The 123,833-nt window shown below is 46.2% G+C and overlaps 2 protein-coding genes across 9 annotated transcripts; one reads left to right on the top strand and one right to left on the bottom strand.

Annotated features, from left to right (window-relative positions):
* Window positions 1-27,190: 27,190 nt before the first annotated feature.
* XAGE3 (X antigen family member 3) lies at window positions 27,191-33,302 on the bottom strand. 2 transcript variants are annotated; one of them, XM_010331585.2, is made up of 5 exons: window positions 33,230-33,302; window positions 32,278-32,366; window positions 31,677-31,779; window positions 29,755-29,880; window positions 27,191-27,306 (listed from the first exon to the last, which is right to left on the bottom strand). In XM_010331585.2, the coding sequence occupies exons 2-5, from the start codon at window positions 32,356-32,358 to the stop codon at window positions 27,284-27,286; spliced, it is 333 nt and encodes a 110-aa protein (XP_010329887.1). In that variant the 5' UTR covers window positions 32,359-32,366; window positions 33,230-33,302; the 3' UTR covers window positions 27,191-27,283. The 2 variants fall into 2 exon arrangements, with proteins under 2 accessions (XP_010329887.1, XP_003943769.1); XM_003943720.3 differs by lacking the exon at window positions 33,230-33,302 and adding an exon at window positions 32,475-32,526.
* Window positions 33,303-40,356: 7,054 nt separating this feature from the next.
* Window positions 40,357-90,821, top strand: FAM156B (family with sequence similarity 156 member B). 7 transcript variants are annotated; one of them, XM_074391469.1, is made up of 7 exons: window positions 54,073-54,244; window positions 56,737-56,810; window positions 57,360-57,697; window positions 59,852-59,949; window positions 76,311-76,393; window positions 84,326-86,237; window positions 86,481-90,821. In XM_074391469.1, exon 6 carries the CDS (start codon window positions 84,443-84,445, stop codon window positions 85,271-85,273), a length of 831 nt encoding a protein of 276 aa, XP_074247570.1. In that variant the 5' UTR covers window positions 54,073-54,244; window positions 56,737-56,810; window positions 57,360-57,697; window positions 59,852-59,949; window positions 76,311-76,393; window positions 84,326-84,442; the 3' UTR covers window positions 85,274-86,237; window positions 86,481-90,821. The 7 variants fall into 7 exon arrangements, with proteins under 7 accessions (XP_039331483.1, XP_074247570.1, XP_074247571.1 ...); XM_074391470.1 differs by lacking the exon at window positions 76,311-76,393; XM_074391466.1 differs by lacking the exons at window positions 54,073-54,244; window positions 56,737-56,810; window positions 57,360-57,697; window positions 59,852-59,949 and adding an exon at window positions 73,603-75,039.
* Window positions 90,822-123,833: the final 33,012 nt, after the last annotated feature.

Below are 123,833 nucleotides of genomic sequence, written 5' to 3' on the forward strand. Positions count from 1 at the left end.
AGTTTGCTGAGAATGATGGTTTCCAGGTTCATCCATGTCCCTACAAAGGACACGAACTCATTGTTTTTGATGGCTGCGTAATATTCCATGGTGTATATGTACCACATTTTCCCTATCCAGTCTATCATTGTTGGGCATTTGGGTTGGTTCCAGGTCTTTGCTATTGTAAACAGTGCTGCAATGAACATTCGTGTGCACACGTCCTTATAGTAGAATGATTTATAATCCTTTGGGTATATACCCAGTAATGGGATTGCTGGGTCAAATGGGATTTCTATTTTTAGGTCCTTGAGGAATCACCACACTGTCTTCCACAATGGTTGAATTAATTTACATTCCCACCAACAGTGTAAAAGTGTTCCTATTTCTCCACATCCTCTCCAGCATCTGTTGTTTCCAGATTTTTTAATGATCGCCATTCTAACTGGTGTGAGATGGTATCTCAATGTGGTTTTGATTTGCATTTTTCTAATGACCAGTGATGATGAGCATTTTTTCATATATTTGTTGGCCTCCTGTATGTCTTCTTTTGTAAAGTATCTGTTCATATCCTTCGCCCATTTATGAATGGGCTTGTTTGTTTTTTTCTTGTAGATCTGTTTTAGTTATTTGTAGGTTCTAGATATCAGCCCCTTGTCAGATGGGTAGACTGCAAAAATTTTTTCCCATTCTGTTGGCTGCATACCCACAACCATCTGATCTTCGACAAACCTGACAAAAACAAGCAATGGGGAAAGGATTCCCTGTTTAATAAATGGTGTTGGGAAAACTGGCTAGCCATGTGCAGAAAGCAGAAACAGGACCCCTTCCTGACACCTTACACCAAAATTAACTCCAGATGGATTAAAGACTTAAACATCAGACCTAACACCATAAAAACCCTAGAAGAAAATCTAGGCAAAACCATTCAGGACATAGGCGTAGGCAAGGACTTCATGACCAAAACGCCAAAAGCAATGGCAACAAAAGCCAAAATAGACAAATGGGACCTAATCAAACTCCACAGCTTCTGCACGGCAAAAGAAACAGTCAGTAGAGTGAATTGGATTTTCAATTTTCACTTGTTTGCTGCTGATATATAAAAATCACACTGAGTTTTGCATACTTATCTTGTACCATATTATTTTGCTAAACTCACATGTATATATTCAAGTCATGGGGTAAATGTCATTTGGCTGTAATGTTGTATATTTTTAATATATTCCTAGTTTTGAACTGATATTATTATAGCATAAACATACATTTATGCTTTTAATGAACATGAATTATATTAGTCTGTCCATGTTATTTTCTATATTTTCTAATAATGTTTGTCTGGTTTTGATATCAGGCTGATGAGGGCTCTGTAAAATGCCTTGAAAACTGTGATCGCTTTTCAATCATCATAAAGAGTCTGTGTAAAACGAACATTATTTCTTCCACAAATGTTTTGCAGAATTATCCAGTGAAATCACCAGAAACGTAAAATTTATTTAAGAAAAAAATTTGTTTCATTTCTTTGTTGATTTTAGTTAATTTAATTTCTTTAATTGGTATAAATGCTACATATGTCATCTATTTCTTTTGGGGGAATAAGGTTTACTAACTAGTGCCTTTCAAGGAATCTTCCCATTCCATTTAAAAAATAATTTTTTGGATAGTCTTTTCTCCATGTTCCCTATCACACATTTAATATCTGAAAGATCTCTATTGATGTGCTCTCTGGCTTTACTGATATTTGTAATTTCTATTCTCTCCTCTTCCACTCCCTCATCAGTCTGGCTACAGGTTTATTAATTTGACTGATCCTCCCAAAGAAGCAACTTCTGGTTTCACTAATTTTTTCCCATACATTTTCTCATTTCTATTTAATTTATTTCTCCTCATATCTTTATTAATTTTCCCTTATTCTTGCTTTGGGTATAATTTGATTTTTTTCTAGTTTCTTATTTATATTTATTTATTTAGGGTGTTGTTGTTGTTGCTGTTGTTCTGAGACTGAGTCTGGCGCTGTCACCTAGGCTGGAGTGCCATGGTGCGACTTCAGCTCACTGCAACCTTCGCCTCTTGGGTTCAAGTGATACTCCTGCCTCAGCTACCATTCTCAGCTAATTTTTGTATTTTTAGTAGACATGAGGTTTTGCCATGTTGGCCAGGCTGTTCTTAAACTCCTGGCCTCATGTGATCTGTCCGCCTTGGCCTCCCAAAGTGCTGGGATTACAGGCATGGACCACCATCCCCAGCCAACTATTTTTCTAGTTTCTTAACATGGAAGCTTAGGTAATTGACTTGAGACATTTCTTCCTTTCTGATACAAGTACTGAATGCTATAAATTTTCCTCTGCACTGCTTTAGTGTGTTGTCTTGCATTTTTGATATGTTGGGTTTTCATTTTAAAAATCTCCATACAATTTCTTTTTTATTCCTGCATTACTTAAAACTGCTGTTTAATTTCCATATTTCATAGATTCCAGATATCTTTCTACAACCAACTAATTTCTAGTTTGATTATTTTGTGGTCATAAAACATGTTTTGTAAGATTTCATTCCTTTTGAATTTGTTGAGATTTGTTTTTTTGGCCCACAATATGGTCTATCTTGATGAACATTTCATATGCACTTGTGAAGAATGTATATTCTGCTATTCTATAAATATCAATTAGGCCAGGTTTGTTGATATAGTTGTTCAAGACTTCTGCACACTTATATATATATATATATATATATATGTATGTATGTATACACACACACACACACACATATGTATGTATATATCCTGATTTCATTGTACACGTTTTCTACCAATTGCTGGGAGGAATGTTGAAGTCTTCTACTATAAGTGCAGATGTGTTTATTTCTTCTTTCTCATGTATCAATTATTCCTCAGGTATTTTGAAGTTGCCCACATTCTCATGGTGTTTCTGTCTTCCGAATCAATGCACCTCTGTATAATTATTATGTATTGCCCCACTTTGTCCTTTGTAATAATCTCCACTGAGTGCAGTGGAGTGATCATAGCTCACTGCAGCCTCAACCTCTGGGCTCAAGTGATCCTCTAACCTCAGTCCCCGGAGGAGCTGGAACTAGAGGTGTGCATGACTACACCTGCCTAACATTTTTTATATTTGTAGAGACAAGGTCTCACTATGTTGCCCTGGATGGTCTTCAACTCCTGGCCTCTAGGGATCCTCCTGCCTTGGCCTCCCAAAGTGCTGGGATTAGAGGGCTGGTATTAGAGGCATGAGCCACTGTGCCTGGCAAAACTCTGACTTTTAACAGACAAGTGTGAGCAAATTAATGTGGAAACAGTTTACTTTAAATCTTCCAACTTACTATATATTTTTATTGATCACATCTGTTTTTTGTTGTTTTCCCTGTTTCTTCCCTTCTTTTAGACCAGTTTAGTGTTTTGTTCTATACCATTTTCATCTCCACTATTGGCTTTTTAGTTATATACCTTTGTTTCCTAGGGATTGCTCTAAGGATTACTATATATATCTTTAAGTCACAGTAAGCCTTCAAATAATATCACCCTACTACGTGTACAGTGCAATACCTTATTTCTCTTTTTTTCTTCTGTTCTTTAGACTTTCACTGTCTTACATTTTAATACCACACATACGAAAAACCTCATAGTACATTGTTACTAATTGCGCTGTCAGCTGCCAGTTATCTTTTAAAGAGATGAAGTATACGAAAAGTAATTGCATTTAGCCACAACATGATCACTTCCAGCTCTATTCAGTCCTTTCTGTGGTTCCAAATTTCCGTCTGATATAATTTTCCCTCTGCTCGAAGATCTTCCTTCAACAAATTTTCTAGGGCAGATACACTGACAATGAATAATGTCGGCTTTTTGCTAGTTTGCTTGGTTGTTTAAAGGGTTTTATTGGCAAATGCTCGAATTAATTAGCAAATCCTAGGTTGTATAGCTTCTGATAAGAAGTCTACTGCCCTTCTTAAGTTTGTTTTTCTACATGTAACATGTCTCTTTTCTTCTGGGCATTAACACTGGTGTTTGAACCAACATGTCAGTAGCAGAGCCGGGCTTTAACTGTGTTCGCTCCCCAACACACACACCGGGAGTGTTGGGCAACCATTAGGTGATGGTCAGGCAGTTGTTAACTCTTTCTCTAAAGTAATTATTGGTCACAGCTGGCACCAGGGAAAGGCAGTCTCTCAATAGATAGAAAACACCTGAAACTGATCAGCAGCTTTTCAATAAGGTCTCAGGGGTGGGGAGAAGTAACACCAGATTCCGGAAGTATGCCAGCGTAGAAAACGCCAAGTCAAGCGGTCAAGTCACGCATTTGGCCTCTCAAGTTGCCCTCTTGGCCCTCTTCCAGTGTACTTTTCTTCCTTTCTTTTGTTTCCTCCTTGTCCTTACTGCTCTAAAGCTTTTAACTAAGCTTTCACTCCTGCTCTGAAACTTGCCTCGGTCTCTCTTTCTGCCTTATGACCCTCGGTGGAACTCTGTCTACTGAGGAGGCAAGAACTGAGGTTCCTGCATATCCGATCCATATGGAGTTGCTGCTGGTAACTCGGATACCTTCCACCCTTTACAATCCTACTCCTGATGTGGCACTCAGCATGGCGTACACACCTGGCCCACAATAGACTCTCTCCCAGGGGGTGACTGCTGCTGCTCTCGGTGGAGGCAGGGGCTTCTCAGTTTTCCTGCTCAACCTCAGTCTTAGGCAAGTCTTTTATGCTTAACCCTCAGGGGCAGGACTTTCTCGGCATTCCTGTCAGGCTCCCTTTGTGTTGGCCAAATTCTTCCGTTTCACTGGGGGAACTTGTGTGGGAGTTTTCCTTTCCTTTCCCCAGAACAGTAGACCTCTGTTTTATATTGGGTTAGTGGGAGAAACTGGGTTTCCTGCCCCATCTCCAGACTCAAACATCTTTGCTTCCATTTCCCTTTAGACTTTCACTAGGGACTTAGATTAAGAGAATTTCCTGTCCACTTGCAAAGACTGATGACATTGCTTCTGTAAGACAAGATTTTCATGGTGTATTTATACAATGAACTATTATTCAGCCTTAAATAGGAAGGAGATTCTGCCATTTTCCACAATATGGATGGATGTGGAGGACATTCTGCCAAGTGAAATAAACTGAATACAGAAAGAAAAATGTTGCATGATCCCACTTATGTGTAGAATCAGAAAGAAAGGGGGGAGAAAGAAAGAGAACAAGGGGAGGGGGGAAAAAGAAAAAGAGAGAGATAGAAAGAAAAAGGCAGAATATAGGGAAATAGAGAATAAATTGATGATGATCGGGGACCGGGAAGATGGAGGAGGAAATGGGGAGAGGAAGGTCCAAGGATACAAAGTAGCAGACATGTAGGATGAACAAGTCTAGAGATCTAAGGTACAACATGAGGACTGTTTTTTATGTATTAGGCACTTCGGTTAAATAAGTGTATTTTAGCTGTTCTTGTCACAAAAAAAAGTTTCTGCGAGATGATATAATGGATAGGTTAATTTGCTTCGCTACAGTAACCATGTAACTTTATGTATCCCATAGCATCACGTTATAAATCTCAAATATACATACTAAAAATTTTGTTTTAAAAAGGAGACAATGTTTTGGAAGCAAACAAGATTTCACCCACTGAGGGTACCCCCAGGCCTCCATGGATTCCTCCAATCATCCCTATGAATGCCAGGTGAAGGTGCGCAGGAAAAAGCTGGCAGGTGAATGTAGATTCCACTTGTGTCTGAGATTTACAGGGGTTCCAGCTCTCCTAATTGCCTGAGTTTGGCCTTTATGAGTTTGTCATAGTTTACATTGTTTCCTTCTTACCGCCTCTTATGACTGTCACTTTTTCCACACATGCTGTGCCAGAGGTGATGTAGTTTGTGTGCCTCATCTCTCCTCAGAGGGCCTAGTCACCCTTTTGTATCAGTTCACATGGCTGCCTTGTTACTTCAGCTAATTTATTTTTATTTTTATTTTCTGTAGAATTGGGGTCTATGTTGCCCGGACTGGTCTCAAACTCCTGGGCTCAAGCGATCCTCCCACCTGGCTTACCAAAGTGCTAAGAGTACAGGCATGAGCCACTGTGCTGGGCTTTTTGCTCACTTTTTAATCAGGTTATTTGTTTCTTTACTGTTGAGTTCCTTATGTATTTTGGATTTTCACCCCTTCTCACATGTATGGTTTGCAAATATATTCTCATGTATGGTTTGCAAATATATAGGTTGTCTTTGCACACTGTTGATTGTTTCTTTTGCTGTACAGAAGTTTTTCAGTTTGAGATAATCTCACTTCTTCTTTTTTTTTTTTTTACTTTTTTATTGCATTTTAGGTTTTGGGGTACATGTGAAGAACATGCAAGATTCTTGCATAGGTACACACATGGCAGTGTGATTTGCTCCCTTCCTCCCCTTCACCTATATCTGGCATTTCTCCCCATGCTATCTCTCCCCACCTCCCCACCCCCATCCCTCCCCCATTTCCCCTCAACACACCCCAGTGTGTAGTGCTCCCCTGCCTGTGTCCATGTGTTCTCATTGTTCAACACCCGCCTATGAGTGGATAATCTCATTTCTTTACTTTTGCTTTTGTTCCCTGTGCTTTGGTGATCATATCCAAAAAATCATTGCCCAGACCAATGTCATGGAACTTTCTCCTTATGCTTTCTTCTAGTAGTTTCATAGATTCAAGGCTAATAAGATGTTAATTCATTTTAAGTTGACTTTTGTGTATGTTGAGAGATGATGATGGAATTTCAGTCCTCTGCATGTGGATACACCATTTTCCAAATACCATTTATTGAAGGATGTAGCCCTCATTGTGTGTTCCTGGCACATTTGTCAAAAATCAATTGACTATAAGTGCATGGATTTATTTCTGGGCTCTCTACTCTGTTCCTTTGGGCTATGTGTCTATTTTGGGCATGTGGTAAAACTTCAGTTCTCTTTCTGGATTCATATTCCTCGATGTTGCTGTTCTCACTCCTCTGTCAGTTTTCATGTATTCCTTGGCTTTGCTCTATATTCTTTCCTCTGAAGCATTGATCCATCGTTATAGGTTTAGGTATTAGAAGTCATAGGGAGGTAAAAGGATGCTCAATAGCCTCTTCTCTCAAGGGGTTTGCAATTTGGTTAAGGACCCACATGCATTATTTAATGTTTTTGTTTGGTTGGTTTTGATACAACATCTGGTTTTGTCACCCAGCTGGACTGCAGTGGTGTGTTGCTACCTCACTGTAGCCTTGAGCTTCTGGGCACAAGTGATCCTCCCACCTGGGCCTTTCACAGGATTGGGATTACAAGTGTGAACCATCAAAAAAAGCAGGTGTGAACCATCAAACCCAGCCCAGAGACATGTAAATTTATCATTGTAATATTTAAAATTGCATAATTCAATCTAATTCTGTCATAATTATTTTCAAAGGAATTATGTCCAAGGAAACTCATTCTTTTTAAGAGTAAAATAGTCATTAAAAAGATGGATGCTGGCTGGGCACAGTGGCTCACGCCCGTAATCTCAGCACTTTGGGAGGCTGAGGTGGGAGGAACACTTGAGGTCAGGAGTTCGAGATCGGCCTAGCCAACATGGTGAAACCTCATCTCTATTTAAAATACAAAAATTAGCCAGGCGTGGTGGCAGATGCCTGTAATCCCAGCTACTCAGGAGGTAGGAAAATCACTAAACCCAGGAGGCAGGGGTAGCATTGAGCTGATAGAGCCACGGCACTACAGCCTGGGCAATAGAGTGAGACTCTGTTAAAAAAGAAAAAAAAAATTGATGCTAAAAAATATGAAAAACCTTAATGGCAGATTTAACATCTTGGATTAAAAATTAAAGTACGTGAGGGGATAGATTCTTCATTTGCCCTGATGTAATGATTATGCATTGTATGCCTGTGTCAAAATATTTCATATACCCCATAAATATATACACCCACTATTTACTCACAAAAATTAAAAATTAAAAAAGTAGACAGTTTGCCTGTGTTTGGCCTTCATGAATTTGTTACATTTTCAGTTCACAAAAAAATCCGAAAAAAATTGAAGAAGGTAATTTTCACTTTTTGAGGGATAAAGTTTCTCTTAATTGTTAACTACTTGGAGTTACATAATTTAACCATTGCTAATTCTATAATATCTTCATTCTAATTTTAATTTTAGAAATTATATTAATTATGTTATCCATTGGATCTGAGGTAGAAAATTAAAGGAGGGAACTGCTTTCATCTCTTAGCTCAGTTCCCACTAAGACATGTGTCGTAGGCTTTTGGTTCCTTCAAGATCTTGTAATAGCTAACAAGAACCCATTAGTCTTTGCTATTGTGAACAGTGCCACAATGAACATACATGTGCATGGGTCTTTATAACAGAATGATTTATAATCCTTTGGGTGTATACCCAGTAATGAGATTGCTGGATGAAATAGTATTTCATTTCTAGATCCTTGAGGAATTGCCACACTGTCTTCCACAATAGTTGAACTAAGTTACACTCCCACCAACAGTGTAAAAGCATTCGTATTTCTCCACATCCTCTCCAGCATCTGTATGTGTTGGTGGTATAGTCGTGAGCATAGCTGCCTTCCTCCTTCTGGCATTTTAAATTGTTCTGATTTTGGCAGAATTTTCCCCTGGTCATCAAGACCATCTCTGAATTTGTCCCCAGTCTTTGACTGAGACAGCTCCTGGAGATCAGCTTCCAGATCAGGCACTAAAAATTACAAAGTTCTCAACTGAAGCAGGCAAACAAGAAAGACAAATAAAGAAATGCTAATATTCTTTTCCTCAGGGTTGTGAAATAAAAACCTGTAGACTACCGTGCTAATAAATGTGATGTAAAGATGTCCCACCTTTGTTTTCCTGTATTATGATAGCTTTTTTTTTTTTTAGACAGAGCCTTGCTCTGTCACCAGGTGCCAGGCTGGAGTGCAGTGATGCGATCTTGGCTCACTGCAACCTCCACCTCCCAGGTTCAAGCAATTCCCCTGCCTCAGCCTCCTGAGTAGCTGGGACTACAGGCGCACGCCACCACGCCCAGCTAATTCTTGTAATTTTTAGTAGAGATGGGGTTTCACCATGTTGGCCAAGATGGTTTCAATCTCTTGACCTTGCGATCTGCCCGCCATGGTCTTCCAAAGTGCTGGGATTACAGGCATGAACCACCGCACCCGGCCATGATATCTTATCTTAAATGACAGTCTGAGGATAAATCACACCACACCTACATTTCTCATACTTTACCATTGTGTATTATGAACAGTGAATATCGACTAAGAAATCTGAAGTCTGCCACATGAATAGAATTTTAATCATAAATGAAATGTAATTTTCTGAAGTATTAGATTAATGTATTGGTGCACCTATGAGAAATTTTAAAATTGTGACACCCATCCCTTGTTGAGGTAACTTGAAAATTATTTGGATAAAGTTAATTAACGTTATGCTTAGGTCCAAGGGCACTATATGTAACTTTACATGAATGAATCACATTTAGAATAATGTACCAAAAATAACAGGAAAATCACTGTCTTCCAGTGAGGGTACAGGAAGTTGAGTGCAAAGAAATCAGTGGTCATTCACCTTACACTAAAATTAACTCCAGATGGATTAAAGACTTAAACATAAGACCTAACACCATAAAAAACCCTAGAAGAAAATCCAGGCAAAACCATTCAGGACATAGGCGCAGGCAAGGACTTCATGACCAAAATGCCAAAAGCATTGGCAACAAAAGCCAAAATAGACAAATGGGACCTAATCAAACTCCACAGCTTCTGCAAGACAAAAGAAACAGTCATTACGGTGAATCAGCAACCAACAGAATGGGAAAAAATTTTTGCAGTTTACCCATCTGACAAAGGGCTGATATCCAGAATTTACAAAGAACTAAAACAGATTTACAAGAAAAAAACAAACAAGCCCATTCAAAAGTGGGCAAAAGATATGAACAGATACTTTACAAAAGAAGACATACATGCGGCCAACAAACATGAAAAAATGCTCATCATCACTGGTCATCAGAGATAGGCAAATCAAAACTACGTTGAGATACCATCTCACACCACTTAGAATGGTGATCATTAAAAAATCCGGAGACAACAGATGCTGAAGAGGATGTGGAGAAATAGGAACACTTTTACACTGTTGATGGGAGTGTAAATTAGTTCAACCATTGCGGAAGACAGTGTGGCGACCCCTCAAGAACCTACAAATAGAAATTCCATTTGACCCAGCAATCCCATTACTAGGTATATATCCAAAGGATTATAAATCGTTCTACTTTAAGGACACATGCGCATGAATGTTCACTGCAGCACTGTTTACAATAGAAAAGACCTGGAACCAACCCAAATGCCCATCGATGATAGACTGGAGACAGGGAAAATGTGGCACATATACACCATGGAATATTATGCAGCCATCAAAAACGATGAGTTTGTGTCCTTTGTAGGGACATGGATGAACCTGGAAACCATCATTCTCAGCAAACTGACACAAGAGCAGAAAATCAAACACCGCATGTTCTCATTCATAGGCAGGTGCTGAACAATGAGAACACATGGACACAGGGAGGGGAGCACTACACACTGGGGTCTGTTAGGGGGAAATAGGGGAGGGACAGCGTGGGGTGGGGAGCTGGGGAGAGATAGCATGGGGAGAAATGCCAGATATAGGTGAAGGGGAGGAAGGCAGCAAATCACACTGCCATGTGTGTACCTATGCAACAATCTTGCATGTTCTTCACATGTACCCCAAAACCTAAAATGCAACCAAAAAATACAAAAGAAGCCAAAGCAAATGTAAGTAGAAAAAATATTAGGAGCTACTTTGTTTAACAAATAGCTCTGATACCAATAATGATAGCCATCATATATTACCCAAAGATTATATATTAAACACTATTAAAAATTTAGATAATCCTAGAGGTAAATATTTTTGAAGTGTCTTAGTAAATTCAAATATTGAAAAATGTGACGAAGAATTGTATGAGTGGTAAATCCAGAGGTAAACACCCAACACTGATGCCCGTAATCCTTCTATCATGTAGTTATTTCTGCCAAATCCAGAGCAAATATCTCGTCCCCAATTCCTACCCTTAAGTGAGCACAGAAGCAGTATTTCAATATTGCTTTTGCTTTTCATTCCTGGTAATTTCTTTACTGCCCAGAGGCCTTCCTTATGCCACTTATTCTTTGATAGCCACTCTCCTAAGGCAGGGGCAATAGAACATAAACAGAAAACACTGACGCTATCATTTTACATTTATATTCAAAAGTGTTTATTTATGTAAGAGACTGAAAAATGAGAGACATATTGGTTTTACTAGACTCATCTACCCAGTCCCATTCTCAGACTAAATGAGATTATCTGAGAAGAGGAAGAAAAGAGTTGTAAAGGCAGTCATGAGAAATTTGAACATAGTTGAGAGCCATACCCACTGTCTTCCACCCCAAACCAAGGCCTAATCTGTACCCCCTTTAAGTTTATGGATGCATTTGAGAAAATAGAGAATCTATGCCTAAATTCCTGGGTTAAGGCCCAGGAAATACCAAGCCATGTAGGAAATTCTTCTGTGCAGTGTACCCTGCACTCTGGAGAACTCTGGGAAGTAGCTACATAGAATTGTGCAGTGGCTCAGGCTTACCCCAACTCTGACAGCTATCCTTTGGGAGGAGAGAAGCCTATGTGAGGTGTGAAAAGAGGAAGAAAGCTTGATGAAATCTGCAAGCCAAGAAGGCTTCAATTGACTGGCATGGAGCAGATGAAACCTCTTCATGCCTTCTGGTGATTCCAGATTTGACTTAGTTTAAACCTGAAATGATTTACAGACCCAGAAAAATGACTCATAAAATTTGGCATTTACCAGGCTACATTATCTGTCATCAAGCAGAATGTGATCTTGATATATGAATTGCGTTCAGATTTATAAAAAATAAGGAAAATTTGCTTTCTTGGGAAAGGAAAGAAAGAAAGAAATAAAGAGAAAGAAAAGAAAGAAAGGAAAGAAAGAAAGACAGAAAGAAAGAAAGAAAGAAAGAAAGAAAAAGAAAGAAAGAAAGAAAGGGAAAGAAAGAAGGAAAGAAAGAAAGAAAGAAAGAAAGAGAAAGAAAGAAAGAGAAAGAAAGAAAGAAAGTGGTACATATACACCATGGAATACTATGCAGCCATTTAAAAAAGCAAGATCATATCTTTTGCAGGAACATGAATGGAGCTGGAGGCCATTATGTTTAGCAAACGAATGCAAGAAATGAAAAATAAATACCAGATAATCTAACTTATAAGTGGGAACTAAACGATGAGAACACACACGGACACATAGAAGGGAACAACACACACTGGGACCTATTGGAGGATGGAGGGTGGGAGGAGGGAGAAAATCAGAAAAATACCTAATGGGTACTGGGATTAATACCTGGGTGATGAAATAATCTGAACAACAAACTTCTGTGACACAAGTTTACCTAGGTAACAAACCTGCACATGTACCTCTCAATCCAAAATAAAAGTTTCAAAAAAAATTCACAAAAATATGTGAAATATTCTGATCTTTCTACCGAGAAAAAAAATCCATTCATTTCTTTTTATTAAAAAAGGAAGGAAAGAAGGAAGGGGAGGAGAGGGGAGGGGAAGGGGAGGAAAGAGGAAGAGAAGGGGAGGGGAGGGGAGAGGAAGGGGAGGGGAAGGGGAGGGGAGAGGAAGAGGAGGGGAGGGGAGGGGAGGAGACAAATGTGTCTTCTCTACCCAAACAGCTCTTGATGAGAAGACACTTTGAGCAACTTGAATGAGGAGTAACATAAATCAGAGAGCCGCAATCGTCTCCATTTACAGCCTTTCAAAAGTTATTCTGGCTGGTTTTTCTGAGCAATTCAATGCTGCCTTGAACTCCATTGAATCCATATATTCTCCTGAAAGGTACCTCTTCCCTGAATTAATAGCCCAGCTGAAGACCAACAGAGACTGGTTAGTTTAGGAAAAAAAAGAAAAGAAAAATACAGAAGACCAACATTTCCTCCCGCATGATATTGTTCTCTTTTTACATTTCCCACTCAATCTACAGAAGGATATTTGAAGCTCAAAATGTCAAAGCTAAGAGAGCACTGAGAGATCATTCAATATAGTTGTTTTCCAAAGAACTTTTAGCAACAGAACACTTTTGTAAAATGAAATTTTATCAAAGCCCTACTGCAGAAAATGGGGGGATAAAATAATATTTTTTATACAAATGTATCACTTTAGTTTCAAGTTATCTTTCTATAAAGGCTGTTAAAGAGTTCGATTGAGGTTCTTTTGAAGAACCTAACAAATTGTTCTGTGGATTTCTGCATAACACCTCAGTTCTATATTAACCTCTGCATCCATTTTTTTGGTATTTTTACTGTTGTGGCACAGCTGCAAGAAGATCTTGATTTTCACATATTTATCAGTAATCTGCATTTTGAAAAAAAAACCACTTTAAAAATAAGTTACAAGTATAGAAGAAGATACAACCCCACAAATATGAATCAAATAAACACTGGAGGTATTAAATTAATACCTCACAAAGCAAACTTTATAGTGGAGATTATTACAAGGAACAAAGTAGGACATTACATAATAATCATAGAGAGGTGCATTGATTCAGAAGACAGAAACACCATGAGTATGTATGCACCTTCAAAATACACGAGGGAAAAACAGATACATGAGAAAGAAGAAATAAACACATGTGCTCTTATTGCAGAAGACTTCAACATTTCTCTCAGCAATTGGTAGAAAAAGTGTACAAAAAAAAAACCAGGATATATAATGCAGAAGGCTTAAACAACACTGTCAAACAACTTGGCCTAATTGATATTCATAGAACAACAGCAGAATGCACATTCTTCTCAAGTGCTCCTGGAGTGTTCACCAAGATAAACCATGCTATGGGCCAAAAAACAAATCTCAACTAACTCAAAACGATTGAAATCTTATAAAACATGAGTTGTGACCACAAAAGAATTGAAATAGAAATAGTTGTAGAAAGATATCTGGAATCCATGAAATTTTGGAAATTAAACACTTTTAAGTAATGCAGGGATGAAAGAAGAAATTGTAGGGGAAATCTTAAAATGAAAACGCAACATATCAAACTTTGCAAGATGAAACTAAAGCGTAGAGGAAATGTATAGCATTCAATACTCACATCAGAAAGGAAGAAAAGTATTAAATTGGCCAGGCACAGTCAGGCACGGTGGCTCATGCCTGTTATCCTAGCACTTTGGGAGGCTGAAATGGGAAGATTGCTTGAGGTCGGAAGTTCAAAACCAGCCTGGTCAACATAGGGAGACCCTATCTCTAATTTTTTTAAACGCATCATAGAACTAAATGTAAAAGCTAATGTTGCAACACTTCTAGAAGAAAACATATGAGGATATGTGGCGTCATGTTAGACAAAGATAGAATATAAAAAGCACAGACTATGAAATCAAAAATTCATAAACTATTTTTAAATTTATATACCTATGTCCTATCATTATCCAGTGACAACTTACTTTTCAAAGCATTATACAAATCACATGAAGAGGTCACTAGAGGTCTAATTGCCTAGAGAAATTTTCATGCAAATTTTTCCCACAAGTTCATGAAGAGTAAACCCCACCATTGCATTTAGGTTCCACAATACCCTTTAAGGAGAACTGAATATTCATTATGCTAAAAACAGAAACTATGCCCTCCTCCAAGCCCCACAGACTCAGTCCTTGAGTCCCTGAAGAGATAATCCAAAGATTAGCCAAGGTGTCAAATGTAGTCTTGACATTGTATCTCTGAAACGTGTTCCAGGGAAATAAGGGAACAGCAACAATATTAACAGCAAAAATAAATGAATAAAAACAGCTAGAATTAATTGGAAACTTACTATATGCCAGGAGCTGTCCTGAAAATCATATTTCTCTTCACATAGTCAGTGCTCTAAACTGCCCGCAAGAAGTAGATGACTTTACTAGTACTATTTCCAAAGAACTAATGGAGAAAGGAGGCACAGAGATATTAAGTAACTTTCTGTGTCACCCAGCAGTGAGCAGTGGAGCCACGGGTCAGAGGCATCATGAAAACATCTATTGTGCTACATATTTATGCAATCAAGGGTAAGATCCAAAAGCTACTGCAAGATATTTATAATTTTACAGCATAGGACTGTACAGTGAATGGAAATTTGATTCCTTCAGAAATAATTTAGAGATGGAGGCTTGAAAGGACTGGTCTGAGTATCATTTGGAGACGGTGTCATCAGAGCATCATTACAATACCAGGCAGCAGGTCAGTGCCAGCCTCCCAACCTGAAGGTCTTGGGTTTGTACATCAGAGAATGTTCCAAACCTGTCCCTTCTGTACCTTCACAAAGAAGAAAGAATCTGTGTAGCTGGGAAAGAACACTATTCCCCTGCTCTAGTAGTTCTCAGACAAATTTCCATGAAAGTTGGAACCCAGAATCTTTTAAAAATGCAGACTCCATGATTCACACCCAATGAATCTCATTTAGTGTGGCCACAATGGTACCCTAGAATCTGGGAATTTACTGCCCAGCCCAGGGAACTTTCAGAAACCTTCCTAAATCCCTTAGGTAGCAAGACTATATGCAATATACCCACTCTTTCCGGGACAGACAGGACATTTAGAAGAGCGACCTCAGAGCACACAGGAACTCAGGATAAATGAACACATTGTGAGAATCACTATAAGGGTAAGGCAGTGCTGTCCCTGGCAACCTGACAACCTAGCCTGGCCCTTTCCTCCTGTGTCCCAGCCTGGAGAGGGCTGTCCTCACCGAGGGGAAGGACATCAGTTCCAGGATCCCAGAGCCATGAAACATCCTGACCATCAATGTCCATGGCAGTGGTTGACCTATGAAATGAAGCTTCACCACACACCACAGCTGGCTCTGAAATACTTTATTTTCTGCCTTATTTGAGACAGGGTCTCATTGTTGCTCAGCCTGGAGTGCCGTGGAGAAATCATGGCTCACTGCAGCCTTGACCACCCAGGCTCAAGCCATTCTCCCATCTCAGCCTCCCAAGTAGCTGGGACAACATGCAGGCTCCACCATGTCTGGGATGTGCTTGTTTGTTTGTTTGTTTGTTTGTTTGTTTTGTAAAGACGGGGGTCTCCCTATATTCCATAGGCTGATCATGAACTCCTGGGCTCAAGCAATCCTCACACCTCGACCTCCCAACGTGCTGGGATTAGAGGTCTGAGCCACCTCACTTGGTCCTGAAAAACTTTCTTATCATAGAAAGCAACACAGAAGAGGAAGGTTCCCACCTGGGGAACACGGTGTCCCTTTCCATGCTAGAGAGCTAGTTCCTCTGTACCAACCACAACATTCCTATTCTTTTGATGTAAATAAGAAGATTGAGGGTACTTTATTTCAATCCTAAACTTGTAATTTATAATGACAATATCATTGCCTATTTTGGGACATTTAGGAAATTTCTGAGGGCAGCTTTGTTTGTTGGAATGATTGTCAGGGGCTACTGGCACTTGGGGACTGAGTGTTAGAGGGAGTCAAATGACTTTTCCCAGAGTCTTAAATAAATTGGATTTTCCACACATGTCACTCTGAGGGAGGAAATAAGAGCAGAAAAACAAAATTTCCTTCTTTCCTTTAGTATAAGCAAACTTCCCTGAGTCCTTCTCCCTCCCGTAGAATTGTATCCTGCTTTGCAAGTTTTATAAGCTGATAAATTCCTGTATTATTGTTCTCCATAGCTGATAACTATAAGTTTCTGTTTTTCATCTAAGCAGCACAGCAAAAGTCATGAGACAGACCTGAGCAGGTCTGGATTGCAGCCATCTAAAGACCATAGCAAAGGTCACGAGATAAGCTGTGCAAGGTTCTTGAGCAACTTAGATAATGGCCATCTGGGCCACATAGCAAAAGTCATATGTAAGCCTCAGTTAGAAACCTGTCATTGCTTAATAAATTGCCTTTGTTCTACTCCTGCATTTTGCGTATAAAAGTCAAGCTCTGCCTTTGTTCAGAGTTCAGTCCTTTAGATGTTAATCCACTAAGCCAGTGCGCACCTTAATAAAACCTTCCTGTTCCACCCATTAATCTCTACGGTCTCCTGATTCTCACAGTAACTCCCTGTAAACTGAGAGAGGCTTGTAAATGTGGCTTCATATGGGAACTTACAAAGACTTATTGACTGCTTTGGCAATCATCAGAGCATTCCATTCTTGGATTCCACTCTGACACAACATACCAGTATCAATTTGCTTTGTAGCTCTCCCTGCCTAGGGGAAACAATGAGTGGAATCCAACTTACCTACCAAAGGGGTCGTTTCCAGGGTAAGCTGTTCGTCATTGGGGAAATCAAGCGGGAGATGCTGGTAGTGTGATCTCTCATGAGTTGGTGAACACACCGGCTATGCCCGTTGCTGTTACTGCACTGAAGTTCTCTTTGCAGGTGTATCTCCCTCACCAGGCTCCGTGGTCTCTCCTGGAAGGATGGAAACATACCCAGTAGATCCCTGTGTCCTCAGGATGGGATAGGTGACCTCACAGGCAGAAGGAGGACAGGGAACACTTGTGGAATTGTAGTGATCTCTACATGGCTGGATGACCAAACGCTGAGTCACAGTGATAAGCCCCATGGATGGCGGTCTGCAGAGGGTGGGAGGGGAACGCCACGGGCCTCTGCCTTAGGAACCATGCAGCAGAGTGGGAGCAACCTGCAGTACTGATCTCTGTTATGCCCTTTAAGGGTCCTGGATATAATCGTATAATCAGCCTGTTGGTTAAGCGGGGTGTGTGTGTGTGTGTGTGTGTGTGTGTGTGTGTGTGTAGAGAGAGAGAGAGAGAGAGACAGAGACAGAGACAGAAAGAGAGAACTTGATTTTGAGTAAGTGGATCATGCAACTATGGGAGCTAGAAAGTACAAAGCTTGAAGAGCAGGATATCAGGCTGGAGTCCCATGGCACACGTGATACGATAGCTCAAATTTAAGGGCAGTGTGGAGGCAGAATATCTTCATCTTGAGGAGGACCCCAGTCTTCTTCTCTGAAGGTCTTCAAGTGACTGGATGAGACCAACCCACATTGTGGAGGGCAATTAAGTTTACCCAGTGTTTGTTTATTTAACTGGTTAGTCTCATCTGAAAAACATCATCAGAGAGACACCTACCCTGGACAAAGTGAACAGTTTTCTGTGTTCCGAGACTGAGCCAAGTTGACACACCAGATTTCCCACCATGGCCATCTTATACAAATCCTATTAATGATGAAGGTCTATCTGACAAAGGCAGGTGACTTCCTAACTAAGATTCTGTATTAACCTTTTTTGTCCAGCCCAAGTCTCCATTTCAGGCTTGGTACAACTGTGGCTAGGAAACTGAGGCTGATGTAAATGCCTTCCAGGGCTCAGACAGGGTCAGGATAGTCAGGGCACACATGCAAGTACAATCCCAAAGGGCACAGGTGATACCCCTGGACTCTAACAGTTTACCCTTGTAGAGGTAATGCAGGACATACATTAGTCAGGCAGGAGCTGGCCAAGGCTCCCATTGTGGCCTACCACTGAGGGATCTTTCCCTCCCGGGTTCCTCATCCAGTTCAAACAATTCATTTGTATCTTTAGTTTAGGGGAACTATCAGAAGGCAGTCAGTTCAGGGTAGTCCTGACGCTAGTTCCCCCACTTCGAAAGCATGGATGATATCCCAGGTGTTGTGCCTGGGATGTTCAGGAGCTGGGTCGCCCCTGCTGTGGCAGGTGTGATCTTGGGTTTAGTATTCAGTGTGGTTTCAACCTTGGCCACAGGGTATGACTGTGGGCTCCTCACAGGAAGAGAGACCCACCATCTGTGATGTCATTGAGTACCTCTGATTCACTATCATATTGTGAGGCTAGGGACACGGTGCTGACACAATGCCGATCTTGCTTTTGCTGTCTGCATGCAATCAACCACTTGGATCCATTTGGGCTCATTGTCTTACCAGCCAAATCTGTGGATATGTGACAAGGCAAACTAACAACTGCGGTGGTGATCCTTGTATCCCTGTTAGCCACCACAGAGCTGCTTAGGGACTGCTTGAGAAATTGACACACTATTGTACTGAATTGTGTGTAGTGTCGCCTGGCCAGAATATTGACTAATTCCTCCTGGCACTTAGAGCAAGGAGCACAGCTTTCTTTTATTATTATTATTATTATTATTATTATTATTATTATCATTATACTTTAAGTTCTGGGATACATGTGCAGAATGTGCAGGGTTGTTACATAGTGCCATGGTGGTTTGCTGCACTCATCAACTGGTCATCTACATGAGGTATTTCTCCTAATGTTATCCCCCCAAGCCCCCACTCCCTGACAAGCCCCAGTGTGTGATGTTCCTCTCCCAGTATCCATGTGTTCTCATTGTTCAACCCGCACTTATGAGTGAGAACATGCAGTGTTTGGTTTTCTGTTCTTGTGTTAGTTTGCTGAGAATGATGGTTTCCAGCTTCATCCATGTCCCTGCAAAGGATGTAAACCCATCCTTTTTTATGGCTGCATAGTATTCCATGGTGTATATGTGCCATGCTCTCTTTATCCAGTCTATCATTGATGGGCATCTGGGTTGGTTCGAAGTCTTTGCTATTGTGAACAGTGCTGCAATGAACATACATGTAGATGTGTCTTTTTATTGCATTTTAGGTTTTGGGGTACACGTGAAGAACACACAAGATCGTTGCATAGGTACACACATGGCAGTGTGATTTGCTGCCTTCCTTCCCCTCAGCTATATCTGTCATTTCTCCCCATGCTATCTCTCCCCACTTCCCCACCTCCCCATCCCTCCCCCATTTTCCCCCAACAGACCCCAGTGTATAGTGCTCCCCTCCCCGTGTCCACATGTTCTCATTGTTCAACACCCACCTACGAGTGAGAACATGCGGTGTTTGATTTTCTGCTCTTGTGTCAGTTTGCTGAGAATGATGGTTTCCAGGTTCATCCATGTCCCTTATAATCTTTCGGGTATATACTCAGTAATGGGATTGCTGGGTCAAATGGTATTTCTGATTCTAGATCCTTGAGGAATCCCCACACTGTCTTCCACAATGGCTGAACTAACTTATACTCCCACCAACAATGTAAAAGCATTCCTATTTCTCCACATCTTCTCCAGCATATGTTATTTCCTGACTTTTTAATGATTGTCATTCTAACTGGTGTGAGATGGTATCTCATTGTGGTTTTGATTTCCATTTCTCTAATGATCAGTGATGATGAGCTTTTTTTCATATGTTTGTTGCCTGCGTAAATGTCTTCTTTTGAGAAGTCTCTGTTCATATCCTTTGCCCACTTTTTGCTGGGGTTCTTTGAATTTTTCTTGTAAATTTGTTTAAGTTTTTTGTAGATGCTGGATATTAGCCCTTTGTCAGATAGACAGATTGCAAAAATTTTCTCCCATTCTGTAGGTTGCCTGTTCACTCTGATGATAGTTTCTTTTGCTGTACAGAAGCTCTTTAGTTTAATTAGGTCCCATTTGTGAATTTTGGCTTTGGTTGTCATTGCTTCTGGTGTTTTAGTAATGAAATATTTGCCTATGCCTATATTCTGAATCATATTACCTAAGTTTTCTTCTAGGGTTTTTATGGTTTTAGGTCTTATGCTTAAGTCTTTAATCCATCTTCAGTTAATTTTTGTATAAGGTGTAAGGAAAAGGTCCAATTTCAGTTTTCTGCATATGGCTGACTGGTTTTCCCAACACCATTTATTAAATAGGGAATCCTTTCCCCATTGCTTGTTTTTGTCAGGTTTGTCAAAGATCAGATGGTTGTAGATGTGTGGTCATATTTCTGAGACCTCTGTTCTATTCCATTGGTCTATATATCTGTTTTGGTATCAGTACCATGCTGTTTTGGTTACTGTAGCCTTGTAATATAGTTTGAAGTCAGGTAGTGTGATGCCTCCAGCTTTGTCCTTTTTGTTTAGGATTGTCTTGGTTATACGGGCTCTTTTTTGGTTCCATATGAAACTTAAAGTAGTTTTTTATAATTCTGTGAAGAAAGTCAATGGTAGCTAGATGGGGATAGAATTGAATCTGTAAATTACCATTGAATCTAATAATTACAGTCAGGAGGCATGGGGTTCAGGGACCCACTTGACGAGGCAATCTGTCCCTTAGCAGAGCTCCAGCACTGTGCTGGGAGAACCACTGCTCTCTTCAGAGCTGGCAGGCAGAAACGTTTAAGTCTGCTGAAGCTGCACCCACAGCTGCCCCTTACCCCAGGTGCTCTGTCCCAGAGAGATGGAAGTTTGCTCTATAAGCCCCTAACTGGGGTTTCTGCCTTTCTTTCAGAGATGTCCTGCCCAGAGAGTAGGAATCTAGACAGGCAGTCTGGCTACAGCAGTTTTGCCAAGCTGCAGTGGGCTCTGCCCAATTCAAACTTCCTGGCAGCTTTGTTTACACTGTGAAGGGAAAATCACCTAGTCTAGCCTCTGCAATGGCAGATGCCCATCCCCCTACCAAGATCAAGCATCCCAGGTCGACTTCAGACTGCTAGGAGCACAGTTATCAGCATGTACCACTGACTTAGGATCGGCCTTGTCACAACTGGATATTTACAAACAGACTTTAGAATTCATTCTACATCTGACACAATTAATTATTTATTTAAATTAAATAAGTTTTGGAAGTCAAATGCATTTTAAAAGGTGACTTTGTATTTTTATTTGCATTCTAAAAGCAGTTATTACTTACTATAGATGTAGTTGTAAAAGTAAATTGAATGAAAAAAATAAATTTTTAAGAAAAAGCAGAAATGTAACTAGCAAGCCAAATTTGTCTGCAATGTAATGCCTGCTTCCTATACTATTTCATTTATTCTTCATAGCAAGTATTTCATGTAAATGTTCTAATTTCCACTTTAGACATGGGGAAACAGTACCACAGAAGATAAGTATCTTGCCCACCATCTCAAGGCCAGTGTGTGAGAGGCAGGATAGAATCTCATGGCCATTTCATGCCCTAACCTATAAAGAGACAGTGTAGCTAGGACCCAAGCCATCTCTCATCAGCAAATTGCCCTGATTATTTTCCCCCGTCTTCTACCTAAACCCTAATTCTTTCACCCAGCTCTATAGCCTAGGAACTTCTCACATACTTTGTGGCAAATGGGATCTCCTACATTTAGTCTCACTTCTTATTTGAATCCTAGTTTTTCAGTCTATTTTACAATCTCTGTAATCAGGAGAAATAATGTTGATTATAATCTCCTTCCCCTCCTTAAGCACTATGGATTCTGAGTAGGGCACTTTGTTGCAGAATTCTCTTTGTGGGTATGAGGATATAAATGGAGCCCAGAGTTGAAATTCCTGTATTATGTATAGTAAGAGGAGTATCAGGTTGGATCCAGGAAGCTGCAAGGGCTCCTGAATGAGATGTGGGGACTGTCAGACTGATGGAGTTTTATGCAGATGAAAAATAAAGTTTGCATGGAATACTATGTAGCCATAAAAAAGAATGAGATCATGTCCTTTGCAGGGACATGGATAAAGCCGGAAATCATCATCCTCAGCAAACTAACACAGGAACAGAGAACCAAATACCTCATGTTCTCACTCATAAGTGGGAGTTGAACAATGAAAACACATGGACACAGGGAAGGAAACATCACACAACAGGACCTGTTGCGGGGCGGGGGTCAAGGGCGGGGAGAGCATTAGGACAAATACCTAATGCATGTGGGGCTTAAACCCTAGATGACAGTTGATAGGTGCAGCAAACCACATGGCACACGTATACCTACATAACAGATCTGCATATTCTACACATGTATCCCAGAACTTAAAGTAAAATTTTAAAAAATAATAATAATTTAAAGAAGGAAGCAGAATTTGTTTTTGAAATACAGAAAAGGAAGCTTAGCAGTCTAAGTACATTAAAGAAGGCTTTGTAGAGAAGGTAACACCTGAGCAGAGTAAGAAAGAGTAAGTGGGACTTACTCAAGTAAGGAAAGAGGGGTAAGCACATTCTAGACAGAGAAGACAATATATATACAGACAGGGAGTAATAAAACAGCATTGTGTGTGGATGAGAATTGTGAGCAGTCCTTGACAATAGAATGTAAATGAAAGATGGAAAGTGGTGGTGACTGAAACTAGAAAGATCATAGGAGAGTGGGAAAGAGAAGAAAATTTATATGTCATGTTGAAAAGCTTGGAACATATCTTACAGAGATATAAAACCAGTGGTAAGTTTTGAGTGATGGAGTTCAGGACACACTATCCCAGAATATGGGAATATTTAGAAAACAGCAGAAGAAGGAAGGTAACTCTCACCTTCCCCCAACTCTTCCCCCCGAAGCAGGTCACAAAACCTTCATTTGACAGGTGCTGTCTCTATACCCAGAGGAAATGGACATTTGTATATCTCTAAAAACACAAGGTCACTGACAGCAATCTGAACGAACAGGCCTAGCTGAGCTCTCCACAGTTAACTGTCATTAGATCATGTGTTTTTATCCAATCATGCTTCATCACTATCGACTTCTCCATCAAACCTAGAATAAATACGCACAAATTTTACTGTTTCTTTGTGTTTTCCTTTCCCTATGTAAAGCTATATTAAATAAATGTGTGTATGTGCTTTTCTTAAAAAAAATAAAATGAGATTTGGTGCTTCTCCCTCCCTGGCTCTTAATAACTTTTAAAGAAAGGTCAGATGTGTTTGCAGGAGATGTTGTGGCATTTTCGATAGGGATTGAGACATCGGTTCTTCTCTCCATGTTCCCACAAACTATTCCAAATGGCTTTAGTATTCTAGTTACATTTTCTGTAGCACAGTAAAATAGGTATGCTATCATTACTTTTTTAAATGTTTTTGTACCAATGGTTTCTTCTGGGAACATCTGTTAGCTCCATGAGCCATATTTTGGGAAACCGCTCCTTCAAGAAGAGAACAAAGCCTTTTATCTGAACAATGAAAAAATATATATTACCACAGATTTATATGAAAAGTGAGATTATCACTAAAGTCAACATACACAACACCAATTCTACATTCAATGCTGTCAGAAGCATTTGCTTCAAGAAAGCGCAGACTGTGAACTTAGAACTTGAATCCCCTTATCTGCTTCTTACTAGAATCATTTACTGTAAATTTTATGAAAACTCTAACTCACCTTTTTAAAGGATTAAATGAAGTCAGAAACAATGAAATGTAGCTCAGAGAAGTGACTAATGGATAGCACATGCTCTATAAATGTGAGCTATTATTATTCCTGGTTTTTGTAAAGAACTCAATAAATTGAACTATTGTCGTAACTATATACAGGTCAAAATCATGTAGGTAGGCCCAACATGGTTGTTCTCACCTGTTATCCCAGGACGTTTGGAGGCCAAGGAGGGAGGATCACTTGAGCCCAGGAATTCAAGATCAGCCTGGGCAACATAGCGAAAACTCATCTCTTAAAAAACTTATGCAGGCTAATTAATAGAATGGCAACTTTTAACTTTCTGTGTACAGAAGTTAGTATCAGTACAGAAAAAGGAGCAGGGAGTTTTCAGAGTGACAACATCATTAGAGGCATCATTGGAGGGAAGACAGGCACCTTATAAAGTTCAAAGGCATGGGAACCTAGAGCTGCCCCTTCTGTCTTTCTTTTAAGTAGAGTCCAAAGGTAAAAAGGAGATTTAATCCAGAAACAAAAGAACATGGCAAAGCCTATCCCCAAGTTATTCAGTCTTGCAGAGATTTCAGTTCCAGAGAATAGAAAGAGGACTTGTATCCCAATTCATTTCATGAAGCTAGTATAACCTAGATACCTATGTCCCACAAAGACAATACATATGGCCCCAACTTATGATGCTTCCACTTAAAATTTTTCAGCTTTATGATGGCAGATAAAAGAAATGCATTCAGTGAAAACAGTACTTTGAGTAGCCATATAACCATTATGTTTTTCACTTCCAGGATGGTGTTCAATAAATTACATGAGACAAAGTTATGATAAAATAGATTTTGTGTTAGATGATTTTGCACAACTCTAGGCTAACGTAAGCATTCTGGACACATTTAAGGTAGGCTAAGCTAAGCTATCATGTTTGCTAAGTTAGGTGTACTGAATGCATTTTCAACTTACAAAATTTTCAATATATGATCGATTTATTTGGACATAATTCTATGATAACTTCAGCATCTCTACATAAAATAAAAATATAGGCTAATATCACTTCTGAGAACACACATAGGAATCCCAAACAAATTAGTAATGCATAGATCATTTGAAAAGGATAGTGTGTCATGCCCCAATGTTTCCCCCTAGGAATGCAACATTGGTTTAAACATAGCAACTTACTAATGTAATTCACAATGTTAACAGATTAAGAAGAGAAAAAGTCCTGTAATCATCTACATAGATGCATTACAAGTGCTTCATGAAAGTCAACATATATTCAAGATAATCCTAGCAAACAGAAAATAGAATGGAACTTCCTATTCTAATAAAATATCATCTGAATGCAATTTATCTATTATCTATTAATGTTAATATTATCTACTTATTAGATATTACTTATATTATTTATTATTTATTAGATATTATTTATTAGTATTTATTAGTCATTTACTATATATTTATCAGATATTATTTAGTAATATTTGTTAGACATTAATTATTATTATATAATATTATTAGATATTATTCTATTATTAGGTAATATTAATATCTATTGATATTATGTATTATTATTATCTATTTTCAAAAGCACAGAAAACATGACAAAATGTTAAAAAAAAACTTTCCAGTGCCTACTAGACATAAAAGAAGGATGGCCACAATTACTGGTTCTAATCAGCATTGTATTAGGTGGGTCCAGCCAATGTTGTAAAATAGGAAACAGGAAAAAGTATACTGTTTGAAATGTCAAAAAAAAGATGTTGTTACTCAAAGATGATATAATTGTTTATGTTGAAAATCGGAAAGGATCTAGAGGTAATCTGGAATAAGGATCTTTAGCAAGGTTACTGCATAGAAAATCCATATACAAACATGATATCTGTTGGTTAAACGGAATCAAAAAGTGTTTTCTCTGCTCTTGCCCTAAAACCAATAACATGAAAGACTTCTGTAACCAAATATGCGGGGGCTTTTCTCCACAGACCAAGCAAGCAATCAGTTTTGCAGCATACATCAGATGGGTACCCTCTCATTCAGCCCCGATAGTATCTACCTGGAGATAGCATCAGATTGCACATGTTGAGGGCTCAGTCCCACAAGAGAGCCCTGTCAATTGCCACAAGCCCTAGTTTGTTTTGCTGTGTTTCTGACTCACCAGCTACAAATTGAATTTCCCATGACTCCTACTCGGGTTCAATTAATTTGGTAAAACATCTCATGACTCAGGGAAACATATACCTTTATGAGTTGATTAAAATAAAACATTAGAAAGGATGCAAATAAAGAGATGCATAGAGTAAGGAATGGGTTAAGGGGAAGGGAGCTTCCATGCCTTCTATGGAAATACTGTCCTTCATGTGTGCAGCTATCCAGAAGCTCTCCGAACCCTGTCCTTTTGGGGTTTTGCGGAGGTTTCCATTATGCAGGTGTAATCGATTAAACCACTGGCTGGCCATTGGTGATCAACCGAATCTTCAGCCCCTCTCCCTTCCCTGAAGGTTTGGGGTGGGGCTGAAAGTCCCAGCCCTCTAATCCCCCATTCTAAAGTTACACAGGGGTTGCTAGGCATCAGTCAACTCATTAGCATACAAAAAGACATCACTTTGTGGAGACTCTAAAAATATTAAGAGTTGTATACCAGTATAGAGGCTTGAGGACCAAATATATATTTATATATTTCATAACATCACAAGTGTGTATACCAGTGTAATCAGAATACAAAATTTCAAAAATGATACTTTTCCTTCTTTTTTTTTTGAAACAGAGTGTCCCTCTGTCACCCAGGCTGGAGTTGCAGTGACCTGAACATAACTACCTGCATCCTCGACCTCCTGAGTTCAAGAGATCCTCACACCTTAGCCTCAGGAGTAGCTGGGACAAAGTCTACATATATACATGCATACATTCATGCATTCATTCATTGACTTTTGCAGTGAGGGAGTCTCACTATGTTGCCCAAACTGGTGTCAGTTTCCTGAGCTCAAGAATTCCTCCTGCCTCAGCATCCCAAAGTGCTGGGATTACAGGCTTGAGCCACTACACCCGGCCACCATTTTCAATAGTATCAAATATTTGTGAATAAAAAGAACAAACGATGTACAAGACTTCTTCGGAGAGAGCTGCAAAAGTTTATTTAGATATTTTTAAGTCAAATATCTTATATAAAAACACAAGCTTTGTGTTGTTGCAGCTTGTCTTCGTTTAAGACTGTGGTTGCCTGCCATCTGTAATAGAAACGAAACAGGAGGGAACATTAGTAGCAGAACTGTATTCAGATGACATTAAAAGTATGCAAAGGAAACCGAAGTTTTGGTTTTATACCATGGACTAAAACCAGAAGCCTAAGAGTAACCCAATGGCTAACATTCAGTTAAATCTCTGTAGAGACTTTGAAGATAGACTTCCAAGCATCTGTATTAGCAACATTTTCAAAACACCTTTTCTGTAGTTCAAGGAAACCAAAAACTGTCTAACTTCAGAACACAATTAAATCAAGTGAACCTATTAAAATGTGGCTCCAAGTGAAAAGCAACCATTGTGTATAGTTTCAATAAAAATATAACTAGCTGGGCACGGTGGCTCACACCTGTAATCCCAGCACTTTGGAAGGCCGAGGCAGGCGGATCACGAGGTCAGAAGATCGAGGCCAACATGGTGAAACCCTATCTCTACTGAAAATAAAAAAAAAATTAGCTGGGTGTGGTGGCAGGCACCTGTAATCCCAGCTATTCAGGAGGCTGAGGCAGGACAATTGCTTGAACTCAGGAGGCGGAGATTGCAGTGAGCCGAGATCACGCCACTGCACTCCAGCCTAGCAACAGAGCGAGACTCTGTCTCAAAAATAAAAATAAATAAATGAATAACCAACACACAACAAACCTAAGAAACAAAGGAATTTACAAAGAATGTATAATGTAATGTTTTGGCTGGAAATAATAGTTGGGATGTTCAACAAGCTCCTGGGAAGCAGTTAATGTCACATTAGGAGCTGTGTAAGTGCAGTGAACAGAAAGCTAAGTGTTGCACTTTATTTTCTCTGTTGCGCCGAAGTGCAAAAATGATGCTTGGGGCTAGTTTACCCTTCTGTGGTCTTTAAGGTACGGTAACCATTTGTCCATGATTTTCGCCTATCATCCTAATGTCAATATGAAGAGTCCCTCTTTTTACACTTGAAAGTATTCCCACTGGTAAAAGTAATTACATGGTAACACTCAGTTTAATCTATCCCCATTATTTTTGACATCAAAATGGGAAAGAGGAGTATATCATGAATAGTGGTACAAAAAAAGAAACGGAGGAAAGGGAAAATACAAAAAGAGAGTAAGACATCTGGAAAAGCCAAGTATTTACTTGTAAAATTTAAGTGTTTTTGAGGGATAAGTGGTAAATTTCAGAAGTTCTTCCACAGTCTTTGTGATGTTTAGATATTCAGGTATTATTAGAATGTATTAACTAATGTGTATGTTCCTAGCATATCAATCATTTCATTCATATTTTGAAAATATTGGCATTCAAGAATGTATTCACTTTCAATTATACCATATATTCAGTATCTGTTAGGGTCTTGTTCATATTTCATGTTGAGCTTTTTCCATTTTCTTTAAGCGTGTGTAAACTATTACTCTAGTCATAGGCATTTTTCAAAAGAACAATCTTTTAAATTTCTTACTTTTGGATTACACTTCCTTTTATTAGTTATTCATACCTGTCTCTTATTAAGTATCTCTTTCCTTTTCCCTTAGATTTATTCTATTGCTCTTTATTATTTTCATTTTTAATTATTTTCCTTTCTCACGTAACTTGCTATCTATTTTAACAAGATATTCATTTAAGACTATAATCTTCCTAAGAATACAATTGAGGCTTGTTCAATGGGCTCCTGGAAATAGTTGAAAACTATCTTTCAATGTAAGTAGTCTAATGGAAAGGTTCAGCAGCATAGAACAAAAACATTTAGGTAATTGCTTCTATAAACATGGAATGCTTCCTATAAATTCAAAAACTCTTCTGATTAAAAGTCTCCAATTTGGAAACTACATGGAAAAGATACTTTCATCAAGCAAGTTCCCTGCTTATTTTCTTGGGAACCACGAAATCTCAATTCAGATATTATAACTGGAGTGAAACTGATTGTTATGAAAAACAAATTATATCTTTGCATTCTATCCAACAGAACATGAGGATACAGAAATCAACTTTGAAACAGATTTTAATATATCTGATTTGCATTTACTATTTTCAATAACAGCAAAAGATGGGTGTTGAATTTATGGAATTCATCCAGAATCTCACAAATAATGTTACAGCTGGTACTAGAATCTGCTTAAGATGCTCAGGATACTTCACGTAAACTAGTATTACAAATGCATTATGTATTTGTTAAAGGCAGAATTGAGAAAAGAATCTGAAAATTGTTAGTCGTTGGATATAATCAGAAATAAGAATATGCTTTCATATTTGATGATTCAATACAGCTTTGACCCATTTTGCATCTGTATCTGATCGTGTTTAAGTCTTAGCAGTCAGGCAACTGGGGTCTGAAGAACCTTTCAAAGAAAGTCTGCGTTTGAACTCTGATTTTAAAGGGGTAGTAATGTTCTCTCTTACTAACAAAAGTATAATATTGTGGAAAATAGAAAGCACATAATTTTGCATCTTAATGGATAGCATACCTCCTTCTGGCATTTTTAATTGCTCTGATTCTGGCAGAGTGTTCCCCTGGTCATCAGTACCATCTCCACATTCATCCCCAGTCTTTGACTGAGGCAGCTCCCGGAGATCAGCTTCCAGATCAGGCACTAAAAATTACAAAGGTTCTTGATTAAAGCAGGCAAACAAGAAAGACAAATAAGGAAATGATACTATTATTTTCCTCAGTGTTATGAAATAAAATTCTATAGCCTACTGCACTAATAAATGTGATGTAAAGATGTCACAACTTTGTTTTCCGCTATTATGAAATCTTATCTTAAATGACAATCTGAGGAAAAATGATACCACACTTACATTTCCTATACGTTACCACTGTGTATTTTAAACAGTGAGTATCAGCTATCTAGGCAATCTGCCCAATGGATAGCATTTTAATCATAACTTAAATGTAATTTTCTGAAAGATTAGATGAATATATTGGTGAACCGATGACAAATCTTACAGTCCTGACACTCATCACCTTTTGATGTAACTTGAAAATTTTTGGTTAAAATTAAACAAACTTAGGTCCAAAGGCCCTAAATGTAACTTTCCATAAAGGAATCCCATTTAGAAAAAAGTACCAAATATAACAAGAAAATCACTGTCTTCCACAAGAGTACAGGAATTTGAGTAAAAAAAACATTAATGGGCATTGTTGACAGTCATCATCTGGAAACCCGTTAACAGTGAATTGCTAAAATATTCCATGACCCAAATTTTGTCAGTTTAACTTCAAAATGCTATCCATTGAGGAAATTTCTGTGTCATGATAATCTTATCATACTTTGAGTTTTCTAATTATAAAAGTATTTAAACAACTCTTTAAAAGTTGCTTAAAATCATACTAATATAGCTGCCTGTATGCCAATGTCCTGAATTATCTAGCTTATACCAAACATACAGGTATCGATCGACTTAACGACCTATGCAACTTACGACCATTCGACTTTACGACCACAATCGCTAGCCACGACTGCTCCGCGTCTGGCAGCGCAAACGTTGCCCAGCTGGGCGTACGACAGTGCGGACCAGCTTCCGGCAGCACTACCATCTCCGCGTGCACCATTTCAACTGTACATATAGCCTACTCAACTTACGACCAAATCGTGTTACGACCGTTCCGCGGTCCCCACCGTGGTAGTAAGTCAAGCACTGCCTGTACTGTCAAAAATATACATCAAGGGAAACCATGGCTGTCATTTACTGAGGTCTTTTCTGGAGTTGCTATCCTGCTTCACTGAACTGTGTTTTCCTGAGCCAATACAGAAGTACCTTACAGTGCAGACACTTTCGGGTATTAGCATTTCAAGCAAAATCATTCACGTTTTCTAAGAACATACAGGTAGATGGCATGAAAAACACAAACCTTGGAATGAAATATGAATTCCTTCTCCATGAGTCAAGTGTTCTTGGTAAACCTCAATTGTGGAGACTCAGTTTTCTTATTTATAAAATGGGGTTAACATCCTTATGCAAATGGGCTTTATTCAGGGTACTATAAGGTGGGGTGACTTGGCATTCTACATACTATTAAAAGGTGCTTACAATACTGTGGACACCGTGGCTGAGAACATCAGACAACCACATTCTAAGAAGATCAAATTAAACTAGTGAGATAATGTACATTTTTGTACATCAAATTAAACCGTTTCATCTGATTTAGCAAGAACTGTATTTTTAAGCATACAAAATATATTTCAAAGGTAGCAGAAGATTCATTATATCCAGGGACTCCAGGAAGCTGCAAACTATACTCTTCACTTTTCCAGCCAACTCTCAATAAATGTTTGAGATTCTTTCCTAATGTTTTCTTTCCTCATGTTACTGGTCATGGCATAAGGCATGACGCACACATAGGCCTCCTCCCCCCATACACATTCTTTCTTTCCCTTCCCAGCACCTTGAATTTCAGCTGCACCCTGATCTTCTTCTCTCTCCTGACCAGGTGTAGGATTCTGACTTTCAGCCAGTGGTTCCTCTTGCTGAGGCACATTATTAGGCTCCTGGAACCAGAAGTGTGTGTATACAGATAAAAAGTTTGGTTATCAATACATTTTAATAATATAAATATACAGAATACATTGATATTTCTGATCATAAGTCTAAAGACATTTCTCCAACACTATTCCACATACTTATGCTCCATAAAGTTACTCTTTCCACAGAGAGGTTACTCTAAGACAGTTACCCTCAAGGACTTCGGAAGCTGTTTTAATCTATGTTGGGATGAATGTGTGTGATCTTTTGCAAATAAGCATGAGAAGGAAATCATGGGCAAAATCTGGGGAACGCAAGATCATCCATCCAGAGAATAGAACTTAAGCCTCTTGGATTTATGTTTCTTTCATGAGATCGAATTATCATTTTTATCAGCATGGGAGACCTTTATTGGTGTATCTATACTGGTTCAGCAACAATTACAAAACTATGTTTTGTAATAACAATAAGTTACAAAAAACGACTTTCTGCTAATAGAAAACATCAAAGATTAAGGCACTCACCAGCATAGGCCCAATCAGCTCAGGAGGTGGTATAGTTCTACTTGGTCTAGGCCTATATGTTGATCTTCCTCTCCAAATCATATTTCACACTGCCAAAAGAATACTGTGAATTGGTAAATGCACTTGAAAGGACAGCTGTATTTGACCACTTCCATGACCAAATGTCAACTCGCCATTTTTTAAAAGTTTGTAAATACTTTCAAACTAAGTCACCAGGCATGTGTAAGTGTGTGTGCCTTCTGAATGCTTGCAAAGCCACTTAAGTTGGTCAGGCTAGCTGAGCAATGTCTTAAGGCTCCTGGCAAAAGACAAAGGATATTTCTGATGAGATTTGGTTTCACAACTGAACTGTCCTCCATGGAGACATTTGGGAAAATACAGCCAGAGAATTAAAAGTGCAGTGGCCATGGCTTTTGTCACACACCCGTTTGTTAGGCCCATTTCCCCCATAAAATCAAGTTTTGTTGGAATGCAGAGCTCCACCCATTCAAACCTCCACGGTCGACTTGAGAAGTTGCCACACAGCGCTGGGCCCTCCTCACTGGACACCTCTGCTGGGTGCTCTACAGACATCAGGCCTGCGGTCAGCAGCCTGCAGCATTCCCAGTTCCCTTCCTTAATGCCCACCCCGCTCCTTCCTGGTTTCCACGGAAGAGTCTGGAATCTGTCCTCTGTCGAGGGTTCCAGCGACTCAGATACTTTCCCTAGTACCCTCACCAGTCACCCCATCTTCACCTGACCCCGCTCAACTACGTGGCCCACCTTCTTCCCTCGTTCTGACCCCCACACAACAAGGCCCGTGGCGGTGCCACCTCACGAGGAGGTCGATCACCTTGAGACCCTCCGGCCTCCGAGGCCACGGACCATGCTGCCCCACACTCCGGACAGCCACTGGCTTCTCCTCACACTCAGTCACACTTCAACCCCTGCGAGGACTGGCCTGCCGACCTACCGGTTACGTCTCTGTAGGACAGAAAAAGTCCAGCCAGCAGGAACACGATCCTCACACCCTCACAGCTCCGCGGTGTTTATCACATGCACAAAGGGGTGGACGGGAAGACTTCCAGTGAACATGCGCAGTGAGGTTGGTGCCTGCCTTGTGGGCTGTGGCACCTCTCCTCGCCCCACCCTATCCCGCACTGCGCAGATTCCCACTGAAGACGTCGGAATGTGCAGTCTGTGAGTGGTTTCATGTGCCTCCGGGACTCAAATACCACAAATAGTTTCCTCCTTCAAAACTCACTCCATGGTCACTAGGTCCTCCTCTCCTCTATGGCCTTCCTTCCTTCCGTGTCTGGAACCCCCCAAGACAGCAAGGCCATGGCTGTGTCACCTCCTGTTAGGAGAAGGACAGGGACCTCAAGGTCCTTCCCCCTAGGAGGCTATGGACCGTGCCCACGTGCTTCTCCTCACACTCACTCACACTTCACCTCTGGGAAGACTGATCTGCGAACCTACTGGCTGACTCCTAGTCAGCAACACAGAAGGAAGTCATGAGGCCTCCTTGCACAGCTCTGCAGGAAAAGAAGGCAGACAGCAAGGCATATGGCCAACAAGGCACGTGGGCAGCAAGGGGCATGCACACTGAGTCAGGTACATGCAAGACCAGCCAGGGTTTTCCCTGTCTCCCTAGACTCACATCCCTAAGGTGTTTGTAGTAGAAAGAAAGGGACTGGCCGGGCACAGTGGCTCACGCCTGTAATCCCAGCACTTTGGGAGGCAGAGGTGGGTGGATCACGAGGTCAAGAGATCGAGACCATCCTGGCCAACATGGTGAAACCCCGTCTCTACTAAAAATACAAAAAATTAGCAGGGCATGGTGGCGTGCACCTATAGTCCCAGCTACTTGGGAGGCTGAGGCAGGAGAATTGCTTGAACCCGGGAGGCGGAGGTTGCAGTGAGCTGAAATTGTGCCACTGCACTCCAACCTGGCGCCTGGCAACAGAATGAGACTCTGTCTCAAAAAAGAAAGAAAGAAAGAAAGAAAGAAAGAAAGAAAGAAAGAAAGAAAGAAAGAAAGAAAGAAAGAAAAGAGAAAGAAAGAAAGAAAAAAGGAGAGATGAGTGATCATTGCAGGAGCAAAGCCCCTGAGAAGGTGGGAGGCATGGGATCCTGAGGTGAGGTTAGGGGCTGGCTTCAGTCAAGAGCATTGTATGCAGAAGGTTGGTGGAGAATGCCAGGGCAAGCATGGGTAGGCTGGATTTGGGAAGCTTTAAGAGTTCTCAGCAGATCGCTTCTCTCCTCTGAATAAATCATTATGGGAGGTCATTCAAATGGAGGAGAGTTTCTAGCATTGTGGACATGTTTATATAACTATAGAGAAATACATCCATCATCATGAACAGAATATTTCTAGAAATATGAATGTTGATGCTCTTATGGTGAGCTCTCAGACAGGAATGGGGAACACGTTTTTGGAAACAGGTGGGCACACAATCCTTGTAAGAAAGTAGCACAGAATTTGGCTAGATTGCATTCTGTTAAATGCAGATTAAAACTTATAAGTGATGAAATTGCATATGTAGCTAAGAATATTTCAAAGTATTAAAGTTGTGGCCTGGTTTCTCCTCACTGCTGTTTGCAAAACACAAGGAAGGAGAAATAAATCAACAACAGAACTGCTGAGCAAAAAGGAATCAGCCCTTGATTATTTAGAAGATTCTCAGCCTATCCAAATGGCAAGCTCTGGAAGTAGGGCCAAGGGTGTAGTGGGATAACTGATTGCTAAAGAGATGAGGGATGTGAGTCATGGATCTAATCAGCCATCTCAGCAGAAAGCTGGGATGGAGATGCAGTTATCCAGGAAAGATCTATGGAGGACTGAAGGTCTGTTTGCATGGACGCCATGAATTGCATCAGAGGCCAACATGTTTTTGAGGATTTTAAACCAATAGAAGCACAGCCAGCCTGGAATGAAAGGGACAAAACATGGTACAAAATAAAGGAAGAGTGACTTTGAGGGGAGAGCTACAGATGCAGAAGCTGGCAAGCTGCCACTGTCTCTATAGGTCCAGGCAGCAACGATCTGGGGAACAGGAATCCAGACACTTCCTCCTTAGCTCCAGATGACAAAGCCATCTCCTCAATTTCAGGAAACAGGGCTTTTGCCCAGGGGCAAGGGAGCAGGGCTAACACTCAGGGCCAAGAGGGCAGAGCTGCCACCCTACTTGGCCCAGAGGACACAGCATCAAGCCAAAGAGGACTATTCTGAAGTCTTAAAATCTCATGGAATTTGCTCTGCTAGGTTTCCGACTTGCTTGGGCCGCATGACTCCTTTTCTCCTACCATCTTCTCCATTTTGGAATGAGAATGTTTCTCCTATGCCTGCACCTTCATGCTGTTTTGGAAGCAGATAACGTCTTACCTGGTTTCACAAGTTCACAGAGGGAAATAATTTTGCCCCAGGATACAGCATACTGAGTCTCCCCCTTTCTTGCTTTTGATGACATTTGAATGAGATTTGGGATTTAGAGTTAATGCTTGAAAGAATTAAGAGTTTTGAGGGTGTTGAGATGAAGTGAATGTATTTTGGATGTGAGAGGACATGAATTTTGAGGTGCCAGATGGTGGACTTTTACATGTTAAATCATGTCCCCTTCAGAAATGTATGCAAGCATAAATCATAGATATTGCATGTAGTGTTTCAGACCACCATAATAAAGCAAGTCACACACATTTTTTGGTTTTCTAGTGCATATAAAAGTGATGTTTATAGTATGTTCTCACTCATAAATGAGAACTAAGCTATGTGGATGCAAAGGCATAAGAAGGTTACAGTGGACTTTGAGGACTCAGGGGAAAGGATGGGAGTAGGGTAAGGCATAAAAGACTACACATTGGGTACACTGTATACTGCTTGGGTGATGGGTGCACCAAAATCTCATAAATCACCACTAAAGAACTTGTTCATGTAACCCAATACCACCTGTATCCCAAAAACCTACTGAAATAAAAAATTACAAAATAATAACAAGTGTTGTTTACACTACACTACAGTCTGTTAACTGTGCAATAGTATTATGTCAAAAAAATCTACATACCTTAATTGGAAAATACTGTATTGCTAAAACATGCTAAAGATCATCTGAGCCTTCAGTGAGTTGTAACTTTTGTGCTGGTAGAGGGTCTTGCCTGGATGTACATGGCTGCTGACTGATCAGGGTGCGGATTGTTGAAAGTTGGGTGACTGTGGCAATTTATTTTCTTTTTTATTTTCTTTTTAACAAACCAAAACTACACAGAGAGCTGTGGCAATTTCTTAAAATAAGACAACAATGAAATTTGCTCCATTGATGGACTGACTCTTCCTTTCATGAAATATTTCTCTGTAGCAGGCAATGCTGCTTGATAGCATTTTACCCACAGTAGAACTCCTTTATAAATTGGAGTCAAATCTCTCAAATCCTGCCATTACCTAATCAACTCATCCTTTGCTGTCATTTCCACAATGTTCACAGCATCTTCCCCGGGAATAGATTTCATCTCAAGAAACTACTTTCTTCATTCATCCATAAGAAGCAACTCCTCACCAGTTAAAGTTTTTTCATGAGATGGCAGCAGTTGAGTCATCTCTTCATGCTCCACCCTTGTTCTCTTCCTAGTTCCACCATGTTGGCAGATACTTCATCCACTGGAGCCATGAACCCCTCAAAATCATCCATAAGGGAATACACAGTCTGCTGTCATTATGTGGAGCATTCTCCACGTATCACTTAGATCCAGTTAGTCCATGGTGCCATTCAGTTCATCCATATGTTGCTGATTTTTTTCCATTGGCTCTGTCTGATTTGATTATGTATTTTAAAGCTTTGTAGTTGAATTCTGTGCAAAAAAAAAAAAAGGTAATTTAGCAGGTCTGAAATTACTATCCTTAGAAAGGTCAGCTTGCAAGACTGACCCTTGCCTGGCATCTGTGAACTTGATTTCAGGAGGTTTTCCACCATTCTCCATCTGATAAGAGTGATTTACTCTTCTGAAACTGTTTGTTTAAGTAACGTGTTTTATGCTGAACACCAGCTTCCCTTCTGGGAATCTGAAATGAGGTAGCCTGTTAGGCAGAGAGTGCCTGTGTGACCAGTCCCCAGTAAAAACCTAGGGCACTGAGTTTCTAATGAACTTCCCTGGTAGACGACATTTTACACGCGTTGTCATGATTCATTGCTGGAGGGACAAATTGTGTGACTCAATTGGGAAGGGATTCTTGGGAGCTTTTGCTGGTTCCCTCCAGACTGCCCAGTGGGCTTTCCCTGTTACTAATTGAGTTCAGTATTCTTTTGCTATCATAACTCTTAGCCACAGCACATCTATACATTGAGTCCTCATAAGAAATCACTGGAAGTGAGCATGGTCTTGGGTGTTCCTGACACACTAGCAGCAACAGTGTGATTCACCAGCAAGACCCTGACGCACTAAAATATGGTGAATGCGTTCTTTGAATAAAGAATTAAGAGGGGTAGACATGATAAAGCTGTCACACCTGGGAGACTGTGAAATTGCCCATAATAGGACGCAGCAGCCTAGCTGTTTTCTGTTGTGAGAAATATATGTACTCACAGCATTTCACAGTAATCCCACCAACTGCAAGAAAGTTGGCTCACTGGATCCCTTAGCCACGGTTCTATGCTGAATAAGGCAGTGGGGGAAGGGTGCAGCCAGGTGCTGATTTTGACTTTTGTTTTATCCTCCAGGCAGGAAGAGAAAGTACTCAAGTGTTGCCAAAGGTGATTTTTGAGTGGGCAAAACTCCAGGAAGTTTGATTGCACTTTCCTCCAAGTGGGAAAGAAAATATCAGTTTTCTGGGCAGGAGCAAAAACTTCGATAAAGGGAAAAAAAAGGGAGGGGGCAAACAGGTCGGGTGCAGTAGCTCACACCTGTAATCCCAGAACTTTGGAAGTCTGAGGCAGGACAATCACTTTAATTCAGTAGTTTGAGACCAGCCTGGACAACACAGCGAGACCTCACATTTACAAAATTTTAAAAATTAGCTGGGCATGGTCACATGCATATGCAGTCCTAATTACTAAGGAGGCTGAGGCGGGAGAATCACTAAACTGCAGAAGGTCGAGGCTGCAGCAAGCTGTTATCATGCTACTACACTCCAGTCTGGGTGAGAGAGTGAGATTTTGTCTCAAAAAAATAAAGTCATTGCTGACCTAATTAAAGACCAATGATACTAATATTTTCTGAGCTAAATCATGAGAAGATGGTATCAATTTATTCACGTCCAGAGTGAGAGAAAACAGGCAATGGGGAAAGAGAGTGGAGCGTGGAGGGCAGGTGAAGGTGTGCGGGGACGGGGAGAGGGGTCTGGGGCAGACGGGCTAGGAATAACGGGGAAGAGCAGAAAGCAGAAGTTCAGAGATGTGAGAATAAAAGCTCACACTTCTGGATACTTGCTGTGGGCCAGATGTTTTTAGTGCACCCTACTCTCTCTCTCTCTCTCTCTCTCTCTCTCTCTCTCTCTCTCTTTTTCTCTCTCTACATAATCTATTCAAATTAGGCTATATATACATGACTATATTTTTAAATTATATGTATGTATATATAATAGTCATTTAGTGGTCATAGCAACACTGCCGGGTGTGTGTTACTAATGTTACTGTCCCTTATGACAGAAAACGAACTGTGAGACATAGGTTAAGAAACTAAAGAACTTGCCCAAAGTCACGTCGCCAGCAAGGGCAGAGTCAGATTGGTACCCAAGTTGGAGAGGGGCATATAGACATATGCAATCCGACTCTGACACTCTAGAATGCACTGCAGTGACGAATGCTCCTCCAGATCAGAAGACAGGTGAAAGCATCCAGCAGCATTCATGAGATGACATTCTCTGCGTGTGGATTGAACATGAGGTCTCTTGAGTGCGTTTGATAATACGGGTGGTGCGTCATTACCAGGAAAGCACAAAGATGGCCTCTGGTGCATATCAAGCTTTCTGTATGTGTTTGCTACCATGGATATTAGCAGCAACAGCCCTGTCACTGTCATTATGGGGAGAGCTTTGGAATAATATTAAACAAAAGAACAGATGCAGTGTTATAAACACACTTCTTATTCTCCAATCGCATAATTTTAAGAAATGCATAGAAAAAAGCCTGGAAGGGAATGCACCACATACGAAGTGTCATTGTCTAAGTGAGAAACTCTCGATCATTTTGAAATAACATTCCTTTCACGGTTTTACTTGCATTTTCTTTGTTACTATTCCACCGTCACTGTTTCTACAATAACTTTTTAAATAGATATTCTGAAGACTCATTCTCTTCGGTATCTTGAGAATTAGGGGTAAAAGGTGTTTTGCTGTCCTTATCAGAAGGAAAACCAGTCAGAGACCCCAGGGGCAGCATTTAAAAGAGAAGAAAGGTTTCTGGTAGGGTAGAGAGGACAGTGACGGAGGCAGAGTAATGCAGATGGAAGGTTAGCTGAAGACCCCAGGCATCCTGAGAAATGCCACTGTCGGTACATGTTGAAATAAACCAAAACACCCGCATGTCCGTAAGTGGAGGCTGCTGTGTTATCGAGATGGAGATCTTTATGAAGTCTGCTTAGACCTTTCTTCTCCTTCCGCTCCAGCGGAAGGAGAATTAGGGGTAAAAGGTGTTTGGGCAGCACATGGCCCTGGCAAGGCGCTGCTGCAGGTCAAGGCCCGGCCCACCTGCAGCATCATCACTTCCGAGAGTGGTCTGGGGCACCTGTCTTGGTATCTGGAACCCTACAGATTGAGATCAGGGAAACAGAGAAAACACACAGTGCAGGAGTTAAACTCAACACTCCCCCCATGACACCAACAGTGCAAAGCGAGAGGCACGTATAGGTTGTTGTGGTCATTAGTTTGGGATGATCAGGGCTGGGTTGGGTCGGTCCCGGAAAGACCTGGGGGAGTGAGAACCAGTGTGATCTATGACATTACTAGTGCACAAGTAAGTGGCTAAGCTTCTGTTTCCTAGGTTTGTTTTCCTGCTAAGACAAGGGAGTGCTCCATTACTGTGGTGAGAAGCCCCCCTGGCCTGAGGTGTGTGAGGGAATAACTGCACCTAGTGATGAGCATTCTGAAGATTCGCCAGAAACTGTGACAAGGGGGCACTGCCCGCGTAAAGGTATAAAGGCCCCCGGCCCTTACCACCCACAGACCCAGAAAGCTCTCGGGCCTGGCTGTGCGTCATGCCATGGCACCTTCAGGAAGCTTTGAGGCCACCCTCGAGCTAAGCCGGTGCCCTTCAGCCTCCTAATGCAGGTCGGGGGACTGCCCAGAAGCTGCCCACTGATCTGAGTCAGTGCCAGGGGAACAGGCGTTTGTGTGTGTGTGCCTGTGTGTGTTTGTGTGTGTCTGTGTGTGTGTTTCACAGAGAGGGAGGGCGCACCTGTAACAGCCAGAGAAATCCACCAGGGCTGGCTCTGTCTTGCGTCCTACCTGAGGGGCTAACTGCCTTTGCTCATTCCCACACGTAGGCCAAGCTAACTGTGGGAGGAATTTAGTGTAGGGTTTAACTTCAAAGCAAGGATGATAATAGTCCATTTCAGAACCCAGCCTGAGGAGATGTACACACAAGCAGCAGTGTTGTGTGAAAGGTTTATGGGAGCACTGTGACCTCACCAAGGACAAAGACGTTTTGCAACCTCCTTGGGCTCCTGTAGACACCTACATGTCTGTGGTCACCATTATCCTCCTGAACTCACCCTCTCCTGATTCTCCCTTCCCCAGTGTAAAACGAAGCTTGGGATTCATGCCCCTTAAGATGGTTCCACAGGATGTTAGTCCATCACCTTGCTGTTTCTCTGAAATAAAGTCACTTTCCTCTGCCCAGGAGGTGGAGGTTGCAGTGAGCCATGATCAGGCCACTTCACTCCAGCCTGGGCCACATAGTGAGACCCTGTCTCAAAAAAAAAAAAAAAAAAAAAAAAAAAAAGACTTAATTTGTTGAACAGTCATTTACCAAACCCCAACTATCTCCTGGGTACTGTGCTGAGTGGGGCATATGACAAAAAAAAGACACATCCCCACCCTCATGGAGTTTATGTCAAATTGTAAGGTAATGGTCTGTCTACTGATCCCACACATAAAATGCAAAAATTCCTGCCAGACTTCAAGTAATATCCTACCACTTCATGGACACTGTTAGACTCGTACAGCTGTGTACTTCCATTTCCTTTCTCTCCACTTTTCTGCTATTGTTGTCTTACATTATATTTCTACCTGTGTCAGAATCCCACAATACATTGTTACTATTTGACAGTCAATTTTCTTTTAAAGAGATTAGCCACAAGGAAAAATCTTGGCTGAGCATGGTGCCTCACACCTGTAATCCCAGCACTTCAGGAGGCTGAGGCAGGAGGATTGCTTGAGCCCAGGGGTTTGACAGAAGCCTGGGCAACACAGGGAGACCTTTTCTCATTAAAAAAAAAAAAAAAAAAAAAAAAAAAAAACTTAGTTTGTTTTTTTTTGTTTTTCTTTTCTTTCAAATCAGCCAAGTCCAGTGGCTCACACCTGCAATCCCAGCACTTTGGGAGGCTGAGTCGGGCGGATTGTCTGAGCTCAGGAGTTCATGACTAGCCTGAGCAACACAGTGAAACCCCATCTCTAGTAAAATACAAAAAAATTAGCCTGGCGTGGTGGGGTGCACATGTAGTCGCAGCTACTCAGGAGGCTGAGGCAGGAGAATCACTTGAACCCAGGAGGCGGACGTTGCAATGAGCCAAGATCACACCACTGCACTCAAGCCTGGGTGACAGAGTGAGACTCTGTCTCCAAAAAAAAAAAAAAAATGTTGTACCTTCCCACAGTTGTTCTATGATCAGCATTGTTAAGTTCTGTGTATAGATACAAATTTCCTTCTATTTTCCTCCTGACCCAAGAACTTCCTTTAACATGTTTTGGAGGACAAATCTGTTGACAATAACTTTTCTCCCCATTTTTGTTTGTTTACCTGTTTGTGTAAACATGTTTATGTCACCGTCATTTAAAAAAATTGTTTGTGCTGATTAGAAAGTTCTGGGTTGCATAGATTCTGATGAGAGGTCTGAAGAATGACTTTAAATTTGTTCGTCTGTATGCAGTGTCTACTTTGCTTTTTCTGCCAGGGCATTGGTATTGGGGTTTGAATCAATCTTTTCAGTAGCGGGACTGGCCTTTGGTCATGTTGTTGCTGTAGTTATTTGGTTGTCCTGGAGCTGAAGGCCCCAGGCATCCTGAGGAATGCTACATTCAGTACATGTTGAAACAAACCAAAACACCCTCATGTCCATAAGAGGAGGCTGCTGTGCTATCGAGATGGAGATCTTTATGAAGTCTCCTTAGACCTTTCCTCTCTTTTGGCTCCTTTGTTTGTGTTGTTGCTGTAGATATTTTCAATATAACACAATACTTCAGATTCAGGGTACAATACACCAGGATGCAAAAATCAATTGTTTTCTTCTTTATTTTTATTTTATAAATGGCCATGAGAATTGTACATATATATGGGGCAAGTAGTGATAGTTTCATACCTATAATGTATAGTGATTATATTTCATACATATAATGTATAGTGATTACTCTGCTTTGAGTATTTAGCAGAGTAATTAGCATATGGATTGTCTCAAACATTCATCATTTCTTTGTGCTAGGAATATTCAATATCCTCCTAGCTATTTCAAACTATATAATATATTATTTTTTTATTCTTTCAAGATAGAGTCTTGCTCTGTCACCCAGGCTGGAGTGCAGTGGCACAATCTCAGCTCACTGCAACCTCTGCTTCCCAGGCTCAAATGATTCTCTTCCCTCAGACTCCTGAGTAGCTGGGATTACAGGCAACCACCACCATGCCTGGCTAATTTTTGTATTTTTAGTAGAGACAGGATTTCACCATGTTGGCCAGGCTGGTCTCAAACTCCTGACCTCAGATGATCCGCACACCTCTGTCTCCCAAAGTGCTGGGATTACAGGTGTGAGTTACCACGCCCAGCCTACGTATTACTGTTAATTTTAGTCATTCTACAAGGCTACGGAAGAGTATAACTTACTTCTCCTATCAAGCTGCAATTTTGTATCCTTTAACAGATCTCTCCCTATCCCCACCATGCCTTTCTCTTCCCAGCCTCTAGTATCCTCTGTTCTACTTTTCTTTTTATATGCTTTAGGTTCTAGGATACACATGCCGAACATGCAAGTTTGTTACATAGGTATACACATGCCATGGTGGCTTGCTGCACCCGTCAATCTGCAGTCTACATTAGGTATTTATCCTAATGCTTTCCCTCCCCTAGCCCCCCACTCCCCGACAGGCCTCAGTGTGTGATGTTTCCCTCCCTGTATCCATATGTTCTCATTGTTCAACTCCCACTTATGAGTGAGAATGCGGTGTTTGGTTTTCTGTTCCTGTGTTAGTTTGCTGAGAATGATGGTTTCAAGCTTCATCTGTGTCCCTGCAAAGGACATGAATTCATCCTTTCTTATGGCTACATGGTATTCCATGGTGTATCTGTGCCACATTTTCTTTATCCAGTCTATCATTGATGGGTTGGTTCCAAGTCTTTGCTATTGTGGACAGTGCTACAATAAACATATTTTTTACCTTCCAACTATGAGTGACAACATGTGGTGTTTAAGTTTCTGTTCCTGGCTTATTTCACTTAACATAAAATCTTCCACTCCACCCAGGATTGCTGAGAATGACAGAGTTTTGTTCTTTTTTAGTGCTGAAACGTATTCCATTGTGTACAGGTACCACATTTTTTTCATCCATTCATCTAGGCTGATTCCATAGAGTGGCTATTGTGCATAGTGCTGTAATCAGTGTGGGAGCGCAGATGTCTCTCTGACATGGCTGATTTCCTTCCTTTTGAATAAATGCCCTGTAGTGGGATTGCTGGATCATATGGTGGTTGGTTCTATTGTAGTTTTTGGAGGAACCTCCCTTCTGTTCTCCCTGGTGTCTCACTAGTTTGAATTCTCACCAATGAAGTATGACAGTTCCCTTTTCTTTGCATCCTTGCCAGCATTTGTTATTTTTTGTCTTTTTGACAATGGGTATTCGAAGTTGGTGAGATGATAACTCACTGTGGTTTTACTATTATTTCTTTTCTTTCCTGGAGACGAGGCCTCACTATGTTGCCCAGGCTGGTCTTGAAGTCCTGAGCTCAAGCATTCCTCCTCCCTTGGCTTCCCAAGTAGCTGGGACTACAGGCCTGCTCCATCTCAGCCAGTTCTCAATGTGGTTTTGATTTGCATTTCCCTAATGGCTAGTGATGTTCAGCATGTTTTCATACATTTCTTGGCCATTTGTATGTCTTCCTTTGAGAAATATCTATTCAGATCATTTCCCTATTTGAGCATGGATGGGTTTTTTTAAGCTGTCGAGATGTTCCACTTCCTTGTATATTCTGGATGTTAATACTCTATCTAATGAATAGTTTGCAAATATTTTCAATCTTTTGTAAATAAATATGGGATTTCATTTTTATTTTATTTTATTTTATTATTTTTTTTTTTTTTGAGACTGAGTTTTGCTCTTATTGCCCAGGCTAGAGTGCAATGGCACAATCTCGACTCACTATAACCTCCACCTCAGCGGTTCAGTAGATTCTCGTGCCTCAGCCTCCCGAGTAGCTGGGATTACAGGCATGTGCCACCACGCCTGGCTAATTTTTAGTAGAGCCAGGTTTCTCCATTTTAGGCAGGCTGGTTCCAGGCTCCTGACCTCAGGTGATCTGCCTTCCTCGCCTCCTAAACTGCTGGAATTGCAGGCATGAGCTACTGCGTCTAGCCAGGGATTTCATTTATTTAATTTTTTTTTCTGAGACAGGGTCTTCTTCTGTCACCCAGGTTGGAGTGTGGTGGCACAATCAAGGCTCACTGCAGCCTCAACCTTCCCGGCTCAAAACTTCGTCCTACCTCAGGTTCCTGAGTACCTGTGACTCCAGGTGCTCACAGCTCAGACCAACTAGTTTTTAATATTTTTGCAGAGAGAGGGTCTCGCTGTGTTCCCCAGACTGGCCACCAACTCCTGACCTCAACTGATTCTCCCACTACAGCCTCCAAAAATCTGGGATTACAATACTGAGCCATTATGCCCAGCCTAAATGTGGGATTTTAGGCATTAAGCATGGACAGCTGTTTGGGTGAGCTTAGCTAAGGAGCTGGGTTCTTCAGTCAGAGAGCATCCCACCAGGCATGATTAAGCCTGGACTGTGTTCAGAGCGCTGGAGGAAATGCTGGAGATGCGGCACTGGGCTCCTGTGGTCCTGCGGCAGTGCACGTCCACCAGGGAATCAGGGATGGCCACTGAGTGTGTCCCCAGGAGCATCAGGCCCACTGGCCCACTTGAACCTCAGTCCCCGAATTCCACAGCCTTACAGCTGTTTTCACCCATGAGCAAATAGCTCTGCTTAGGGCTGGTCTAGAGGAGACGGGGCAGGGAGATGTCTATTCTCCTTTCCTTTGCACAAAGCCCTGCAGCCAGCATGGATGCCCTCATGCCATGTCTCCTATAAAGCAGAATCAGGCATTGCGGGGGTGGGGGGAATGGGGCCCTCGCGACATAGGCAGGATGGTTGGCTGGGGACAGCAGCGCCCCTGAGTGTCAGCTCTTGGTCTGTGCCACAGAGCCTCAGCACAGCACGGCCAGCTGCTTCAGCCTCCATCCACTTCAGCTACCTCTGCTTCACTCCCTTGCAAGGGATCTGCAGATGTCCCTCTGTTCAGGGCCACAGAGGGCACAGGGAAGCCGGGTGTCCACTGTGCCTCCTGAGTGTACTTGCCCAGGAGGCTAAAGCAGAGTTGTTCAGGGCAGATAAAGAGGATGTGGACAAGCAATCCCAGGGCTGGGGGAGGCTTCCAGCACTGTCATAAGCAGCACAGACCTTACTCCATTAGGGCACACGCGCCCCTTCCCCATACCGGGACAGCAGAAGGGCAGCTGGGGCCTTAGGGGCACAGGGTTCCACTCCATGATGGCATGAACCCTCCAAACCTAGAATGGACCCCCATTTTGATGGGGAAAGGGCTCCACTGTGTGTGCAGGCCACCTCCGGCCCTCCTGGGTGTGGTCTAGTCCCAGAAACAGCCTCTGAGGGCAGCACCTGGGGTCTCCCTTCACCTAGAAAACAACAGGTTACTCGGCTGCCTGGGCCGGGGTCCTGAGACCAAGGCTAACTCCGTAAGGACAGAAGCTGCCCGGAAATGCTCTCCCTAATCCTCATTCCTTTCCCCACCTCATTACTACCTTTGACTCTGTTTCTGTTTCCCTCTGTCTCTGTGTCTGCCTCAAGAGGGTGGGTGATCTCTTGCTGTGACTGCATCTGACACGTGTCCTGTACCAAGTGACTTTTTAGGTGTCTCCATTGCAAGATGTCATTCTGCTGAGCTCTTTCAGGCTCTGTGTCCAGATTCTGAGGTCTCTGACCAATTTGGAGGGCAGTGTCCCAGGTCGGCAGGTCTCTGAGCTGTGGAGGGCTTGTGTCCAGGCTGACAGTCCTCTGGGCTGGTTAGGGTTTTCTCCCAGCGTGTGAGGTGTCTGATCTGCTTTAGGTGTTGTGTGTAGAATGCAAGGCGTGGGAGCAGTTCTGGATTTCAGGAAGCAGGGTTTGAGCTCTTCCGAGTGTCTGTGTCAAGGATGGGACACAGTAGCGCCCCCTGGGCTCCATATCCTAGGTTGTGAGAACACTGAGGTTATTCCAAACTCACAAAAGATGTCTGATCCGTTTGGGGTCCTGCGTCCTGAGTGTGTCCTCTCTGGTTATGAGTCCGCACCCGAACAGTTGAGGCTGCTGACATGTTGAGGAGTTGCTGTGTCTCAGGTTGTAAACTCTCTGCTGTGTGGGAATGGCGTGTCCCACACTCGGAGGTCTCCCAGGTGTTTCTTGCAGGTCGCATTGTGCCCAAGGCCTCTGTGTTCCCTGTCCCGGTCCCGTCAATTGTTTCTGTGTCTACATCTCAGGGTGGGAGTACTATAGTTTTTTGAGCTTCTGTATCTGGGGTGTGAGGTCTGTGAGGTAATTGGGTTCCTACATAACAGGTTCTAAAGTTTCACACATACACGAGGGTCTAGATTTTACAATCTGACATCTCCAAGCAGGCTGTGTCTGTGTCCTTCATGGAGCTCTTGGAGGGCTGTGATTTCTACAAACTGTTCAGTGTTGTGTGTCCAGGGTTGAGGTCTCTGAGCTGCTCATTTCCGGATTGTTATCTGGGTTCTCTATGTCACTGGGGTCTCTTGAGCTTTGTAACTCACACTGTAGGGTCCCTGAGGTATTTGAGAGTCTGTGTCCAGAGTAGGAGATTTCGGAGCTGGTGGGTAATGTGAGTCCTTGTCTGTCTTTGGTCCCATGTTCCAGAGATTGTAATGTCTGTCCCCTTTGGGAGATCATCTCCAGCATGAGAGACATTGTCACACAGCAAAGTTCAGTCATGAAGTGTTTGTGACCTTCTCCTGATGTTTGGGTCTCACCCTGTACGGTCAGTGAGAGCTTGTCTCGAGTTGGCTTTCCCAGACTTGTCCACTCCAGCCCCCCACAGCTCAGCTTACCTTTCTAGACCTCTGAGTTTACACGGCCAGCTTCCTTTACAGTCACCCCTGGGCTTGGAGTCAAGCAGCTGTTTTGAGAGTCACAGGCCCTCCTCAGCACCTGTTGTGGAGATCTCAGTGTGGGGAAGTATTTCTTCTGTGTCTCTGACAAAAGACACAGAACAGGGCCCTCTCTCTCAGGGATGAACAGGACCTGTCCATGTGGTCCTGAGTCGTGTGGTCTGTCTCCTGCTAGAACTCACTGACACCCAGAAAATAACCTGGATGCAATGTCCCTGTTGCAGCTCTCCAGAACACATGCCTCAGATCCGGGATCCCCTGTGCCCTGGGGGGATGGCAGGAGACTCTAGCTGCTTGGATCATCTTCCCAAACCCAAACTTCACTTTTACATGATAAGGATCTACGGAGCAGCATCTCAGCCCCTTCCCGCACACCGAGCTTCTGAACGCAGAATTCAGGGCTAGGGAAGGGAGGGGACGCAGGTTGATGCCATCGGTGGCCGGGGGAAGGTGTGGGCCCAAGACCATCTCAGCTGTAATGTAGGACTAATGGGCACAGACCATTCAAGAGAAATGTGTGTTGGGCTGAAGAAAGTAGAAACTACCCCCAGAATGTCCCCTCCATCTCTAAAACATGCACAGTTTAATTCTGTTATTTTGTGAGGCTCTTTGCATGATGATGCAAGGATGCATAGAGGGCTCTGTCACGTGGGTGAGAACAAGACCCTGAATGGTCTCACAGTCTAGTGGGGGAGGAAGATGTGTTCCTTCGGGCAACAAATATGTATGAAGTTCTTCTATGTGCCAGGCACTGCTTGAGGTGTCGGGATACATCAGGGAACCAAATCAACAGAAATCCCTGCCCTGAATCTGACATTCCCTGAAGGGGACATGGTAGGTGGCAGACCAGCAAACCCTCCACAAGGGAATAAATTATGAACCAAAACACACTCGAGACAGGTCTCAATCAATTACGAAGTTTATTTTGTTAGGTTAACAATGTGCCCCTGATGCCGGGCACGGTGGCTCAAGCCTGTAATCCCAGCACTTTGGGAGGCCGAGGCGGGTGGATCACGAGGTCGAGAGATCGAGACCATCCTGGTCAACATGGTGAAACCCCGTCTCTACTAAAAGTGCAAAAAATTAGCTGGGCATGGTGGCGTGTGCCTGTAATCCCAGCTACTCAGGAGGCTGAGGCAGGAGAATTGCCTGAACCCAGGAGGCGGAGGTTGCGGTGAGCCGAGATCGCGCCATTGCACTCCAGCCTGGGTAACAAGAGCGAAACTCCGTCTCAAAAAAAAAAAAAAAAAAAACAATGTGCCCCTGATACAACCTGAGGAGTTCCTGATGAAATAGCTCCATGGTCGTCAGGGTACACCTTTGGTTTATACACTTTAGGAAGTTGTAAGACATCAATCAGTGCATGTACGTTGTACATTGGTTTGGTCTGAAAAGGCGGGACAACTACAAAAGGCCCACGTGCACTTGCCATGCGGTACTCGGAAGACACCAGTGCACCAGCAGGAAGCTGAACAGAAGGCAGGAAGTACCACAGTGACAGGGACGGGATCCTGTTGGGCCAGGTACGCTTCTGCTCTGCCAGTGAGACAGAAAGGGACAGTGAAGGGCCACGGATGCCCTAAGCACTTCTATGCAGGCTGCAGAGTTCAGACAAAGGAAGGACCCGGGTAGGAGCAGTCAGAACCAGGAGGGCTTGGGGCGCAAGCTAGAACAGGCAAGGGCAGCTGATGCAGCCCACTCGGACTTGACAGATGCGCTCATCCAGGTGTTCATGTCCTTGTCACCGTGGACATCTGTGTCGTGGCCACAGAACCACATACTCGATTAGGAGGCCTGAACCCAGTCAGCAGTCCTCCTTCCCTACAGATCTTGGGGGAGGTCCATGTGCACTTGCCATGGGGTACTCAGACAGTTTGGTGAACCCATCACTGTAGTCCCATTGGAAGGCCAGAACTGAGCCTGGTGGAGTAACATACTGGCTGAGACATATTTTAAAATTCTGGCTGGGTGTGGTTGCTCACATCTGTAATCCCAGAACTGTAGGAGGGCAAGGCATGCATATCACTTGAGGTCAGGAGTTCGAGAACAGCTTGACCAATACGGTGAAACCCCGTTTCTACTAAAAATACAAAAAAAAAAAAAAAATTTCCCGGATGCAGTGGCACATGCCTGTAATCCCAGCTGCTTAGGTGGCTAAGGCAGGAGAATCACTTAAACTCGGGAGGCGGAGGTTGTGGTGAGCCAATATCATGCCACTGCTCTCCTTCCTGGGCGACAGAGCAAGTATCCATCTCAAATAAATGGATAAAGAAATTTGTAGGCTCTTTTATTGGGAGTTCCAGAATTAAGGAGGGAAAGAGAGTTACAACCCTCCTCCCTGAATCCAAGGGGAGACTATCTCATTGCACAGATGGCCTCTGGGCCAGGTGTGGTGGCTCACTCCTGTAATCCCAACACTTTGAGAGGACAAGGTGGGCAGATTACCTGAGGTCGGGAGCTCAAGACCAGTCTGACCAACATGGAGAAACCCTGTCTCTACTAAAAATACAAAGTTAGCCAGGCGTGGTGGCACATACCTGTAATCCCAGCTAGTGGGGAGACTGAGGCAGGAGAATCGCTTGAACCTGGGAGGTGAAGGTTACAGTGAGTCAAGATTGTGCCATTGCACTCTGGCCTGGGCAACAGGAGGAAAACTCCGTCTCAAAAAAAAAAAAATAAAAACAAATGTCCTCTGTTCACTTGACCCTCCTGGAGCATTTCTAATGCACACAGAGCTGCTACAATCATCGCCACTACTGACCAAGTATCCTGGGTGAAATTCCTTCATCAACCAAATAAACTTGTTCTGAGCACCAACTGGACAGTCTAGGGACAGGGGGATGCTTTCAGCTGTATCCTTTCCGGCAGATGATCCCCACACTGGTAGGGTAAGGAGAGCCATGGCAGAATTCAAACCACAGTCCCCTAGAAGCACACAGGAGAGCACCCTACCCACACCTGAAGGCTGTGTATGTGCAAGGGTTTGATCAGGATAGACTCTTCTGAAGAGGGGAGGTGTGGGTGGCAGGCACTTTGATTCTGCACAGCTTACAGCCCAGAGAGCCAAAGAACAGGAGAAGCCAGATTCCCATCCTCAGTCTGTTGATTTCCACACTACATTAGAAGTCTGAACAACTCCACAGCTGTGTTGCAGCCACTAACAACGCTGCCTCTGCTCTGTTGCCTCTAGATTCTTCTTATCTGTTAAATAAAGTGAGGCTGGAGACGTAATTTAGGGTGGGGGCAGATTGTGTCTCTGTGATAGGGCAAAGCGCCTCCTGACGGAGCCCTGGAAACTAAACTCGACTATTAGCTGTGAGGCAGAGGACTCCGGGGCAGCTCCTATGGAATGTGTTAGAACTTTTCAGGGTGGCTATGCCCTGCCAGGGGCCTGGATCTCACACAGGTGGACGTGGTGTTGGGACCAGACTGACTGTCCCATCACGGAATAATATCTGCATCTCAGTAAGGGGAACATAAGCAAAGTATGTTGTTGTGAGTTTAAAGAGGCCCGGCTTTGGAGTCAGAGAACCCGTGTATGAGTCCCAAATCCAGCCTCTGCTTCAGCGCCCTGACCTCTTTCAGCTTGGTTCCCTATCTGTTGATGGGGATTTGATACTCATGTCTCTGGGTCTTTGGGAAATCAACACTGTACATGCATGGCACACAGTAGGTCCTCAACACCCAGGCTCCAGGAATAGCCATTCACACTCTGCCATGTTAGGGGCACATCAGCATGGAGGTCAGCATGCCAGGACAGTGTGAGTCCAGTGTACCCTAAAGCCGGGGTTCAGGCTTGGGCTGCTGGTGGCAGGACCAGGGCCATTTCCATCTTTTCTCTGTTATTGTCTGCATTTCCAAAGCAGACGCTTCTGTTCATACGCAGGTGTGCCATGCTAGGAGCTGTAATAACAGGTTGTACTGAACGAAACTAAGCCTCACAGTCCACTCTGTGGCAGGAAGGACCAGCTGTGAGGCAGGTCCTCAGCCCACATCACTTCATGCTACTGAACCTGGGGCCACAATTCCAAACTCAATGTTCACACAACGATGAGTCTACAGGAATAGAGAGATCAAGGTTGTGTGTCTTTATTGTAATTTATGCTTTTATTGTATATATTTGAGGTATAAAACATGTTATCACCACAGTGAAATAATTGCTATAGTCAGGCAAATGAACATGTCACCTTCCCCAATTACCTTCCTGCATCCTATTCTTTCCATGTAAACTTTTCCCAAAAACTCTACTCTGAGGTGACATTCCAACTGGTTGGCCCATTGGGGGAATTTTTGAATCCCCATCATATGCTATTGAGTAAAAATAACAAACCCACTAAGTGTGCCTTTTGATCCATGTGCTCCTTAGGTAAAGTAGAATTTGCTCTCCTTCACTTGAGAGCTGAAGGTAAGGAGGAATCAGGCAGAGGGGGATGGAGCAAGTACAGGCCAGACAGAGGGAAGTGGGGGTGTGAGGTGGTGGACATGAGAGGGAGAGCAAGAGACAGAGCACACACGCTAGGGAGAGTACAAGTTGTCAGCTGACTGATGAACACAGAGAAGTCTAGAATGTAAAATACTGAGGTGTGCTACAGAGGATGCATTTGGGGATAGCTGAGGCCTGATGTCCCTAATCCTGGAGGTTGGACTTTATCCTAAGGACAGCAGACAGCCCTAATAGAATTTGAAAAGGTTTGACATGACCAGATCAGCAGTTAAGAAAGGTGCCTCACACACTGGGACAGAGAATGTGAAAGGGGTCAAGACTGGCAGCATGAGGATGAGCTATGAATTGCTGGTGGTCATCAAGGAGGGAGATGAGGGTGACTGGACTGGGGAACTTTCTGTGGTGATGGAGAAGAGTGAGTGTCAAGATCTCACTTAGAAAGCCTTAGGAGGTTGAACTGGCCAGGCTCAGTCACCATGGGAGTGGTGAGAGAGAGGTAGCAATCAAGGATGGCTTTCAAGGTCTCTGGCACAAGCTGCTGGGTAGAAGGTGGTGCCTGTCAGTGAGTCTGGCAGCACAGGAGGAGGGGCAGGCGTGTTGAGAGTGGAAGTTGGTGGGTTCAGTTTGGGACATGCTGAGTAGTACATGCTGTGGGACTCAATGACATATGACTTGAATGACTTCACAGAGCTGACCTAACCACTCTGTGCCTACTGTGCCTCATCTGTAAAATATTACTTTTTGAAAACTATAAACTGCTGCTCAGGAGGCGACTTCTTCCCGGGTTAAAAAGAAATGTACTATTCAGGTATCTGCTAGGAAAGACATTGCTGCATGTCACTTGACTCCTGAAATAGGCCATGGTAAAGAAATCTCTGCACACTTTCATGTTCTGGGAAATCGCTGACCACAAAGGACCAATATTCTCCCTGGGACTTAGATAAAGGTTGCTGACTGTCCACTCTGCGCCATCACTCCCAGATGTTAGATCCCACCACTCCTTGTTTTTTTGTCTCAGGAACGACTCCCTTAAACGGGAAGTCTCTCCTGAAAGTAGCTAGGCACAGAAACATTCCCTGTTCAGCTGGCCGAGACTTCTGCTGATTACAAAAAAAAAAACCTGCCCCATAAATCTCCCCATTAAAACTGGTCTACTCCTTCCTATGAAAGTAAAAGACATCCCCCACCCCCCATTTACCCCATAGTGTGATTTACACTTTAGGGGCGTTCTCCCTACAACAGTAGCCTAAATAATTTCAATGTCTTGGATTGTTTGGTTTCTGTCTTTAAAGGGTGCATATACCATGCAAAAACAGTAAATAACGAAAATGAAACATTAAACAACGAAAATGAAACATTAAACAACGAAAATGAAACAGCAGGTGTCCCTTCTCAGGGACACACCCTAGCGCAAAACTCTCAGCCAATCACAGGAGAAATCGGCCTCCTCCCATCCCTCCAGCCCAGTTCCCTGGTCCCTCGCCCATGAAGTAATGGTTGCCTTCCCATAGCCTCCGGAAACATTCGTCCCCTCCACGAGACGTGCTCCCGAGCGGGCCGCTACAGGAACACAGAGGCGCACCTCCAGAAGGGGGCGGCCTCCAAGCCTTCTCCCCTCGCAACGGGCGCAACTCTCGCACACACACACACTAGCTCCCTCTCCCGGCTCCCCGGCGACCCGCGGCAGCCAATCGAAGGTCCAGTTTTTCGGCAGTGTCGCATCCCTGTGACGTCAACCCAACCCCACCGACGTCGACTCCACCGCGTCGTCGCTTCCTTCCGCGCTACTGCCCCTCTAGGAAGCCGGAGGGCGACTCTGCTCGATGGTGTTAACCTTACAATTCCAAGCGGGCCGCACTGGCGCGTGAACGGCGGGAACCGGCTCCTGAGCGAGAACGCGCGTGAGAGAGCCCGAGAGACACCGAGAGCGAGCAAGCGCGCAGGAGAGACTAAGAGCAGGGTGCGGGGCGGGGTGGGAGAGACACTTCCAGAGAGACAGAGCAAGATGCTGAGATCTAGGCTGTCCCCTAGCATAGGCCAGTGTGTCTTGAGACTCGAATCCCTGGGTTGGGCCCGCCCTGAGCGGGGCTTTCGGAGGAAGCCGGTGGTTTTCGCTGTCGCCCTTAGCTCCCCGCTGTGGGAATGGCGGGGACGCAGTCTGTGGGTGACGTTGTTCTCTTTCCCTGCTTAGGGATGGCCTTTTTTAGCGGAGAAAGAGGATGCTGAGACTTGCCACGGGCATTGGTAGCCGGAGGGACTACATTTGGGCTGTAATCATTGTTCAACAGGTTTAGAAATCAGTGTTCGGCAGGCGTGGTGGCTCACCCCTGTAATCCTAGCACTTTGGGAGGCGTAGGTGGGTGGATCACCTGATGTCAGGAGTTCAAAACCAGCCTAGCCATCATGGTGAAACCCCATCTTTAAAAAATAAATAAATAAATCACCATGTTCTTGGCATCACCTCCTTCCCCACCTCCTCTCCCACCGCACAGCAGGAAACACGGTGACTAGAGGGTTTTCAAGGAAGATTGCGTTGCGTTGTCGCTATTGAAACAAACCGTCCCACAAGGTTTGTTTCAATAGGGTCGTGTGACAGAGAGACGTTCAGGATGTGACATATGAGTAGACGTGCATTTAATGGGTGCTGTGATTCCTGTATTCGTGTGCAGTGAATGGTCCAGGCCATTTGTGTCCAGTAGCCGCACAAGCGGTAGGGTGTTAGGTTTAGAGAAGGAGGGCCTCTCCGCCCTCCACCTTGCTGGAGTACAGGCCACCATGGGCGGTAGCCCTCTGTGCCATCAGAAATGTGGTGCTCTGAGTAGTCATGGATTTCCAGCTGCATCTCCAATGCCATTTCCCTCTACTAACGTATCCCTGTTGGGTGCGTTGGATTTGTGTGTGGGCGTGAGAGTGGTTTGGTGTGTTTTGCCCAAGAAAGGAAAAGCGAATGGCCTTGCTTGGCTGGGCTTAACAGGATATTAGCAATAGAAAGAGAAAGGACTTCTGTATTCTTTTTTTTTTTTTTTTTTTGAGATGGAGTCTTGCTCTGTCACCAGGCTGGAGTGCAATGGCACAATCTCAGCTCGCTGCAACCTCCACCTCCTGGGTTCAAGCGATTCTTCCGCCTCAGCCTACCGAGTAGCTAGGACCACAGGTGCATGGAACCACACCCGGCTAATTTTTTTGTATTTTTAGTAGAGACAGGGTTTCACCGTGTTGGCCAGGATGGTCTCGATCTCTTGACCTCGTGATCCGCCCGCCTCGGCCTCCCAAAGTGCTGGGATTACAAGCGTGAGCCACTGCACCCGGCCAAGACTTCTGTATTCTTAGGAGCAGAATTTCAACAACTCCCTGTCAAAGGGGCAGTGTGTCTTACCTAGAATGCTTTGGCATTTAATAAAATGTCCTGTGAATACTTTTCATAGGGAAGCACTGTTTTTACTGCTTCTGGTTGGAATTGGTTACATTTCGAATCATAGTTCAGAATTCGTGAAATACCTAAGTTAACTCTACATGGCAGTAATCCATTTCCTTTCCTTAGTGTGTGGTTGAAAGATGAATTCCAGCTAAGTGTTCAGTTCCAGGCTGGGCAATCGTGCCTGGCACGGGAAATTTAGGTTCTTTAAGGGAAAGGCCTGATACACTAAAACAAAATGTATACCTTATTTAGCTGCTTATGAGAATATGAAGGTAAAGGGGAGCCACAGGTAAGTATATGTCAGTGAATGGGAATTAAAACAGGTGGCAATATAAAGAGAGATTGGTGTTACAAATAGTGGAGTGACTTCTGTATTTCAGCAGACCTCAGTGAGAAATGGTCACCACCGCTCCCTAGATGTGTGACCTTGAGTGAGTTGCTTAACGTCTCTGATCCTGTTACCTGATCTGCAACTGGGGCAGATAATATATATCATACCACACCCTGGGAGAAGCTGTTCCTACCACCTGGGCTATGGTGGTTTTGGCTTCCTCTGTGTCAGAAGCTCCCCCTCTGACCACCCCCCCGCCACCATGGTTGTCTTTTTGTTTTGTTTTGTTTTTTGGGATGGTGTCACTGTGTCACCCAGAGCAGACTGCACTGGCTTCAACCTCCTGGGTTCAAGTAATTGTCCTACCTCAGTCTCCCCAGTAGCTGAACCACAGGTGTACAGCATCGTGCCTGGCTGATTTTTAAAACTTTTTGTGGAGATGGTGGTCTCACCCTGTTGTTCGGGCTGATCTCAAACTCCTGGGCTCAAGCAATCCTCCCGCCTCAGCCTCCCAAAGTGCCTGGATTAGAGGTGTGAGCCACCATTTGCAGCTCCCTGGACAGGATTTTATTCCTCAAATTGAGACTTGGCCTTGGGATGGGGCTGCATTGGACAATTCAATGAAGGCACCACTGAATGAAGTGGGCCCTCAGTAAATACTGGACAAATGTGACCTGGCCAGTGAGGTTATTTTCTTTTGTAGGTGAGAGATGTAGCAGTCACCCGACCAACACCCATAGCATTGACCATATGAACCCAGCGACCTGACTGCCTTGGGTGAGTCTAGGTAAGCTCCTTTCTCATGAGAGGAGACTTGCCCTTTCTCTTCCTCTTGCTGCTCTGGACACTCGTCTTGGTCCCTCACTGGTGCCCCTCCCTGGACTCCCAGTTGGGGAGACCCCTGATGCCAGCACCACACTTCACTGCTGTCTTATTTTTGTTCTCTCTTAAAAGGGGACATTGCTGGCTTTCTTACTACCTGTTCTTTTGTTACAAAGCTGCTAAGAATTTTATCTCCTTCACTGCAGACCCAGTAGGATAGAGATGATCTGTGTAGACATCAAAAAGAATGTCTGTGAGCCATATTTAGGACAGACTCTTTCCTCAATCTGTGTGGCATTGCCTGGCTAAGAGTCAGACTCCTTTGCCCTGATATGGCACGAGACTAAGAACACAGTTTTCAACACCCAGAGACCTTGCACAGGTCTTAGTCATTTTGCTGTAGGATTCTGCCATTTGTAAAAAAGAGTCCATAGTTAATTGGGATTATTAAATGAAATCTGTGTCTTTAAACTGCAGTAATTCTACTTTATATACCTTCTGCAGACCGCCATCCATGGGGCTCATCACTGTGACTCGGCATTTGGTCATCCAGCCATGTAGAGATCACTACAATTCCACAAGTGTTCCCTGTCCTCCTTCTGCCTGTGAGGTCACCTATCCCATCCTGAGGACACAGGGATCTACTGGGTATGTTTCCATCCTTCCAGGAGAGACCACGGAGCCTGGTGAGGGAGATACACCTGCAAAGAGAACTTCAGTGCAGTAACAGCAACGGGCATAGCCGGTGTGTTCACCAACTCATGAGAGATCACACTACCAGCATCTCCTGCTTGATTTCCCCAATGACGAACGGCTTACCCTGGAAACGACCCCTTTGGTAGGTAAGTTGGATTCCCCTTACTGTTTCCCCCGGGCAGGCAGAGGTACACAGCAAATTGATAACTGGTATGTTGTGTCAGAGTGGAATCTAAGAATGGAATGCCCTGCAGGTGATGTGATTTCTAAAGCAATCAATAAATCTTCATAAGTTTCCGGGTGAAGCAACACACAATCCTCCCTCAGTTCACAGGGAAGTGATGTGTACGGAAAAAAATCCAGTTTACTTAAGACTCTGGAAAAAGTTGTTTGCCTTCCTGTAACCTTCACCCCACAAATGCCAGGAGCCGCTTCTAGTTATTTGAACACCCAAAGCTGCCCTTGGAAATTTCCAAAACGCCCAAAGTGGGTGATGATATTCTGACTGTAAACCACAAGTTTAGGATTTAAAAGAAGTATCCTAGAGCTTCTTAATGACATCAGAAGGATAGGAATGTTGCAGTCTGTACAGAGGAAACAGCACGGTAACATGGGGAAGGGCACAATGTTCCCCAGGAGGGGTTGTAGGAACCTTGTTCCTCTGTGTTACTTCCTGTGATAAGAAAATGTTTCAAGGCCAGCTGTGGTGGGTGGTGAAGCTTCATGTCAAAGGGCAGCCACTGCCATAGGACACTGATGCTCAGGATGGTTCTGTGGTGGTCATGGCTCTGGGATCCTGGGACTGATGTCCTCCTTGGCGAGCACAGCCCTCTCCAGGCTGGGACACAGGAGGAAGGGGCCAGGCCAGTTTGTCAGGCTGCCAGAGACAACTGTCTGCTGTGGGAGAAGGAGAAGGACAGCTGAAGGGAGGAGAGAGTCTAACTCCTCGGGTGAGGGGGAGGTGTCTGTTAGCGAAGGGAAGACATTGGCCCTAAGTCCTGTCATGACTCTCGGCTCCTATGGAAGGAAATGGCAGTGCAAGAAGGAAATGAAGACTAGTGGGAGGGGCCAGTAGCTTGTGTCTCCTCCCGTCCTATGTGTTCAATGGTCCCTGAGAGGACTCCATGCCATTTTGGGATCTAAAAGGTCATTTCCTGGCACCCCTTCATTCACTGCGCATGAAGAGAAGGAATTTGAGATAAGCTGAGACCTTCAAGGAGAAAGGCCAGATGGAGTTGTGAGGCCTTCTCAAAAGTCCGTCTGCCTTACCCTTATGGTGAGCCTCACACTGAGTTCATCATGTCCTGTGTTCCTTCGTGCTCTAAAGTCACATCCCAACCTCACGTCTGTCCTGGGAAGAGCAGATATATTGCAGACAGCCTTGCTACCAAAGGGATTTAATAAGCTTTCTGAAAGTTCCTTAGGCTGAGCAGCAAATTTCCAGATCCTAGGACACCATTGTGGCCACACTACATGAGATTGACTGGGTGTGATTCCTGGAGTCTGCACTTTTTTTTTTTTTTTTTTTGAGACAGAGTTTTGCTCTATGGCCCAGACTGGAGCGCACTGGCATGATCTTGGCTCACTGCCACCTCTACCTCCCGGGTTCAAGCAATTCTCTTGCCTCAGCCTCCCAAGTAGCTGGGAATACAGGCATGGGCCACCATGCCTGGCTTATTTTGTATTTTTAAAAGAGATGCGTTTTCTCCATGTTGGTCAGGCTGGTCTTGAACTCCCGACCACAGATGATCCACCCGCCTCGGCCTCCAGAAGTGCTGGGATTACAGGCTTGAGCCATCGTGCCTGGCCTTGGAATCTGCACTTTTAAGATCCTAAGTTCTAACTTTCATGGAAACATGTCTGAGCAATACTAGAGCAGGGGAATAGTCTCCTTTCCCAGTTACACAGCTTTTTCTCCTTTGTGAAGATACAGCAGGGACAGGTTTCGTGTGTTCTCTGATGTACAAACCGAAGACCTTCAGGTCAGGAGACCAACACTGACATGCTGCCTGTTATTCTAATGACGCTCTTGGGACACTTTCTCCAAATGATACCCAGACCAATCCTTTCAAGTCTCCATCTCTTAAAGATTTGTGAAGAAATCAAATGTCTGTTGCCTGTGAAGTCCCATGCTGTAAAATTCTAAATATTTTGCAGTAGTCTTTGGATCTTACCCTTGATTGCACAAATACACAGCACAGCAGAGTATTCATGATGCCCGTGGCCCTTGGCTCCACCACTCACTGCTGGGTGATGCAGAGAAAGTTCCTTAACATCTCTGTGCCTTCTTTCTCCATTAGTACCGTGGAAATACTACTAGTAACGTCATCTACTTCTTGGGGCAGTTTAGAGCACTGACTGTGTGAAGACATGTTGTCTGGACAGTCCCTGGCATATGGTAAGTTTCCAATCAATTCTAAGCTGTTTTTGTTGCTGTTCCCTCATTTCCCTGGAGCATGTTCTGGAGAGACAAATGTCAAGTCTACCTTTGACCCCTTGGATGATGTGTAGATTGTCTCTTCAGCTCTTCAGGGACTCAAGGTCTGAGTCTGTGGGGCGGGGGGGGAAGGCACGTTTTATTAGCATAATGAATATTCAGCTCTCCCTACAGGATATTGTGGAGCCTAAATGCAATGCTGGGGTTTCATCCTCATGAGCTTGTATGGAAAATTTGAATGGAAATTCCTCTAGGAAATTAGAACTCTAGTGACCTCTCCCTGTGACTTGTATAGTGCTTAGACAAGTAAGTGGGCATTGGATAATCATAGCACAAAAGCATATACATTTTTGGAAACATTTTAAAGAGTGAAGTTTAAAGGCCAAAAATTATTATCGTATAGATTGTTCTACAGCTATTAGTTCTGTTAAGTCCAGCTCTCCTCCATCAAATTGGAAAGATCTGAATCCGATGGAGATATGAAGCTGTTAGCAGTTAATTTTCATTAGTGGCATTTTATTTTTGTATGCTATTCACCTCGTCTGTTGTATCTTGTGTTGATTACTTCTACCATTAATATTCGTTGTTGGCTAGGCATGATGGCTTACGTCTGTAATCCCAGAATCTTGGGTGGCCAAGGCAGGATTGCCTGAACCAGAGCTTTGAGACCAGCCTGGGCAACATGGTGAGAATGTGTCTCTACAAGAATAAAAAAAGAAGCTGGGCATGGTGGCTCATGCCTGTATTCCCAGCTACTCAGGAGTCTGAGGTGGGAGGATTACTTGAGCCCAGGAAGTCAAGGCTGCAGTGAGAAATGAATACAACACTACACTCTAGCCTGGATGGTGGGAGGGAGACCCTGTCTCAAAAAAGTAAATTCATTTGCGATCCGATGAAAGACTGATGGTACTAATATTTTCTGAGCTACATCATGAGAAGATGGTATCAATTTATTCAGGTGCAGAGTGAGAGGAAACGGGCAATGGGGAAAGAGAGTGGAGCGTGGAGGGCAGGTGAAGGTGTGCGGGGAAGGGGAGAGGGGTCTGGGGCAGACGGGCTAGGAATAACGGGGAAGAGCAGAAAGCAGAAGTTCAGAGATGTGAGAATAAAAGCTCACACTTCTGGATACTTGCTGTGGGCCAGATGTTTTTAGTGCATCTCTCTCTCTCTCTCTCTCTCTCTCTCTCTCTCTCTCTCTCTTTCTCTCTCTTTCTCTCTCTCTCCATAATCTATTCATATTAGGCTATACATACATGACTATATTTTTAAATTATATGTATGTATATCTAATAGTCATTTAGTGCTCATAGCAACACTGTCAGGTGTGTGTTACTAATGTTACTGTCCCTTATGACAGAAAACGAACTGTGAAACATAGGTTAAAAGACTAAAGAACTTGCCCAAAGTCACGTCGCCAGCAAGGGCAGAGTCAGATTGGTACCCAAGTTGGAGAGGGGCATATAGACATGTGCAATCCGACTCTGACACTCTAGAATGCACTGCAGTGACGAATGCTCCTCCAGATCAGAAGACAGGTGAAAGCATCCAATAGCATTCATGAGATGACATTCTCTGCGTGTGGATTGAACATGAGGTCTCTTGAGTGCGTTTGATAATACGGGTGGTGCGTCATTACCAGGAAAGCACAAAGATGGCCTCTGGTGCATATCAAGCTTTCTGTATGTGTTTGCTACCATGGATATTAACAGCAACAGCCCTGTCACTGTCATTATGGGGAGAGCTTTGGAATAATATTAAACAAAAGAACAGATGCAGTGTTATAAACACACTTCTTATTCTCCAATCGCATAATTTTAAGAAATGCATAGAAAAAAGCCTGGAAGGGAATGCACCACATACGAAGTGTCATTGTCTAAGTGGGAAACTCTCAATCATTTTGAAATAGCATTCCTTTCACTGTTTTACTTGCATTTTCTTCGTTATTATTACTCAGCCACTGTTTCTATAATAATTTTTTTTTTTTTTTTTTTTTTTTGTGATGTGATCTGTTGTGCAGGCCTGAGTGCAGTGGCACGATCTCAGCTCACTGTAACCTCCGCTTTTGGGTTTAAGCAGTTCTCCTGCCTCAGCCTCTTAAGTAGCTGGGATTGCAGCTGTGCACACCCCTGTCGGCTAATATTTGTATTTTTAGTAGAGACAGAGTTTCACCATGTTGGTCAGGCTGGTCTCAAACTCCTGACCTTGTGATCCGCCCGCCTCGGTCTCCCAAAGTGTTGGGATTACAGGTGTGAGCGACTGTGCCCAGCCAATAATTTTTAAAATAGATGTTCTAAAGACTCATTCTTTGAGGTTTATTGAGGATTAGGGGTAAAAGGTGTTTTGATATCCTTATCAGGAGGAAAACCAGTCAGATACCCTCAGCAGCAGCATTTAAAGCAGAAGAAAGGTTTCTGGTAGGGTCGATAGGGCAGTGAGGGACACAGAGTAATGCAGATGGAAGGTTAGCTGAAGATCGCAGGCATCCTGAGGAATGCCACATTCAGTACATGTCGAAACAAACCAAAACACCCGCATGTCCGTAAGAGGAGGCTGCTGTGCTATCGAGATGGAGATCTTTATGAAGTCTCCTTAGACCTTTCCTCTCTTTCGGCTCCTTTGTTTGTGTTGTTGCTGTAGATATTTTCAATATAACACAATACTTCAGATTCAGGGTAAAAGACACTAGTACAGAAACATCAATTGTTTTCTTCTTTATTTTTATTTTATAAATGGGCATAAGAATTGTACATATATATGGGGCAAGTAGTGACATTTTCATACATACAATGTATAGTGATCAAAGCAGAGTAATTAGCATATGGATTGTCTCAAACATTCATCATTTCTTTGTGCTAGGAATATTCAATATCCTCCTAGCTATATTAAACTATATTATATATTAATTATTTATTTTTTCAAGACAGAGTCTTGCTCTGTCACCCAGGCTGGAGTACAGTGGCACGATCTCAGCTCACTGCAACCTCTGCTTCCCAGGCTCAAATGATTCTCCTCCCTCAGACTCCTGAGTAGCTGGGATTACAGGCAACCACCACCATGCCTGGCTAATGTTTGTATTTTTAGTGGAGACAAGATTTCGCCATGTTGGCCAGGCTGGTCTCAAACTCCTGACCTCAGGTGATCCGCCCACCTCAGTCTCCCAAAGTGCTGAGATTACAGGTGTGAGCCACCACACCCAGCCTATATATTATTGTTAATTATAGTCATCCTACAATGCTATGGAATGCTCTAACTTACTTCTCCTATCAAGCTGCAATTTTGAATCCTTTAACAAATCTCTCCCTATCCCCACCACCCCTTACTCTTTCCAGCTTCTAGTATCCTGTTTTGCTTTATATATATATATATATATAAATTTCTAGGATACATGTGCAGAAAGTACACATTTGTTACATAGGTATATACGTGCCATGGTGTTTTGCTGCACTCATCAACCCATCATCTACATTAGGTATTTGCTATGTTATCCCTCCCCTATACCCCCACCTCTCAACAGGCCTCAGTATGTGACATTTCCCTCTGTGTGTCCATGCATTCTCATTGTTCAACTCTCACTTATGAATGAGAACATGTGGTGTTTGGTTTTCTGTTCCTGTGTTAGTTTGCTGATAGTCATAGTTTCCAGCTTCATCCATATCCCTGCAAAGGACACGAACTCATTCTTTCTTATGGCTGCACAGTATTCCATGATATATACGTGCCACATTTTCTTTATGAAGTCTATCATTGATGGGCATTTGTGTTTGTTCCAAGTCTTTGCTATTGTGGACAGGGCTACAATAAACATATTTCTATGAGAACAGAAATTTTTACCTTTCACATATGAGTGAAAACATGTGGTGCTTAAGTTTCTGTTCCTGGCTTATTTCACTTAACATAAAATCTTCCACTTCCACCCAGGATTGCCGAGAATGACAGAGTTTTGTTCTTTTTTAGGTGTGAAATGTATTCCATTGTGTACAGGTACCACATTTTTTTCATCCATTCATCTAGGCTGATTCCATAGAGTGGCTATTGTGCATAGTGCTGTAATCAGTGTGGGAGCGCAGATGTCTCTCTGACATGGCTGATTTCCTTCCTTTTGAATAAATGCCCTGTAGTGGGATTGCTGGATCATATGGTGGATGGTTCTATTGTAGTTTTTGGAGGAACCTCCCTTCTGTTCTCCCTGGTGTCTCACTAGTTTGAATTCTCACCAACAGAGTATGACAGTTCCCTTTTCTCTGCATCCTTGCCAGCATTTGTTATTTTTTGTCTTTTTGACAATGGGTATTCAAACTTGGTGAGATGATAACTCACTGTGGTTTTACTATTATTTCTTTTCTTTTTTGGAGACAGAGCCTCACTATGTTGCCCAGGCTGGTCTTGAAGTCCTGAGCTCAAGCATTCCTCCTCGGCTTCCTAAGTAGCTGGGACTACAGGCCTGCTCTATCTCAGCCAGCTCTCACTGTGGTTTTGATTTGTGTTTCCCTGATGACTAGTGACGTTGAGGTTTTTTTAATACATTTCTTGGCCACTTTATGACTTCCTTTGAGAAACGTCTATTCAGATCGTTTCCGTATTTGAACTTGGATGGTATTTTTTGCCGTTGAGATGTTCGACTTCTTTGTATATTATGGATATTAATACCCTGTCTAATGAATAGTTTGCAAATCTTTTCAATCTTTTGTAAATAAGTAAACATGGGATTTAATTTTTAAAAATATTTTTAGAGACAGGCTCTTACTCTGTCACCCAGTTTGGAGTGCAGAGTGGTGTGATCAAGGCTCACTGCAGCCTCAACCTCCTGGGCACAAACTTTCCTCCCACCTCAGCCTCCTGAGTACCTGGGACTCCAGGTGCTCCCAGCTAATTTTGAATTTTTTTTGTAGAGAGAGGGTCTCGCTGTGTTGCCCAAAGTGGTCTCCAACTCCTGGCCTCAACTGATCCTCCCACTTCAGCCTCCAAAAAGCTGGGATTACAGGACTGAGCCATGGTGCCCAGCTTGAATATGGGATTTTAGGTATTAAGTAGGGACAGCTGTTTGGGTGAGCGTAGCTAAGGAGATGGGTTCTTAAGTCGGAGAGCATCCCACCAGGCATTCATTAAGCCCAGACTGTGTTCAGAGCACTGGAGGAAATGCTGGAGATGCGGCACTGGGCTCCTGTGGTCCTGCGGCAGTGCACGTCCACCAGGGAATCAGAGACGGCCACTGAGTGTGTCCCCAGGAGCATCAGGCCCACTGGCCCACTTGAACCTCAGTCCCCGAATTCCACAGCCTTACAGCTGTTTTCACCCATGAGCAAATAGCTCTGCTTAGGGCTGGTCTAGAGGAGACGGGGCAGGGAGATGTCTATTCTCCTTTCCTTTGCACAAAGCCCTGCAGCCAGCATGGATGCCCTCATGCCATGTCTCCTATAAAGCAGAATCAGGCATTGCGGGGGTGGGGGGAATGGGGCCCTCGCGACATAGGCAGGATGGTTGGCTGGGGACAGCAGCGCCCCTGAGTGTCAGCTCTTGGTCTGTGCCACAGAGCCTCAGCACAGCACGGCCAGCTGCTTCAGCCTCCATCCACTTCAGCTACCTCTGCTTCACTCCCTTGCAAGGGATCTGCAGGTGTCCCTCTGTTCAGGGCCACAGAGGGCACAGGGAAGCCGGGTGTCCGCTGTGCCTCCTGAGTGTACTTGCCCAGGAGGCTAAAGCAGAATTGTGCAGGGCAGATGAAGAGGATGTGGACAAGCAGCCCCAGGGCTGGGGGAGGCTTCCAGCACTGTCATAAGCAGCACAGACCTTACTCCATTGGGGCACACGTGCCCCTTCCCCATACCGGGACAGTAGCCCCCCAGCAGAAGGGCAGCTGGGGCCTTAGGGGCACAGGGTTCCACTCCATGATGGCATGAACCCTCCAAACCTAGAATGGACCCCCATTTTGATGGGGAAAGGGCTCCACTGTGTGTGCAGGCCACCTCCGGCCCTCCTGGGTGTGGTCTAGTCCCAGAAACAGCCTCTGAGGGCAGCACCTGGGGTCTCCCTTCACCTAGAAAACAACAGGTTACTCGGCTGCCTGGGCCGGGGTCCTGAGACCAAGGCTAACTCCGTAAGGACAGAAGCTGCCTGGAAATGCTCTCCCTAATCCTCATTCCTTTCCCCACCTCATTACTACCTTTGACTCTGTTTCTGTTTCCCTCTGTCTCTGTGTCTGCCTCAAGAGGGTGGGTGATCTCTTGCTGTGACTGCATCTGACACGTGTCCTGTACCAAGTGACTTTTTAGGTGTCTCCATTGCAAGATGTCATTCTGCTGAGCTCTTTCAGGCTCTGTGTCCAGATTCTGAGGTCTCTGACCAATTTGGAGGGCAGTGTCCCAGGTCGGCAGGTCTCTGAGCTGTGGAGGGCTTGTGTCCAGGCTGACAGTCCTCTGGGCTGGTTAGGGTTTTCTCCCAGCGTGTGAGGTGTCTGATCTGCTTTAGGTGTTGTGTGTAGAATGCAAGGCGTGGGAGCAGTTCTGGATTTCAGGAAGCAGGGTTTGAGCTCTTCCGAGTGTCTGTGTCAAGGATGGGACACAGTAGCGCCCCCTGGGCTCCATATCCTAGGTTGTGAGAACACTGAGGTTATTCCAAACTCACAAAAGATGTCTGATCCGTTTGGGGTCCTGCGTCCTGAGTGTGTCCTCTCTGGTTATGAGTCCGCACTCGAACAGTTGAGGCTGCTGACACGTTGAGGAGTTGCTGTGTCTCAGGTTGTAAACTCTCTGCTGTGTGGGAATGGCGTGTCCCACGCTCAGAGGTCTCCCAGGTGTTTCTTGCAGGTCGCATTGTGCCCAAGGCCTCTGTGTTCCCTGTCCCGGTCCCCTCAATTGTTTCTGTGTCTGCACCCCAGGATGGGAGCACTATGGTTTTGTGGGCTTCTGGGTCCAGGGTGTGAGGTCTGTGAGGTAATTGGGTTTTTACATAACAGGTTCTAAAGATGCTCACATGCACCAGGGTCTGTATTTTAAAATCTGTCATCTCCAAGCTGGTTTAGTGTCTGTGTCCTTCACAGAGCTCTCAGAGGACTCTGAGTTCTGTGACCTCTTCAGTGTTCTACATTAGATATTTGCCGTAATGCTCTCCTTTCCCTAGCCCGCCACCCCTCAACAGGCCTCAGTATGTTGTGTGTCTAGGGTTGAGGTGTCTGAGCTGCTGGTTCCTGGGTGGTTATCTGGGTTTTCTATGCTGTTTGGGTATCATTGGCTTTGTGAGGTGCCCTGTGGGGTCCATGAGGTATTTGAGAGTCTGTGTCCAGGGTAGGACATTTCAGAGATGGTGGGAGATGTTCTCCTAGAGGGAGGCCTCATCTGTCTTTGGTTCTATGTTCCAGGGATTGGAATGTCTGTCCTCTTTGGGAGATCATCTCCAGCATGAGAGACATTATCACACAACAAATTTCAGACATGAGGGGTTTGTGACCTTTTCCTGATGTTTGGGTCTTACCCTGTACAGTCAGTGAGAGCTTGTCTCGAGTTGGCTTTCCCAGACTTGTCCACTCCAGCCCCCCACAGCCCAACTTACTTATCTAGACCCCTGTGTTTACATGGCCAGTGTCCTTCACAGCCACCCCTGGGGTTGGAGTCATGCAACTGTTTTGATAGTCACAGGTTTCCCTCAGCACCAGTTGTGGCGATCTCAGTGGGGGAAGAGTTTCTTCTGTGGCTTTGACAAAAGACACAGAGCAGGGACCCCCTCTCTCAGGGATGAACAGGACCTCCCATGTGATCCTTGGTCATGTGGTCTGTCTCCTGCTAGACGTCACTAACACCCAGAAAACAACCTGGACACAACGTCCCTGTTGCAGCTCTCCAGAACACATGCCTCAAACCCAGGATCCCCTGTGCCCTGGGGGGATGGCTAGAGACTCTAGCCGTTTGGATCATCTTCCCAAATCCTAACTTCACTTTTACATGATAAGGATCTACAGAGTGGCCCCTTCCTCACAAACACAGAGAGTTTCTGAATGCAGGATTCAGGGCTAGGGAAGAGAGGGGAAGCAGGTAGATGCCATCTGTGGCCAAGGGGAAGGTACAGGCATGAGACCGTCTAAGCTGGGATGTACGAGTAATGTGCGCAGACCATTCAAGAGAAACGTGTTGGGCTGAAGAAAGTAGAAACTACCCCCAGAATGTCCCCTCCGTCTCTAAAACATGCACAGTTTAATTCTGTTACTTTGTGAGGCTCTTTGCACTATGATGCAAGGATGCATAGAGGGCTCCATCACGTAGGGGAGAACGAGACCCTGAGTGGTCTCACAGTCTAGTGGGGGAGGCAGATGTGTTCCTTCGGGCAACAAATATGTATGAAGTTCTTCTACATGCCAGGCACTGCTTCAGGTGTAGGGATACATCAGGGAACCAAAGCAACAGAAATCCTTGCCCTGAATCTGATGTTTCCCAAGGGGATGTGATAGGTAGCAGACAGCAAACCCTCCACAAGGGAATCTAGGAAACGCTAGAAATTATGAACCAAAACATACCCGAGAAAGGTCTCAATCAATTTAGAAGTTTATTTTGCCAAGGTTAAGGATGTGCCCCTGATACAACCTGAGGTGTTCCTGATGAAACAGCTCCAAGGTCGTCAGGGTACAACTTTGGTTTACACACTTCAGGGAGACATAAGACATCAATCCATGCATGTATGTTGTACATTGGTTTGGTCTGAAAAGGCGGGACAACTGCAAGTTGTGGGGGGTGGCGTCTTAGAGGTCACAGGTAGGTTCACAGATTTTCAGATCGGCAGTTGTTTGAGTTTATCTAAAGACCTCCAATCCATAGGAGGGAGTTTCTGGGTCAAGATAAGGGGTTGTGGAGACCAAGGTTTTTATTATACCAATGAAGCCCCAAGGTAGCAGGCTCAGAGACAATAGACTAAATGTGTCTTATCAGACTTCAAAAGGTGCTGGACTCTTAGCTAATTCTCTCCTAGATCTGGAAAAAGAGCTGGAAAAGAAAAGGGATTCTCTACAGAATTTAGACTTCCTCACAAGAGATGGCTCTGTAGGGCTATTTCAAAATGTGTCAAAGAACTATATTGTTGGGTGAAATACTTCTTTCGGGGCCTATTTGTCATGTGATGCTATACTAGTCAGGCTGGAACTTGGTGTCTTATTGCTACAGTTTTAAGATCTGTGACTTAACAGAAATGCTGGTCAGTTGTACCTGAATTCCATAGGGAGAAGGGTTTAATGATGCATGTCAGACCCACCCTTCCCATCATGGCCTGAACTAGTTTTTCAGGTTAACTTTGAAATGGCCTTGACTAAGAGGAAAGGTCCATTCAGATGGTTGGTGAGTGGGGCTTAGAATTTTATTTTTTGTTTACAGAGGTGATGGGGGCTGTGTTAAAAAGAAAAAAATATCCAGATGGTGGTACAGGGACTGGGAATATGGGGAGGTTACTTATGACACAGAGTGACCAGGGTAGCCTGGGTTGAGAAGGTGACATTTTCACAAAGATGTGAAGGGGGAGGAGTCAGGCAGATATCTGTGGTGAAGGCCTTCCAGACAGAGGGACCAGTTGGGAAAAAGGTCAGAGGCTGAGTCATCCCGACATAGCCCAGACACCACAAGGACACCAGCACACCAGCAGGAAGCTGAACGGAAGGCAGGAAGTGCCACGGTGACAGGGACAGGACCCTCTTGGGCCAGGTATGCTTCTGCTCTGCCAGTGAGATGGAAAGGGACAATGAAGGGCCGCAGATGTCGAAAGCACATCTGTGCAGCCTGCAGAGTTCAGGCATAAGAGGGACCCGGGCAGGAGCAATCACAACCAGTAGAGCTTGGGCAACAAGCTAGGACAGGCAAGGGCAGCTGACACAGCCCACCCAGAACTGACAGACACACTCATCCAGGTGTTCATGTCCTTGTCGCCCTGGACATCTGTGTTGCAGCCACAGAACCACATACTTGATTAGGAGGCTGGAACCCAGTCAACGTCCTCTTTCCCAAAAGACCCTAGGGGAGACCCACGTGCACTTGCCATGGGGTACTCGGACAGTTTGGTGAACCCATCACTGTAGTCCCACTGGGAGGCCAGAACTGAGCCGGGTAGAGTAACATACTGGCCGAAACATATTTTAAAATTCTGGCTGGGTGTGGTGGCTCACACCTGTAACCCCAGCACTTTGGGAGGGTGAGGCAAGCAGCTCACTTGAGGTCAGGACTCCGAGAACAGTCTGGCCAACATGGTGAAATGTCGTCTCTACTAAAAATACAAAAAAAAATTAGCTGGGTGCAATGGCGTGTGCCTGTAATCCCAGCTACTTGGGTGGCAGAGGCAGGAGAATAGCTTGAACCCAGGAGGCGGCGGTTATAACGAGCTGAGATTGTGCCACCGCACTCCAGCCTGGGTAACAGAGCGAGTCTCTGTCTCAAATAAATAAAGCTGTAGCCTCTTTTATTAGGAGTTCTGGAATTAGGGAGGAGAGTTACAGCACTCCTCCCAGACTCCAAGGGAAGAGAATCTCATTTCACAGATGTCCTCTGTTCACTCGGTTCTCCTGGAGCATTTCTAATGTACACAGAGCTGCTACAATCGTAGCCATTACTGACCAAGTACCCTGGGTGAAATTCCCTTATTAACCAAGTTAACTTGTTCTAAGCGCTGACTGGACACTCTAGGAACAGGGCAATGCTTTCAGCCGTATCCTTGCCAGCAGATGACCCCCACACTGGAGAGCCATGGCAGAATTCAACCCACAGTCCCCTAGAAGCACAAAAGAGAGCACCCCACCCTCACCTGCAGGGTATGTGTGTGCAACAGTTGGGTCGACAGACTCTTCAGAAGAGGGGAGATGTGGGCAGCAGGCACTTTGATTCCACACAGCTTACAGCCCAGAGAGCCAAAGAACAGGAGGAGCCAGATTCCCATCCTCAGTCTGTTGATTTCCACACTACATTTGGAGTCTGATCAACTCCACAGTTGTGTTACAGCCACTAACAACGCTGCCTCTGCTCTGTTTGCCTCTAGATTCTTCTTATCTGTTGAAGTGAGGATGGAGACATAATTTAGGGCAGGGGTGGATTGCAAGTGTCTCTGTGATAGGGCAAAGTGCCTCCTGGGGAGCCCCAGAAGCCAAACTCGACTGTTAGCTGTGAGGCAAGGGACTCCAGGCTGTAGCAGGAGCGGCAGGGAACAAACCTTTTGAACCCTGAACTGAGGAAGGAAGTGGCTTTTTATTTGGCCAGGACCTGCGGGGGGCTACAGCCTTATCCAAGAAGCTCCCCGAGCTGCAGCTTCTCTCCCCTTTTATAGGCTTACAACGATAAAGGAGGAACTGAGGCGGAACTATGCCATTGTTCATTTGCTGGATGTCCAACCTTACAATTTTTTTGGCTTTATTGATTTGCTAATTTATATTAAGTGTGAGTGGGGGACCAGCAACGGAGGGGGCTTACAGAGACAAGACAAAAGCAACAAGCTGTTTGTTGGCAGAGGTGTTTCCAGGAGGGAACCTGGTCTGTAGAGATGTTGGGGTGTGACCCAGTGCCAGGCTCCAGCGGGCAGAGATAGCATTCATTTGCAGCTCTTTCAAAGTTAACAGATAGCAGAGACGCTGGGAACTAAAGAGAGAGTCATTTTCCAAGCTCTTTGGTATTTTATTTTTTTGGTTGGCCCACTGGGGGAATTTTCATGAATCCCCATCATATGCTATTGAGTAAAAATAACAAAGCCACTAAGTGTGCCTTTTGATCCATGTCCTCCCTAGGTAAAGTAGAATTTGCTCTCCTTCACTTGACAGCTGAAGGTAAGGAGGAATCAGGCAGAGGGGGATGGAGCAAGTACAGGCCAGACAGAGGGAAGTGGGGGTGTGAGGTGGTGGACATGAGAGGGAGAGCGAGAGAGTGAGCACACACGCTAGAGAGAGAGTGCAAGTGTTGGCCGACTGATGAACACAGAGAGGTCTAGAATGTGGAATACTGAGGGTGGGTGCAGCAGGAGGTGTCGTCTGCTAGAGGATGCATTTGGGGATAGCCAAGGCCTGATGGCTGTAATCCAGGAGGCTGGAATTTATCCTAAGAGCAGCAGGCAGCCCTAGTAGAATTTGAAAAGGTTTGACATGACCAAATCAGCAGTTAAGAAAGGTGCCTCGCGCACTGGGACGGACAATGCATGGTAAGGGGTCAAGACTGGCAGCAAGAGGATGAGCTATGAATTGGTGGTCATCAAGGAGGGAGATGAGGGTGACCGGACTGGGGAACTTCCTGTGGTGATGGAGAACAGTGTGTGTCAAGATCTCACTTAGAAGGACGTGGGAGGTCGAGCCGAGCGAGGTGGCTCAGGCCTGTAATCCCAGCACTTTGGGAGGCTGAGGCAGGCAGATCATGAGGTCAGGGGTTCGAGACCAGCCTGACCAACCTGGAGAAACCACATCTCTAGGAAAAAAAAAAAAAAAGTAAAAGGAGAAAGACGTGGGAGGTCAAACTGGCCAGGCCCGGTCACTGTGGGGGTGGTGGGGGTGGTGAGAGAGAGGTAGCAATCAAGGATGGCTTTCAAGATCTCTGGCGCAAGCTGCTGGGTAGAAGGTGGTGACTGTCACTTAGGCAGCACAGGAGGAGGGGCAGGCGTGCCAAGAGTGCAAGTTGGTGGGTTCACTTTGGGACATGCTGAGTAGTACTTGCTATGAGACTCAACGCCATATGACTTGAATGACTTTGCGGAACTGACCTAACCTCTTCGTGCCTCACCTGTAAAATATTACTTTTTGAAAACTATGGCCAGGCGCGGTGGCTCATGCCTGTAATCCCAGCACTTTGGGAGGCCGAGGCGGGTGGATCACGAGGTCAAGAGATCGAGACCATCCCACTCAACATGGTGAAACCCCGTCTCTACTAAAAATACAAAAAATTAGCTGGGCATGGTGGCGCGTGCCTGTAATCCCAGCTACTGAGGAGGCTGAGGCAGGAGAATTGCCTGAACCCAGGAGGCGGAGGTTGCGGTGAGCCGAGATCGCGCCATTGCACTCCAGCATGGGTAACAAGAGCGAAACTCCATCTCAAAAAAGAAAAAAGAAAAAGAAAAACTATAAACTGCTGTTCACGGCAGCTTCTTCGAGGGTTAAAAAGAAAGGTACTATTCATGTATCTGCTAGGAAAGACATTGTTGCATGTCACTTGATTCCTGGTATGACACTTGATTCCTGAAATACTCCACGGTAAAGAAATCTCTGCACTTTCATGTTATGGGAAATCACTAACCACAAAGGACCAATATTCTCCCTGGGACTTAGATAAGGGTTGCTGACTGTCCACTCTGTGCCATCACTCCCAGATGGCAGACCCCACCACTCCTTGTTTTTTGTCTCAGGAATTATTCACTTAAATGGGAAATCTGTCCTCCTGAAAGTAGCTAGGCATACACAGAAACATTCCTTGTTCAGCTGGCTGAGACTTCCGCTGACTACAAAAAAAAACCCTGCCCCATAAATCTCCCCACTAAAACCAGTCTACTCCTTCCTAAGGAAATAAAAGACACGGCCCTTCACCCCTCACCCCAGTTACACTGCGACTTCCACTTCTGGGGCGCGCTCCCTATGGCAGTAGTCTGACTGAATAATTTGAATAGCTTGGATTGTTTGGTTTCTGTCTTTACCAGAGTGCATGGATCGCTCGCGCAAAAAAAAAACAAAAAACAGTAACCAAAATGAAACAGCAGGTGTCTGTTCTCAGGGGCGCGCCCTAGCTCAAAACTCTCAGCCAATGACAGAAGGGGGCCGGACTCCTCCCATCCCGCCAGCCCAGTTCCACGTCCCCCGCCTGTGAAGTCACATCCGCTGCCTGGTGTCTCTTCCCGTGACCTCCGGAAGGACTCGCCCCGTCCACGATCCACGCTTCAGTGAGGATCGCTCTGGGAACGCCGCGAGGCTTCACGCCTTATACCCTTGCAGCGCAGCCGGGCGGCGTGGGTTATAAGAAGCCACTGAGGCGCTCTAAAACAGACACCCACACACTTCCTCTCTCGGCTGCCAGACGGCCCGCCGCAGCCAATCAAAACTACAGTTTCTGAGCCGCCTCGCATGCCTGTGACGTCAACGAGAATGAGCCGCCGCTCCTTTCCGCGCTGTGGCGCCTCTATCCTGCCAGAGGGCGACTCCTCTCGGTGGTCTTAACCCATCAATTCTGAGCGGGCCGCGCTGCGTTTCCAAGGCCAAGGAAAGGAGGCGCCGCGCTGGTGCCTGGACGGCGGGAACCGGCTCCGGAGCGAGAACGCGCGTGAGAGAGCCCGAGAGAGACAGAGCGAGCGAGCGCGCGGGAGAAATTGAGAGCGAGTGGGGGGGGCGGGTGGGAGAGAGACATCCATAGAGACAGAGCGAAAGGCCGAGATCTAGGCTGCCCCTAGCACAGGCCGGCGTGTCTTGGGACTCGAATCCCTGGGTTGGGCCGACCGAGGAGCGGGGCTTTCGGAGGAAGCGGGTGGTTTTCGCCGCCGCCCTTAGCTCCTCACTGTAGGAATGCAGTCTAGGGGTGGCGTTGTTCTCTTTCCCTGCTTGGGGGGTGGCCTTTTTCAGCGGAGAAAGAGGATGCCGAGACTTCCCGCGGGCGTTTGTAGCCGGCGGGACTACACTTGGGCTGTAATCATTGTTCAACAGGTTTAGAAATCACCGTGTTCTTGGCATCATCTCCTTCCCCACCTCCTCTCCCGCCGCACAGCAGGAAACACCGCGACTGGAGGGTTTTCAAGGAAGACTGCGTTGCCCCTTTTGAAGCAAACCGTCCTGCAAACCCTTTCTAGGACGTGCGACAGAGGGAGGGTCGTGATGTGACATATGAGATGTGCGTTTGATGGGCACTGTGATTCCTGCATTCCCGCGCAGTGAATGGCCCAGGCCATTTGTGTCCAGTAGCCGCACAAGCGGTAGGGTGTTAGGTTTAGAGAAGGAGGGCCTCTCCGCCCTCCACCTTGCTGGAGTACAGGCCACCATGGGCGGTAGCCCTCTGTGCCATCAGAAATGTGGTGCTCTGAGTAGTCATGGATTTCCAGCTGCATCTCCAATGCCATTTCCCTCTACTGACATATCCCCGTTGGGTGCGTTGGATTTGTGCGTGGGTGTGAGGGTGGTTTGGTGTGTTTGCTTGGAAAAAAAAAAAAAAAAAAGCGAATGGCCTTGCTTGGTTGGGCTTATCAGGGCACTAGCAATGGAGAGAGAAAGGACTTCTATATTCTTAGGAGCAGAATTTCAACAACTCCCTGTCAAAGGGGCAGTGTGTCTTACCTGGAACGCTTTGGCATTTAATAAAATGTCCTGTGAACGCTTTTCATGGGGAAGCACTGTTTTTACTGTTTCTGGTTGGACAGTGGTTACATTTGAAATCATAGTTCAGAATTCGTGAAATACCTAATGGCAGTAATCCATTTCCTTTCCTTAGTGTGTAGTTGGAAGATGAATTGCAGATAAGTGTTCAGTTCCGGGCTGGGCAATCGTGCCTGGCACTGGAAATTTAGGTTCTTTAATGGAAAGGCCTGATGTGCTAAAAAAAAACCCCAAAAAACAAAAAACAAAAAACTATATGCTATTTAGCCTCTTAGGAGAATGTGAAGGTCAGGGGAGCCGCAGGTAAGTATATGTCAGTGAATGCGAATTAAAACAGGTGCCAATATAAAGTGAGATTGGTGTCACAAATAGTGGAGTGACTTCTGTATTTCAGCAGACCTCAGTGAGAAATGGTCACCACCACTGCCTAGATGTGTGACCTTCAGTGCTACTCAGAAGTTACTCTCTGATCCTGTTACCTCATCTGCAACTGGGGCAGATCATATATATCATACCACACCCTGGGAGAAGCTGTTCCTACCACCTGGGCTATGGTGGTTTGACGTCCTCTGTGTCAGAAGCCCCCGTGACTCATGCTTGCCACGGTTGTCTTTTTGTTTTGTTCTGTTTTGGGGGGCATGGTCTCACTCTATCACCCAGGCTGGACTGCACTGGCTTCAACCTCCTGGGTTGAAATGATCGTCCCACCTGAGCCTCCTCACTAGCTGGGACCACAGGTGTACAGCCTTGTGCCTGGCTAATTTTTTAAAATTTTGTTGAGATGGTGGTCTCGCCCTGTTGCTCAGGCTGGTCTCAAATTCCTGGGCCCAAGCAATTCTCCCCCCTCAGCCTCCCAAAGTGCTTGGATTTAGAGGTGTGAACCACCATTCCTGGCTGCTTGGACAACATTTTGTTTCTGACTGAGACTTGTCCTTGGGATGGGTCTGCATTGGGCAGTTCACTGAAGGCACCGCTGAATGGAGTGGGCTGTCAGTAAATACCTGGAGGAATGTGACCTGGCCAGTGAGGTTGTTTTCTTTTATAGGTGAAGGTGTAGCAGTCACTCGACCTGCACCCACAGCATCGACCCTGTGAACCCAGCGACCTGACTGCCTTGGTCGAGTCTAGGTAAGCTCCTTCCTCACCAGAGGAGACTTGCTCCTTGTCTTCCTCTTGCGGCTCTAGCCACTGGTCTTGGTCCCTCAGAATGTGGCCCTCCCTGGACTCCCAGTTGTACTCCTGCTGCTTTTCTGTGTACTCACCTGCTGGGAGACCCCGACGCCAGCACTGTGCCTCACTGCTATCTTCATTTTCTTCTTTCTCTCTTAAAAGTAGGCATTGCTGGCTTCACTGACCACCTGTTCTTTTGTTACAAAGCTGCTAAGAATTACAACTCCTCCACTCCAGACCCAGCAGGACAGAGATAATCTGTGTAGGCATCCAAAATATAGAACGTCAGTGAGCCGTGTGTAGGACAGACTCTTTCCTCAATCTGTGTGGCATGGTATGGCTAAGAGTCAGACTCTTTCCCCTGGCATGGCACGAGACTAGGAGCACAGTTTTTAGCACCCAGAGACCTTGCACAGATCTTAGTCATTTTGCTGTAGGATTCTGGAACTTCCAGTAAAAGGTCCATGTAGCCAGGCGCGGTGGCTCATGCCTGTAATCCCAGCACTTTCCGAGGCGGGTAGATCACAACAGCAGCAATTTCAGACCAGCCTGATCAACATGGTGAAACCCCGTCTCTACTAAAAATACAAAAATTAGCCAGGCATGATGGCGGCACCTGTAATCCCAGCTACTCATGAGGCTGAGGCAGGAGAATTGCTTGAACCCGGGAGGTGAGGGCTGCAGTGAGCTGATGTCGGGTCACTGCACTCCAGCCTGGGTGACAGAGCAAGACTTGGTCTCAAAAAAAAAAAAAAAAAGTCCGTGTTTCATTGGGATTATTAAATGAAATCTGTGTCTTTAAGTGGAAATAAATACATTTTATAAGGGGATCTCATGTCATGTTTGGAACATTGAAAAAAGCATCACATAGGACTGGCTCAATTTGTAAAAGAAACACAAAGCTCTTCCTGGCGCTCATCTCCAGGATGTAGTCTGGATTCACTTGCTTAGCTGTTCTCTTTCTCGAAGGCACAGGAGAAATGAAGCAAACAAGAGTGGGTGGTGCGAGAGGTGTGAGAGGTGCAGTATTTTCAGCATAAGAACAGAACTGGCCGGTAGAAAATGAGAGTAAGGAGTCGCAGCGTTGTACCCGATCCCCGGGCAGCTGTGGACACGCGGTTCAGCCCCCAGGACTCTGCTGTCTGAACTCATCCCTTGGGATGACTTTCTCACTTAGGCGTCAGGGGAGGCTGAACACCCAGAGAGGCAATGCCACCAAGGGTGTGTAAAGTTACTTGAGCTCTCCATGCAAGAATTTCTGCCTTTGCAACATGTAAAAATATGGATTCTGTAGAGTTGACTTGACATACTCAGTGAGATGTTTATGACGGGCCCCGTATTCTCCTTGTTTCCTTTGGTAGATATTTGTGAATGTGGATGTCCACTGGGCTCAAGGCTCTGTGGTGGCTGAACAAGACAGAGTCCCTGGCCTCTGTCAGCTCCAGGGCTAGGGGGTTGACAGACAACTATGTGTTGACAGCTGAGTGGGACTGGAGCCAGGACAGGGAAATACAGGGTGTTTTAGGAGCTTGGAGAAGGCTTCCGGGGGGAAGTGCTATCTCAGCTGAGTCCTGCAGGGTGAATGAGACGTGAAAGTCTTGCTAGGGGCCATGGCATTCCCGAACTACTATAGGCACCCACCACTACGCCTGGATCATTTTTATTTTTAATAGAGATGGGGTTACACCGTGTTGGCCAGCCTGGTCTCGAACTGGTAACCTCACGCGATCCACCCACCTCGGCCTCCCAAAGTGCTGGGATTATAGGCATGAGCCACCATGCCCAGCCTCATGATAAATGTTAATCACGTCCACAAATCCCTTCCCAGCAACATTTAGAGTAGCGTTTGACCAAAGGGGGCCAGTCACCAGGCCTGGCCGAGTTGACCGATAAAACCATCACAGTGAGGGATCAATTCCCAGATAAAACTATCACAGTGAGGGAACAGTTCCCAGATAAAACCATCACAGTGAGAGTCGGTTCCCAGAGACATCACCTTTCATGCTGCGGGTCTGACGGCTGAACTGTCTGGGTTCCTTGTCTCCAGTAGTCCCTCCTTCTCTTCAGTAGGTGCGTGAGCTGAGGCAGGAAACTTGAGGCTGTGGTGTTTTATGCAGAGATTTTTTTATACGAGATCTTTTCCCGGGGAGCAACTGCCTGTTGAAGGAGTGACGTTGGTGAGATGATGAAGGAAGGGAAGTCACATGTATTGCTGCAGCTGCTCCCCTCCGTACACACAGGGGACTTCTCTAGACCTCGTTGCCCTTACTGCCTCTGTCAGGGATCATGAGCGACTCCATGGGTGTGGTTTGAGAATCTCTGGATGAACCTACACATAGGACTGTAAAATGTTTCATTTCACAAAATTGATGGAGGGAGAAAGAGAAAAAAGCAGTGACTATGCAGCCTGATTGTCAGCTGACGTCTCCAGAATCTTCGTATTTCTTTTTTTCCTTTGAGGAAGCGTCTTGCCCTGTTGCCCGGGCTGGAGTGCGGTAGTGTAATCTCAGCTCACTACAGCCTCCGCCTCCTGGGTTCAAATGATTCTCCTGCTTCAGCCTCTCTAGTGGCTGGAACGACAAGTGCCCGCCACCACACCCAGGTGATTTTTTTGTATTTTCAGTAGAGCTGGGGTTTTGCCATGTTGGCCGGGCTGGTCTCTAACTCCTGATCTCAGGTGATCAGCCCGCCTCGGCCTCCCAAAGGGTGGGATTACAGGTATGAACCACCACGCCCAGCCCTCATTTCTTTCTATAAAGGTGGTGTTGGCTGGGCACAGTGGCTCATGCCGGGAATCCCAACAATTGAGGAGGCTGAAGCCTGAGGATCACTTTGAGCTCAGGAGTTCGAGACCAGCCTAGGCAACATGGCAAAACCCCATCTCTATAAAAAACAAAAAAGTTAGCCGGGCGTGGTGGTTCTCACCTGTAGCGTAAGCTGCCCAGGAGGCTGAGGCTGGAGGGACAACGGAGCCCAGGAAACGGAGGTTGCAGTGAGCTGAGATTCTGCCACTGCACTCCAGACTGGGCAACAGAGCAAGACCCTGCCTCAACAAAAAAAGAGGGGGGAAAGGGTTGTGAGGACGTTTTTCTCTCTGAGAATTAGCTTCTACATGTAGAAATAGATCCTGAGAGAATCCTTGTGACACCTGAAAATTGGCTGGGTGGTAATTGGGTAAAGATAGTTTTCCCGCTGGGCGTGGTGGCTCACACCTGTAATCCCAGCACTTTGGGAGGCCAAGGTGGGTGGATCACGAGGTCAAGGGATCGAGACCATCCTGGGCAACATGGTGAAACTCCATCTCTACTAAAAATACAAAAATTAGCCGGGTATGGTGGTGGGCACCTGTAATCCCAGCTACTCGGGAGGCTGACAGGAGAATCGCTTGAACCCGGGAGGCAGAGGTTGCAGTGAGCCGAGATTGCGCCGCTGCACTCCAGCCTGATGACAGAGTGAGATTCCATCTCCCCCCCCGCCCAAAAAAAAGGCCAGGTGTGGCGGCTTATACCTGTAATCCCAGTACTTACTTTGGGAGGCTGAGGCAGGCGGATCACCTGAGGTCGGGAGTTTGAGACCAGTCTAACCAACATGGAGAAACCCCACCTCTACTTAAAATACAAAATTAGCTGGGCATGGTGGTTCATGCCTATAATCCCAGCTACTCGGGAGCCTGAGGCAGGAGAATCGCTTGAACCCGGGAGGCAGAGGTTGTTGTGAGCCGAGATGGCACTATTGCACTCCAGCCTGGGCAACAAGGGCAAAACCCTGTTTCAAAAAAAAAAAAAAACAAATCATTTTCCACACGTTTCACACATAAGTGTCTGTGTAAGATGGTGGTGGTGGCCCAAAGAATGTCGGAACTAACTCATAGGGAAGATAGATTTCAATTTCTGAAAGATTAACTCTTTCTGGTGTGTGTGTGTGTGTGTGTGTGTGTGTGTGTGTGTCTTCAGTACATATTCAAACTGTTTCTGATTTGGTTCTTTCCTACCCCTATGTGTGCTGGTAGCCACGATTTGGTGAACAAACATTCAGAGGACCAGTATCCTCTCAAGAAAATGAGTGAATTCTTGGCTTCCGAGTTTGTCAAAAGAATAGAGCCTGGGAGGCTGGTCTAAAGTTTCCGTTTAGCATTTAATGTCAATTTTTGGTTGCATTCATCTAAGATGTATTTATCAAAAGAATACAGAGAGAATACAGAGAGATACCCTTATTGCAAAATATGCCGTTGGGTTTTTTTACTTAGCCTACAGCAGGATTGACTTCTTTCCCTCAGCAGTACAGTTCTGTGAGCTTTACCACAGGCTTACGTTCTTGTCACCCCATCACCACAGTCAGGATGCAGAACAGTCCCATCACTCCAGGACACTCCCTGGAACTGCCCCATTGCGGTTACCCCTCCCTCACCCCTCATCCCTGGTGAAAAGTGATCTGTTTCCTTCCCTCTAGTTTTGTCTTGGGGAGAGTGTCATGTCAGTGACACCATATGGTTTGTGGCCTTGTGAGGTGGGCTTCCTTCTTTTGGCCTGATGAACGTGTCGAGTGAGTGTTGGATGCTTCTGTCCTAGGCTGAAAAAGCAGTTTCACTGTGTGGAAGATGACAGGTGTTCAGCCAGCCTTCCACCAAAGGATGTTTTCCTCTCTCCAGTTTGGGGCAGTTTTGCATCGAGTTGCTTTTACCATTCCGTGCGGGCTTTTTTGTGAACCTGAGTTTTTGTATTTCTCTAGGGTAGATCTCCAGGAGTGGGATGGCTGGATCCTATGGTAAACATCTGTTTCACTTACAGGAAACTGCCACGGTGCTTCTCCAAGTTGCTCTGCTATTTCGCCCTCCCAGCTGCAAAGTATGAGAATTCCAGTCGCCCAGCATGTTCTCCTCGCTTGGCGTTGCCAGTACTCACGGGGTTAAAGTGATGTTAAATACGGTTTCATGTGCTCCCGTTCAAGTCTTTCCCCCATTTTCTGGTTGGGGCGTTGATTTTCTTATTGTGGAGTTTTGATAATGTGCCATGTATTTTGGATGTGCGATCTCAGTCAGGTCAATGATTCTCAAACATTTCCTCCCAGGAGTGCAACTTTGATTTTCTTTCTCGGAACACACTAGCTCTCACACAGCCAAGGTTTTATTTTATTGTCTTTGATGGATTGATTGATTGATTTTGAGACAGGGTCTCGCTCTGTAGCCCAGACTGGAGGGCAGTGGCTCGGTCTCGGCTCACTTCAACCTCTGCCTACCGGGTTCAAGTGTTTGGCCTGCCTCAGCATCCGCAGTAGCTGGGGACTAAACGCATGTGCCCCCGCACCAGCTAATTTTTAGGTATTTTGGTACAGACAGGGTTTCACCATGTTGGCCAGTCTGGTCTCGAACACCTGCACTCAAGTGACCCAGCCACCTCAGCCTCCCGCAGTGTTGGGATTATAGGCAGGAGCCACCGCGCCCGGCCGGACCCAGAGTTTTAAATTTTGCCAGACTTCTATTCATCCATCCTTCCCTTCCATGGATCGTGCATCTCATGTCATGTCCTAGCCTCCCCTCACAAAGATGTCCTCCTACGGTTTCTTCCAAAAGTCTTAGTATTGAACTTTGCCGTGTAGGTCTCTGAAGCATTTTTCCTTAACTGCACTTAAAGGTTGAGGTTGAGGCGCATCTCCTCGCATGAGGATACGGCGCCTCGTGTATCGTAAGGCTTGTCCTTTCTCCATTGGATTCCCTCTCACATCCGTGTCAAAACTCATTGGCCACATCTCTGTGGATGGATTCATGGACTCTGCTTTCTTCCATGGATCTACATGTCTACCCCTGTAATCCAGCAATCTCCATTATTACAGCTTTAGAGCAAATGTGAAAATCCAATAACGCGATCTCTCTAAATCCCTTCTGCTCTTTGAAGCATCGGCTATTCCACGTGAATTGTCGAATCTGCTTGTTTCTATATGTAAATGTCCCTCATGGATTCTGACTGGCAGGCACTGCATTCATTCTATACATCAAGTTGAGGACAGTTGACATTTTCCCTTCTTGGGTCTTTAAATCTGGGAACACATTGTTTCTCTCCATTTAACTAAATCTTCTTTGATCTCTTCATTACCGTTTTAATAGTTTTCGGCACACAGACCCATTCCATGTATTTAAGCTCTGTACGTAACCGTCTCACTGTGTTTGTAGCTTTTGTAAACAGTATTCTTTCTTAAATTTAGGCTTCCAGTTACTCATAGGATTGTTTTCCATGTGTTGACTTTCTCTCCCATGTCCGCTGCTAAGCTCTCATTAACGAGCACTAAGCTCTTACTGGCTCTGAGAGTCTGGGGGAGATACATGGGTTGTTCCATGTGACGATCACATGACCTACGAAAAGGCGTACTTTGGTTTCTTGCTGTCTCCGGTGCGTGCCGTGACTCTTCTGGCATCATAGCACTGACTAGGCCTCCAGCGTGATGTTGAATAGACGTCCCTGCCCGGTTCACATCCTCAGGCAGAAAGCATGCAGTCTTGGACCATTGAGTGGCTGGTTAGTTGTAGGTTTGACTGTTTACGGCCTTTTTGTGGGGGAGGAAGTTGTCTTGTGTCCCTAGGGTGCTAGTTTTTATATCACCAGTGGACTTTGAATCTAGTCAGATGGCTTTTCTGCATCGCTTGATGTGATCCCGTCATTTTTGTTCTTCATCTGATCTCTCAATCTGTGGATCACATTGATGGATTTTCAGGTGTGGGAAGAACAGTCCTCACATTCCCGCTGTAAAACCCCGTTGATCGTGGCTCATTCTGCTTCTCACCTATTGCTCCATTCAAACTGCTAGGTTTTTGTTGAATACTTTGGTGCCTGTGTTAGGAAAGAATATTGGTCTGTCATTTTCTTGGTATCCCTGCGGTGCTGGCCTCATAAAATCAGTGGGACGCATTCCCTCTGCTTTGTTTCCTAGAAGAAGTTGTGTAAGTTGGTGATATTTCTCCATTTAATGTTTGTTAGAATTTGCCAGAGAAACTATCTTGGCCCAGAGATGTCTTTGCAAATGTGTTTACCTGTGAATTCAGTTTATTTAAAAGATCCAGGACCGTGCACACGGTTCAGTGTTTGAAATCCATCCTCTGTGAGTTTCAGTAGCTTGTGGTTTTCGAGTCTCTGACCTGTGGAATGTGAAGCTGTAGAGTCACGTGTATTCTTACGATGTTGACCATTTTATGTTTTCTGTGTCTGCAGTGAAATCTCTTCTCGCGTTCCTGATATTGGTAACTTGTCTCTTTGCCCTCTTTTTCCCCAGTCAGTCCTGCCACGGGTTTATCACTTCAAAGAACCAGCTTTTGGATTAATTGAATTCGTGTATGTTTGAAGTCTCCTGGGGGTTTTTGCTTCTGTTGCTTAGCAAAATAAATTCTTATCTACAGTAGGAATTCGGAGACGATTCCCACAGGTATGAGCAGCCTTTTTGACTGGAAGCAAACCCAGTGGTCAGGAAGACGAACATGCAAAAGGGTGCGTCCCCCAAAAGGGTGCAAACGCTTGCAATTGAGTAAAAGTCTCCCTTGTGAATGGATGAAAATGAACGCTCATGGGGAGAGCACCTGTGAGTCACGCACTGATTATTCTTCCGATGATGCTTGGGAAGGGGTTGGAAAATGTCAGCGGGGAATCAACATCACCGAACGGCGTCGCATCCTTTTGCACCCCGGGTCACGTGGATGCATTAATTGGTATCATTTCTCAGTCCTTTATTAGATGGCACTAGTATTCTCAGCCGCTGAGATGTATGATCTCACGTCATCCTCAGAAGAAGCCTAGGAGGGGGTGTCTGTATAATCCCCATTTGACGCACAGGAAGTGGAGGGAGAGCGAGCTTGAGTCAGATGAATAATCATGTGTTTTCTTGTTGTCTTGTCACCTTGCGTTGCAGTCTGGGTTCTGCCTGCACACATTCCTCGCTACCTTCTTGGTGTCTGAGAACCTCCAGCTTCACCACCCTTTCTAGACCCAGGGGCCTGGTGGAGCTTCCAGCTGGGACCAGACCTCCATGGATCCACTCCAGAAACAGAATCCAGCATCGCCTTCTAAATCTTTCCCGATGACAGCTGCAGAGACTTCCCGGGAAGGCCCAGCGCCCTCGCAGCCTTCGTACTCGGAGCAGCTGATGATGGGCCTCAGTAACCTGAGCCGCGGTCCTGGCCTCATTAACCTGAGCCCCGGTCCTGGCCTCAGTAACCTGAGCCCCGGTCGTGGCCTCAGTAACCTGAGCCCCGGTCTTGGCCTCAGTAACCTGAGCCCCGGTCCTGGCCTCAGTAACCTGAGCCCCGGTCCTGGCCTCAGTAACCTGAGCCTGGGCCCTGGCCCCAGCAACCTGAGCCCCGGCCCTGGCCCCAGCCACTCTGCGCCTCTCCCCGAGGGGCTGCTCCAGCAGCGGTACAGAGAGGAGAAGACGCTGGAAGAGCAGCGGTGGGAGAGGCTGGAGTTCCTTCAGAGGAAGAAAGCATTCCTGAGGCACGTGAGGAGGAGACACCGCGATCACATGGCCCCCTATGCTGTTGGGAGGGAAGCCAGAATCTCCCCGTTAGGTGACAGAGGACAGAATCGATTCCGATGTGAATGTCGATACTGCCAGAGCCACAGGCCGAATCTTTCTGGGATCCCTGGGGAGAGGAACAGGGCCCCACTTCCTTCCTCCTGGGAGACGCTGGTGCAGGGCCTCAGTGGCTTGACCCTCAACCTAGGTACCAACCAGCCCGGGCCTCTGCCTGAAGCGGCGCTCCAACCGCAGGAGGCAGAGGAGAAGCGCCAGCGAGAGAGGCAGCAGGAGAGCAAGATAATGTTTCAGAGGCTGCTCAAGCAGTGGTTAGAGGAGAACTGAGACGCGCACCCACCTGGGATGGAGACCCGAAGGGACTCAGACGGAGCCCGCGTGTTGGCAGCGGCCGGGCGTGGGACCGTTTTGGGGACGAAACAGCAAGCTGCGGTCGGATGAGTGCCAGGACCCGTTTACGGGAACACGCGGGAATCCTCCCAGCATGACGCTTGACCGACCGCAGGAAGGTCCTCATCTTTGGTGCCTGCCATTCTCGGATGGCCGCGAGGCATCCTGTGGCAAGGGACGCTGCGTACCAGCGGTCCCCGCCGCGTCTAACCTGCCTCCCGTGATGCATGTTGTCGCCCTCCCACCCTGGATCTCCGTCTCTCTTCCCTTCCTGCTGACCGTAAGAGATCACATGTCAGTGTAGTGTGAATGCCTTGTCGCCGTCCTATATGCTTTTGCACCACTGAGTTGACTGCCTCCGAGAAGCAGCACTAGGCCTGCTGAAATGCAGTGCGCTGCCCTGAGATCCAGTTTCAAGAACGGGCAGCTAAACACAGTGTGGGAAAGGGATGTGCAATGAGAACTTGCTGGTCCGCCGCTGTACTGTTTGCGTAAACTTTTATGTATGTGGTAAGCTACGTGTATATAAATGTCACCCTGCCCCTGACAGTCGAGCAGTATTCTCCCTTGCAGGAATTTCTGATGGGGTTCCTCATCACCAATACCAAATAAATATATGTAGGAATGGAAAATAGGTGTAGAATTCAGGTTTGTTCCTCCGTATTGATTTTTCTCGTCAGATCTGAGCTGGCTCCCTTGAAATCTCCCAGCAGCGGATCCGGGTTTATTGAGGGAAGCTCTACGCTGTGGAGACTGGGAACGGGGGAGGGAGGGCACCAGAGAACACAGCCCAGTCACTGGATGCAGCGAGACCAGCAGCCAGAGCAGCCAGGCAGCACCACGGCTTCGAAGAGAGGCTTCCTGCCCACAGGAGACGTGGAAGCAGAGTCCGCCGCCCACGGTGAGAGCCCTGCGAAGTTGCTGCTGGTGCTGGTGCCCCCGGCCTGGGGGATGCGGGGCTGGCCATTGCTTGCGGTGTGGTGGGCTCGGGTGGGTGAGCCTGAGCAGCAGTTCGCACCTGCTTCGTGAGAACCAGAGCGTCCTTGGGTTCTTCCAGAATCTTCCTGGGATTATTTAGACATCGGTGTCTTTTGATTGCGGGAGGAACCAACGACTAAATCTACCTTTCTTTTAACCTCTGCAGAATCCTGAGGTGTGAACCCAGCCAGTACCCGCATGACTCCTCTGAACTGAAAGCAAACTCCGCTTTGTGCCAGTCCGTTTTTAGGTATGCCCCAGAGCTGTCTCGCTGCGAAAGTCTGTGTGCCTACTGCTAACAGAAGTGGCTTGAAAACAAGTAAGTGTCTTAGATTCTGACGCTGGGATCTCGTGAGAGAGCTTGACAGTTGAAGTGACCCAGCTCCAGGGAGAAGGTAAAAAAGCAAACAAACAAACAAAAAAAGCAGGGCTTTTCCTTCTTGAAACACAAAGGCCTAAATGCAGACCAGTGAATTGGAGAGGGTTTCAAAGGGGCTCGAGGCATTGCCCTTTGGCTGATGTTTCCTAGGCTTCTGACAGTGTTTTCCCCACTTGCACATATTAGCTACCTTCCTCCACTCCCACAGACCCATCCTCTAGCAACATTTTCAGTTCCGCTGTATGAATTTGGAAAGCAGAACACCAGAGAAGTCAGGGAACCAGCCCATGGCACCGGCAGAACTAGCACACGAACCTAGGCAGGCTGGGATCGGAGGTGGCCCCCTTCAGCAGTTCACCTCTGCGAAGGCTGTGGCTGAATTGCCTGGAGCAGGGCTTTTGGTGGTCACTTCGTAGCCGGTAGTACCAAGTCTTGGCGAGACCCGTTGCCGAATCCTCCGCGCGGTGCCGTGGGACAGGTACGGTCATCCCCACCTTGCGGAGAGTTTGTGGAGGTCCTAAAGTGGTGGCCGGGGATGCATGCCTCTGTCTGACTCCCCAGCCACCGAAATGCTGTCTTGCAGACCACCTCAGTCAGCCCAGCAGGCACACCAGGTCCGTGATGCCAGTGACAGCATTTCAGCAATCATCAGGGTTTCCATTTCCTCACCCTGCCTCTGTCCCTTGCAGGCTTCGTCGACTGTCACGCTGGGGAGGTCAGGAGGAGGAGTCGCAGAGGTGGCCCTGCTCTGGGGGATGGATTGATTGATCAGGGAGAGAGATCAGACCCCGTCTCAGTCTCTGTCCTTCCGCTATATCATGAAATACCACAGGCTGGGTGCTCCGTATTAGCCGTGGTGTGTTTATCCCCACCAAGAGTCAGGTTGAAGTTTAACGCCCGGTGCTGCAGTGTTGGGAGGTGGGTCCTAGAGGAAGGTGTTTGGGTCATGGTGAGGATCCCTCATGAAGGACTCGGTGTCCTGTGATGCCCTCCTTCTGGGCTGAGTTCTTGCTCTCACGGGTATGGATTAGTTCGCAGGAGAGCGGGTTGTTCACAGGAGCCTGGCCTCCCCGGATTCTCTCTCCCTTGCTCCTTCCCATGTCACCTCATTGCACACGCCGGCTCCCCCTCCACTTGCCACCATGAGTCGAAGCAGCCCGAGGCCCTCCCCAGATGCAGTTGCCCAAGACTGAATGTTTCGGCCACGTTCAGAATTGTCAGCCAGATAAACCGATTTTTTATCTTGTTAAAAGATGTATTTATTTTAATTCTTTTAGACACAGGGTCGTACTCTGTTGCCCAGAAGAGAGCCCAGTGGCACGATCATGGCTCAGTGCAGCCTTGAGTTCCTGGCTCAAGCGATCCTCCCACCAGAGCCTCCCAAGTAGCTCAAGCCTGTGCCGCCATGCCAGGCGAAGTTTTAAGTTTTTTGTAGAGACAGCGTCTGGCTATGTTGCCCACGCTGATCTCCAACTTCCGGCCTCAAGGGATCCCCCCGCCTCGGCCTCCCGGAGTGCGGGGAGCCACCGGCATGAGCCACCGTGCCTGGCCTCCAATTTTCTTTAGAAACTACCCAGTCTCAGATATTCTGTTAAAACAAAGCAAAATGGACCAAGAAAGCAGGCAATTTGTGATGGAAACAAATTTATTTCTCACGACCCTGGATGCTGATTGTCCAAAACAAAAGTCCCAAGATCTGGTATCTGGCAAGAGTCTTCATCCATCATGAATATGCCTGCAAAAATCCCCAGCAAAATATTAGCAAACCCCAATCCACTTCCTCACAGGGCAAAAGGTGGAAGGGCAAGCCGGGAAGGATGTTATGTCCTCGCATAGCAGAAGAGGAAAAGAGAGAACAAACCACTGCCGCAAGTTCCTTTCATTCTCTCACGAGGGCTCTGCCGTGATGGCCTGAACGCCTGCCGTCATTCCACACCTCCCAACACTGCTGCAGTGGGGATTAATTTCACTGTGAGTTTTGGAGGGAACACAAACGTTGAAACCCTAGCAGATACACATCGTTGTGTGAGAGAACAGGTGGCTGATCCTGTGCGGTCCCGGTCCCGGGAGATGAAAGGAGTGAGAAGGATCTGAGTTGGAAAAAGCAGACATCGGGGGCTTGCTCGGGGAGCTCACAGATGCACAGTGCCACAGGGTCTTGGGTCTCCACGAACAGGCATGGAAAATGGGTGAGTAGAGGAAACTGAGGCACCCTGCACACGCGCCACGTCCTCACCTCCAGGTCTTTATCCCTATACCTGTGTTTGGGGGACGGAGGGGACGTGGGGGTCGTGTCTGCGACACCATCCTATCCCAAGTTACAGACTAGGGTGTGCAGTCCTGTGACGTCCACAGACGTCCAGTATGCGAAATTCTACAGCAGAGGCCGAACCCAAACCAAAGGCACCGGCAGGTGAGAAAGGATCGGGACAGAGAAAGGTGCAAATGCAATGATCACGTGGGACATCTGAGTAGACCTGGGGAGGGTAAGGAAGTAGAAAGACTACATTAAACATCTTCCCACTAGGGACAGTCTAGGCTCCGCTGCCTCGGTAGTGAAGTCTGTCCGACATTTACAAAACACGTGATACCAACTCTTCACAGATTCTTTCAGAATATAGAGGAGAGGGGAACATTTCCCAACTCATCCTCTGAAAATTTTATTACTCTGCTCCTAAACCCAGACAGAGGCTGGGGCGGTGGCTCACGACTGTAATCCCAGCACTTTGGGAGTCCGAGGTGGGTGGATCACCGGAGGTCAGGAGTTCTTGACCGGCCTGGCTAACCATGGTGAAACCCTGACTCTACTAAAAATAGGAAAATTAGCCAGGTGTGCTGGTGGGCACCTGTATTCCCAGCTACTCAGGCGGCTGAGGCAGGAGAATCGCTTGAACCTGGGAGGTGGAGGTTGCAGCGAGTCCAGATCGCACCTCTGCACTCCAGCCTGGGATGACACAGTGAGACTTGTGTGTCTCAAAAACATAATAATAAAGCAAGACGCAGACAGCAATAATAATAATAAAGCAAGACAGAGAGAGCAGAAGGATACCTTAAACCAACATCCATCATGAATATGCCTGCAAAAATCCCCAGTAAAATAGTAGCAAACCCCAATCCAATCATACATACAGTGGGCTATGCAACATGACCAAGTGTCGTTTATTCTAGGAATGCAGGACTGGCTTAACATTCAAATTTCAGTTAAGGTAATCCACCCTGCTAATTATAATAGAGAACAGGAACTAGATCATCATCATCACAGACAGAGAAAAGCATTTGACGGTATCCGAGGCCCATTCGTGATAAAACCATGCCTACACACAGACATGGGCTCCAATGTTCGCTGCAGCGTTTTTCGGGAAGGCCCCAGAGTGGAAACAAGCCAAATGTCTAGCAGTGGGTAAAAGGATAAAGAAGTGGTATATCCATATAGCAGAATGTTACTGAGCCGTGATGAGGAACACACTGCTGATGCATGTGGCAGCGTGTTTGAGCCTCTTAACACGTTATGCTAATTGACAGATGTCAGACACAAAAGACCACTTATTGCACGAGTCAGGTTACAGGAAATGCCCAGAGAGGCAGCTCTACAGAGAGAGAAAGTAGCTTACTGGTTGCCTGGGCAGGCCTGGCGGTAAACTAACGGGGATTGACTGCTGCTAGTGGGTCCCAGAGACCTTTCTGGGGTGATGGAAGTATTCTGAAACTGGATGGTGGTGAGGGCTACAAAACTGTCAATTTACTAAAACTCACTGCATTGTTCCCTTTACATACGTGAAGTTTGTGGCAAACAAATTATACCTTAGTTAAGAAACTAGTACAGGCTGGGCGTGGTGGCTCACACCTGTGATCCCAGCACCTTGGGAGGCCGAGGCGGGCGGATCACCTGAGGGCGGGAGTTGGAGACCAGCCTGACCAACAGGGAGAAACCCTGTCTCTACGAAAACTACAAAATTAGCCGGGCGTGGTGGCGCATGCCTGTAATCCCAGCTACTCAGGAGGCTGAGACAGGAGAATCTCTTGAACTCAGGAGGCGGAGGTTGCCGTGAGGCTAGATCACACCATTGCACTCCAGTCTGGGCAACAAGCAAAATTCTGTCTCAAAAAAAAAAAAAAAAAAAAAAAGAAGTACTGCAAATGTGACCGTAAGTCATTGAGGAAAGGGTATGCAGTTGTTTTATTTATTTATTTATTTATTTATTTATTTATTTTTAACAACAGTAAGCAATATCCCCTCTCTTTCCCTCTTCTGCGTCCCGCGTACATGTCCCGCCTGGTCGCCTGCCTCCTCCACGTGCACTTGATGCTCCAGCCAGATAGACTGTGCACACCTGGGCAGAAGGAGTGCTGGTGAGTGCACGTGTCTACGTGTGTGTCTGTGTGCGGTGTGCGCGCGTTCCTGCGCAGGCACTCTGTGGGTGCATGCTCTAGTGACTGTACATCCCCTGTCTGTGGGCAGGCTCCCGTAATCCATGCTGCCTCCTGGATTCCACGGCCGGTTTTTCTGTTTGCCAATCTCAGGGACCTGGCTTCGGTTTCCGTGGTAACCAACCTCAGCCCTGAGCTTCAACCTCTGAGCACAGGAAGACATCCAGAGTGGGGAGGGGTGGTGTCTCACCCACAGGGCCCCTGCCAGAGCTGAGCCGCCCCACCCCCGATGGGACGCGTGGCAGCACGGTTACCAAGACAACAGAACCTCTCCACCCCTTTCCACCTTCATGGCTCTTCTCCCTCTCCTGGGCCTGCAGAATATCAGGTCGGAAAGGGGATGCTGTGGCATAAGCACTCTCCTAAGTCCTTGAAATTGCTCTAGATGTGGCTATAGAATAAATCCGTCAAAAGATGCTCTTGAAAAGGAAGGCAGCCGCGTGCGGTGGCTCACTCCTGTAATCCCAGCGCTTTGGGAGGCCAAGGCGGGCCGGTCACGAGGTCAGGAGTTCGAGACCATCCTGGCAAACATCGTGAACCCCTGTCTCTACTAAAAATACAAAAAAAATTAGCCGGGCATGTTGACACACATCTAATCCCAGTTACTCTGGAGGCTGAGGCAGGGGAATCACTTGAACCCGGGAGGCGGAGGTTGCAGTGAGCCAAGATCGCACCACTGCACTCCATCCTGGTGACAGAGCAAGATTCTGTCTTTAAAAAAAAAAAGAGGCTGGGCGCGGTGGCTCACGCCTGTAATCCCAGCACTTAGGGAGGCCCAGGCGGGTGGATCACGAGGTCAAGAGATCGAGACCATCCTGGTCAACATGGTGAAACCCCGTCTCTACTAAAAATACAAAAAATTAGCTGGGCATGATGGCGCGTGCCTGTAATCCCAACTACTCAGGAGGCTGAGGCAGGAGAATTGCCTGAACCCAGGAGGCGGAGGTTGTAGTGAGCCGAGATCGCGCCATTGCACTCCGGCCTGGGTGACAAGAGCGAAATTTTGCCTCAAAAAAAAAAAAAAAAAAAAAAAAAAAAAAAGGGCAACCCACAGATTTTTTTTTTTTTTTCCAATTCATTAACTACAAGCAAGGCTGTGAAGTCCAAGGTTATATTTTAAAAAGAGGCCAGGAGAAGGGGAGTGTGTGCTTATGTGTCTCAACGTCAGCTGTGTGTCAGGTCTCTCGTAGAGCATTTGCCCAAGAGCAGATGCCGGGCCCTATCCCCCGAGAGTCTGGCTTAGTATGTCTGGAATGGGGCCCCGGCGTGAGTATCATCTTACAGCTCCTCTTATGAAAGCCAAGGTGGCAGCTGCAGAAAGGGAACCGTCCTCACAGGGAGAAAAGCATACTGAAAGGTCCCGCGTCAAAGGACAAGCAGGACGTCATTGTTCCCCGATATGCTGGTGGTTTCTAGGGCTAATAGATTTCCCAGGCTAAGGAAAGATAGAAAACATTCACAGAAGCGTGAGTACATGTTTTGCAGCTGACACTGTGATCGCTTTCCTCCTTATTCCTGAAATCAAAATGTTGACGGGAACGTGCTGCATTTGCCAATGAAACATATCACTTGTTATTTCTGGTGAGGATCTCGTATGCTCGAGGTATTTTCAAGGTGAGTAAAACATCGCATAGGTACCTTTACGAGACATCACACGATCGTTCTTTGAATCTAGACATGGCTCAGATGTGTATCGGCTGATGTGGATGAATCAGCTCCCAGGCTTACGTTTTAAGTGTGTTGAGACGCGTTGTTCACATTTTATTATAATTAGTGATATCAGATGAATCCTTCTGCTTAGATAAAGGGCCACATAGGACTAGGTCATATACGATGAAAAATACACTTCAGCCATCCCTTGTTTCATATGCTCCGTGGAGACCCACCTCCGCAAACTTCTCTTTTTTCTTCAGCTGTTACTTCTGAATATTAAGCTCTGTGTCTCTAAATGATGGGCTCCCACTGCTGTGTCCCGATCTAGGGGTTTAGAGGTTATCTGTTGAGTTCTCAGAGGAGGTGAGCATTTCGGTGTCTGAGATACATTCCAGGGCCAGAGTCCGCTCTTTGGCCTTCCCTGTGGGGGCCACCCAAGCCAGGGCCTGGGCCTGGGGCTCCACTCAGATGCCTGTAGAGAGCCTCTGCCAATACGAAGCCTTCACAGGAGACTCTTTCCTCATCTGTGGCAATGTGGAGGTCACGGTTGCCTTTTTCCAAAGCCCGCAGAGTCACGGGGTGATCGGCAGCCAACCTAGCAGAATTCCTGGGTTCTGGGGATCAGGAACTGAGTGGGTGGCGGTGCCAACCCATGAGACAAGGGACACAGTTGGGGGGGGGGGGGTCACCCGCTGAGTTTTTGGGCTTGTGGGATATCTGAGTGGACATGCTCCTTAAACCATGCCCTGTGGGGGCTCTGGGGCTCCCCTGGGATTTTCCCAGTGGAGTTCCTGATGGAGGAATCCATCAGCACACAAGTGGAGAAGGACGGAACCAACTCTGGGTGGCAATGGGGGCACCCAGGGTCACCTACAGAATGAGGAGCGTCCAGGCCAAACGTTGCAAGCCAGGAAATAACAACACTTTTGAGATGGTCAGTGTAAAAGGACCAAGGAGGAGACTCAGAAGTAATGGCCTCGGGGTAGGAGGAAAGCCAGGGGCGGCTTCACAGATGCTGAGAAACCGAGCGTGCTGAAAAAGGGAACGTGAACTGTGGCCAGGACAGCACTGGGTACTTTGATTTGGCATTGCAGAACCAGTTGGAGATTCCAGCTGGGGAACGTTGCGTGGCTGTGGGGCTCACTGAGAAGGAAGCAGGGAGAGGTAACCATTCACTGCTACCGTGGTCTACGGGTTCAAGGAACTTGGCTTGAAAGGGTTCAGAGACCCGGGCTGAGGGAAGCTGAGGGCTGAGGACTTGTCAGTGTGTGTCGTCATCTCCTCCCCAAACAGGTGAGAGGAAAATCATGAGGTGCAGGTGCCAGACATCCACGACGATCTCGAGGCCTGGTAATAGATGGCCCAGGCAGACAGAGGTATATGAGCCTCGTGGCGTTTCTCTGAAGTTGAGCATAGAGGAGCAGCGGTTTCCAAGCAGCGGTGGGGTTGCAGGAAGGCTCCTACCACCACTGTCCTTCCCTCTTTCTTATCGCCGTGACCCACGGTGGTGGGGGCCGAAGAGACACCTCACCTTCCGTGGAAACGGCCTAAAGGGATGGTGTCCACAGATTGCAAGTCGGTAAGTGTGCAATCGGGCAGGCAGGAGTTGAGAATATGTGAAAGGTGGCATCAGAGGGAGGAGGAGTCCCGCTGGGGGAGCACGGAGCAGTCTTGTGATGAGAGTGGTGGACCTACGGGGCTTGCAGTTGGGGTGGTGGAAGGGGCTGGGTACATGGGGCACTTGGCTGGTCTGGAGATTCAGACCGAATGCCTGGTGCTGCGAGGAGGTTTCTCGGCTTGGGACGATAGAAGCATGAGGAGCCATCAGAAGCCAGAAGAGGTTGGTCGTGTCTGTGGCCCTGGCCAGGATGGACTTCCAGCCTCCTTAAACCTAAGCCCTATGGTGAGAGTGGCCTCATAGTGTCATCCGTGGTGGTGAGGAGGCTGTGCTTTTGGGCCCGTCAGGAGAGGATCAGAGAGACTTAGCCACAGGGTGACACAACAGAACTCCCCTGGGATTCTGGCCTCTGCAAAGCTGGGGTAGCAGGGTCTGAGTCCTCAGATCACCACGATGGGGCTGCAACGAGCCCTGTGCTCCGGCATTCTTTGCAAGTGCAAGTAGAGCCCCGAGTCTGGGGGGTTCACGTATCTTGCAGCAGGCCACCGTACATCATGGTGGGGTATGCTCCCCAGTGAAGGAGCAGGGTGCAGTCCAAGAAAGATTCCGGCCGTCACTACCTGGCCACAGCCCAGGTGCCGTCGGGAACTGAAGGTCTTTGTCAAGGAAACCCGTCGTTGCAAAGCTCCTTAAACACTCTTTGAGTGGTCTGGGTGGGGGTGGGGAGGTCTCCAGGTGTCTACCTGGGAGGTAGCCCCTCTAAGGAACGGGGACCACATGGGGCATGAATGTGACAAGAGGAAAAGCAAGCCCTTCCTCCAAATTGACCCCTTGAGAGTTCCCAGGATGAGACCTAAGGGCCCTGGGAGCCTTGTTTTTGGGTCTGGTTTCTGGTGTACCTTTGCCAGCCTCCAGGGCCTCAGAGTGCTGCTGGGGCACGAAGAAGTGGTGCAGCAGAAGTTGTGACTTTCTCAGCTTCAAGAGCCCCGTCAGGATCTGGAAGCGATGACGTGGCCTTGGAGTTCCAGGTACTCGAGAGGCTGAGGTGGGAGGATGGCTTGAGCCGAGGTGTTGAAGGCTGTAGTGAGCTATGTTTGCACCACTGTACTGTAGCCTGAATCGTACAGCTCCATGTAAACTTAAGAGGGGTGTTACTGATTTTGCTTCTGCGGCCTAACTGTAGCTGCTGCTTCTGTTAGTAACAGAATTCTATTATTAAATGAAACCACACTCAGAGGGCCCAAGACAGCTGACTCGCCCAGGGCTGGAGAAGCGGGACCTGCCCAAAGGGCTGTGCCCGTGCACTAGGGCACGTGGCGTCTGTGAGACATGAGGTTCTGCCTTGGAGAATGGGTTTCTGCCAAATACGATGATGGGAGACAATTCTAGGTCTGTCAGGAGCCACTGAAATTCTCCCCGGTACCTGTCAGCTCTCGGGAGGAAACTGGCATTGTGTACATTTCAAAGAAATAAGAAGGAAAAAAGCCCTCCTCCTTTCTTTTTTTTTTTTTTTTTCTTTTGAGACGGAGTCGCTTTGTCACCCAGGCTGGAGTGCAGTGGCACAATCTCAGCTCACTGTAATCTCCGCCTTCCGGGTTCAAGCGATTCTCCTGCCTCAGCCTCCCAAGTAGCTGGGGCTTCAGGTGCCTGCCACCACACCTGGCTGATTCTTTGTGTTTTTAGTAGAGACGGAGTACACCGTGTTAGCCAGGATGGTCTCCACCTCCTGACCTCATGATCTGCCCGCCTCGGCCTCCCAAAGTGCTGGGATTACAGGCGTGAGCCACCGCGCCCGGCCGCCTTCCTTGTTTTAATGGGAAATTTTATCGTGCTGCGTTTCCTCCAGACATTGTTCTCTGGCTCTAGAAACATTTTCTCACACCACCCTCCAGGGCTCAGGTCTTGGGACGTGGGGTCTATCTTAATAAAGAACACTGGAGCCTGGCATGGCTGGGGACGGCAGTGATGGCCCTCAAGGAGGCCCTGCTCACCTCAGGGACAGCTCTCATTGGCTGTTGCACTCTGCGTGTCTCTCTGGTTTCTCCTCTTTCTGTACTCTGTTTGGGGCGTGGGGGGCGGTCTATTTATGGGGAGTTAAAGTCGTCTCGGATGAGTAAATAAGAGGTGGCAGCCATGCACGCTGGTGTACACCTGTAATCCCAATGATTTCGGAGGCTGAGGCAGTAGGATGCTTGAGCCCAGGAATTCGAGACCGGCCTGGGCAACATAATGAGACCTCATCCCTACAAAGGATAAAAGCATTAGCCGGCTATGGTGGTGCAAGATTGTCGTCCCAGCTGCTGGGGTGGCTGAGGTGGGAGGATCCCTGGAGCCCTGGAGTTTGAGGCTACAGTGAGCTACGATCGTGCTACTGTACTCCAGCCTAGGTGACAGAAAAAAAGAAAAAGAAAAGGAAACAAGAAGAAAAAAAACCCATTCCTTTTAGAAGAATCTTTGGCTTACTGCTTTCCTCTAGGCATCCTTTCCTGGCTCTGGAAACAGTTTTTGACTCCAGGCTCCATGGTTCAGGCCCTGGGAAGTGGCGTCTGTCTTAATAAAGGACAGTAGAGCCTGGGGTAGCATGGGGAGAGGGAACGACAGCTTCCCTATTGTGTGTGTGTGTGTGTGTGTGTGTGTGTGTGTGTGTGTGTGTCGGATTCTCTGCTCTTTCTGTGTCCTGTTTTGGGGGTCTGCTTACAGGGGGTTAAAATTGTCCTCGGTTGTAGTAGAGAAGGCAGGTGTGTCCCATTTTCTTGCTACTGTGGGTTGATAAGACGGGGTGCAGAGCAGGAGTCGGAGGGGATGGTGTTTAGGGAGCACAAACTCACTCGTGCCCCTCATACCCCACAAGCACATTGGTTGATTTATTCTCTCTGACTGATGTGACATTCGTCTTGCTTGTCCACCCTCTGGACTGGATAGTAAAGGGAAAGGAACCCACGGGATCTTCGCCTGATCTGGTGTCATCTGATGCTGTCATGTAACCGGTCCATTTGTATAAATGCTCCATCTGTTTTGGCGAAAATGATCAGTCTCTCGGATTGCCACCCCACCTCTCTACTCCTGTCCAAGATCGGGAAGGGGCGTATGTGGCTTTCGAGTCTCCATGGCGATGTGGGAAGGGGCCTATGACATCTGATGTTGACTGCAGTAGCCTCGGTGGTTTCTTGGGGAAGGCTCACTCTTGTCCCTCAGTCCTGCTAGCACTGCTGTCCTGCTCATCCACGCGTGAGGCTGGCGTAACTTGCATTTTTGTCTCCTCTCTCATCTTGATGGGGACCTTGTGCTCCCTGGCTGACTTGGCCTCAGCCCACGCATGCTGGCATCTACAGACCCCTCTCAATCTGGGCCTCATCCTCCCCCGGACCCCTGGCCAGTGCTGTCCACTCCACAGCCTCAGCTGCAGGGTCACCTAGCCCCTATCTGGCTGGTGCTTGCTTCATGGTAACACCCGGGGGTTTTCAGTCAGCCACTTGCACATTCCGCTCTCAGGCATTGTAGAGCCAGCCCTGAGGTCTCCCAAAACAGCAGGAACCAAGATCAGCTCTACAAAGCGAAACTCTTCAACTCCAGACAGCCCTCTACCCAAAGAGGCTACTGGGCCATTCTGCAAAATGAACTCCATATTTGCATGGGGTAAAACCCTCTTTGACTGGGAGCCTCTCTCCACTCCTTTGTCACACCTTCCTTCTCTGAGATGTCTGACTCTCACTGCCTCTGGGGATCTCCTACCTCCTGTGACTAGAACAGGACACTTTGTTTGGCTTGTCTTTCCTGTTCACCTCAGACTTGCCCTGTTATATCCAGGTCAAAAAAAAACCACACAGTTGGGAATTTGTAATTTGTTCAGAACAACGAGAGAATATGTTTCCCAGGGCCTGAGCCATGGAGCTTGGAGTCAAAAAATGTGCCCAGAGCCAGGAAAAGCAGTCAGAGATTCTTATAAAAAGAAGGGGAGATAATTCCTTCCTGTTTCTTTCTCTCTCTTTTTTTTTTTTTTTTTTTTTTTTTTGAGACACCACCCCATTGTGTCACCAAGGCAGCAGTATCGTGGCACGATCGTAGCTCACTGCAGCCTCAAACTCCTGGGCTCAAGAGATCCTTCCACCTCAACGACCCCAAAATACAGATGAAGGGCAAAAGCTCTATTAAAGGGAGTTGAGGAGGCCGTGGCCTCAGAATTCCAGGCAGTTTTTGTTGAAGGGCAACACATTCTGTGCCAGCAGCTGCTGAAGGACATGTGGCGAGAGGGCGGGTTTTTCCTCCTTTACTCGTGGAGTGCTCCAACGTAGAGGGGACAGTTGATGACTTGGAAAAGAGGAGGGATCATTGCAGGAGTAAAGCCCCTGAGAAGGTGGGAGACATGGGATCCTGAACCGAAGTGAGGGGCTGGCTTCAGTTAGCACCGTATGCAGAAGGGCGGCAGAGAATGCCCGGGCAGGCATGGGTAGACTGGGCTTGGGAAGCCCTAAGAGTTCCCAGCGGATTGCTTCTGCCTTCTCGATGAATCCTTAGGATAGGCCACCAAAACGGAAGAGGGTTCCTAGCATTGTTGGGGACTACGGTAGCAGTGGACGTAGGATGGGAGTGAAAGTGAGCCGCAATCTCTCATGGTCATGGAGAAAGGTACAATAATTCGTAAGGCGTTAAGGTTTTTCTCATTCGTGCTCAGCTGTTAAGACAGAGGCAGGGCACCCATCATTACTGCACATCGTGGAAGGGCGCGGTCCTTCCGAACGCCCAGGGCATGATTGTGGGCGGAGGAGATTTAGATGGGCAGGAGGAGACCCCTGAGGACTTAGAGGTCCTGGCCGTGGCTTGGTCAGCCCCAGGGGCGGTTGAGATCGCCGGGGAGGATCAGCGAAGTTAGGGCTACCGCGAGGACGTGGGGTGTGCCACGTAAGGGTGTTTGCTGGCTGGGTGGGAGAATAGCCCGGGGCCTGATAAGAGTCTGGCACGTGGGGCGGTTGGGCCAGTCGCGTCCCTCAGCCGTTAGCTCCCTACAGCAGAGAAGAAAGCCTGCGGCGGACACCAGGAAGGAGACCAGAGCCGACCCCCACTGCGGTCTGAGACGCGGAGACCTGAGCCCGTCAATCCTAGGCCAACCACGCCCCGCAGGCTGGGTTATTGCGGCGGCGGAGGAACTTCCTGCGCGGTTGCTACGGTTGCCTGGAGCGACTAGTGGGGAAGGCCCGAGCCGCAGTAACATAATGTGCGGTTGCTGTGGTTACGGGGGCGGGACTAGTGGGGGCCGTTCGGAGCCGCAGAACTTCCTTCGCGGTTGCTATGGTTGCGAGAGCGGGACTTCCTAACGGTTGCTGTGGTGGCGAGGGCGGGACTGGGAAGGGTTTTGTGTGCGGCTCGGTCCCTCTTCCCTGTTCGCCGAAGCCATTGCAACCGGTTCTAGTCCCTTCTCGGCTTGTCATTCTCTTCCCGTTCGCCTTTGCCAGCCGAGCTCTCCGGGCTCGAGGCGGAAAAACCTCGGAGAAAATGGAATTTTCTCTGCGTTTGTTGGCGCTCGTTTTCCCTGGCCGGCAGGTGGCAGTGTTGCTCCGTGGAGTCCCTGCTCGTTTCCCGCCCCGCCCTTTGCTACGGGAAAAAACGCTGCCGAGCCTTCTCCGAGAAAAGAGCCTTTTTTTTCCCTCCTCCTTGGGGTCTGCGCCGGCAGGTCCTGGCGCGTCCCGGAGCCTGAGTTGCCGCCTTCTGCTGGGGAATCCCTTGGTGAAACCCAGCGCCTGTGGACAAAGGCCTTTTGCTTTTCAAATCGGCCTGTCTCCCGCAGGACTACCCGCCTCCCTTACCAACCCTTATTCTGCTCGTCTTGTCCTTTTCCCCCCGACACGTCGTCCTGACGCCTGTGGACGCGCTTGGGAAGCCCGTTAATTTTTTTTTTTTTTTTTTTTTTTTTTTTTTTTGAGACAGGCTTGCTTTGCCGTTCAGGCTGGAGTGCAGTGGTGCAAGGCTCATTGCAACCTCCGCCTCGCGGGTTGAGGCGAGTCTCTTGCCTCAGCCTCCGCCATCACACCCCTCTAATTTTTGTATTTTTAGTAGAGACGGGGTTTCAACATGTTGGCCAGGCTGGTCTCGAACTCCTGACCTCAGGTGATCCGCAGGCATAGGCCTCCCAAAGTGCTGGGATTACAGACCTGAGTCACAGCACCTGGCCCTTCAATGTATTCTTTCATTAGGGAGGGCGTTTAGCCTCACTGAAGAACATTGCGAGGCGAGACCAGACAACTCTGAATAAAGAAAATGAATCTTAGCCACTGCCCCATCACGTAGCAGTGATCATTCATTATGCTTTGTGGTATTTCCTTAGAGGATTTTTCAACCATAAAGGTGCATTTTCCACATACTAGGGTTTTTCATCCATAAAGGTGCATTTTCCACATACTACTTGCATCACGACTTCAACATTCTTTTTAAAGCCAACATTCTTCTTTTTTCACATTTTTGAAAAATGCTTTTTGTAACTTTTGTCGTTTTGATTGAAATAATAATGCAAATGTTTTCTGGAATGTTGAAAGTTCCTATAAAACTCAAGTGCACAATTCATTGATTCGATATCCAAAGACAGCTGTCACTGTGTTCGCGTATAAGGATAGGAGCTGTGGTCTGTATGTGTTCCTTTGCCCTCAGCACCGGGAAGAGCACTTAGGACTTACTGTGTGCCTAGTAAACGTTGTGAATTAAACGTATATTTACATTTCCAGTCAATTTTCCTTATACATGTAGAGTCAATCTTTTCATTACCCTGGATTATAATATAGCACCGGTTTTCTACATGATTATTTTTTTGTTTCACATTTTGTAGTGAGCATTTGCCTTTGTGGTTAACATTTCTTAAATGTCTGTCTTGCATCCGTCAGGCCAATTCACTTAGGGAAGGTAATTTTACTTGTTTATTATATTCAGGAAAGAGTTCAGGGCTTTGCACGTAAAACACTCCTTCATTCCATAAAAATCTCACTGAGGCTTTTTAGTATAGATGGGGTAATTGAGTAAGTTGTAACCTAGAATTGCCTAGATAGAGAAGGATTATTTTATTCTGTGTTTTGATCAGCTTTCAGTATATTGGCTGTCTTCCCCAGAACACTGCCCTAGATCAATTAATAGAAATGAGATTCTGGAAGGCATGCTAAGGTTATCTGGCCCAGTGGTAAGAAGCTACAGTCAACCTAACTTGCTGCATTGATTTGGTGATGTAATGATGTACTGGGGGCATAAAGAAAAACACACTAAATATGAACTTAGGAGCCCAGTTCCCAACATGTCATTGGAGTCAGGGACACCATCACTTGACTGGAAGCAGTATATGTCAACCAAGACTGATCTGACTGCAGTGGTCTTTCTCCATGTCTAGCTATTACTTCTGAAGCTGCTTTGGGTATGCCTCATACTGAAAAAAACCACATACTTCTTACCAAAAAGGTGGAGGGGGCTCACTGTAAACAGTACTGTACATAAATAGTTAATTTATGCAGACACCTTATTTACCATAAAGCTGCGGTTTGATTTGGACAAGCAATTCTCCACTAATACTCACTTCCTCCCACAGGGCCTCATGCCAGGCCTTGGGCCAGGGCTCAAGAGAACTTCCTTTCTATTAATAGTTCCTGCCCTGCCAGCCTTACCTATTTGACTGAATCACTTTGCTTCTCTGGGCTTGTTCTTTCCTGGGCCTGCAGCAGGATCCAGGGAGGGGTGTGGCGAGAGTGTCCCTGTTCCCAGCATAGCAGCTCCTCTTTTTTCTTATGCATTGGATTTTTTTTTTTTTCAAGAAACATTCTTTGAACAAAACCTTTGAAATCCACTGATCTACATGATTTCTAAGATTTCCTCTGTGCTCAGTCTCCCACACATGACAGGAAGGAAGATGGGAGAGAGATGAAGTTGTGAAAATGAGTCAGTACAGCCATCCAGAGGGGTAGCAGCCACTACAATGTAATCACTCTGCTTAGGTCTCCAGCACTGTCAAGCTACTGTACTGGCCCCTGGCTTAATAAAAAGACTATTTGAAGAGAAACTTTTATCGTTTGTTAAAGCTAATGTATTTTTGCTGCCTCATTAAATCGATTAGCTTGTGTCCTAGCTAAATAGTTATATAAGTGTATAGACTGCAGCATCACTGAAAACCAAGCTCTATAGAAATTTGAGTCCTTTTTGTCAATTTAGTGAGTTTTTCATGATCTATCTTTTCCAAATACCAAATCATAGTTTTTCCTGTTTGTTTCCTAGTGGCATCTTAGGATGTATTTTGGTTTTGGCACAGACACCCTTTGTTTGTATTTTAAAGATGTAGGGACCCCATCTCTACAAAAAAAAATTTTTTTTTTTCATTAGCCGGGTATGGTTTCAGCTACTCAAGAGGCTGGAGTGGGAGGATTGCTTGAGCCCCGTAGTTGAAGGCTGCAGTGAGCTGTAATCATCCATGGCACTCCAGCTTGAGCAATGAAGCAAAACCTTGTCTCAAAGGAAAAAAAAAAGGATGTAAAGAAAGTCTTTACTCTCCCTAAAATTATGATTCCAGAGACTGTATTCTTATCTATTTCAAATCATGTGGCTAAGATTTATTGAGCATATACTATGTGTTGGGTACTATGCTGAGTCCTTTACATGTATTATTAATCTCATTGATCATAGAAACCTTTGGAGATGGTTACTTGTTACTATAATTATTCCTGTTTAGCAGATGAGAAAACTGCTACTTAGAGACATCAGTGCTCAGGTGTGTGATGCTAAAGATGTTTGTATAATGTGAACCCCATGATGACTCAAGGGACAGATTTTCTCATATTTTTTTTTCTTTTTTTTTTTGAGACAGGATCTCTATCACCCAGGCTGGAGTGCAGTGGTGCAATCACGGCTTACTGCAGCCTCGACCTCTGATCCTCCCACCTCAGCCTCCCAAGTAGTACCTGGCTAATTTTTAAAAATTAAAAACAAATCCCAGAACTTTGGGAGGCCAAGGTGGAGGGTTCACTTGAGGTCAGGAGTTTGAGATCAGCTGGGCCAACATGGTGAAACCCCGTCTCTACTAAAAATACAAAAATTGGCCGGGCATTGTGGGGCATGCCTGTAGTCCCAACTACTCAGGAGGCTGAGGCACGAGAATTGCTTGAACCCAGGTGGCAGAGGTTGTGGTGAGCCAAGATTGTCCCACTGCACTCCAACCTGGGCAACAGAGTGAGACCCTGTCTCTAAATAAATACGTTAATTAATTAATATTTCTAGTCCCTCCTCTTAGACAAGATGAACTCCTTTCATTGTCAGCACATTCTTCTTTGGAGAGAAAACAAAATTATAAGGATATATCATATTCAGGAACTGAGTCAAGAAGGCCTCCAGAATGGATCCGAGGAGCAGTTTGTTCTTTGGTCTTCTGTTCCTTAGTTGTGGCATGGATCATCCATTTGGATGGGAGAGTGCTACTGGTCTTAACTAGATGTGATTGGATAGACTTCATGAGGAGTATTGCTATGAGAACAAAAAGAAAAATTATCACTATTTCTTGGGGGAAAAGAAGTGCATCCCCAGGACTGTATCCCTGTTGGGAACATTCAAGGGAAAAGATCATATTCTCAGCCACCCAATGATAACCCAGGGGTGCCAGCGATCAGGACTATGTGGTGATTCATCAAAAAGACATCAGAAAGGTGTGGGGGGATATAGGTACTGCAGTCGTTACTGACAGCTGCACAAGGGCATCCATCTCCTAGATCTGCTGGGATGACGGCTAATGCCAGCTAATGATGGACAACAACCGCTGGAGTTCTGGCATTTCTTGAGTGATTGTATTAATATTTTTGGTGACATCACTGGTGGCTTGGTTGGCTTCATGATTGAGAGCATGGCAAATTTGGGCCTTGGGTTGAGCTGCTTCAGTAACCCACACAGCTGCTTGTCCAGAAAAGCCTGCAACCTGAGACCTGTCCCTTTTGGTGGCAAATTCATCTAAAACGATTCCAAGTCTTTTAGCTTTTTCAGACAGTTCCTGTTCATCCCCTGGAGAGAATGGGTGTTTTGCAGAGGGACGTTCTCACTCTTGACACTGGACCGTTCTTCTGTCCAGAAGTGAGAGTTTTTACTCCACTTCTAAAAAGTTGGTAAGTTGTCAAAACTCTATCCAAATGTGTAATCAGAAAGGGAAAAAGAGATGGGTAACATGACTATCCAATTGGCTGGTTAAAAAAAAAAAAAAAGGCAGTGAACCCACAACAAAGTATACTCCAGGGAAGAAAAAAAACTCCAATTGTCACAATTTATCATGTAGCTTTCCTGAGAGTGGCTGGTGTTGGGGCTAAACCCAGGATACCCAACCACTTCATTTGGGCTATTAACCTGGCAGGTTTTCCTTGCAGTAGTAGCTTAGGCCCACAAATGTATGATTACAAACAAACACTTCCTTTGGATAAAAACAAGTTAATTTCCTTTGGTGTGTATACTGGGTAGGGGGTGATAATTTTGGAGAGTTGTCAGAGGTCCAGTTTGTATGAGAATGTGCCTCAGATGGCAGCAGTAATGGTGGAGAGATTTCTTTCAGGGTAGGAAATAGAGGAGATATAAAATAGAATTGACAGGAAAAGGGTGCAGAGCCAATAGGTGACATTAGGTTCATAAGCCTGAGCAAGAAAATGAGAACGATTTGGGGTATTGAGTAAGGGCAGAGGAGAAAGGGAGTAGAAAATGGGGAGAACACGTAGAAGAAACAGAAATAGCAGAGTGAGGATAGAAGTTGGTAGCGATCATATAATTTTTGGCTTACAAAGTTTCTTAATTATAATTTCAGTAAAATGAGTAAGTAGAGATTCCCCAGATAGAAAGTACAAATTCTAATTTTCTTAAAAGTCATAGTAAGAGCTGGTGCCTTAGAGCAAGGCAATTAAGGAAATTTGTTCTGATGCAGGGAGTTGTATAAAGTCCATCTGTAAATCTAGAAAAGGTCCCTGGAGTTCTGGTTTCTGTCCATGTCCCACATTTATAGTTTGTCCAGGATTATAAAGTGTTGCAGGTGGAACATACCCTGGGGACATCATCTGCTACTCAAAGATTTTCCCACCAGTGTTGGCCCAGAGTAGTTTTCAAGTTTGTTTACTGTGATGGATCATAGCCTACACATTTTTCATCAAGCTCCAATTCAGACTGGAAAGGCCAAACAGCAGTCTTGGTATCTCCGTTGCCCATCTGATGGAAGGGAACATTGGGTTTCTTCCAATATCTCATTTTATTGTGGTAAAATATACATAACATGCCATTTACTATTTTAGCCATTTTTAAGTATACAGGTCCGTTCCATCGAGTACATTCACATTGTTCTGCAGGCACCAGCACCATCCATCTCCAGAACTCTTTTCATCTTGCAAAACTGAAACTCTGTCCCCACTGAACCATAACTCCATATTCCTTGCTCCTTCCAGCCCCTGGCAACCACCATTCTACTCCCTGTCTCTATGAATGTGACTACCCTAAATGCCTCATATAAGTGGAATTATATAATGTTTGTCTTTGTGACTGTCTTATTTCACTTAGGTTTTTTAAGGATGTAGCATGTGTCAGAATGCCCTTCCTTTTTTAAGGCTGAATAATACTCCATTGTCTTTATATACCACATTTTGTGTATTTGTTCATCTGTCAATGGATAGTTGGGTTGCTTCCACATTTTGGCTATTGAGAATAATGCTGCTATGAACATGGGTGTTTAAATATCTGTTTGAGTCCCTGACTGCAGTTCTTTTGGGTATATATCAAGAAGTGGAATTGCTGGATCAGATGGTGATTGTATGTTTAATTTTTTGAGGACCGGCCATTCTCCCTTATCTCTTTTATATAATCGAATGCTTGTGACTGCAGTTTTCCCAAGATTTCATAGATGTGGTCTGGAGGAACCAGACCGTCAGTAGTTTGCTGAACTTGAATGACAGCAAATTGTTTGGCATACGAGCCAAGGACTTTCCTTTTGTTTCACAGGTTTATTTCCTAGTAGGAGCTTTGACTACACTTATATCCAATTCCTGGAGCAAGGTTTCTAGTAAAGCTCAGCCTTGCTCACCACACTTAACACAAGTACCAGCCACAGGTAGGACACTCTGTTGTTTCCATAGAATACTGAAATCATAAACCACAGCACCGGCACACGGGCTTGTCTAGCTGTGTTGTATGTGTGAGGCCCTTTTGTTTCGTAAGGTGAGGGCCATAAGACTGTGTGCAGTTTTCTCCTTGTTTATCATGCTTTCTTCAAAATACTGAGCTAAGTGTTGTAACTCATGGATGGGTATGACCTGCCTACCTGTATCTGCTTCTGAACAGCAGCTGAGATTTCAGGCTTGGGCTAGTAACAAAAAAGGAGAACTCCTTGGCAGTATTAGCATTAATGCCCAACCTCTAGTATTCCTGAAAATAGTCGCTAATTACTCTCTATAGTTAGAGACAGATTCATCCTGCCTTTGTCAACAGGGTTGGATTGTTCTCTAGTAATTATGAGGGGCACAAACTTCAGGGATAGCCTTTAAAAGACACTATCCTATTTCCTGGGCTTTTACATAAGCAAAGCAGGTGTAATTTCTAGCAGGGTTGCCTAAATCCTAATTTATGGTGGCCTTGTCAAACCAGGTTCAGGGATCTCCTGGTCCTACTTTAGTAGGTGTGCTAAATGATACAGATCAAGGAGCTCAGAGTGGCCGGGTACAGTGGCTCATGCCTGTAATCCTTTGGGAGGCCAAGACGGGTGGATCACCTGAGGTCAGGAGTTTGAGACCAGCCTGGCCAACATGGTGAGATGTCGACCACCACCTGCGGAGGTCTGTCCTGCAGACCCTGACTCAACGACGGATGAATGAATGCACTCTCACACCATTACAGTGATACAAGTGGGTTAGTGATAGCCGCTGGCTGCTTTCAGAGGGCAAAATACACAACCAATCGACCCAGACTCCCTCTCCATGGTTACATTTATTCAGTATGAATTTTACAACAGAGGTTCTAAATCAACACACTTGTGGATAATTAACATGGTTGAAAGAATGGTTTTATGACTGATAAAAGCTTTAGGTTTGGGCCCTGAGTAAACACTATTAACAGGTAATTCCCCTTTGATCTCCTCCTGACAGGACCACCCAGCACAAAATTTACATCAGTAAACACAGTGGAGACAAAGGGGTAAACAGACTTAAACTGGGAAAGCTTTTGATCGTCTCTCTTTCCTATGCTAATGTATATGAGGTGGCTGCCTTCACCTTGCTCCAGTAAAACCTTTTGGCCTTCCAAAAGGTTTGAGATGACACTCTGTAACTTTTCCTAATATTTAATATTTTGCCAGCCACCCCGAGTGACTATCAACAACATGGTAAAACCCCATCTCTACTAAAAATACAAAAATTAGCTGGGCCTGGTGTCAGGCGCCTGTAATCCCAGGTACTCAGGAGGCTGAGGCAGGAGAATTGTTTCAACCCAGGAGCTGGAGGTTACAGTGAGGCGAGATTGCACCATTGCACTCCAGCCTGGGCAACAAGAGCGAAACTCCATCTCAAAAAGAAAAAAAAAAAAAATTCAGAGATAGTAAAAAACATGTATGTACTAAAATATTCATTTTATGGAGGGAAAATCTTTGAGGAATATCAATATGCTTTCCTCCTACACATTTCCTTGCATGAATTTTCCTAGCAATTAGTAGAGTGCATTGTCTACCAGAAGGCAGAAATGGGAAATGCAAACACATAGCAGCTATAACTAAATTTCGAGACCAGATTTTATTATATGCACTCTAAAAAAAAATCTGGCTTAAAAATCTGGCTGGGTGCCATGGCTCATGCCTGTAATACCAACACTTTGCGAAGCTGAGGTGGGTGGATAGCTTGAGGCCAGGAGTGTGACACCAGCCTGGCCAACATGGCAAAATCCTATCTCTACTAAAAAGACAAAATCAACTGGGTGTGGTAGTGCATGCTTGTAATCCCAGCTACTCAGGAGGGTGAGGCATGAGAATTGCTTGAACCTGAGAGGCGGAGGTTGCAGTGAGCCACCATTGCCACTGCACTCCAGCCTTGGGGACAGAGACCCTGTCTCAAAAAGAAAAAATTCTGTACCTACTACACATGTAACAGAAAATACTGCAGATAGCAAGAGCAGTATGACATCTACAACTGCCAGGACCCAATCCAAGAAACTGTGGGACTATTTATGATAAATGCCCTGAAGTAGATGCTGTTACCACCTTTAATCTACACTTGTGGAAACAGGCACACAGAGGTGGAGTCACTTGTCAAGGGTCTCAGGGCCCCTTAAAGAAAGCAATGACATTCACCAATGTCCCTGGTCCGTCAGACTCTAGATTACACACTGGCTTGCAGAATGCTTTCCTGCCCCCAGTATAAAAAGAAAAGACACTCTGGGGAAATATGTAAAAGAGCCAGCAAAACATTTTTTTAAAAAAATCATGGCAGTCACTGCTCACAGAAATAGTGCAAAATGGAAAGAAAAAATAAGCCATGTAGGAAACTGTTCAAAGAGTACAATCTAAGTTTTATGAAATGACACTTTTTTTTTTGAGATAGGGTCTCTGTTCTGTCGCCCGGGTTGGAGTACACTGGTGCAATCAATGTTCACTGCAGCCTAGACCTCCTGGGATCAAGCAACCCTCCTACCTCAGCTCCCTGTGGCTCCCAAAAGCTGGGACTATTAGTATACACCACCACAGCCTGCTAATTTTGTTTATGTTTTGTAGAGACGGGGTCTCACTATGTTGCCCAGGCTGGCCTCCAACTCTTGAGATCAAGCAGTCCTCCTGCCTCTGCCTCCCAAAGTGCTAGGATTACAGGCTGGAACCAAGACATCTGGCCTATTTTTTAAAAAATCACCTGGAAGAAATTAGTACCTGTATTTGTAATCAACAAAGGTCTATATGGAGAAGACAAAGCTAGGCACTGTTCTGGTGGTGTGCTGAAAATATGTTGGTCAGCAAAAACAAAGCAAAACAAATGTAGTTCTTGTCATTATAATGATCACTTTCTGATATTAACCTTTGAAATAGACGGGCAGGGGTTATTTCTGTTATCCAGCTTAATTATTAAATTGGTTTTGGCTCTTCTATACTACATATTATATTACCAAAAGACATGAATAAAATTTTTTCAAGTCTTCTTGAAATAATTTGTGGGACACCTTAATGCTAAATAGAATCGCTTAAATTTTTTTGAAAGACATGATGCAAATATCAATCGCATTATGTTTAAAATCTAACTTTATAGATGAAAAACCTTTAAAGAAATAATAAAATATGATTAGTGATTATGGCATGTTGATGTAACTGGAGTTTTCTTCATTGCATTTTATCTCTCCTCCAGTGCTATAAAAAGATTGACTGTGTATGTATAAAGAAAAACGATGGAAAATATATTTTATTTTACAATGTTTATCAGGCACCCAGTAAGTTCTAAGTGCTCTTGCAGGTACTAAGGACAAAAGACCAGAACACAGACCTCAGCTGCTGCCCTCATAAGAGAACACAGTGACAGCTGTCTATGGATTAGGAGTTAATGAATTGTGCACTGGAGTTTTACAGAAACATCGAACATTCCAGAAAACATTTGCATTATTATTTCAATCAAACGACGAAAATCACAAAAGCTATTTTTCAAAAATGTGAAACCGAGTTTCAAAAGAAGGATGTTGAACTTGTGACGCAAGTAGGATTCTCAGTAAGTGGAAAATGCAGCTTTATGGATGAAAAAAACCTCCAAGGAAATTTCAGAAAGCATAATGAACGCCCACCACTACGTGATGGGACGCTGGCTAAGATTCGTTTTCTTTATTCTGCATTATCTCGCCTCGAAATGTTTCTCCAGTGAGGCTGAACGCCCATCCTAATGAAAGAATATATTGATGAATGTCCCCAAGTGCCAGGACCACGTGGGGAAAAGTGAATGACAAGACTATTCGGAGCAGCAGAATAATGTTGCTAAGGGACGAAGCCGGCTAGCGGGAGACAGGCCGATTTGAAAAGCAAAAGGCCTTTGTCCAGTGGTGCTAAGATTCAGCGAGGAACCCACCCACGCACACACTAGAGGAGGAAAAAAATGCCTCTTCCCTCGGAAGAGGCTCGGCGATATTTTTTCGCTCGCGAAGGGCGGGGCGGAAAGAGAGCAAAGCCGCTAGACGGCGCAACACTACCACCTGCCGACCACAGAAACCAAACCCGACCAATAGCAGAGAAAATTCCATTTTCTCAGCTGCATTTCGGCTACCAGCCCTGAGACTTCGGCTGGGACAGGCAAACGGGAAGTGAGCGACAACCCGAGAAGGGACTGCAACAAGCTCCAATGGCTCCAGCGAACAAGGAAAAGGGAGCCATCTCCCTACAAAAGGATCCCCTAGTCCCGCCCTCGCAACCATAGCAACCGCGCAGGAAGTTCCTCCGCCACCGAAAAAAGGCAGCCCAGAGGGCGTGCTGGCCTAGAATTGACAGGCTCTGGGCCTGCACTTCCGAGTCCGGGTAGGTCCGCCGCAGGCTTTCTTCCCGGCTCTGGGCAGCTGACGGCTGAGGGACGCGACTGCCCCAACCGCCCCACGTTCGAGACCTGTGCCAGTCCCCAGGCCATTCTCCTCCCACTCAGCCAGCCTTTGAACACGCTTCTCACATGGCACACCCAATGTCCTCCCCGCAGCCCTTATTCCAACGATATTAACGTCCCCCGAGGCTAACCAGGTCACAACCAGGACCTCTAAGTCCTCAGGGGTCTCCTCCTGCCCATCTAAATCTCCTCCGCCCACAATCATGCCCTGGGCGTTCGGAAGGACCGCGCCCTTCCACGATGTGCAGTAATGATGGGTGCCCTGCCTCTGTCTTAACAGCTGAGCACGAATGAGAAAAACCTTAACGCCTTACGAATTATTGTACCTTTCTCCATGACCATGAGAGATTGCGGCTCACTTTCACTCCCATCCTACGTCCACTGCTACCGTAGTCCCCAACAATGCTAGGAACCCTCTTCCGTTTTGGTGGCCTATCCTAAGGATTCATCGAGAAGGCAGAAGCAATCCGCTGGGAACTCTTAGGGCTTCCCAAGCCCAGTCTACCCATGCCTGCCCGGGCATTCTCTGCCGCCCTTCTGCATACGGTGCTAACTGAAGCCAGCCCCTCACTTCGGTTCAGGATCCCATGTCTCCCACCTTCTCAGGGGCTTTACTCCTGCAATGATCCCTCCTCTTTTCCAAGTCATCAACTGTCCCCTCTACGTTGGAGCACTCCACGAGTAAAGGAGGAAAAACCCGCCCTCTCGCCACATGTCCTTCAGCAGCTGCTGGCACAGAATGTGTTGCCCTTCAACAAAAACTGCCTGGAATTCTGAGGCCACGGCCTCCTCAACTCCCTTTAATAGAGCTTTTGCCCTTCATCTGTATTTTGGGGTCGTTGAGGTGGAAGGATCTCTTGAGCCCAGGAGTTTGAGGCTGCAGTGAGCTACGATCGTGCCACGATACTGCTGCCTTGGTGACACAATGGGGTGGTGTCTCAAAAAAAAAAAAAAAAAAAAAAAAAAAGAGAGAGAAAGAAACAGGAAGGAATTATCTCCCCTTCTTTTTATAAGAATCTCTGACTGCTTTTCCTGGCTCTGGGCACATTTTTTGACTCCAAGCTCCATGGCTCAGGCCCTGGGAAACATATTCTCTCGTTGTTCTGAACAAATTACAAATTCCCAACTGTGTGGTTTTTTTTTGACCTGGATATAACAGGGCAAGTCTGAGGTGAACAGGAAAGACAAGCCAAACAAAGTGTCCTGTTCTAGTCACAGGAGGTAGGAGATCCCCAGAGGCAGTGAGAGTCAGACATCTCAGAGAAGGAAGGTGTGACAAAGGAGTGGAGAGAGGCTCCCAGTCAAAGAGGGTTTTACCCCATGCAAATATGGAGTTCATTTTGCAGAATGGCCCAGTAGCCTCTTTGGGTAGAGGGCTGTCTGGAGTTGAAGAGTTTCGCTTTGTAGAGCTGATCTTGGTTCCTGCTGTTTTGGGAGACCTCAGGGCTGGCTCTACAATGCCTGAGAGCGGAATGTGCAAGTGGCTGACTGAAAACCCCCGGGTGTTACCATGAAGCAAGCACCAGCCAGATAGGGGCTAGGTGACCCTGCAGCTGAGGCTGTGGAGTGGACAGCACTGGCCAGGGGTCCGGGGGAGGATGAGGCCCAGATTGAGAGGGGTCTGTAGATGCCAGCATGCGTGGGCTGAGGCCAAGTCAGCCAGGGAGCACAAGGTCCCCATCAAGATGAGAGAGGAGACAAAAATGCAAGTTACGCCAGCCTCACGCGTGGATGAGCAGGACAGCAGTGCTAGCAGGACTGAGGGACAAGAGTGAGCCTTCCCCAAGAAACCACCGAGGCTACTGCAGTCAACATCAGATGTCATAGGCCCCTTCCCACATCGCCATGGAGACTCGAAAGCCACATACGCCCCTTCCCGATCTTGGACAGGAGTAGAGAGGTGGGGTGGCAATCCGAGAGACTGATCATTTTCGCCAAAACAGATGGAGCATTTATACAAATGGACCGGTTACATGACAGCATCAGATGACACCAGATCAGGCGAAGATCCCGTGGGTTCCTTTCCCTTTACTATCCAGTCCAGAGGGTGGACAAGCAAGACGAATGTCACATCAGTCAGAGAGAATAAATCAACCAATGTGCTTGTGGGGTATGAGGGGCACGAGTGAGTTTGTGCTCCCTAAACACCATCCCCTCCGACTCCTGCTCTGCACCCCGTCTTATCAACCCACAGTAGCAAGAAAATGGGACACACCTGCCTTCTCTACTACAACCGAGGACAATTTTAACCCCCTGTAAGCAGACCCCCAAAACAGGACACAGAAAGAGCAGAGAATCCGACACACACACACACACACACACACACACACACACACACACACAATAGGGAAGCTGTCGTTCCCTCTCCCCATGCTACCCCAGGCTCTACTGTCCTTTATTAAGACAGACGCCACTTCCCAGGGCCTGAACCATGGAGCCTGGAGTCAAAAACTGTTTCCAGAGCCAGGAAAGGATGCCTAGAGGAAAGCAGTAAGCCAAAGATTCTTCTAAAAGGAATGGGTTTTTTTTCTTCTTGTTTCCTTTTCTTTTTCTTTTTTTCTGTCACCTAGGCTGGAGTACAGTAGCACGATCGTAGCTCACTGTAGCCTCAAACTCCAGGGCTCCAGGGATCCTCCCACCTCAGCCACCCCAGCAGCTGGGACGACAATCTTGCACCACCATAGCCGGCTAATGCTTTTATCCTTTGTAGGGATGAGGTCTCATTATGTTGCCCAGGCCGGTCTCGAATTCCTGGGCTCAAGCATCCTACTGCCTCAGCCTCCGAAATCATTGGGATTACAGGTGTACACCAGCGTGCATGGCTGCCACCTCTTATTTACTCATCCGAGACGACTTTAACTCCCCATAAATAGACCGCCCCCCACGCCCCAAACAGAGTACAGAAAGAGGAGAAACCAGAGAGACACGCAGAGTGCAACAGCCAATGAGAGCTGTCCCTGAGGTGAGCAGGGCCTCCTTGAGGGCCATCACTGCCGTCCCCAGCCATGCCAGGCTCCAGTGTTCTTTATTAAGATAGACCCCACGTCCCAAGACCTGAGCCCTGGAGGGTGGTGTGAGAAAATGTTTCTAGAGCCAGAGAACAATGTCTGGAGGAAACGCAGCACGATAAAATTTCCCATTAAAACAAGGAAGGCGGCCGGGCGCGGTGGCTCACGCCTGTAATCCCAGCACTTTGGGAGGCCGAGGCGGGCAGATCATGAGGTCAGGAGGTGGAGACCATCCTGGCTAACACGGTGTACTCCGTCTCTACTAAAAACACAAAGAATCAGCCAGGTGTGGTGGCAGGCACCTGAAGCCCCAGCTACTTGGGAGGCTGAGGCAGGAGAATCGCTTGAACCCGGAAGGCGGAGATTACAGTGAGCTGAGATTGTGCCACTGCACTCCAGCCTGGGTGACAAAGCGACTCCGTCTCAAAAGAAAAAAAAAAAAAAAAGAAAGGAGGAGGGCTTTTTTCCTTCTTATTTCTTTGAAATGTACACAATGCCAGTTTCCTCCCGAGAGCTGACAGGTACCGGGGAGAATTTCAGTGGCTCCTGACAGACCTAGAATTGTCTCCCATCATCGTATTTGGCAGAAACCCATTCTCCAAGGCAGAACCTCATGTCTCACAGACGCCACGTGCCCTAGTGCACGGGCACAGCCCTTTGGGCAGGTCCCGCTTCTCCAGCCCTGGGCGAGTCAGCTGTCTTGGGCCCTCTGAGTGTGGTTTCATTTAATAATAGAATTCTGTTACTAACAGAAGCAGCAGCTACAGTTAGGCCGCAGAAGCAAAATCAGTAACACCCCTCTTAAGTTTACATGGAGCTGTACGATTCAGGCTACAGTACAGTGGTGCAAACATAGCTCACTACAGCCTTCAACACCTCGGCTCAAGCCATCCTCCCACCTCAGCCTCTCGAGTACCTGGAACTCCAAGGCCACGTCATCGCTTCCAGATCCTGACGGGGCTCTTGAAGCTGAGAAAGTCACAACTTCTGCTGCACCACTTCTTCGTGCCCCAGCAGCACTCTGAGGCCCTGGAGGCTGGCAAAGGTACACCAGAAACCAGACCCAAAAACAAGGCTCCCAGGGCCCTTAGGTCTCATCCTGGGAACTCTCAAGGGGTCAATTTGGAGGAAGGGCTTGCTTTTCCTCTTGTCACATTCATGCCCCATGTGGTCCCCGTTCCTTAGAGGGGCTACCTCCCAGGTAGACACCTGGAGACCTCCCCACCCCCACCCAGACCACTCAAAGAGTGTTTAAGGAGCTTTGCAACGACGGGTTTCCTTGACAAAGACCTTCAGTTCCCGACGGCACCTGGGCTGTGGCCAGGTAGTGACGGCCGGAATCTTTCTTGGACTGCACCCTGCTCCTTCACTGGGGAGCATACCCCACCATGATGTACGGTGGCCTGCTGCAAGATACGTGAACCCCCCAGACTCGGGGCTCTACTTGCACTTGCAAAGAATGCCGGAGCACAGGGCTCGTTGCAGCCCCATCGTGGTGATCTGAGGACTCAGACCCTGCTACCCCAGCTTTGCAGAGGCCAGAATCCCAGGGGAGTTCTGTTGTGTCACCCTGTGGCTAAGTCTCTCTGATCCTCTCCTGACGGGCCCAAAAGCACAGCCTCCTCACCACCACGGATGACACTATGAGGCCACTCTCACCATAGGGCTTAGGTTTAAGGAGGCTGGAAGTCCATCCTGGCCAGGGCCACAGACACGACCAACCTCTTCTGGCTTCTGATGGCTCCTCATGCTTCTATCGTCCCAAGCCGAGAAACCTCCTCGCAGCACCAGGCATTCGGTCTGAATCTCCAGACCAGCCAAGTGCCCCATGTACCCAGCCCCTTCCACCACCCCAACTGCAAGCCCCGTAGGTCCACCACTCTCATCACAAGACTGCTCCGTGCTCCCCCAGCGGGACTCCTCCTCCCTCTGATGCCACCTTTCACATATTCTCAACTCCTGCCTGCCCGATTGCACACTTACCGACTTGCAATCTGTGGACACCATCCCTTTAGGCCGTTTCCACGGAAGGTGAGGTGTCTCTTCGGCCCCCACCACCGTGGGTCACGGCGATAAGAAAGAGGGAAGGACAGTGGTGGTAGGAGCCTTCCTGCAACCCCACCGCTGCTTGGAAACCGCTGCTCCTCTATGCTCAACTTCAGAGAAATGCCACGAGGCTCATATACCTCTGTCTGCCTGGGCCATCTATTACCAGGCCTCGAGATCGTCGTGGATGTCTGGCACCTGCACCTCATGATTTTCCTCTCACCTGTTTGGGGAGGAGATGACGACACACACTGACAAGTCCTCAGCCCTCAGCTTCCCTCAGCCCGGGTCTCTGAACCCTTTCAAGCCAAGTTCCTTGAACCCGTAGACCACGGTAGCAGTGAATGGTTACCTCTCCCTGCTTCCTTCTCAGTGAGCCCCACAGCCACGCAACGTTCCCCAGCTGGAATCTCCAACTGGTTCTGCAATGCCAAATCAAAGTACCCAGTGCTGTCCTGGCCACAGTTCACGTTCCCTTTTTCAGCACGCTCGGTTTCTCAGCATCTGTGAAGCCGCCCCTGGCTTTCCTCCTACCCCGAGGCCATTACTTCTGAGTCTCCTCCTTGGTCCTTTTACACTGACCATCTCAAAAGTGTTGTTATTTCCTGGCTTGCAACGTTTGGCCTGGACGCTCCTCATTCTGTAGGTGACCCTGGGTGCCCCCATTGCCACCCAGAGTTGGTTCCGTCCTTCTCCACTTGTGTGCTGATGGATTCCTCCATCAGGAACTCCACTGGGAAAATCCCAGGGGAGCCCCAGAGCCCCCACAGGGCATGGTTTAAGGAGCATGTCCACTCAGATATCCCACAAGCCCAAAAACTCAGCGGGTGACCACCCCCCCCCCCAACTGTGTCCCTTGTCTCATGGGTTGGCACCGCCACCCACTCAGTTCCTGATCCCCAGAACCCAGGAATTCTGCTAGGTTGGCTGCCGATCACCCCGTGACTCTGCGGGCTTTGGAAAAAGGCAACCGTGACCTCCACATTGCCACAGATGAGGAAAGAGTCTCCTGTGAAGGCTTCGTATTGGCAGAGGCTCTCTACAGGCATCTGAGTGGAGCCCCAGGCCCAGGCCCTGGCTTGGGTGGCCCCCACAGGGAAGGCCAAAGAGCGGACTCTGGCCCTGGAATGTATCTCAGACACCGAAATGCTCACCTCCTCTGAGAACTCAACAGATAACCTCTAAACCCCTAGATCGGGACACAGCAGTGGGAGCCCATCATTTAGAGACACAGAGCTTAATATTCAGAAGTAACAGCTGAAGAAAAAAGAGAAGTTTGCGGAGGTGGGTCTCCACGGAGCATATGAAACAAGGGATGGCTGAAGTGTATTTTTCATCGTATATGACCTAGTCCTATGTGGCCCTTTATCTAAGCAGAAGGATTCATCTGATATCACTAATTATAATAAAATGTGAACAACGCGTCTCAACACACTTAAAACGTAAGCCTGGGAGCTGATTCATCCACATCAGCCGATACACATCTGAGCCATGTCTAGATTCAAAGAACGATCGTGTGATGTCTCGTAAAGGTACCTATGCGATGTTTTACTCACCTTGAAAATACCTCGAGCATACGAGATCCTCACCAGAAATAACAAGTGATATGTTTCATTGGCAAATGCAGCACGTTCCCGTCAACATTTTGATTTCAGGAATAAGGAGGAAAGCGATCACAGTGTCAGCTGCAAAACATGTACTCACGCTTCTGTGAATGTTTTCTACCTTTCCTTAGCCTGGGAAATCTATTAGCCCTAGAAACCACCAGCATATCGGGGAACAATGACGTCCTGCTTGTCCTTTGACGCGGGACCTTTCAGTATGCTTTTCTCCCTGTGAGGACGGTTCCCTTTCTGCAGCTGCCACCTTGGCTTTCATAAGAGGAGCTGTAAGATGATACTCACGCCGGGGCCCCATTCCAGACATACTAAGCCAGACTCTCGGGGGATAGGGCCCGGCATCTGCTCTTGGGCAAATGCTCTACGAGAGACCTGACACACAGCTGACGTTGAGACACATAAGCACACACTCCCCTTCTCCTGGCCTCTTTTTAAAATATAACCTTGGACTTCACAGCCTTGCTTGTAGTTAATGAATTGGAAAAAAAAAAAAAAATCTGTGGGTTGCCCTTTTTTTTTTTTTTTTTTTTTTTTTTTTTTTGAGGCAAAATTTCGCTCTTGTCACCCAGGCCGGAGTGCAATGGCGCGATCTCGGCTCACTACAACCTCCGCCTCCTGGGTTCAGGCAATTCTCCTGCCTCAGCCTCCTGAGTAGTTGGGATTACAGGCACGCGCCATCATGCCCAGCTAATTTTTTGTATTTTTAGTAGAGACGGGGTTTCACCATGTTGACCAGGATGGTCTCGATCTCTTGACCTCGTGATCCACCCGCCTGGGCCTCCCTAAGTGCTGGGATTACAGGCGTGAGCCACCGCGCCCAGCCTCTTTTTTTTTTTAAAGACAGAATCTTGCTCTGTCACCAGGATGGAGTGCAGTGGTGCGATCTTGGCTCACTGCAACCTCCGCCTCCCGGGTTCAAGTGATTCCCCTGCCTCAGCCTCCAGAGTAACTGGGATTAGATGTGTGTCAACATGCCCGGCTAATTTTTTTTGTATTTTTAGTAGAGACAGGGGTTCACGATGTTTGCCAGGATGGTCTCGAACTCCTGACCTCGTGACCGGCCCGCCTTGGCCTCCCAAAGCGCTGGGATTACAGGAGTGAGCCACCGCACGCGGCTGCCTTCCTTTTCAAGAGCATCTTTTGACGGATTTATTCTATAGCCACATCTAGAGCAATTTCAAGGACTTAGGAGAGTGCTTATGCCACAGCATCCCCTTTCCGACCTGATATTCTGCAGGCCCAGGAGAGGGAGAAGAGCCATGAAGGTGGAAAGGGGTGGAGAGGTTCTGTTGTCTTGGTAACCGTGCTGCCACGCGTCCCATCGGGGGTGGGGCGGCTCAGCTCTGGCAGGGGCCCTGTGGGTGAGACACCACCCCTCCCCACTCTGGATGTCTTCCTGTGCTCAGAGGTTGAAGCTCAGGGCTGAGGTTGGTTACCACGGAAACCGAAGCCAGGTCCCTGAGATTGGCAAACAGAAAAACCGGCCGTGGAATCCAGGAGGCAGCATGGATTACGGGAGCCTGCCCACAGACAGGGGATGTACAGTCACTAGAGCATGCACCCACAGAGTGCCTGCGCAGGAACGCGCGCACACCGCACACAGACACACACGTAGACACGTGCACTCACCAGCACTCCTTCTGCCCAGGTGTGCACAGTCTATCTGGCTGGAGCATCAAGTGCACGTGGAGGAGGCAGGCGACCAGGCGGGACATGTACGCGGGACGCAGAAGAGGGAAAGAGAGGGGATATTGCTTACTGTTGTTAAAAATAAATAAATAAATAAATAAATAAATAAATAAAACAACTGCATACCCTTTCCTCAATGACTTACGGTCACATTTGCAGTACTTCTTTTTTTTTTTTTTTTTTTTTTGAGACAGAATTTTGCTTGTTGCCCAGACTGGAGTGCAATGGTGTGATCTAGCCTCACGGCAACCTCCGCCTCCTGAGTTCAAGAGATTCTCCTGTCTCAGCCTCCTGAGTAGCTGGGATTACAGGCATGCGCCACCACGCCCGGCTAATTTTGTAGTTTTCGTAGAGACAGGGTTTCTCCCTGTTGGTCAGGCTGGTCTCCAACTCCCGCCCTCAGGTGATCCGCCCGCCTCGGCCTCCCAAGGTGCTGGGATCACAGGTGTGAGCCACCACGCCCAGCCTGTACTAGTTTCTTAACTAAGGTATAATTTGTTTGCCACAAACTTCACGTATGTAAAGGGAACAATGCAGTGAGTTTTAGTAAATTGACAGTTTTGTAGCCCTCACCACCATCCAGTTTCAGAATACTTCCATCACCCCAGAAAGGTCTCTGGGACCCACTAGCAGCAGTCAATCCCCGTTAGTTTACCGCCAGGCCTGCCCAGGCAACCAGTAAGCTACTTTCTCTCTCTGTAGAGCTGCCTCTCTGGGCATTTCCTGTAACCTGACTCGTGCAATAAGTGGTCTTTTGTGTCTGACATCTGTCAATTAGCATAACGTGTTAAGAGGCTCAAACACGCTGCCACATGCATCAGCAGTGTGTTCCTCATCACGGCTCAGTAACATTCTGCTATATGGATATACCACTTCTTTATCCTTTTACCCACTGCTAGACATTTGGCTTGTTTCCACTCTGGGGCCTTCCCGAAAAACGCTGCAGCGAACATTGGAGCCCATGTCTGTGTGTAGGCATGGTTTTATCACGAATGGGCCTCGGATACCGTCAAATGCTTTTCTCTGTCTGTGATGATGATGATCTAGTTCCTGTTCTCTATTATAATTAGCAGGGTGGATTACCTTAACTGAAATTTGAATGTTAAGCCAGTCCTGCATTCCTAGAATAAACGACACTTGGTCATGTTGCATAGCCCACTGTATGTATGATTGGATTGGGGTTTGCTACTATTTTACTGGGGATTTTTGCAGGCATATTCATGATGGATGTTGGTTTAAGGTATCCTTCTGCTCTCTCTGTCTTGCTTTATTATTATTATTGCTGTCTGCGTCTTGCTTTATTATTATGTTTTTGAGACACACAAGTCTCACTGTGTCATCCCAGGCTGGAGTGCAGAGGTGCGATCTGGACTCGCTGCAACCTCCACCTCCCAGGTTCAAGCGATTCTCCTGCCTCAGCCGCCTGAGTAGCTGGGAATACAGGTGCCCACCAGCACACCTGGCTAATTTTCCTATTTTTAGTAGAGTCAGGGTTTCACCATGGTTAGCCAGGCCGGTCAAGAACTCCTGACCTCCGGTGATCCACCCACCTCGGACTCCCAAAGTGCTGGGATTACAGTCGTGAGCCACCGCCCCAGCCTCTGTCTGGGTTTAGGAGCAGAGTAATAAAATTTTCAGAGGATGAGTTGGGAAATGTTCCCCTCTCCTCTATATTCTGAAAGAATCTGTGAAGAGTTGGTATCACGTGTTTTGTAAATGTCGGACAGACTTCACTACCGAGGCAGCGGAGCCTAGACTGTCCCTAGTGGGAAGATGTTTAATGTAGTCTTTCTACTTCCTTACCCTCCCCAGGTCTACTCAGATGTCCCACGTGATCATTGCATTTGCACCTTTCTCTGTCCCGATCCTTTCTCACCTGCCGGTGCCTTTGGTTTGGGTTCGGCCTCTGCTGTAGAATTTCGCATACTGGACGTCTGTGGACGTCACAGGACTGCACACCCTAGTCTGTAACTTGGGATAGGATGGTGTCGCAGACACGACCCCCACGTCCCCTCCGTCCCCCAAACACAGGTATAGGGATAAAGACCTGGAGGTGAGGACGTGGCGCGTGTGCAGGGTGCCTCAGTTTCCTCTACTCACCCATTTTCCATGCCTGTTCGTGGAGACCCAAGACCCTGTGGCACTGTGCATCTGTGAGCTCCCCGAGCAAGCCCCCGATGTCTGCTTTTTCCAACTCAGATCCTTCTCACTCCTTTCATCTCCCGGGACCGGGACCGCACAGGATCAGCCACCTGTTCTCTCACACAACGATGTGTATCTGCTAGGGTTTCAACGTTTGTGTTCCCTCCAAAACTCACAGTGAAATTAATCCCCACTGCAGCAGTGTTGGGAGGTGTGGAATGACGGCAGGCGTTCAGGCCATCACGGCAGAGCCCTCGTGAGAGAATGAAAGGAACTTGCGGCAGTGGTTTGTTCTCTCTTTTCCTCTTCTGCTATGCGAGGACATAACATCCTTCCCGGCTTGCCCTTCCACCTTTTGCCCTGTGAGGAAGTGGATTGGGGTTTGCTAATATTTTGCTGGGGATTTTTGCAGGCATATTCATGATGGATGAAGACTCTTGCCAGATACCAGATCTTGGGACTTTTGTTTTGGACAATCAGCATCCAGGGTCGTGAGAAATAAATTTGTTTCCATCACAAATTGCCTGCTTTCTTGGTCCATTTTGCTTTGTTTTAACAGAATATCTGAGACTGGGTAGTTTCTAAAGAAAATTGGAGGCCAGGCACGGTGGCTCATGCCGGTGGCTCCCCGCACTCCGGGAGGCCGAGGCGGGGGGATCCCTTGAGGCCGGAAGTTGGAGATCAGCGTGGGCAACATAGCCAGACGCTGTCTCTACAAAAAACTTAAAACTTCGCCTGGCATGGCGGCACAGGCTTGAGCTACTTGGGAGGCTCTGGTGGGAGGATCGCTTGAGCCAGGAACTCAAGGCTGCACTGAGCCATGATCGTGCCACTGGGCTCTCTTCTGGGCAACAGAGTACGACCCTGTGTCTAAAAGAATTAAAATAAATACATCTTTTAACAAGATAAAAAATCGGTTTATCTGGCTGACAATTCTGAACGTGGCCGAAACATTCAGTCTTGGGCAACTGCATCTGGGGAGGGCCTCGGGCTGCTTCGACTCATGGTGGCAAGTGGAGGGGGAGCCGGCGTGTGCAATGAGGTGACATGGGAAGGAGCAAGGGAGAGAGAATCCGGGGAGGCCAGGCTCCTGTGAACAACCCGCTCTCCTGCGAACTAATCCATACCCGTGAGAGCAAGAACTCAGCCCAGAAGGAGGGCATCACAGGACACCGAGTCCTTCATGAGGGATCCTCACCATGACCCAAACACCTTCCTCTAGGACCCACCTCCCAACACTGCAGCACCGGGCGTTAAACTTCAACCTGACTCTTGGTGGGGATAAACACACCACGGCTAATACGGAGCACCCAGCCTGTGGTATTTCATGATATAGCGGAAGGACAGAGACTGAGACGGGGTCTGATCTCTCTCCCTGATCAATCAATCCATCCCCCAGAGCAGGGCCACCTCTGCGACTCCTCCTCCTGACCTCCCCAGCGTGACAGTCGACGAAGCCTGCAAGGGACAGAGGCAGGGTGAGGAAATGGAAACCCTGATGATTGCTGAAATGCTGTCACTGGCATCACGGACCTGGTGTGCCTGCTGGGCTGACTGAGGTGGTCTGCAAGACAGCATTTCGGTGGCTGGGGAGTCAGACAGAGGCATGCATCCCCGGCCACCACTTTAGGACCTCCACAAACTCTCCGCAAGGTGGGGATGACCGTACCTGTCCCACGGCACCGCGCGGAGGATTCGGCAACGGGTCTCGCCAAGACTTGGTACTACCGGCTACGAAGTGACCACCAAAAGCCCTGCTCCAGGCAATTCAGCCACAGCCTTCGCAGAGGTGAACTGCTGAAGGGGGCCACCTCCGATCCCAGCCTGCCTAGGTTCGTGTGCTAGTTCTGCCGGTGCCATGGGCTGGTTCCCTGACTTCTCTGGTGTTCTGCTTTCCAAATTCATACAGCGGAACTGAAAATGTTGCTAGAGGATGGGTCTGTGGGAGTGGAGGAAGGTAGCTAATATGTGCAAGTGGGGAAAACACTGTCAGAAGCCTAGGAAACATCAGCCAAAGGGCAATGCCTCGAGCCCCTTTGAAACCCTCTCCAATTCACTGGTCTGCATTTAGGCCTTTGTGTTTCAAGAAGGAAAAGCCCTGCTTTTTTTGTTTGTTTGTTTGCTTTTTTACCTTCTCCCTGGAGCTGGGTCACTTCAACTGTCAAGCTCTCTCACGAGATCCCAGCGTCAGAATCTAAGACACTTACTTGTTTTCAAGCCACTTCTGTTAGCAGTAGGCACACAGACTTTCGCAGCGAGACAGCTCTGGGGCATACCTAAAAACGGACTGGCACAAAGCGGAGTTTGCTTTCAGTTCAGAGGAGTCATGCGGGTACTGGCTGGGTTCACACCTCAGGATTCTGCAGAGGTTA

This window comes from Saimiri boliviensis, chromosome X (genome assembly GCF_048565385.1).
Source record: "Saimiri boliviensis isolate mSaiBol1 chromosome X, mSaiBol1.pri, whole genome shotgun sequence".
In the NCBI taxonomy this organism is placed as follows: domain Eukaryota; kingdom Metazoa; phylum Chordata; class Mammalia; order Primates; family Cebidae; genus Saimiri; species Saimiri boliviensis.

Excerpts from the sequence above, each read along its gene's own strand:
- XAGE3 (XM_010331585.2), bottom strand. The coding sequence starts at position 32,358 with ATGATTTGGAGAGGAAGATCAACATATAGGCCTAGACCAAGTAGAACT. Across the intron at positions 29,881-31,676 it reads GGGTGCAGCTGAAATTCAAG|TGCCTGATCTGGAAGCTGAT; the intron begins GTGCTGGGAAGG and ends TGTAATTTTTAG. Across the intron at positions 27,307-29,754 it reads ATTAAAAATGCCAGAAGGAG|ATGGCAGGCAACCACAGTCT; the intron begins GTATGCTATCCA and ends TTTCTATTACAG.
- FAM156B (XM_039475549.2), top strand. The coding sequence starts at position 84,443 with ATGGATCCACTCCAGAAACAGAATCCAGCATCGCCTTCTAAATCTTTC.